The sequence below is a fragment of the Ascidiella aspersa genome, chromosome 7, assembly GCF_963924565.1.
Source record: "Ascidiella aspersa chromosome 7, kaAscAspe10.2, whole genome shotgun sequence".
In the NCBI taxonomy this organism is placed as follows: Eukaryota; Metazoa; Chordata; class Ascidiacea; order Phlebobranchia; family Ascidiidae; genus Ascidiella; species Ascidiella aspersa.
The window spans coordinates 5,009,397-5,136,924 of NC_139453.1; the positions used below are offsets into that span (position 1 = coordinate 5,009,397).

Below are 127,528 nucleotides of genomic sequence, written 5' to 3' on the forward strand. Positions count from 1 at the left end.
TGCTTGCTAAGTGTTTAAATTAAATCCTAATTTTGTTTGTCACAAACTCACAAACGACTATCGGAAATCAGATTTTTGATTCTAATTAACATTTCGTTTAAGTTGTGAGCTGAAGAAGAAACAATTTCAACAAAATTCATAAAAAGGTTCAACAGAACTTGCTTTGTTATTCAGAATTATGTTTAAGAAGACACTTAAGGTGTTTTTTTTTTAAGATTTGGGGTAACATCAGCATGACGAACTCACACATCACAACCTGGCCCGAAAACCTCAGGCATCTCTGATCATCCCCGGAGCAAGCTGTCATCGGGCTCGTCGTGTTTGTAACTGTATCGACAGTAACCCCGAAGCCGTTAACACACGACAAGCCTTCCACATTGGAACCAATGCAAGCAAGAAGAAGACAAAAACAAGCAAACTTGTACATTTTTGACAAATTTTAGGACTAGGTGTCGCTTTGAACAACTGAAAAACAAACATATACAGACATTATTCACAATGAGTGAGGTGACGCGTTAAAAGTTGTCAAAACTGAACAAAACCCGGATGCTGAAGCTTTCGTGGCTCTCACATGCCTAAAGTGCATGTTCGAAAAAATTGAAGGATCTGACTAAGACCGTGTGGTGGGACGTGTAGGAACGGTGTGCCTCTGAATAGGGGGATTTTCTGGCCTAAAAAATGTAAATTACGAGAAGAACTGGTGATGCAAATAGCTACACTGTCATTCGATTAAACACCAAAATTAAACACCTGAAATGGGCGAAAATGTAACATGTTTAAAAATAAACGTGTTTAAATTTCAGGTGTTTAGACGTTTTGCCGTTTATTCGGTCAGGTGTTTAATGCTAGTATTCAGTGTTTCCAAATCAATTCCACAAAAATTTCATTGGGTAAACCATTTTATTGCGCGAAAAAGGTGAAAAACAACACAAAAAGCTTTAACACAGTGAAAGTTTCGAAAAATGCAAAACTTGGAAAAGAAAACTATACATTAAAAATTGAAGAGCTTATATTTGAAATGAAAAGAAGTAGGAAAACGGAAAACATATATAATACACAAAATAACATGTTGGAATTGGATACAATGAAAGTGTTTACGCAAACAAAAATATACCTGCAACAAAAATTACAAAAAGAGAAAAAGTAAATAAAAACAACAAAAAAAGATATATATGTTTTAATATTTATAATTTCTATGCTTGTCAAAATTTTCAAGGTGGGGTCTTTAGTGGGTTGTTTAAAACCATATTTAGTAGTAGTATAAATATCGCATGTTAAATACAATGAAGGCGTTAATGCAAACAAAACTGTGTATGTGATAAACAGTAAAAAAAACAGAAAAAGTTAAAAAAACACAGAAAAAGGAGATATTTTATTATAATATTTATAATTGCTATGCTTGGCAAATTTTCAAGGTGGGGCCTTAATTAGGTGGTTTAAAAAAATATAAACACAGAGCAACAGGGTGGATAACTTAAATCCTGTGTATATCAACAGGCTTGAATATCAATGAAACTATAACTAAACAATTTGTTCAACAAGTGTTGTTCTTTCACAAAATTAATGTCCGTTCCATCCACTAATATACAAATGCAGAAATGCTGCTGTGCCCTACAAAGGTTTGCCCAATTAAGGCCTTGACGAGCTTTTCTATAAGATGAGTTGAGCATGGCTGCCTAAAAAATAAAATTTAGATCAATATAATATACTGCAATAATTAAATTATACACTGTCACTGAGCAACTTTTTTTTTTACTTGCTAAACATAGTAAAATTTTCAAGTTACCGACTAGAACCACTACAAGTCATGTCATAAAAATATGTTTTAGTCTGTCATTAACCACCACAAAAACATATTATTATGACTTGTACTAAGTTTGTGGCAATGCATTCTGTAAGCATAGCATTGAGGAATGTGTTATTTATGTTACACTTTACCTGAATGACAGTGCAATGATTGCGAAACAAGTTCATTTTTATTGTAATTGATATCTTCATAACCCACAAAAATTAAAAAAAGGTTCACCCTACTTTGAAAACAAATTAAATCATTAAATAATTTCATAGAAAAAGGTAATATGTGTTCCAGATTATTGTATTGGACATTATGTGCTATTGAAATTTGTGCTTAAACTAGTGATATACAATCTAACCCAAAAAGTTGCCCATTACTGGGATATGCAGACCAAACATTAGACACAACACATGCAAATTAAATGTATTTACCACAAATTTAAAAATTGGATAAATGAACTTAAGATTAAGAAAAAGAAAATTTGAGTTTGTTTACCTTGTGATCTATACTCTTTTGTTGATTTCCACTTGAACTTTTTCACAGACTTTTATTTTCCCATCTTACACTTTGCAGTTAAAATTCCTGTAAATAAGTAAAAAAGTTATGTAAACTATATAATTGGGCCAGAAGCATTCCGAAGTACTGCAGATTAAATTTCACATTTAAAGCTTCAATGTAAGATATAAACAATGTAAATGATAAATTAAAGCTAAAACACATATCAAAGTACCTCAGAAATTTTATAGAGATTGAAAAAACATCAAAATTGGTGAAAATGTTGGAATAATATTTACCATATTTTTTTACATATTCTATGATGAAAGGTTCTAAGCAAAAACTTATATATTAGTCAATTTTGAAAAGCAATAGTTTTCCTCGCTGGCCGCTACATACGAAATAAAAGCCAAATGTGAATAAACTATATTAATGTAAAATAAGTAAAATTTACTTACATTTTTAACCTTAATCGTCCATAAAGCAAGTAATTTTTGAAGTCGAAAAGAGCAATCGGTTGGCTGTCATTGATTGCCCTGAAACAAAGCAGTGTAATCTTAGTATCTTTAATATTATTAAATTGTTAAAAGCATACTTGATTGTTTAACAGAAAAATTAAATTTCTATTTAGGATAAAAAAACATACAAACCTTGAATGATTCATTAAATTTAATCCTTTCATAAAGTGTAAAGCAACAAATCATCACGAAATAGTCTTTTACAACTTTCCTTGCTTTTGTATTTATGAATAAAATACCTTAAATTCTGAAACAAAAATCCAAATTCAGTTACTTCGTTTTCCAAGACAAGGCTTTTGTAACCTACATTTTAGATTCTAAACCTGACAGTCTTGCACAGCTAATAAAACATTATTACTACACATTTATCAAAAAGCAAATTAAAGTATATATGTCACCACTATACACTTTATAGTATTTGTTTAACATAAATGTTAGTAACTCGAAAGCCAAATACACGCAAAACAGGCTTTAACAGTAATGTATAACTTGTAAAAGTTCTAAACATTTTCTCTGTTTGACGTTTCAATATCCCGCGTTCGTCACAGGCCAGTGCGTTGTTCAGTGGACCAAATCAATTTCAAATACCTTATAAGTTTATTTATTGAATGAACTTTATATGTACACAGAAAATTGTTTTAAAACAAAAGATAATTACTATAATTAGTTAAATTATATCGTAAATAGAACACTTAATAAAGAATACTAACTGTTCGTCATATGTCAAACAATTTATTCTTGAAAAATATACAAGCTTCATGGCGATACAGCTTTTCTCTAGAAAAAATCCGTGCCGTAGATTGTTTTCATCGCGCGTATTTTTATTGCTGGCGCAATTTAAGTAGGTCATGGTGGCACAAAACCGCACAGCTTCGCTTTGTACTTTGGTATAAAGCTATAGGCAAGCTACATTAATGAAATCATATCTTGGATTTAATGGCACGTTAAACGCACTAACCCGTATATTTATTATTTTAACATAATGCCAAATAGGCCGAACAGATGTTAAGTTAGGAAACCATGATTTAAGTAATTTTGTTTATTGTGATCTGTTACGGCCATATATGTTAACTTGTTAAATATTTGACGAAATCGATAGACACAATCGTACGTAAAACAACCGCTCAGTGCTTTAAAATAACAATACCTCTCTCAACAACATCTCATCACATCAACATAAATGGCTTAAGCTATAACTTTGCAAGAATGTATCGAACTAAACATGTCTCACAATCAACGTGTTAAAATATCAAGTGTTTAATCGTCAACGTGTTTAAAATCGTTAATTGTGCTTAAAATCTCCCAATATTTGTTGTTAAACACGTCAAAATATCAGGTGTTTAGCATAAAATCGTTCAGGTGTTTAGAATTTAAACATCAAAATTCAAATTAAACACAAAGGTGTTTAAATTAGGTGTTTAAGTGTTTAGATTTTAAACGTGATTAGACCGTTTTGGTGTTCAAATTTAAACACCGTTCTGACAGTGTAACTATAGTATATTTTGCTCTTTTTGAATAAAGTTGTTTTAGATCTGTTTTTATAACCTTTATTGTTCTGTTTGGATCTTATATATTCACAATGTGTATTCTGGAATCAGACCCTTCTGGAGTCGTACTGACTAACAATAACGGCACCAATATTTTGTACACAATATGTCTGACTGGTTCTTGTAAGCCTCTCCGAGGGCATCTTGTGTAGATTGCACTTATCTTCATATTAGAAAAAAATTATTTCAAGAAAACCATAATGGATGTATAGGCCTATAGCAAAGGCATCATGCTATATATAGGGCAGTATCAAATATCAAACAAAACCCTGTTGGTTTACTCTTTTCTACCAGATAAAGGCACATTTTAAATCGCGTGTTTGCCTGAATTACAAAAGGACAGGTCTTTGTAATTTAAATGTGACATATAGACATAACGAAACATAAAGACTAATGCTTTGTTTTGTTTACAACAGCTAAAAAGCAAAACTTAAACTTTATTTGAAAGACTTTAAGCTTATTTTAAGGCATTTATTGAGCAAAATAACTTAGCCACTTCACTACTCCGACGACACTGACAACTCTAACCGACTATCCTTGTCGTTTAAAAATACTGCCCTTTGCATCATTGCAATATCTACAGGCCTCTGTTGTTCAAAATCAGCAAAAAGTTGAGCTTCATAAACGCTTTCCTGCTAACCGATGTAAATTCCCCTCTTTATCTGTTTATTATGAACCACAAAACTGGCGACAGTGTTATGTACTTGATTCGTACTTCGAAGGGGCGTGTATTTGATCGCGTCCTGTTTGTTTGTGCTGTTTATCACGACTTGCCGAGCCTACGTCAGTAAGGGAAACCACCAGAAATTCGTCTCACGCGCAGCTCAAGTTGATTACACGTTGATGTACGTTACAACTATATTCGTTTTAATCGATGTCAATCAAGCTTTTTGGGGAGTTTTTTAGGCGTTGTGGTTTTTTCTTTCCGCTTAGTTTGACGACTTAGATTTAGCGGTTAAAATTCTTTGGGGGGTTTTGTTTACCCGAACGCATGGAAATTCCCATAAATGACGTCACAAAGTTACGTCACACCGGACGTCTAAAACAAGTAACTTAGGGGAACTCAAAGTGATTGTCCAATGTCGTGCACATATAGGCCTATGCAACTGAAGGCTTAGTTTAAATACTTTAAACAAAATGGAGGGATTGTCTGGAAAAAAACGGACATGACCTGACAAAAATGACATTTTTTTCACTGTTACTACACGTACATAAAATATATCATTTTATTATCAGAACGCCGTCCCGGGTGCTTTTTCTACTAGCCTCAGACATACAATGTTGCTATCAGGCATGATATTAATCAACAAATGTTAACTGCTATGGTAAATATACTTGGTTTCCAACGTTTCAATGACCTATATACGTTGTTATATAGTTCTTTAAACAATAATTCCATTAACTTACAAACAACTGTTCCTATATTTTGGGTTATTCTCAGTTTATGTACGTTCCGCTCATGTGGTAAAAAAATGGCGCGTTATTTAAATTGAGTTTTGCAGATAAATGCGTCGTTACAATAGGTGGTGAAAAACAGTTTTAATCACTAATATGTTTAAACCGAATTGTAAATATATGTTAGTATCTTTTTTCGCATTGTAGCCTGTCTTGGCCTTTTTAATTTTCTCGTGCAGCTAGGACAATTGATGCAATAATACACTTACAAAAAATCTCCAGTCTATTCGTTATATCAATGTTTACAATATATTTATATTTGCAGCAGCGTTCGGAGAACTTTAAAGTGATTTATGTATAGAAAATGCTACGAAAAGCGTGTACTAGGGACACTTTTAAACGTATAGTTACCAAGGCAAAAATCACAAGAAAAAGAAAGGCTGACAAACGTCAAAATGTTGGATATTCATTGATGTATGGAGCACAAAAACGGAACCATTCGAGTAGGAAGCCTAGATGCATTTTAGTGTTTCAGTCTGCCAACAATATGGACTGTTACTCAGTTCACTTTGGTTAAATATTATTATTCAACACCTGTACCACATTGTTTAATAAGCTTTTTTATAGAATGTGAAAGCTTTGTAATGAGGCAACTGGTTGCCTTGGCAATTAAAAACAAATCACTTATGAAGAGTTTGCTTGAAACCAAACAGGCCCGTTTACAAATGGAGCAAATGATTGTTGAAATGCAGGTATGTACTTTGGAGCATAATGGCTGGAGGTTGTAGTAAGAATACCAAAGCCCATACAGAAGTATAGGTAGCATTTTGAAGAACTCTTTATCCATTTTCAACATCAACTCTTTTTCTTAAATGTTGAAAATGAATAAAGATTTATTTGAAACGTTCAAAATGATACCTATATGGGCTTTTATATTCTTACTGAATATTTAAACCTAAATTTAAAGTACTTTCCACTAGGATATGCAAATGTCACTCATGATGAGATTAAATGCAATGCACTTGGAATTAGACAAGTCGAGAAAAGATCTTACAGATGCAAAGGTAGTTTTCTTTTAGGAAAGTTTATTTTTTTTATTTTATTGTTTAATTCGGTAATTTTTTAAATTTCATTCAGAATGAAAAAAGCAAATTGCTTAATCTCCTAAGAAGTGTAAAGAATATGTTAACAGATCCAATATTGGCAGATAAGAAAACTCAACAACTCAATACACCAAAAATACTTAGGTAGGAAAAGCATGAGGTAATAAAACAATAAGATTACCGGTACATGTAATATAACTTGACTATCAATTATTACAGAACACCTAACTTCAATTCAGCGGACACCCACGCAAAGTTTTTACCAGTTGCCGAGTCAACTGTAAAAAGAACTAAAATGGTGTGTAGCGACTTATTCTGATATTAAAATGTCTAATATAGATGGTAATAGTCTATTTATGCCTTCAGAATTTGGAGGGTGACGTTTTTCACAAATTTCAACATTCAAGTTCAAAATTGAGAAGAGTAAGGGCTGAAAAACGGTATATGCTAAAAATTTGTTTATTTAGAGATCAGCCGCTATCATTTTTTTGGATCAATACCTGTACCCGGTTTTTTACAATTTTGTCAACCCATACCTGATAACGATTTTTTTATATACCAAAGAATTTTTCCAAACCTGAATTAATTAAAAATAAAATCCAAAAACCGTTTTGTTTATATACTATAATATAATAATTATTAAACTACTATTTTGTATATTGCCTTGACATGATGCTAAAACCCAAATTTTTTTATTCAAAAAATGGGTAGGTTATTTGTTATACAGGAAAAATTATATCATATTTTTGTCATAAAATATCGGCAAAAGTATCAGCTTACATTTACCGATATATCGGTCTATCTCTAGTTTTATTTCTGTAAATCTTGCTTTACAGAAAAACTCGCAGAATTTCTTCTGCATGGTCAGAGGTAAGTTTTGACCCTGACACAGCAATATTTAATCTCGATGAGTTGTCAGGTGAAGATAATGATTTATCAAGTCCTAAATATGAAGGGATCTCTATCAATGAAAGTAAGGGGATAAAGAGGCTCTCTGATTCTGATACAAAGCATTTTGACGAAAAGAGGCATTGTAAAAGTTTAGGAAACACTTCAACACCCACTGATTTAAACAAACAAAAACGAAATTGCAGGTTAAATACAAAATCTTTGCCAACTTCCAAAACCTCAGAATCCACATCAATTAAGTCAACCCCAAAAGTAGATTGCAGCAAAGAAAATAACAAAAAGAAGAAAAGGGTAAGTGTTATTGTAAATCTTCATACTTCTAAAACTAAACAACCTGTCTATCTACTAACATATTTACCCTACTTATTAATATTTTAGGGGTTACTCAGACCAACAAACAAAATCAAAGAAAACTTAGCATTACAAAGAACAAACTTGAAGTAAGTTCTTACGTAACAAAATAATACCCTTATAAAAAATTATCCTCCAACTGCCAATGTTTTTACATTTTAGTGATGTGGGTGGTGGAATTAGAAGCAGAAGAAATAAGGGAGCTGTTTGTTACAAAGAGCCAAGCCTAACCAAGTAAGTAACACTGATTTCGGAGCATAATACCTGGAAGTTGTAGTAGACTATCAAATCCCATGCAGAAGTAGGTAGCATTTTAAACATTTCCAATAATTCTACTATGTTAAAAATCAATAAAGAATCTACTTCTGAATGTTAAAATACTACCTACTTCTGTATGGGCTTAAATACTGATTTGCTCAACCAACATTTCCACCAACAAGTCTGAGTTGAAAATGCCAATTTGCCTTATTTATATGAAAACAAGTTAAATAAGTTTTCTAGACCACAGCTTTTTTAACTACAAACTAAACAGGTTTTCTATTCATTTTAATAGCCTTAATGAATGCCAATAAGCTAGTAAATAGTGCAGTGTTTCTCAACCGTGGCACCCAAGTTGTTAAATATGTCTTTGAACTGTTTTTGATTTTATGATTTCACAGGAAATTACGTCGAGAGTCTCGGTAAGGAAGGAGGAACAAACAAAATTGATGCAAAAAAAAATTGTGTGTGCTTTAAACCTGATTATATATTATAGTTGGCTTTTAGTCGTTTTACTAAAGTGCGTATAATGATTTGATGTTGTTTTATCAATTTTAAAAAAAGCATAAAGCTATTAATTTTTAAAAGCATAATGAACTGCCTTACAAAGAATCTTTTGATTATCATAAATGTAGGCAAAACAATCAAATGTATGAATGATGTGCAAGCATTTCTTAAGCGTTGAAAACTAATGTATTTGTGACTATTTTTATTTCCTGTCAATGAGCACCACTCAGATAGTATACTTGATTTGACTAGGTTGGTTTACATTGTTAAAAATAAATTAATATATTTTATTGTTTTTGATTTTTTAAATTGGGGTGATTTCAGAAAACAGACAAATATAAATCTTATTAGATTTAAAATTCACAGTAGTTAACAATAACCAAGATTTAAATATCAGATTAAGCCTCACAAAATATTCAACATATTACAAACACAATTACCCTGATGAGCTTCTTTTTTATCACATTAATACATAAGCAAAGAGTAAAAAAGTTTCTGCAATATTATTTTTTATCACACATTATATTTTTGAAGTTGAGTGAAAACACTGTTTTCATATATACCAAGGTATTTGGCTTTACATTCTATAAAGCAGTCTACATTAAATTTATACATCATTTTGACACACTTCGTTTACAGGAGGCTGCATACATAAATTAGAAAATTAAACAAAAAAATTTGCACCAGGAACGATAATTAAAGTAAACAACTATTCAGAGTATTCTTTCAGTAACCTTCCAGCAATTACAAGTCTCTGTATTTCACTGGTGCCTTCATAAATTTCAGTAATTCTGGCGTCCCTATAGTGTCTTTCAGCCGGCATATCACTGACATAGCCCATACCTCCGAGAACCTGCATGGCCTGGTGAGCTGAATAGGTGGCAGTTTCAGATGCAAATAGCTTTGCCATCGCAGCTTCTTTAATGTAGTTTTGACCGGCATCTTTAAGCCGTGCAGCTCTCCAGGTCAAAAGACGTGATGCTTCGATTCTGCATGCCATGTCAGACAGTTTGAACTGAATTGCCTGTAATTTACTGATTGGGGCCCCAAAAGCACTTCTGTCTTTTGCATAAGCCATCGCACAATCCAACGACGCTTGAGCAATTCCAAGACCTTGAGCTGCAATTCCGATTCTACCTGCATCCAACGTTGTCATTGCAATTTTAAAACCGAAACCAGGATTGCCAAGAAGATTTTCTTTTGGAATTCTACAATCCTCGAAGATTAAATTGGCAGTGGATGATGCCTTTATACCAAGTTTCTCTTCTTTTTTGCCAAGGCTTAATCCTTCGGTAGGCATTGGAACTATAAAAGCACTGATGCCCTTATGTTTCTGCGATTTATCTGTGGTTGCAAACACGACAGTCGCAGATGCTTCGTAGCTGTTTGTGATCCATGCCTTTGTGCCATTTAACACCCACGAGTCGCCGTCCAACCTTGCAGTGGTTGATGCTGCCCCAGCGTCGGAACCGTTCCCAGGCTCGCTCAACGCAAAACATCCAACCTTTGACCCGTTAGTAAACGGTAGGACATATTTTTCATGTTGCTCGTCATTTCCCCATGCTTTGATTGGACCAAGGTAAAGTGAATTGTGAGCGCTCATGATAACTCCAGCTGAGGCACAACCTCGACTTATTTCCTCCATTGCGACTGCATAAGCAAGATAATCAAGCTCGGCACCCCCATATTTCTCTGGAATGTCAATACCCATGAGTCCCAGTTCGCCCATTTGTTTTACTTGTTCTTTAGGAAACCTCTTTTCCTTGTCAATGATTCTGGCAACTGGCTTTAATTCTTTTTCAGCAAACTCAGCGCAGGTCTGTCGAAGCATCTGGTGAGTGTCAGGCAAATCATAGTTATCTGCCAGCACCGACATCGGCCGAACCAGGTGTTTGGGGGGGATAAAGTTTCTGCATTTTGCCAAACACCGCGAAACATTTACAAAACTATTCATTGCAATTGCTACAAAATATAAGTATTTTTTAAAATGATACCAACTGCAAAAATCAGGTTCAGAGGAATACTTTGTTAAACATGCAATAGTTTGGCGCTGGTCTAGAATCCTACCACTTTGTTTTACACTAAAGAAACGAGTCAGAATTATAATTACAAGAAAAAAATAAATATGGAAGAATAAATATAATAATACGTGACCCAGCCAAACCCATTAAATACAGAAAGTGTGCTCAAAAATCAAGTTGCAATAAATAAATGAATATAGTAACAAAACTTGACCCACACAATTCTAAACTCGCACCCTAACCCAAATAATGTTAGCCATATTAACCTCTGTCTGTGCAAAAATGTGGTTGAATTCTAAACCAGCTACCAAAGTTCCAACAAGGCTGTGGCAGTACTATAATCGGCGCTAGTCTAGAATCCTACCACAGGTGTAGCGTATTTTTGTTGTCATTTTGTCCACTGCGAATTCTAACTTTAATTATTAATTTGCGCCTTACTTTAGATTAGGGTTTAGGGATTTGGGGTTTTGCATTTCGAAATATATAAAAAAAATACGCTAGAACAGGGTAACACTAATTTACGGAATGATGAATGGTCGGAATTTTCAGAACGCTCACTAATTTACGGAATTGTCGGAATGGAATGAATAGGGCCGAAACTAATTTGATGAATGGTCGGCACGGAATGAACTGTCGGAATAGAATGAATGACGCTGTAGGAGCAGAATGAACTGTCAGAATGAAATGAACGAAGCTGTAGGAACAGAATGAACTGTCGTAATAGAATGAACTGACGGTATGGAATGAACGAAGCTGTAGGAACAGAATGAACTGTCGGAATAGAATGAACTGTCGGAATGAGATGAACGAAGCTTTCCGACAGTTCATTCTGTTCATACAGCTTCGTTCATTTCATTCCGAAAGGTTATTCCTAACCACAACCCTAACCCTAACAGCTTCGTTCATCTCATTCCGACAGTTCATTCTGTTCCTACAACTTCGTTGATTTCATTCCGACAGTTAATTCCGTTCCGACCATTCATCAAATTAGTTTGGGCCCATTCCGTAAAATTAGTGAGCGTTCCGACTATTCATCATTCCGTAAATTAGGATAACCCCTACCACATTATTAAAACAAAGAACAATATTTGAGTTAGGGTGTCGGTTAGTGTTTGGGTAAGGGTGGGTCAAGTATTAAAATATTCATTATTTAATAATATTACTTGACCCACCCTAACCCAAACGCTAACAAATAATTTGCATTGTGGTAGGATTCTAGACCAGCGCCCTAATCCAGGGTTCAAGCATATTTACAAAAAAAAATGTCTTGTTCTTTTATTTTAACATTGTCTTTCAATTCTAGGTAAAACATTTGCCTTTCGAAAAGTTGTTTTCTTACTGTGGATGCCAATCAAGCAGGGATTTAAAGAAGTTATATAAGCACGAATGCAGGATTAGGAATTAGGTCATTAACGACTGTTGCTGAAATTTGCACAGCTGTACCATTCTCACAGAAAACAATCTTTGAAAAAGACATTTAAATTTCATTTTGAAAATTGTGTCTTAGTTGCTTTAACTAATAAAATATTTATTTTAACTAAATTTAGGTTATTGATTATATAATTACTTAGATACAAAATAATAAAAAAATTGCTGCATCTTGAATCGTGTCGCGTTGTGTTATGAAATATTTTATGTCGCCGAGATAAAAACAGAAACCATTTTGGGAAGGTTTAATAGTTTTAAAATTGTAACATTATTTTTTTCGAAGTTTCAGGGGAGTTTATTGTACAGAATCTGAGATACGGAATCTTCTAAATCTAAAATATATCGTAAAAAGGTCAAGGTTTATTTTCTTAACATAAGAAAAAGAAACAATACAATTCTTTATGGGGAAATTCCCAGTGTCGCTACACACATGTTTTTCTGTTTGTAACCAACGTTTATAACTAATATTTATATTATTAAATTCGCCTGTATTCAATATAAAAATTTCGTAGTTGCACATATTAACAGTTGAAAAAACACAACCATAATCTGTATGCAAAAACACAATGAAGAATGTCTTAACGCCAAACAATGTTTATGAAATCAGAACTAAGTTACTTTGTCTTTCAGGTTTGTTTAACACTAGTTTTTACAAAATACACTAGAAAATGTCACTGTTCTCCATTCAAAGGTATGTAAATGTGAAAGAAGTTTTTTATGACGAGTTTTACTATTTCAAATTAGTTCTTGGTTGTATTATTTTTTGCTTTTTAAATTGGATTATAAACTTTAATTTGAAGTTATAACTATTACTGTGTCCTATCCCTAAAGTGAGCAATTAAGCAGTTAACTACAATTCATTTTTCCTTTCTACAATCACAATGCCATCCTGAATAATTTGGCGCTCTTTCACTATTGTACGTAAAAATTGATAAAAAAAATGTTCTTCAAATGCTGCATACCACAACACATATTGTTTGGGTTAGGGTACGGGTTAGCGTTTGGTTGAGGGTGGGTCAAGTTATTATTAATAATAAACATAATATTACTTGACCCACCCTCACCCAAACGCTAACCCGCACCCTAACCCAAACAATATGCGTTGTGGTATGCGGTATTATTATTTTTTTTTGCATAACTTTTCACGTACAATAGTAAAAGAGCGCCAATAATTTTACCTAGTAAAATTGTATAACTGGGTAATTAAATCCAAATTGGTATATACTTATCAACTTAGCTTAAGTAACATGACTATTGACTAATGATTATGGCATACCAATATATTTTGGGTATGTTCGAAATGGCTAATCAGGATGATAGTGCAAGCAAGGCCAGACTAGAAAAACAACTTGCCTGTGGAGAGGTGTGAACTCACAACCTCAGACGTAGCTCTACAAAAAGTATGTTGCCCGCTACATCCTGTATGTAATCAATTTTATGTCAGGGGAGCAACCACATGTATCAAGCAACTAAGCTATAGAAGCCGCATGAGCAGGGTTTTTTTTAAGGTTTGGTTTGAGTGACCGCTAATTAGTTTTAAGAGACCTCAAGGGTTTCATTTAAATACCAAAAAGTTGCAAGTCCAAAATTTGGGAAACCGCTGGAGAAATTTGGTGGACCGTTTCGGCCCCCCAAAATACCTTAAAAAAACACTGTACATGTATGTGATTCATTCTACTAAGTAGTACTGCCCAACGATTCTGGCCTTGCTTGCACAACAATTCTGATTAAGCCAACTGATTTCAGTCATAACCTTTCCCAAGGTACCTGGTGTACATGTTAAATTGTGTATGAACTATGTTAGTAAGTGTTAGTTTAAAAAATAGTGTTACACGCAAATTGTTTTTTAAACTTTTCATGATTAGATATACCGGGGAAGAAAATGATGGACTGACCGAGAAGAAATTGGAAAGTCAACACAGAAAAACACTTAAAGCTATCCGGAAAAAGGCAAAGCTAAAGAAACGCGAACAGGATGAGCAAAATAAAATTGCAGAAGAAGATTCAACAAATATTATGGAAACATCAGGACCCGACGATAGCAGTAAAGACGTAGATAACGACCCTCAAGTAACTGTCACAGAGGGGGCCGATCCCCATAAAGAGGATTCTGATAGTGAACCTGTGATAGAGGAACCACAAGAAGAAACAAAAACTGTTGAAATAACAAAGGGAATCCAACAAATCGGAAGTTTTACAGTTCTTGGCGAACACGAGTGGGAAAAGACAGAGAAGGTTTAGAGCTTATCTTTAAAAAGCTTTTATATTTGTTTTTATATTATAGAAGTGTATATAAATATACATGCAGTTTTTTAATTTATGTAAGGTGATTTAATTAGTTTTACATTGCCCTAAAGTAAATTGCCCAAATAGGTAATCAGCACTTTTTAGCAATTTTAAAACTTAAATAGTTTTATTTTATCATTTCAAAATGGGGTTACATGGGTTTGTTCGATTGTAGGCTTTTCTTTATTGTTGGAAATTTAACTTAACAATGTCAACATAGCCGTCACTTTCTGCCATTTATAGGTAACCAGAAGACTTCCAGATTGGTTGCTTCACCCGAAAATAATCGAAGATGTCACACACGCTGAAAAAAAATCTTTGGAGGATTACAAATGGATCAATCCGAAACTTCTCACCAACCTGAAGGAAATGGGAGTGGAGACTCTTTTTCCAGGTTTCTGACATTTTTTTGTTTTACTCGACAGATTCGTCTGATAGTATACCCAGGTTGGAAAGTAAGGCATGCGCTTTTCAGTATAGTACTTCATTTACAGCCGTGCTAATTTTACAAATAACGTTATTACAGCTGCATGATTTTAAACTGCAAAATCGTCTCCCCCGACAAAATCCGTTTTCAATCTGGTAATATACTTATTTTATAAGCATATACAAAAACTTCACTGAAGGTAATAAGTCAGTTTGTAAATATTTAACCAGTTTAAGTCAGACTCTTATTTAAGTCCTATTTAAGAAATGACAAGTAAAGCTTATTGAAGGCCAAATTTATTTGTGTAAAAAGTTTAAACTGTTAGAAATAGTTAAACTAGTTTCTTTCCGACCAAAATTTTTCTCCAAGCAAACCTTTTAAACTTTAAATCAATGATATAACAATTATAACATGTTATATCAAAATAAAGTTATTATCCACAAGTCTAAATCCAGTTAAAGGAATGTCTGTGAGAAACAAGGCAGAAACTTTTGCATGTCAATTGTCATATCACTTTATTAAGAAGCATTTAATTGCCATTGGCTGTCTTTACAAACTTTAATGTTTTTTTTGTACAGTCCAAGAAGCTGTTATACCAGCCATTCTCAGAGACACCGTTTTCGGCTGTGGTCCCTGTGTCTATCCGCCAAACGATTTATGTGTAAGTGCTCCAACTGGAAGCGGAAAGACGCTTGCTTTTGCTTTGCCCATTGTTCAGGTAAATATATTTTTTATGTGTTCTTGAAAACCTTTTGGGTTCTAATTTCAGATGTATTGTTCAGAAACTGCTTAAATATGATTTATCTATATTTTGATTTGCCTAATTATAAATGCATTTTTAGGATTTTAATGTTTTAGATTTCTTATTATAAAACAATTAACCTATTTACAATGATCACCAGTCTCAAATGAAGCTGAATAAAAACATAGCATTCTATAAAAGTCTCTAGATTTTTCCTGCTTAAAACAAATTTAGATTTAGCTGATTTGTGATTTAATTACCAAGCCGATTAGGTCTTTTTAGGAGTTTACAGTTTTCTGATTTTCTTTCAAAATATATACAATAAAAATTAGTCTCAAATAAAGAAACAAATGATTGCTTCAGGCTCTGATAGACCGAGTTATGCCGGTTACACGAGCGTTGGTCGTTCTGCCAACCAAGGAACTTGCAGCTCAAATCCACGGCTGCTTCACTGCCCTCTGTAAGAAAACCCACCTTCACTGTGCCTTACTTACAGGACAAAAGGGAAGCATTAAACCCGAGCAAAAAGTGCTGCTTAAATATGAGTAAGATTTTGTTTTTAAATCTTCGTCATCATCAAACTGTTATTTTAAGTTTGGTAATGAAAACTTTAGGTAAATCAATAGCAAACCATTTTTTTGTTTTGTTAGGTAAAAATGGAATTTACTGTTGCTGCCAGGCATTGTGTCAATTCTAAAAATAGTTCTTCAAAAAAATATTTTTTTAATAATGATTGCCCTGATGAAGATTCCCTGTATAGGTTATCGAAACATTGGTACACTTAATAACAAAAATATTTGCGGAAGAACAATTTTACTAAATTAATACCATTATTTGTAACACCATATTGTTTATAGCGCTACAGAAACATTAGAGCATTTTTTTACAGGCTACTTATTACAAATATAACTGTGTATAGGATTACTGGTCACAATTTGTGTAAAAATGGTACATGAAAAATTGTGTAACTTTTCAGTAAGATCAATTTTGTTACTTTGATGTATACTTTATATCGCTTTTATGTTCAAAATTGCTTGGAAATAATTCATAATAATTCATGTCATTGTTCTATTTAGACCCACTGGAAAGGTATCGTCAGCTGATATTGTGATTGCCACCCCTGGAAGATTAATCGACCACCTCAATGAAACTGAAGACTTTTCACTTGAATATTTAAGGTAGCACTTATTTCAGTTTCAAGCAATAAATATTTACTATTAGAGATTTACTCATGTTTTTTTTTATTCGTTTCTAATAAATAACATTCCGAAAAATAGACAAGTATAAAAAGCTACAGAATAAATAGGGTGGAAAAAACTCTCTTCTTTCAATCTTTATATGCTGAGCTGACCTAAAGAAAAATCCCAAGGTTGCAAAACAAATTGTTATTATCATTCAAAGCATCCTTTGAAGTTTTTAATTTTTATTTGATATTTTATTATCCTAATGGACAGGTTTTATTCAAAATACTGCGTTTATAATCTGTAAAAATCACCAGGATCAAGGATGGCTTTTTGATTGTTTTACAGGTTTCTTGTGATAGATGAAGCAGATAGAATGGTGGAGCAGGTTAAACAGCAGTGGCTCACATTGGTGGAAGAAAATGTTTACAAACACCCAACAAGGAAAAGATTGGTTCTCAGTATACGCGGGTGAGAAGAGATTTTTTCAATTGATTTTACAAATTTACAAAAAGTTACTGTAAATACGAAAAGTTATCAGATTGATGTGCTTTGGTGTTTTTCGTTTTCAAAACATTAAATTAAGTTTAAAATTTTGTTACTTTTCATGAAGCAACAAAGTATTTAAAGAAGAAAATAAGTACTTGATAAATGTAAGTTGTTTAAGCAGCCTTAAAACAAGCAGATGTCTTGTTTATCTTGCCAATTTATTCATTGAAAATGTTTATTCCTGTGTTTTGCAGCATGAGAACTTCCAACAACATTCCAGTAAGTTATGTTTAAATTGTGAAAGTTTGTATGTAATTCCACAATATGTTTTACAAAATTTGTGTTTTTTCTGCATTTACTTGACGACCATAGAGTTTTTATCAAACGTTTTTTTTGTTTTGTTTTGTTTTACTTTATTAAAAAAGGTTTTCAACTAAGCTGATTATTGATATTGCTAAACTATTTTAACCCAATTTTCTTTTGCAGCTTCAAAAGTTACTTTTTTCCGCCACATTAAGTGCTGACCCAGAAAAATTGGAACAGCTAAACCTGTTTGAACCCCGTTTGTTCACCGCGAAAACAAAAACGTCATCTCATCAATCTGACGAAATGGTTGAAAGGGGCTTCATTGGAAAGTACACAACGCCAGTTGGATTAACTGTGAGCAAAATTTAACTGAAAATTGATTTTTTTTACCCCAATATATTTGTTCATTACAAAAATGATATCTATTAGTTTAAATTAAATTAGAGTTTTTAATTTATTAATGTGGAATATTGTAATTAAAGTGATTTTCTGCTTTGAGAAATTATTTATCTAAAAACATTTATCAAACACTAATTTGTAATAAATTGTAAAACTTTTTTACCCACACTGGTCAGCATTACCATTAAATGGGCATCATGTATATGTGTAGAATTGATAATTGCAACAGTACACAATGCAACTAGAATACTTTAATATAAAACATTAATTTGAATAAGGTATATTAACCACAATTGTTATGCCTAGGAGCACATGATTGTATGCACAGCAGGCGAGAAACCTCTTGTTGTTTTGCATCTTTCACTTTCATTAAACAGAGTGCTGTGTTTTACCGGCTCAATTGAAACTGCTAAACGACTGACAGTGCTTATACAACTTTACGTCAAAACAGCAGGTACTATTGCAATATTATCGTTCTAAATGTTATTTAAAATGCATATAATGCCTGGTGAACTGTTGCACGATTTATAAACAAAACAAAAAATTATATTTTGATTTATTTTTGTATGTATGGATAATTATTATAGTGCATTTATTTCGAAAAACGTCACCGCTAAAAATAGGAGAAGAATGTAATTAAGTAAAACTAATGGTGGGGTATAAAATATCTTATATAGAAAAAATACTAATTTTTTCAGTTTAATTTTTAAATTCTGATAAATCGACTATTATGATAAAAACAAAATGCGTTTTGTCGAATTCCGTTTGATTATAAATTAACTAATTTTTTTGGTTAAGGTGAACCTAAGGGTTTCACGTGTGCGGAATTTTCTTCCCATTTGACACCAGCAAAAAGACAAAAGGTGTTGAAAGACTTCAAAAATGGAAAAGTGAACATGTAAGTCAGTCATCAAATTATTTCCAAAGACTCTAAGTTCCTGACAAAAGCTCATTTCTCATGCAGACTAGTCTGTTCTGATTCTATGGCAAGAGGAATGGATATCAAGGGAGTGTCGCATGTAATATTATACGATGCCCCGCCTCTGATTAAAACCTACATTCACCGCATTGGAAGAACAGCTAGGGCAGGGGAGAAAGGCTCATCGTACACTTTGCTGCGCGGAAATGAGGTCACTTACAACTAAAAAACAACTTTTCAGTAGATATGACTTGCCATAACGATCGTTTCTTAGCTAGCAGTGACTTATTGTTTTCCAACTTCTTTGGAAACTTTAAGCTTTGAATAAAAAATAAGAATTTGTTTTGACATGTGTTCACAATATAAAACCCACGCATTTACAATTTAAAACTTGCCTGAAGTGTTTTAATATAGGTTTATCCAAAGTTTGGCAAAATTCAATAAAATTGTTAAATAAAATTACAAATAACTTGAAAAAAAAAACAAGTGCTAATTATAACTACCAATATTTATATTATCGTGTTTTTTTTAGTTGGTCCCACTCCCAGCAAATAAGTTTGCAAAACATTTTGCTGTAATGTACCGGTATCTTAATAAAGCAAACATTTTTACAGGTGTTTCATTTCAAGAAAATGCTTAAAGAATCTGGAAAGCATGGAATTGTTCGAACACGAATTACACCGAAAGACCTTGAACTTTTAACACCTACTTATGAAACGATTTTACCCCTTGTTGCCGACGAAATAAGAAATAAACATTATTAACATTTCGTTGTAGCCTACTGATATGTGTTGAGAGTAAAGGACAACAAGCAAATTTAACACAATTACATGAAACATGTTTAAGTCATACATGTATGACCCTTGTACTTGCTATGGCGCTATTACTTTGCACCATTGACTTTCAAGGTCCAAAGGTGTTCGATATACTTCCCGTGTCATCTTGCGTGATTACCAGTGTTGCAGACAAGTCATTTGACAAATAATTTAAGTCAAAGTCGTTTGCAAAATAACAAGACAAATCATTAATAGAGCAAATCAAAGTCAAGTTACTGATATAAAACTATCAAAATTGGCAAACTCGTCCGATTATTATCAGTAATCGCCTAACTCAGCTAACAAAAACGCAACAATTAGCAAACACGTAATTGTTTTACGTTCAAAATTTAGATAAATAAGGAATTTTTAAATGTTAAATGAAAACACTTAATTTCAACCCGCATTTGACTCACCGAGTAAAGTCCAGTCATTTTACCCAAAATACTTAATTCAATTGAAAAAAGGTGACTTAAGTGCATTTAAGTAAAGCTATTGCATTCATTAATTCAAGCTATTTGGCGTTATTACAACACTGGTAATTAGGCTCAATTTCAAACTAAGCTCAACATGGAAGTGCAAGTATTTCAAATCCCATCAACCGGTAATTAAAGCATAGTCCGAATGTAAATTAGTAGTCTTAGTGATAGGTGAAAAACTCCCGGTAAGATATAGCAGCTGTATAGCTCAATGTTTCCCTTTTAACGGGGTCAAATAATAGCGTGAGTCCACACTTAGTGGGTTGCTTGTTTAGCGAACCTATAGGCCGAAGTGTAGACTCCAGCAAGCGCTGTGGGTTACGCAATTCGAAGGGAAAAAGGCTCCCTTATTCATAAACTGGGCTTACACGTGGTCGAGTTAGTCGGTATGTAAACAGCCGGGTGCTACACACCCTCTCGTAGTAAAATCCTAGTAAGTTGTTGCCTTGGTACTTCAAATAAGAATTACAGGCTACTACGGTAGCGCTGGATAAAAAGCTGTAATTATGGCGCTGCTCTAGAATCCTACTTATTTTTTTAACTATAACGAAACGAGTTGCCAAAAATTACATTCTAAGGAAGAAATCATTAAGGGAGAATCACCCCAACTCAAATAATGTTAGCAATATAAACCCCCGGACGAAGAAGTGGCAGGATTCTAGACCAGCGCCAAATCAACTAGTATGACATAAATTTGACAGTAAAGCTGTATTCACTTACAGTGTGTTTTACTTCAAAAACAAGTGTAAACGTTTTACCTTTGATGCAATTCGACGTGCCATCAATCATAATGTCAATGAATCATTTTTTGTCGTGTCTAGCAGGTCATTTATTTCGTTTATCACATTTCCGGTTAAGACGTTTGTCATGTAACGAGTTTTTGCGTGTTTAGCGTCAAAACATTGCTGTTATAAAACTACTGATTCAGCAAAAGTTTTGCATGTTGTCTACCTGAAATTTGAGCTTACCTAAAATCTATTTTGCTTGTTTAAGTTTTTTAGTTTTTGTGGAAACATGAAGTATATTTTAGTGTCTGGTGGGGTCATCAGTGGCATTGGAAAAGGTTAGTAACTTTTTTGATGATGATAATGTTTAAATTTGTTCTTAAAATTTTTGTTAAATATTTGTTAAATATATTCTTAATTTTTAAATTTTTCACCCAAATGGTAAAACAATATGGCCATAAAATCACAGCTATAATAATTTAGAAATATATAAAGTTGGATTAAAAAATTCACCCACCCTTTATTTTGGTTCACGCACAAAAATTCCATTTACTCAAAGAAAAAACATTGACCAGTTTAAGAAACAAAGATATATTTATAAGTGCCATTACTAGTATAAATTATTGAAAATCATAACAGCTCATAATTCATACTTAAATAGTATTGACAGTTGTGTTTAAAAGCCATTGTAAACAAAATGTTTTTTTCTAAACATAAATTATTACTTTATTTCTATTTCAGGTGTAATTTCCAGCAGTGTTGGAACAATCTTAAAGTCGTGTGGATTTCGCGTCACCGCAATAAAAATAGACCCATATCTTAATATAGATGCCGGCACCTTTTCACCTTATGAACATGGTAAGCGGACAAAATGCAGTGTCATAGGTTTGTTGTTTGCTCAAAGATTGTGACACGTTAAGCTAACATAAAATGTTTGTTCACTTGAGGTGAAAAAGTTATACACTATGACAAGTGTCTGTAAGTTTTCTTAACAAGCCAAACCTGCACCCGAAAAATCTAATTTGCACCCTCCATTTTCCCATACACTAGCGGGGTATTTTTTGACCTATTGGCTACTCTGTAACCCAAATTTTTTTTGCGTGACACTTGACATACTTGCCAGACTGTTAACCAGTATCAGGAGCAAACCACATGTTACGTACATATTCTTGTTACCTATTAGAAGGTGTTTATTACTATTTTTCTGCATAGCACATATTCTATTCTCTACATTTTTTTAGCTAAAATCCAAAATGTTTATTGTAGTCTTTGGAGCATAATGGTTGGAGGTTGTAGTAAGACGTAATAAGAATATCAAAGCCCATACAGAAGTGATATTGAAAATCAATAAAGAGTTATTTGAAACGTCCAAAATAATACCTACTTTTGTATGGGCTTTGATATTCTTATTACGTTTTATTGTGGTCCTTTTTTATGTTTAACTCCTGTATAATGTTTGGTTTGTTTCACATTTCATTTAAAATTACATCAAACTTTTTAGGTGAAGTTTTCGTTCTCGACGATGGCGGAGAAGTAGATTTAGATCTTGGAAATTATGAAAGATTTCTGAATGTTAAGCTGCACAAAGACAACAATATCACAACAGGTAGAAAATTTTGCTAAAAAAATATGTTTTTTGTTAAAAATATTATGGATACTATTCCAGTAACAAAAATATTATTTGACTATGATATTAAAAATCTGAACTAAAATAAATTTAAATTTTTTTATTATTTCAGGAAAAATCTATCAACATGTTATCAGCAAGGAGCGCAAAGGAGATTATCTTGGAAAAACTGTGCAAGGTATTTTTATTAAAAAATCGACACGAACTGGTGAATGACTACAATTTACAAACCAAAAAAGTAAACTTTACATTCTAGGTATTATTGGAATTCACTTATAAAGCTTTTTAGCATTTAATTTTTTTATAGTAATCAGTTTTGTTTGTGTAATCTGTATTTATAGACATAGTTACCTATTGTAGTGTTTTGTAACATGTATATGCATTTATGTAAAATATTGGCAATGTCACAAGTATACACATTGTATTAATTTGTGTTGCTCAAAACAGTTCATTTTATATAATCAATTTTATACAAATTAATTTTTTTTTTAATTTTCAGTTGTGCCGCATGTCACTGATGCTATAATGGAATGGGTTGAAAGAGTATCGAAGATTCCGGTGAATGGCGACCAGGAATCTCCGGAAGTTTGTATTATCGAGGTAAGTATAAAGAGACACTCAAAGAATATAACTGACAAAAGTAAAGTTTTTCAAAGAAAATTTTAATCCTGTGGTTCCTGTTTTGGTTTTTCTTTTTGTGGTGTTTTTATTGTTATTAATGTTTTTGTAGCTCGGTGGTACAGTGGGAGACATCGAAGGAATGCCTTTTGTTGAGGCCTTCAGGCAGTTTCAGTTCCGTGTAAAAAGTGAGAATTTCTGCAACATTCACGTCAGCTTAGTTCCGCAGGTGATAATGATAGCTTATTGTACTGTTTTTTTCAAATCCTATTACGTTATGTTTGAAAATCACGCACTTGCCAACAAGTTGAAAATCTAAATTAATTTGCTAGTTAAGAAATTGCTTAACTTGCTAAAAAACAGATAGGACAAAAACTACCCATACAGAAAATTTAAATTACTGTAGACTTGTAGTTAAAATATTATGATTTGTTTTGAGTTGCTGTTTCTGTCTTGATGCCAGTCTTATGATGTTTTTTTTAACAAATCATATGTTTGCAAACAAGTTGAAAGAAATACATTTGCTAGTTAGCAATCAAGCACTAAAAATGGAAAAAAAATAAAAGTTCAATTCCACACAGTTTTTGTTTTACAAATAAAATTTAATCTACATACAAACTGGTTTCCTTCGAAATTAAGGTAATCTAAATCAAGTTTTCCAATTTTTACAGCCGAGTGCAACAGGAGAGCAAAAAACGAAACCCACACAGCACAGCGTTCGGGCTCTGAGGGGTTTGGGACTTTCCCCAGATCTTATAGTATGCAGGAGCCGGTCTGGAATCGATTTGTCAATCAAAGAAAAAATTTCAAACTTCTGTCATGTTGCCCCCGAGCAGGTTGGATCAAAGTTGAACTATTTTTTAACTATACATACCCGGATAAAATTAAATTTGTAGTGCTCACTAAAGAGTTAAGTCATTTCTATGAACATTTATAAAACTTGTGAGCCAATTTCTGTTTAATGTGAAAATATAGTTGATTTAAACAAATGACTTTATCTGCAAATTTGTATCTGCATTCAGTGCTTGCTCTATTTCTATTTCTATATATATTAATTTTCCATCTTAAACTATAATATCTAAATTGTATGTTTATCTGCTTATATTTTATTTTTATTTATTTTTAAATATTTTTTTGCAATTTTTTGACTTGATTTTCGTCATTTCTAGGTCATAAATGTCCACGATCTTTCGTCAATTTACCATGTTCCGTCCGTACTTGAACAACAAAATATTTCATCGTATTTGAAGAAACGACTGCGACTACCAACTTATGAAACTAAGTTTCTCCTCACAAAATGGAAAAACCTTGCTGACAAGTAGGTCAAATTTAGCATTTGAAAAACATTTTTTCTGACTTTGGAGCATAATCATTGAAGGTTGTAATAATATCAAAGCCCATACATAAGTAGGTAGCATTTTGAATGTTTCAAATATCTCTTTATATTCATTTATAACATTAATATGTCCTGAAAATAATTTTAATTTTATCCTGACAAGTTTCGATTTTTTTTTTAATTTTTAACCTAATTTAATTTGTTTTTTCAGGTACGATCGAATCCACAACAAATGCACAATTGCTTTGGTGGGAAAATATACAAAACTTGAAGATTCCTACGCTTCGGTGATCAAAGCGTTACGTCACGCCTCATTGGCTGTAAACCGAAAACTCGATTTGGTGGTAAGAGAAAAAAAAATATTACATGAAATGATACTTTGAACATAAATGCGTCTGTAATTTACTAAAAGCCCAAGACATCAACTTGCTAGATCAGTTACTGTTCTGAAATACATTTGGTAAAAAATATCACAATGGGTGCACATGCATCTTATTAAGCTGGATCTCTTACAAAAACCTTTAAAATCAGTTGATATATCAGAAAACACTTATCAGGTGGTTTACTGACTTTTTTTTTTTTTCGGCAGATTATCGAGGCTGCTAATTTGGAGGATGAAACTTCAAAAGAGAATCCAGCCGCGTACCATGACGCCTGGAAAAGATTGTGTTTGGCAGAGTAAGAATTGTTACTGCTTGTTGCAAATTTTCTGAACTTTATATTACTGATCTTGTCTATAGTATAGTAGGTCTGTACAACCATGGTATAAATGGCTAACTATCTTGGAAGTAAATATAGACCATATCTAATTAATAGTTTTTTAAACTCAATTTTCTCTAATAAAAAACACATATTCTTTACCTAATTTTAAAAAGAGACTATTTTTGCATTAACTGAAAAAAAAATAGTAATTTTCAATCCGTTTATTTATTTATTTTTGCTAAATCATAAAAGCTGCCTTGAAAGATAAATATAGCTCTTGTTTTGGGACCTAATGCGAAATATTTGGTGAAAATCACAAATACACAATTCCTAAATAAATACAACTTTCACGAAGTATGTTTTGTTTATCGTAATGACTAGTCCTCAATTTATTAATCGATTTCCCACTTTATGTTTGCAGCGGTGTGCTGGTACCAGGTGGTTTCGGATGTCGAGGTGTGGAGGGCAAAATAGCGGCCGTTAACTGGGCGCGAGTTCACAAGAAACCTTACCTGGGGATTTGCCTCGGTCTGCAAGTGGCTACCATTGAGTTCGCAAGAAATGTACTCAACATGAACGGTAGGTTAAGGTGGAACCATCACAATACTTGCAGTACACCGATAGTAAAGTAAACCAGGATAGAAAAACAACTAGCTTGTGGTAAGGTGCGAACTCACGACCTCCGGCCATACCGGGACTGTCGCTCTACCAACTGAGCTACGCAGGTTTAGAGGGGAGCAAGTCAAGAAACAACCATAGCACCGTTGCCCGCTGCATCCTGTTCATAAAACTAGCCTGCAGTGAGATTCGAACTCACGACCTCGGCCATACCGTGAACGTCGCTCTACCAACTGAGCTACACAGGCTCAGAGGAGAGCGAGTCGAGAAACAACATAGCACCATTACCCTGCGCAATCCTGTTACACAGGCTCAAAGGGAAGGGATTCGAGAAAAAACATGCACATTGCACACACATACATGTACAACAAACTAACCTAGCCGTTCTAAAGTCGTATTTTTGGCAACTACTAAATACAACGACTTACGTATCATTTTATAATTCGGTTGGTCTACTAAATCTCCCGATGTAGTAAACATAATGATATTCTCTTAGGTGCGAATTCAACGGAGGTGGACGCCAACACACCCCACCCTGTGGTGATAGACATGCCAGAACACAACCCTGGTAACATGGGCGGCACGATGCGACTTGGCAAGAGACGGACTGTTTTCAAGACGGAGAAATCCTTGCTGCGTAAGTTGCTCGCTGAAACAATTTTTTTAGAAGTCTTAATCGCCAGTTCAATTATAAGCCAAACTTGAATTTTTGTAGTTTTGTGAAGTTTAATAATATGAAGCCAAGATAGAACTTGCTGGTTTGGTTGTAAAATTTATAATATAAAGATGTTACTATGGTTTAAAAAAAGTTATAATATAAAGATGTTACTATGGTTTAAAAAAAGTTATAATATAAAGATGTTACTATGGTTTAAAACATCGGTCGGCAAACTTTTTTCGTCGCGTCCCAAAGAACTCTTTTCAGCTATTGAAAGCCCACTATGTAAAACCACTACTAAAAAATTATGGGATAACGATCTTTAACTTGTAAAAAAAGGACTTTGAATAAAATAAAATACTTGTTTAACGGGAGAGATGTACAGTACATATTTGCTCATTTTATGTTAAATTTTGGAAAAGTCGTTAATTATGAGACCGCGTTCTTTAACTGATTAAAAAGAGGAATTAAGAAAGAGGTATTTGTCTCACAGGAAAGTTGTTCATTTTTGCTTTATCTTGTTCAACTTTTAGAACGTCTGTGATGAAACCGTAATCTTTAACTAACTGAAATTTAACTTTGAATAAAATGAAATGCTTGTTTCTCAGGCAAGCTGTACAACGACATCAAGTATGTTACCGAGCGCCATCGTTTAATTTATGTCATTTTAATAGGAAAGTTGTACAATTTTGCTTTACCCTGTTCAACTATGACGTGGTCTGTGAATAAACAGCGAACTGATTAAAAAAGGACTTAAGGCAGTGTTTCTTTTTAGCGCTCGTACCCTTTTGAGCTTTCATGAAAGTTTCTCGTACCCCCTGTCTACGATGGCCTATGGAAGTAACTAAAATTGTATTAAAATAATTGTAATAAAACGCAGTGTAAGTACGACTTACGTGTTGTAAAAACAGTCTTGTAAGTTCCAACAATATTTACAACACACAAACATTCAGTCAATTTACTAATGTTTTTTTTGTTGCTTTATGTAAATTACCCATTCTTCACGAATATGCCTGAATGGCGCATATATTCACACTGCATGTTGTACCCCTACTTTAGTACTTCGTACCAACAAGGGGTACACGTACCCCTGGTTAAGAACCACTGACTTAAGGGGTATTTGTTGTTTTACAGGCAAGTTGTACAACAACATCGAGTATGTTGACGAGCGGCATCGTCACCGATATGAAGTTAACCCTGCCTTCATCCATCTCTTCGAGGAGAAGGGTTTCAACTTTGTGGGTCATGACGTCGAAGGAATGAGGATGGAAGTCATGGAAATGGAAGGTTGGTGCAAAACCCTCTACACCTGTGTTGTTTTGTCCGACACATCTTAGATATGACTTAGCAATTTAGGATGATAATTTGATAGTCTTGGTAATATCAGTTCGCGCTTGATCAGTAATCTTCTTCGATTTTTTTCATTTTTCTTTAAACAAAATCCCAAAATGCGTATTTTGCAATATCTTGGAATCCTAATGTTTAATTTACCATCATTAGCCTACTAGGCTATATTAGTTGAATCGAGCAAGGCGTTAGGTTGATAGATTTTTGAAATGACAATATATTTTCCCCGATTAAACAACTGTAGTTAATTTTAGTTTAGTTTTTTCAACGAATATTTTGAGTTACAAACTTTAGAGTTTCCAATATTTTTTTGCCATCACAAGAAAAACGAAAAAAACATTTAAGTGTAATTTTTCTAGATCACCCGTTTTTCATGGCCGTCCAATTTCACCCCGAGTTCCTCTCAAGGCCCCTTCACCCCTCACCCCCCTACCTGGGTCTGTTGCTCGCTTGCTGCGGAAAACTAAAAACTTACATCGACAGAGGAAACAGACTTTCACCCAGGTAAAAAAAAATGCTTTTGTAACTGGCTACCCACGAAATATAAGCAGTTTTATATGAGTTATGTTCCTGATGTGGTGGTACTTATGTCCCTTTTTTCCTTTTTACATTTTGTAAATGCCGGACTGGAATTTCTAACCGGGCTGCTATTTCAGTAGCTGTAAAGTAACTATTTTTTGAACGTTTTGTTAGTTTTTGAATATCATTTTTTGTATGGTGCTGCATTTAGCCGAAATTGGGTTTAAATATGTCTCCTTTAAAAAAAATCGTTCTTTTAAAAAATAGTTTATCTTAATTATTGTATGAGCTTTGAGTTAAAAACGTATAGACATTTTTTTAAATCTAAAACTACTTGACATCGTTGAAAACGCGTTTCTTTGGGGTTATTGTATTTGGTCGTCGCATAATCAATTGTTATTTATTCGCAGAGCGGCACTGGGTATTTTTTGTTCATTCTTGTGCGAGTTTTTTATTGGATTTTTATATTTTAGACAAAGGCTTCAGAGTGAGAATGATCCCGACACTTCGGAAAGTGAGATTGAAAGCAATCTTCGCTCGAACCTGGTTATTTCATCGTAAATAAGTCGCAACTTTCTACATTTCTGTCACTATCGCGCAAAACACTGCCAATGTTGTTAAAAGGCCTGATTAAATAAACCCATCACATCAAAATACAGTCCGTTCATATTCCCATATGCATCCTCCCTGTCTGCTTTAAGTGCCACTTGTTCCGTTGGTGGGAGGAATATCAAAGATGTTGTTTTTTGACTTGTGATACTATGTTTTGTGGTTGTTTTTTTACTGGGTTGAGGTATTGTTTCACATTTTTACGTTTCATTTTTGCTGTAAAATAAAATAGCTTCTGGTGTGAATTGTGATATGGTTGCTTTTAAAAGTTAAACCCGCTATAGGAAAGGCACCATCAACTAACTACAGTGGTTCCCAGCTTAGGTGCCACGGTATATGCCAAAGTTGTTTAATTGGCACTTTTTTGGTAAGCTTAGTGTTACAATTGTGCGATTGGGGTTCAATATTAAAAGTTTAATTACTGCGTGTTAAAAGCATGTCAACTTGCTTTAAAGTAGAAATAATTGTCTTGTCGGAACGCATATCATCTTTAGAGGTGCCGGTAGAGGCCTACGTCTAAACAAGCGACCTTACGAAACAAGAGGTTATCGTTCCATGTAGCGCACAAATATGCAACTAAAATCTCAATTAAAATACATTCAAGGAGATGGCGGGATGGTCTGGTTAAGAAGGGGCATGACCTGGTATATAAAGAACCGGAAGGGCGTACCTGCTTACATTTAACATCTATTTATATTAGCCACTAACGAAAAGGAAGTTCGGCATAATATACTTCAAACTAACCTGTCTAAAGAATGAATATATTTACCCTCATTTATCCGCCGGAACGATGAAAAAAATTCTAAGCACGAGTTTACCCAAGGGTTGGATCACTATAGGTCTTCAACACCGTAATTCTTAAATATAAATCGACGTGCAATAGATTTTTTTGGGTTTGGAGTGGGTTATACAAGAAGTAACTGAAGCTGCGTTAGAAGCTACACATATATATACAGATGGTAAATTTTGGTCAGCTAACTGCCAATGATAGGTACCGTTAACGGCATACTCCTGTTTCTACTGTAACTGTATTAATAGTATTATCTTTGGCTGCTATAAAAACTGCATTATTTTGGTAACAACATATAGTAAAACTACCGCCCCCAGCAAGACGTGCGATTGTACAGTTCCAATTCAAAACCAAGGCCGCACATTGTAATCTGTAAAGTAGTATTTTTCAACCACGTAGAGGTATAAGACAATCCTATGTGTTGATTGCTGTGATTCACCTTATGTTTTGATCACTTGGGTTAAATACAAACTGAAGTCGAATTCGGGTTGATTTACAGCCTTGATCATAATAACTAAATATGTTACAGTTTGCTAGGAGTTATCTACTGCGGTTCTGGCTTACAGTGTAAGTTGGGAATAGTGACCAGCCGTCGGACGTGTCCACGTTTCCAGGGTGCTAGTAAACTGAAGAAACAACTGAAATCTGAGCATTTTTTTAGATTGCTTGCAATCCTTTAGTGCAAACCAGGACTTAGTTAGCACGGCAGCACATTGAGATGTACACAAGCCTATTTCTAAAGTTTAGCCAAATGACGGCCAATAAACTTCAGGGAGACCGTAAGTTCTTCATCTAAGTATGTAACAAACACAGTTGCTAAGACAGCGGATTCACAGAAGTAGGCTATATCTTAAAAAGACTGATTTAACAGCCTGGATGCATGCAGTAGGATGCAGGTGTCAGTGGATTGTAGGCGTCCTTGCGTACAGCGAAAGGAAACTAAAAATTGCGTAATCTTATCTTAAAACTCGCCAATTGCATCACTACCTAAATACTCTCTGGAGTCCTTGCTGTTGATTGGTGGACAAAAACTTTCGGAGCCAAAACAAACGCTGAAAAAATGCGGTCAGCAATCAGGAGTCCAGATAAATGCGTACAGTATATTAGTGAACTTGTGCGAAAAAAAAGCCACGAGGCGCGAGTAAATAAACTAACAGACACTCTAGGGTTGTTCTCATGTGGCTGGCGGCGTTGCTTAAACTTTAGACTATAGAAAAAAAGGCAAAATAATTAATAACAACTATAAACTTTAAATATAGAAAACGTAGGCAAACACCAAGGGTTAGGCGTTTGCGGCATGCGGTAAGGTGCCGTAAGCGTTGCATGAGCGGAAGGTTAACGGCTTGTCAGTAATGTAGATGTCGTTTGCAAGTTGGTCGAAGTCGGGTTCGGTTGAGGCAAGCGCCTTCGCTGTTTCCTCCTCGACATGTTGCTTCGCTTGAGTGTCAATGTTCTGCAAAAAAACACGTGCATTTTTACCTTACTGCTGATTTTTATTGCAAGTATTATTTCAAGTATGATTATAAAAGCACGGTTTCTTAAAGGTTAAGTTATTAAAAAGTTAATCTTCTTTTAGTTGTATTTTTTGGGCATAGGAGTAACTTACCATAAAACCTTTCGGTTGCTACACTATTGATTAAAAATAATTGTAAAACTCGAAAAAAAGCATTTATCCCTTAAGCTTAAGGGGTCCGTTGGCCCGCCTTTCCCTACCATGTCAAGTATGTTAAAAAAAAAAAAGAAAAAAAAAAAGCATTTTTTCAGACTTATGATATTCTAAATCAGGGGTTAGTAAACTTTAGTGTAACGCAAATGTTTTGCGTGAACGACCACGATCAGCATGAATTTATTCAGATGACGTCATAAAACAAATGGAGTTTTGGGTCTAACTCATTTCAGTTTTTAGTCGAACTCATGTGCTAATAACTGAAATCGAGTCATGGAGGTGCCAAAGCGTTTTTTTTTTGTTTTTTTTTATTAACTTCTTCTCTTTTGAAAAATGTCGGTAATTTTTTTATATTTTATGGTAAGATTTCATTTAGTCTTTCCTGGACCCCAAAATTAGTCCACGTACTCTCAAGGAGGCCCACGGTTCTAAAATAAAAGTTACCGATTTTTAAGTGGCTAATAACGTCTTGCTTCAGGCTTTTAAAGCTGTTGTATATTTGTGTTTTGTGCCAGAGAGAAATGGTTAATTTCCCGTAATTAACTTACTGTCTGTGTTAAGAAACATGGACAAATCATATTTGATACGAGACTGGAAAACATATTTTCTTATATTGCGTTTCTTACTTTAATGTCTTGTTTTGTGACGAATCCAGCCTCCATTATTTTGTCCCTGAAGCTTGAAATTGGGTCGAGATTTGTGCGAACCTCCTTCACTTCGTCACGTGTTCGATAGCTGGGGGAAAAAATAAAGTTTTATAGGTTACAATGATTTATAGGGTTCAACCCAGTGTTTCGCAACCTTTTTACACGGCGACCAAAAAACTGAACATAACTATACAGAAGTATAGCAGCAAAGCTTTTGCGACCGAATTGTATTCATTGAACTTTTTGTAAGATTTAAAGTGGACAAAACAGAAACCAGACAGTATAATTTCAAATTTAATAAAGATATACGCCAGGACTTGCTTCCACTTAACACAATTTTTTTGGAATGTAATCTTGCTCAGAACCAATTTTAACTAATTTAACCATGTAAACCAGTGCTCTTCAACGGGGTGCACGGTGCACAAAAATATGCTTGGGGTGCACCATTACTAAACGGTATAGAAGGGTGCATCACAAACTTTCAATGAATCATTAATATTTGACGTTGAATGCTTTGTATGACATGCAATAGTACTCGCAAGCAGCCTGCAGCCACAATCAAACTCTCACCGACAGTGTGTAAAGCTTCGGCAGCTCCGCTCGGTTTAATTGACATGATGATAATGATATGCATAATGGTTTTTCATACCGCTTCTTACCTCAGTTTACCTTTTAAGTAAACAGGGTGCATGAGTTCGTCACAACAAACTAAAGGGTTCACCAAACCAAAAAGGTTGAGGAGCACTGATCTAAACTACAGCAGTCGGCGACCAAACGGCCACATACGGTCTGGAAATCATTGGTTTAGCCGGTAACTTTATGCCTCTTTTGTAGTGCAAATTGATTAAAGTTTTTTTGAATTATTCAGTTTTCCTTTGAAAAAATCAATAATATTAGTATCACAGGACCTCTTCAAATAATCGTTTCTCAATTTTTTTTTCAAAAAGACATAAGCATACTTTATAATCGATAGGTTTTACTGCTTCAGCCATTTTAGTGTAGGGCAAGTCTTGCACAGAACCAATCTAAGCGAATCTAAGCATATAAAACTTTTACAGCAAATCAAACCGACTTTGGGTGGCGAACTATGGGTGCAGTCACCGTCTTAAATAATCGTTCCTAAAATAAGCAGAATAGTGAAGACCTACCTTACTCCTGGATCACTCATACTGTGCCCGTGGTATCTGTAGGTAACCAGCTCCATTAGGATAGGGCCCTAAACAAAAAGAATTCCTAAAGTTACATTAAATCAAACCTGTAAATAAACAGGGTAAAAATCAAACGTTTAAAGAAAAAATCAGTTACAAAAATGTAACCTAAATAAAGAATAATAAAATAATAATATTATTGTTATTTTTATTGTTTAAATTTTTATTGTATGTTGGGATCTAAGCCTGTTCCAACACTGCTAGTTGTTGATCTTTTTATCCATATCGCAAGATCCAAACAGAACCACAAAGGGCATAAAAAAGATCTAAAACAACTTTATTCCAGAAGAGTGGAATACAAAAACTTATGTAAATTATTTTTAACACCCTTTGTGGTTTTGTTTGAATTTTAACTAAGGTTGCATGTATTTACATTGTTGACAGCATGTTCTTTGGCGAACTTGGTGGCCTCCCTCACCGCCAGAATGTCCATTCCGTCCACTCTAATGCCGGGAATGTAATCACCACGAGTGTAGTATTCAATGCTGGCCGATGCTCGGGTAACAGATGTACCCATTCCGTATCTACAAAACACATACATATAGTCTTCTGTAAACATGAGATCTTTTTAATGTGTTTGTAAAATAGGGTAGATTAACTTAAAGTCATGCAATTTATTGGAAAGTTGTTTCATTAATTAACACTAGAGGTTATCGGACAACCACAGCACAATAAAATTCCACATTTCCACACAACATTGTGGCCTAGTAATTAGGGGTGTCAAAACGGGTTGTATCGGTGCCGATATAAAACAAATTAATTTGTAATTTAAAGCAGCGATTCTATCTTAAATAGTAAGTTTTTAAAATAATATTAGGTCAACAACTGGAGTACTGAATTTCTCAATGATCAAGTAAATTTTGTTTTAATAAACTTAAATACATTTTTTCTAAGGGTTTTATTTTATTTATTTTGCTTTGGGCAGAGTATTGATGTCATTGGGTATTGGAACAGACCGCAATACTTTCTGTCTAAAATATTGGCTTTGGAAAAAAATGCCAATATTGGAGATCCCTAGTTGTAATTATAATCTCAGAATAGGTCTTATTCACAATTCACCACATTAGGGATGACAATAAAAAATTTGGTTGGCCAGCTTGCCCTACTTGACACAAGTTTTTGTTTAATGTAATTAGAAAGCGAAATTTAATTAAAAGTTAATCACCACCTGTTGTTTTCGCAGACAAATATGCAGGGAAGTTTCCACAGCATAGCCATGTTGAATGCTTCATATAGTTGACCCTGAAAAAAAAAAAAAACTAAAGTCAACCCAGTTAGCGAACACACCTTTTTACTAGAAATGTTGGATAATAATGAGCCGGAGCCATTTTCCGATGACGAGTGGAAGCAGTAGCGATATTAAGGTGTTATCATTTTCGATTTTATACTAAAATACTACAAGTATTTGAGTCATGATTTTGCATTCAATACAGCAATTTCTACACTGAAAGGTAAATACATTGGTTTAACTAATGGAGGTATGTAAACTTTTTACTATAAAGTAAGTTCGGTCTAATAACCTAAAAAAAATAACTTTAAATGATTTAGATTATTCTATTTAGTTAAAGTACAGTAATGACACATTTTGGTATAGAATTGGATCGAGATACATTTTGTACAACCCTAATGTCCATACTCTGTACTTTAAAATAATCCTTATTTTAATTATGTTTGACTTTTGCCAGTGTTGTAAGATAAGGTAGAGCTTATATTTTTGATTAAAGTAACACACAAAGTTTCACAATATTGAAACAAGGGTTCAACACTGTTACCTGGTTTGCTGCTCCATCTCCATAGCAAGCAACACAGACGCTTTTAGTGTTGTTGTACTTGTGAGCAAAAGCCACGCCAGCTCCAAGTGGCACCTGAATAAAAACACAAGGTTGACGTTTATTGAAAACCACAAAAGTAATTTAATACCGGAGTTAAGATATAATAGCATACAGATACAACACAAAATGACGTATGTAAGTCTGCTGACTTAAACATTAAACAGTTTTTAAGTTTTGCCCAAGTTCCTAATTTCGTTCGTTCACATGTTTGTTTGTACTGTTGTTATACACCACATGGATTGAGTAGCTGAAATAAATTTGTTACTCATCAGCAATATTAAACTACGATTGAAAGTTCTGTTATAAATGTATCAGCTACAACTGTATTTCTTTTAATGAATTAACTTTTCATTACCTTTAACATAATTAATGGTTTCAGGGCATAAAGGTTAGAGCAGTGGTTCTTAACCTTTTTTCAGCCGCGCCCCCCTTTGGTAATTTTCTCATGCTTTGCGCCCCCCTATAAAAATATTTCGACAGTTTGCAATTAAACATTACTGAGAAAACAGGAAAATAGTGAAGGGCGTTGATGGTAGCGCAAAGCCCGAAAAATTTTGAGTTTTATTTGGTCGAATTGGCTAAACTGCAACCGAAGAGGCGTTTCGCATTGGACACACAACAAATTGCACAATCTCGACACATTGATTTTATCGAGCTGATTTTGACAAACGTGTTGCAAGGGCATCGACTCCACAGTTGTAAGAGTTAAATGTCAAGCGCAAATATTAAACATTGCGTTATTGTGTTTCAAAAGATGTAACGACACACAATACAACGGCAATATTGCAAAAACAATATAGTTTCGCGCAAAAAAAAAAAAAGTTCCACTCCCCCTGTTGCTATAGCCTGTTATCATATATAAAATATGGATGAAAAATAGTCCGAAAGGGCGATGGCTTTTATCGTTTATCTATAAGTTCATTTAATATAGTGCGGTGATACCAGGGATTTTCTAAAAGAGAATGAGAAGATTTGCGCGCAGCGCAAAAGTTTTTTGCAGTTTTAATGTTAAAGTTGGCAAAAAACAGAGTTTGTATATAGGAATTATGCCTAACCCAAACGAAACCATTAAAATCACTGCAAAAAGTTAAAATATTGAAGTCGAGCTCGCGCCCCCCTGTTTAAGAACCGCTGGGTTAGAGGTTGTAGTATGAATATAAAAATCTTGAGTGCTTTCTCAATACTTTGAGAATGGATAAAGATTGATTCGAAACGTTCAAAATGCTAGCTACTTCTGTATGGGCTTCAACATTCATACTACGTCTTAATGGTTTTACATATTGTATAGTCAACACAAAAAAGTAGTACCTGAGCACCGACAATTCCGTTCCCACCATAGAAGTTGTGGTGGTACATGTGCATTGATCCTCCCTTACCCTTGGCACATCCTAGCTTCCTTCCTTTAAATACATAAGGGGTGTGAATATGTTACAACGTATACAGCAAGAGTTGTGAAAGTTACAACTAGGGATGTCTGATACTTGACATTTTATTTTGATATTGATTGTCCAATTTTGGCCAAAAACAATTGTGATAGAGCCATACAATCCGATACCAAATGATGTCTTAAACATGCTCAAACAAGAAAAATTATGAAATTGAAATTTTCAGAGGTATTATTTTGTTACAGGTTATTAGGACACAATTGTCTTGTGAAATAGTTTAAGTTAGTTCCAAAATCTCAAAGTAAAATTGCTGAATTAGATCAAAGTTTGATATTAGACAGGCACTAAAACTGCCTTAGTTTTGGACTACAACCGATACTACAACTTGGCAACAGGTATCGGCTCCGGTCAGATTTTATCGCACATCCTTAATTACAACAAGTAAGCATGCTGGTTAATAACTATTTTTATTTCCCATTCAGTAAAAATCAGCCAATCTACAGCCTCATTAAAACGCCTGGCCTTGCAAATTGTATTAGAAATTGCTTGGGCAACAAATTGTACTTTTAAAAAAATTGAACGATACAACTCAAGTACCAAGGGGCAAACCATAAATGCAGCGAAAATGCTTGCACAAAATAAAATTTACAAATGTCACAAAGATGGTTTAAAATTTCAACTCAAACTTACCAAAAAGTTCTGCTAAAACTTCGGAAACAGCAACACCTCGGACGTAAGCCCAACCATGAGCTCTGTATGCTGTGATCACATCATCTTGTGGAGTTAAACCAGACTCAATTCCAACACAACAGGCCTCCTACAAAACAAAAAATACATAAGATATCCTGTCGGACCAGTTTAGGATTTATTTTGGCCTAAAAGTTTTACGGACACAAATTTGGTTTAAATTGAAATCAACACATGAAGTAGCCATTAAGCACATATAACATATGCTTTTAAGAGGTAAACAAAGGAGAATAAAACACAAAAGTATTCAATTAAAATATACCCCACATTTCTATTTTATTACCAATTTAAAAAATCTGTGTCACAGAATCTTTGCACTCCAAAGGGGGAATCGGGCCAAAGTACATGTTATCTAAATATGGTTGCATATTTTTATATTACGTCTTACAACAAACCATTTGTTAATTTATTACCTGTCCATCATAAAGGTGACAAAATCCTCTGATGACCTTTTGCTTGTAAAGCGCATCAGCCTTCAGTTCCATGCGTCGGATAATTTGCATTTGTCTGTTGAAAAATATTTCATTTTGGTTTTACACACTTATGTAATAGTAGGGGTTAAAATGCCACAGAAAAATCTCTTAAAAATGAGTTACTAAAACCTTAACAATGAAAAAGGTAAACTTTTTCTAATGTTAATAATTAATTTAAAGCTATAAAAGTCTTAATTAACTTTACAAATATTAAAAACATTTAGAACTACAGCAAAAACAAACATTCTATTTTACATGCTATTGGTCATGCAAAATATCTGCAAAATTGCTACCACCACTTTCATGACCTACGTATAATATTTAATTGCATCTTCTTTTGCGCAATAAACACTTTCGTCCGGACCTTTTTCAAGCTTGTGTAGATCAAACGGTTTCACTGCAAATGTACTTTCAGCTGAATAGTTTCGCAATCCAACAGCCTAACAAAAATAAAACTTTTTATTTGCTACTTGTGGCATTGTGGACCCCTATGGTAATTTTGACAAGTGTACCCATGATTTTTTCAACACTTTTAGCCTGCAACCCAAAAGATTGAACATTTAGCTGATTTTTCCATATGTTATATAGCCAGGTGGGAAAGTAAGGCATGTTTCCCACACATCCGCGATCATGGCCGAGCATTTTATGTAAACTGCGTTCAGCCGTAAAACAAAGCCAAAATTTTCGTCGCACTGAGGGTTTTCAGCGTTGAAAATTTTACAAATAACGTTATTACAGGCGCGCAATGTCAAGCTGCTTATAGTAGCGAGTTTCACTTTTACACCCAGTCACATCAATTTTTTAGCCATGCACCAGCAAGATCTTGTCAAGCTCTGCCATACAATTTTGTCAGGGTTACCTAGCATTTACAGCTTGCAGTGCACTATAATATAATAAAAAATAACACACTTTCTACAAAGTTGATTAATCAGTCTTTCATACTTTTTTGTGTTACAGATAGGTTCTAGCTTCTAACACAGGAGTTCTGTGTAACGCTATAAAATTTATTGAGTCAAACAATTCAGAACTAATGTCTTCCCTTCCACTCATTTCTTAAATTTGTTACTATATTTACTAAAGTTACTTCTCCTGAAATACATTTGGAGGTGGTCTAGATTCCTACCACTTTTTTACAGTAACAAAACTAGTTGTCAAAATAAAAATGGCAAGCAAAAAGTAACTATGGGAGAAATATAAAGATACCATTTGAGCAAACACACTAACGCAAATAATTCAGCTATATAAACCCCAACAACAAAATTATTTTTGCACACAGGAGTTTAGGATTATCCTAAAGCCGTGATCAGCATTGTAGAATCATACAACAACACATATTATTTGGATAAGGGTGCGGGTAAGCATTTCAGTATATTTATTCTTCCACTTTGCAATTTTGATTTTGTTGTCTCGTTTTCTCACTTTTTCCTAAAAGAAGTGGTAAAATTCTAGACCAGCAGCTTTGCAGTTGTTTTTAATCTATATTTACCTTTTGTTGCTGTTTAAAGCTTTGGAGAAGAACTCCAATGGACTTTCTCAGAGCCATCGAAAAGTTTAAATTAACAAGCTCAGCGTTTTAAATTTACCTAAAAAAACATCTGCAACAAAACAATGCAATCGATAATTTGTTATGAAAACACAAAACAGTTCACTGAATGTCAAAGTTCTGTTTAACCTGAAATAATGCAAAGGTAACACAGCCTCACATTACGAAAACTAAAACAGCAATTTAAATAGCAAATACCACATTAACCCATCGAACATAAAGCGACAAAACAGCAAAAGTTTAGCGGGTCACAACAAGATATCAAATCGCAAGTTTACGCTGCCCGAAAAATGTAGGAGTAGCAGTGTCTACTTCTTCTTGGACACACCGACAGTGCGACCACGGCGTCCGGTGGTCTTGGTGTGCTGTCCACGCACGCGCAAGCCCCAGTAGTGGCGGAGACCGCGATGGGCGCGAATCTTCTTCATTCTTTCGATGTCCTCACGCAGTTTGTTATCCAGCTGGTTGGAGAGCACCTGGCTGAACTTGCCGTCGCGGGCGTCCTTCTGCCTGTTCAAGAACCAGTCTGGGATTTTGTACTGACGCGGGTTCTGCATAATCGTGATCACACGGTCGATTTCATCGTCGTTCAGCTCGCCGGCGCGTTTTGTCAGGTCGACGTCGGCCTTTTTGCAGATCAGATTGCTGAACCTGCGCCCGACGCCCTTGATGGCGGTCATGGCGAACATGATGTTGCGCCGGCCATCGATGTTCGTGTTCTGGATACGCAGAATGTGCTGAAACTTCTCGGGAATTACGAGAGACATTTTTAACCGATCCTCGCCTTGCCAACGTTACGAGCAAAAAGAACCCACAATGCACCGCCGGCCCTGCTCACGCCTCGGTGACCATTCCATCGAATGACGTCATAATCACAACACGTGTGGAAAATTAGAAAAGGGGCATCCTAAATACTCCTATTTTATTATACTTTATTGGATAATAAATTAAATAAGTCGTTGATTAAATAATAATCTAGCCCCTTTAGGTTTTAAATACATTACGTAAACAATATCATAAAAAGAATCTGATGGGAAAATGCTCGAGGTAGTTCTCAAGATTAATTGGGAACAGTCGTCTTTTAAATCAGGATTACTAGGAAAAGTTATAAGCGGTCAACCCCCAATTGGGATGTTGACAACCTTCTAAAAAATGAGTATCAGAGGTAAGGACTTGTGAGTTAATTTAGGGGTATTGCATGCTTTTTTGAGGTGTACTTAAAAAATTACCTAAATTTCCATTTCTCGTCGATGACATGATCTCGGTTAACTTTTTAAACCTAGATGCAAGAATACTAAAATTAAGATCTTCCAGCACTTATATATATTTTCTCCAACGTTTCGGCTACCTATAGGTATGCCTTCATCAGGGATTATATAAACAAGATGTTGAAAAAAATAACAACATAGTACGTTCAAGTCATTTGTAAAATAACTTAAGTCTATGTAAAGTCATTTGTAAAAAACTTAACTATTAAAATTGATAAATTCGTTGGACTACGAGCAATAACTCAGGTTTAACGCAATCCAAAACGCAACATAGAGCAAGTAAATAGTTTTATGTGCAAAACTTAGCATAAATACCCAATTTTATAAAATGTGTTTAATAAAAACACTTCACTTCAACCCAAGTGATTTGTCCTAATAACTTAAGTCAATTCATTTAATAACTTTAGTGCACTTAACTCAAATTATAAATTCATATCACTACAATACTGCCTGGTAGTAACTAAACATTTATAAATGTAGGAAATTCCTTCAAGGCGGACACAACAGAGCAATTATGCCACCATTTCACTCTTCGATTGGAAAGGTTTTGGTATGGTTTATTTGTAACAACGCAACAATCCAAAAAGAACAGTGACATCACACGAAAGGGGATTGAATTTGAAAACGCGTGCGCTGTGGCTGAAATGGGCAAGCAAGAAAACATTACCAATGGATGCAGGCGCCGTAAAAATACTACTAAAAGGACTCGTGTCAGAAGGTAGTTCAGTTTTACGAAATTTAGTCCAGTCAAGACGTTATAAAAATGCGATCAACAGAAAGACTGAACATCTGCAAATGAGCATGCCAATGGTATTTTGGATATGTTAAATTAATGAGCAAACATACCTGGGAGCGAAAGATGCCTTTATAAAGCGTTACAGAAGAAAATGCGTTGAACTGTTGGGAGCGAATAAATTTCATTTTCGTAAAGCCCACTTCTGACGAACAAGCATTCTTAAACTGCAATTCGCTGTGCATTTTAAACAAGTAATTAATCCCAGCATTTACATGTAGATGAGCAACTGTCCATCTCTATATTCACAGGTAAAAGAAACCACCGTTCAAAAGCGATTGAAGTTCCCAAGTAGAAAAGGCAAAATGCGAAAGAGTTGGTACCGTTGTTTGCGATAAAACATGCCTCGGAAGCTAATTAGAAAGAAACCTGGCCAACTACGAATGCTAGACATTCTTTGCATGGATTCTATTGTTCAGGTTGCAACCTCTTTTCTTCTGCTTGGGGCGCGACCTCCGTATCTTGGGAGTTTTCCTCTTCAGGTGGACTAGGATCTTTGGTGTCGCTTGGTTTGGGATCAGAGTCCTCCTGCAGTGAAGAAGAATCTGTTGATGGACCTTCCTTTGGTGGAACTGCATCCGCCGATTGATCTTTGGAAGATTCGATGGAAGATGCAACTTCATTAGCTGAGGAGACGTCACAGGGTTGCGCAGCAACAACATTTTCCCTCTTCTCCGAAGTATCTTCCACAGGAACAGTTTGAAGATCACCCTTCTTGTCAGTGAGCGACCGGGAAGAGTTATTTTCCTCCTCATTTTCCTTCTCAAGTGCTGGATCACAGGGAGGACTTTTCTCTTCTGTGTTTTCCTCTTTGGGTTTCACAGAACTCTCTTCCGAAGACACGGGAGGTTGCTCCTTCGTTGAATCTTCTTCTTTAGGAGAATGCTCTACATCTGCTGATGATTCTTCCGTTGTTGACCTTTTGGAATCTGTCGTATCGTCATCTTAAAACAAAGATTAATTTCGATATAAACTGTTGTTACCAGGCATATTATTAATTAATAACAACTTCTCTTTTTATTGTTAACCAACGTTTCGGCAACCTATTCAAATCGCCTTCTTTCAAGTAAATTACGCCATTCGTTGTTTTTAAATAAAGACCAATTTTCTGGCAAATCAAATTTTTATATGAGGTCGGTTACAAAATTTGGGGGAAACATGAAACACTCAATAAACAAGTTCTGTGATATATTATTGATATTGAAGTAAATTATTGACATCAGAAACGTCTAGCAAAGCTAGTAATTTAAGTCAGACACTATTTACACATAATAAAAGGCATATTTTGCCGACAAAGGCGTCGTCAATATATCTTATTTCAAACTAATTGTTAATTCAGCTTTGCTGGACTATCCTGCTGATAGAGATCAGGAATTAAGGTCGACATTTATCTTGCAAGGGTAAAGGAAATTTCCAATATCACATATTCAGTGCAACATTGTTGACATTACCAACTAAAAAAAAAATTGGGAGCTATCGCAAAAACAAACGGAGAGCAATTTGTAACAAAAGGTTTAAATAACAAATTCTTAAATCAATAAACAAAGTACTTCGACAACAGTCAGTAGTCTTTATAAATAACATAAAAAAACAATGAATCATAAATTGAAAGCAAAAACGCTTTAACAAAATAAACTCACCAGCACTCAGTTGCTTCTTGTCTAGTTTCTTTGCTTCCTTCTTTTTTGGCTTGGTGGCCGTCTTAACTTTAGGAACAGAGGCGGAGTCGCCCTCATATTCCCTCAACCTTCCCAGCAGGTTGTTCCTTTCTGCTTGCAAAGCTCGGCTCAAGCGCTCCAAGCGAGCCTGCTTTGTCTCCAATTGCTGGGTCTACAATACAACATCTTTTATAAATATTCTGTTGTATTGAAAGCCTGATATTAAGTATATCTCTGGGTACACTACACACGGATCTGTAGTGTAGCTTCATAATGAATTGCAAAGGCAAAAAGGTCAAGTAGATAACTTTAAGTTCGTATCGAAACGTCTTAATCAAGATGATGTCAATCTGCTCGACCTTTTTTTTGCCTTTTAAGTATATCCCTTGTAGGAAAAAATGCTAAAAACAGGGTTAAAACGCCGAAAGCCGTGGTTCTCAAACCGGAGTCTGAATGTTGCGCAACATCTTTTAAATACATTGAATAAAATATTATCTTATCACTAGTACATCTTTAATGAATCGTTCGGCTTTTCGTTAGTTAACATAAGTATTGATTTGCTTGTTTGAGTCACATAACATTTACTCTCTCTTTTAAAAGAAGAGATTTTATCACACAATATTCACCAGTGATTCTAAACCGGGTGCCATTTCTAATGCTCAAGGGTGGCGAGAGATATTTGAGAATCTTTATGAACTTAATTTTTGCTAAACTCTTACCATTTTTTGTAAAGATTAGAGTAGAATAAATCCAATTATAACTTCCTACATTATGTAGAGTTGATGTTTGTTGTTCCAGTTCCGTTTATTGTGAAAAAATCTAGTGAATTACGTACGGAAAAATCTTGCAGGGGTGCCGCAATCTATTTATTATTTCCGAGGGGTGCCGCTGGCCATAAAGGCTGAGAAACACTGATATACAAAATACCGATAACAACCCCCAGAATAAATTGCCCAATATGAAACACACAATTAAGCAAAATTAGCTGTATGGCCAGCAGGGCTGCGGAGTCGGTTAAAAATAAACCAAGTCCGACTCTGAAAAAAAAACCTGAGTCCGACTCCGGTCAAATGTGCGATTTTGTCGAGTCCCGAGTCCGGCCCTGACTCTACAGCCTGTATTCCGCCAAATTTAAGTAACTAAAATACCGTGGATATTTAGCAATCCAGTTATATGGGTGTCGTATAATTCATTCACTCACAATACATGGTTGAAAAATACTATATCATATCCCATTCCACCTTTATAATTTACAGTTGGCGGCAATATTAGTTACTGCGCATGCGCATGTCGGACTCAGGTAGTTTTACATGGTCTTACTCGAGTCCGTATTCCGACTCCGCAGCCCTGATGGGTAGTGATAAATTTACACAACTACCCACATAATCGACAGTGTCCGCCAGTGCTTTGGTGGAGTCCTCCCATTTTTTCTGGACCTTCATTCTGTCCTTCTCGGCCAACGTAAGTTTTTTTCCCATCTTGTCCATCTCGGCGCGGTACGAGTTGAAGATCTGGTTGCTTTTTTCAAGTGTCGATTGGAACTCTTCGAACTTCTCAGAGTAGTATTCGAGCTGTAAAATAGTTAAAATCTCTTTAAAATGTGTGGTATTGGAAATCACCTTGACCCTTGCAAGATAAAGTCGAACTTTTTTTAATTCCTGATTAGTAACAAAGGAATGCTGTAGCAAAGCTAGCCATTCAGGTCAGACACTTTTAAATGATCTTAAAGGATGTGTATTTGGCCACCAAAGACATCATCAATATATAAGTACCTGAAATTTTGCCAGCTTTCCTAAAGTATTCTGTTGGGAGATTGGTAATTAGAAAATCACACTAAACTCACTGTAAATTTAGGCTTCTTGCGCATTTAAGCAATTACTTTTTTAAGATGCTTGTTTGCAAAATGTTAAACACAAATGTACTTAAATACATTAAATGGTTTTCGTTTGCAAATGGGTAAAACAGAAAAGAATATATTATAATGGCTTGCAAAAAAAAAACTTGTTGGTTTGGATAAAATATAAAATAATTTGGTTGTGGGTTGTCATTTGGCCGATGGTGACATCATCAAGTTCTAGGTTAAAATCAGCGCTTCAATAAATCTGAACTTCTTTGAACAAATTGGTAAATAAAAACAACAAGAAAGGTTTTATTTAAATAAAGTAAAAAATATTTTTTTAATGTGTTTTTAGAAAATAATTGCAATAAGTAATTTGGCTTATCATAACAAAAAAAAGAAATAGGAATTTCAACTTAAAATTTTCCTCAACCTGAGCTCTAAGTTCCTTCTCCTGCTTAAGTTTGTCCTCGTAGAGTTGAGTTCGCTCAACGAGTTGTTCGAGGAGTTTGGTCTTCTCCACGCGACTCGCCTCCTTTTGTTCCGCTTGCTCCAGGAGGTTCTTCTCGATCTGCTTGGAGAGGATCTTGTCCTGCGTCTCGTACTGCTTCACTAGGTTCTCCATCGCCTATGCAAATCAGAAAATCAAATGTTTAAACAAGGCATTTTGATATGACTAAGTCCAAGACAAGTCATTTGTAAAAAAACTCAAGTCCAAGTCAAGTTATTCAGGAAATTACTTGAGTCAAAGTCATGACTTAAGTCCAAGTCAAATCGTTTTAAATAAACTTTGATTTGGCGGCTATAAACACATTTTCACCAGTTTTCATTGCCCCGATAAAGATTTTTTATATAGGTTATCAAAATGTAGGTAGATTTATTACTAAACAAATATTTGTATATTTGCTAGAAAATTTTTTTTTATAATTGATACAATGCCTGGCAGCAAGAAATTTATCCAGTTTAACGACCTAATTTTCTTGCAAATTATTGTTCTGCTTATCTAAAATACCTTCCTATTCTATGAAATACAATAAGAAAAAAAACAAAGTTTTGTATATACCATTTAAACCTAAACAAACAAAGATAAAAAAGAACAAAATCTTTGATCTTTATAATTGAACAGTTGTTCTTTCAGACAATAGCACTGAATACTTTACTCACGGCTTCCCTTGCTTGATAATTCTTGACAATCTCGTTTAGTTTTCCTCCCATTCGCTCGTTCTCCGACTGAAGCTGGTTGCTACCGGCAACAGCAGTCTTCATTTGGTTCTCGATGCGATTTAACGTTGTCTGAATTAAAACAATAAAGGACAATGTTACAGCTGATTCATCTAAAAACAAAACAACCAGAAGCGTATTGTGTACATTTTGTAGTGACATCTGAAAACATCAAACCGGGAACAATTCCCGATGCCAAACGATGGTATCAGCACATGTCCGATACAAAAGTTGACAACAATCTCGAAAACAACGATACAGAAGTTTGAACATCGGCTCTTAAACCCCCTTCAGTCTTAAACACAAGAGATCTAATACCAAATGATGTTTTTTGAAGGATTTTTAAACTGAAGTATTTACACAAAGCTAAGCTGCATTAACTAAATGGTTATCATTTTTAATTTTTTTGTTTGCTGATTCGATACTAAATAATATGGGAATTTCAGTCATGGTTTGGTATTCAATGCAGCAAATTCTGCTTTGAAAGATAAATTTATCAAAAAATAATTTTTAGGTTAAATCTATTAAAGCTTGTTTGAGCAAAGCAATGACAGCATTTGTTAAAGGACCAGATCGCAATTTACTTTTTGTCAAAAATACCAGATATCATTATTAAAAACAAATTTCAAATATCAGGCCTCCCTAATGGCCTGTAGTACTCCAACTAGCTGCACTTTGTGCATATCTTGATTTTTCAATTTCAAATATTTTTTTCACAAACGCTGTTTAAATATGTAAATTTAAAGCTTTTTAAAATGTCAAGATTAATATAATGCATGTGACATTTAAAAGGTTCTAGTGCAGTATACACAACTTAACTGAAAAAATTTAACTGCTATATCAGTTTATGTACAAACATATTGTTTAATTTCAAATAAATTTTCTTTTAAATATATGGTCCTTAGGTCTAACTTTTCTAAATGTACACAAACCACAAGAATAAAAGTACCTGGAAATTTGAAGCCATTTCTTCTCTCAAATTAACTTCTTCCAAGGATTTCTTGCAATGGTCTTCCTATTTTTTATACCAAAAAGATTTTATTCAAATAAATATGTTGTAGAAAATTTGACAATCTTTTTTTGTTATGAAAAGGTGAGACTTTTGCAAAAATGCTAGTGAAAAAAAATCATATTTTTACACTGATGATGGCATGCATTATTACCAAAGAGCATATTATGGATTTTATCGAATACAATGCCCTTATTTATATTAAAACTCTTAAAATTGCATTTACGTATAGTTAAAGCCTCATGTACAATTTTTTAATTAGGTCCCAGGCCGGATAAATTGCATTGGCGGGCCATTAGGCGGGCCAGATAATGGCCCGACCTGATCTAAACATATATAAAATAAATATATGCTGTTTTTATTGTATAGCAGAATGCACAAATCTATATCATTCCAAATAAAAATAAACCTATAAAGTGGAAGTAAAAATGATTTAGGATTTTAGTTTCAGAATGGCACCTAGCTTATTGGAAGCTTTTAATTTTAACAAACACAAAACATTATTCTCACCTGAAGTGCCTTGTTTCTTTTCTGGAGCTCCCTAGCGAGGTTTTCAATCTTGGTCTTGGCGAGGACAGCTCGACTGTTTTCGCTCTGCAGTTGTTCCTTTTCTTTGAAGGTTTGGGCCTGAGACAAATTCAGAAAATTAGAAAAAAACTTTTTTTTTCATTAAAAGCAGGGCTTGGGAGGCTCAGTAAAATAGCATAGGCTCCGGCTTCACAAAACACATATACAATGGCTCCAGGTCCGGCTCCGTAGCAGTAAATTTTAAAAGTTGCTTTAGCACCAGAGTTGGATCAATTGCATTAATTTAGTTCAATTATCAATTTTACAATTACAATTACTTCCATAAATGTTTCAGTTACATTACAATTACATTAAAAACTGTAATTAATTACATCAATTACAATTGATCGAACTCTGTTTAGCACAAGCTAATTTAACTTGCATTTGCCACACCAAACTGTTTAGTAGTTTTTATTTGAGCTAAAGCAAATAAAAATTCGATAGCTTCAGCTCTAAAATTTAAAATGGTTCCGGCTCAGCTCAAGAGTCCACACTCCCCATCCCTGCTTTCCTTTTAATTACGCTATACTACTGTCAAAGGCTGAACGTAGTTGGTTACAATTTGAGAGCCACAAACCTGTTTTCTTTGGCTTAGTCGAAGTTGCTTCTTAAGCAGCTTCTGTTGCTCCAAAAGATCTGCATATTTCTTGCACAGGGCGGCTATCTTCTCTTCTGGGCTTTGCAAGGTGTTCAAAGCCTGCATCATCATGCTAATATCCTTGCCTTAATAAAAGTAGGTTGCCACTTTAATTACAAACTTTTCTGAAAACAAGGGCCAACCAACTAAAAAACAACCGCTATTCAACATAGGCCAAATTTATTCAATGAAACATACACACATATGTATGTTAACAACTGAGATCTCTGCAATGGCTTTCGTTGTACTAGGCCAAATATAATGAGAAAATATTGAACATGGAAAGTAAAAGCATTTTTCACAAATATTTTTACAAATATAAAAAAATGTTTTGCTTCAAATTGTAGCCATGCCAACTCTAAATCAGAAGAACAAGACAGCTGTTATGTTTGTTCACAATTTACAAGTGATAACTCCCTTGGCACTCTTACTTCACACCCAAGGGAATTTGAAGGGGTGAAAACTGCAACATTCTTTTACATTACTTTAAAAAGCATTCAACTACAATCTTAACATAGGTACAAGGTTTTAAAACTTAAATTGAAATATTTTAACTACAATTCTACATTTGATAGTAAGGTTGTTAATATGGTTTGATTTTGATAAAATGAATGAACAATATGGACATACATGTACCTGGCATATTTTGCAGTTAAGTCAAAATGGCAAATAATGACAAAATAATAAAATTTTGAATAAAACTTTTTATTCAGTCATTTTTATACCAAAGATGGACATCAGTACATATAATTCATAATTGATATTTTTGCGTAAATCAAAAAAAATATACATAACTTGCAGCATCAGGTGTTTGACAAGCTGCAAAGACAGATGTGACATTATGTGATACATTGGGTGAGAATTTACATTTCTTTAGGAACCCACCAAGTCTAACAGTAGGCTTTTGTTTCAATCCGTTTTCACCGATAAAATCGTCAGGAATTGGGGACGGACTTCCCGATGACGACTCATCCCTGGGGGTGCTTGGGGTTGAACTGGAGTAACCTTCCATTCCTGACAATAAATAAGCAATATTTTTATTTTTAATACTACTAATACAGTCAAATGGTGGGCAAAAGATTGACAATTAAAAGGTAAATCATGACGGTGTAAACAAGCACCTAGGTCAGAGGTTACTAAAATACAGCCAGTCGGGTTAAATAATCCAAGGCACATTTTCTTCATGAAGATGAACTACAGCTAAAAGGTTGTTCATTGCGATTCCAAATTAAGTTCCAATAAAATATAAAATTGTACAAAATTTGTAGAGCCCCCTGACGTTTCTATTACATTATTTATATTTTTTTGCATATTGATAATCAATTTAAAAAAGTATGACACATATATTTAAATCCGGGCGACGATCGTAAATCCTATCAGTTATCTGGCCACTTTTTTACTTGGTGATGATGGCGAGTTTTGTAAACAAGGATATAATGGCATTAAACCCTGATCAGTTGCACATACTAATCTTTACCAATAATATGTTCTTTTGAAAAAGGGTTAATTAATGCTTTAAAACAAACCTTTTTAAAAAATTGTTTAAACAGATAAGACAAAAGTTACTTAAATCCATAAGAGTTCTGTGGTTCTCAACTTAGGCCCCTGTTGGTTTGTTAGGTAGTTTAAAAGGTCCATAAAACAGCTTTTACAAATCACATTATTTTACTGGAATTTAAATGATGCTGAGTCATTTAATACAGAAAGAAGTTTAATGAGATGCAACAGGACAGGAGTACTGATTTGAAAGTTATTGTACTGTGATGCATACTGGATAATTATAGTAGGGAGAGGTAATTACCAGTAAGGTTTGTGACATCATCATGTGGTGTCATGGGGGAGCTCTCATTGGATGATGTTGGTGGTGGATTGACGTTTTCGGGGGTCTTGGTCCCGTCTTCACGAGGGCTCAAAACTTTCGGTGAAATGTCAATTTTCAATTCCTCGGCTGTTACCAAAGGATTCTCCATTGTTAATTGCCTGCTTAATGTTAAACTGTTGAAACCTTATTAATTTAGAAAACTAAATAAACAATCTTTAGAAAACAGAATAAAAAAGTGATTTTAAGATATTAGATGCACTTTAATAAGCAGTAAGCATAGGTCGAAAAATATTTATTTAATGGGCGCTGGTCTAGAATCCTACCACAATGCAAATTATTTGGGTTAGGGTGCGGGGTTAGCGTTTGGGTTAGGGTGGGTCAAGTATTATTATTAAATAATGAATATATTAATACTTGACCCACCCACACTCAAACACTAACCGACACCCTAACTCAAATATTGTGTGTTTTTTAATAATGTGGTAGGATTCTAGATCAGCGCCATTTAATGTTTAGTCACATCTTTATTTATTGCCACACAATCCAAAAGTATACATTTGAATACTCAGGCATGCAAAAATACACTGGTTGGTGTTAGGGTTGCTTTTTTACAGTACCAACTAAACACAAAAATAATACTTTACCCATCCAAATTTAATCACTAACTGGCACCCTAGCCCAAATATTGTTAGCAACATAAACCACCAGACGAATATGTGGTGTTATTCTAGACCAGCGGCTTTATTTCTTCTTAGCAATTTCAATTTTGAGAACTCGTTTTATTGTTTGTTACTGTGTAAAAAAGTGGTAGGATTCTAGAACATTTTGTAAATATCCTGTAGGCTTGCTTGAGTTATAGAAAATCAAATAATGTTCAAATATTTATAGTTTTCGCTGTACACTGCTACAGTTTATTGAGCAACATTTATAAAGTAAAAAACTAAAAAGAGATCGTTTTATCTTCAAATGCTGAAAGGTATAAAACCTGCATAACACTTCACGAAACATAGTAAAACCTTATTGATGAATCTTTACATCTTAATGCAATACTCAGTTAATGTTAAAACAGGCCAAACACTTATTTATTTAATGAAACTTGAATAATAACGAACCTCAACGCGCCGTCAAATACAAACCGAAGTTTGAAACACCAGCGGCGCAATTCGTATTTAAGACCGGAAATTTCAAAACATTTTATTATTCTTGGGGTTCTTTGTAACAACATGGCTTTTTGCGATTAATTGTGATATTCCAAGTCATTAGGTTTCCAAAAAATGGGATTGTAAGTGGTAATTACCACAATTTGTGCATAAATTTTATCGCAAAATTGAACAGTAAGCAAAAGTATACGCCACGGTATGCCATTTCACATGTGTGACATCTAGCGACAATTAATTTTGTATTTTAAAAGTTATCGTTTAGCGTTTAGAAAATGTTGTAGTTGCTATGGGTCTATGATGGGTAACTAGGCACTGGCCCTTAAAGCGAGAGCCGACGGTCTCTAATACGTTTGGAGAGGAACGGCGCATGTCTGTTTGTGCTTGTAAATATAGCGTGTTCGCCTGGTAAAGTGTTAAATATAGCACCTCGATACTCATTTCCTTTCGTGGCCGTTCTGGCAAATCCAGCCGGCATTTCAACTCAATTAATCCCCATCGCAGTCGCTCTTGTGCTATATAGTGTCACGCTACTGCTGGATAAAACACAACAGTCAACAATGCACGCCTTAGTGGCAACACGTGTTTTTACTGCGCTGTAAGCTCTTTTATTGAAAGCGAAATATGCTAAATTATGTGAATATACAATAAATCTATAAGCGACGTGGCAGTATGCACTTTGAAATGTTACGACGGTTTGTTTTAGTTTCGATTTAGTGGAGTTCAGATAGCACGGTGGTCATGTCTCACCTGTTGAAATATACACGCTCCTTGTTAAATCGGACTCCAAAGAGCAGGCTGCTAAAATACCTGTCCTCAACTTCTTGAACTCTAAACAGAGTCACTTCACTCAGTTGATATTGCTCGTTGAGTAGGCTATATATTCACAAATCTCAGTACACACGGAAAGTAACACGGTTATTCAAGCTGCTAGTATATACAAGCCGTATAAAGTAGAATTAATCGCGAAACGCCGATAACGTTCCGTTCAGGTTATTGTCACGTGTATTGTGACGTTAAGGTGAGGAACGCAGTGGTGTAAGATAGAAAACTACTCCCATCGCTAAAATCCGCAATAGTGATTGTAAGAAATTAAAGGACCTAGCAACAAAAAAACAATAAACTTTAGAAAGTTGGCTTTGGTCAATAATAAACCAGTTATATAGCTGCATGACCAACGTCTTTGTATAAAAAAAACATATTAAATAAACGAAAATAAAACACTAGGCTACTGGAAGTACACGAGTCTAGTTCTTTCTAACTTAAAATAGATATACCTTACAGATTTTTTAAATCACTAACCTGAAACACAAACACTTATTAAAGCATAAAATAATCGTAAACGACATGGCTTTCACATTGAATGACAACAACCAACTGTCTCGCACTGCTTTATTCAATAGGCCTATTATTAAGTTTGGCACTTTCTTTAGAATTTTTAACCCTACCAATGAGGTGCATACTTTTATTACAAACGCAAAACGCAGAAATCACAAAAATGAAGTGTTTTGACAAACATATAGAGCCACAAATTGGAGCAACAAAATGCAAAAACGAATTCAACAAAATGGCATCAGACCTTGACAGCAAGAACTTTAAGCCAAGGTACATCATAAAATGTTAAAATTCGTGGCATTTTGGGCGCTTTTTAGTAGGCAAAAAAAAATAATAATGGATTAGCTCACGCGTTTGAAAGATCTTCGAATGTTAGATTTTATTCCAATACCGATACCTGATATTTTAGGCCAGCGGTTCTCAACCAGTTGGCTCACTGGTGGGCCATAAGAACATTTGAGGTGGGCGACAGACCAATTTAAAAAAGCTAGATTTAGTTTCATTTGTGTCACTATATTTAATTTTACAGGAATAATGGCTTGGGAAGGAATTAAAAAGGAATGTAAATTTATTGTTCAGCCACAAGTATCTCATTAATGCACGGTTGGTTAAATAATCTGTTTTGAAATATGTTCTGGTGTGTTTTGTTCTAAACCTATTTTACAGTTTTTCCTTTCATAAAAATTTATTGGGCCACAGAATTTTTTTTGCAACGTAAATGGACCACGAATGAAAAAAGGTTGAGAAACACTGCTTTAGGCAAAATACCGCCGATCCGATCCGATACCAACATCAATAAAGATAAATAAGTTTTTTAACCTCCAAACGTCATGTTTTCTATTTTTTCTAATGTTTTCTAAGTTGTTTAGCGCTACGACGAGTACCGATACTACTAATCGGGGATCAGTTTCGATATTATCTCTCTACAGCAGCAGCGGTTCCCAAACTTGGATCCGCGGACCAACTGGAGTCCGTACTACAGTTTCAGAGGGTCCACAAGAAGAGTCTTTAATTTTTTAAACATTAGTCGTTAACGAATGTTTTTAAACATTAGAATTGGACTATGTTTAAAACATTTTTAGTCTGTAGTTATGCTTTATTATTCGATAATATAGCGTGTTTGCTGATGTCTCTTGTGACATCATAAAGTATCTATGAGGCTGAACTACCTGCTATCAACGAATCGTTCGCGACTGCACTAGTGTACTACAAGAAACGTGGGTCAACTGACCCTTGAAGTTTTATATGAATCCTTAACTACATCAGTCGGCGACCCAACCAAATTGAACGGCCACCTAACTTTGGATCGCGACCCATAGGTTGAAAAACACACTCTTAGAATATCGAAACAGCTTAAAAACTCTATTTTGCAGAGAGCTGCTCCTTCAAAGCCATCTCCATTTCACTTGGGCTTTGAGAAGACACGTGGGCTCCCTTGAAAATTACCTTGCCGTTGACAAGGACAAACAAACGCTCGGGCAAGGCAGAAAAGGCCCGGTCAGCCTCGTTGGTCATATCGTCGACCAGGAATGGAATATCGAGTTTGGCGTCTTCTTGCAAGCCTAGGGCTGCGTTCAGTCGTTCCTCAATGCTCCTATGTACGCACATTGTGTACTTACAGCATGAGAACAGGATGCCAGCGTAAGGGTGAGCCTCTTGCGTGTAAATCATCACAAAGTCGACATCGGCCTTGCGACGCTCAATGATCGCCTTGAATTCGGCCAACTGCAAAACAAGTTTGGCTTAACATCCCGGAACAAGGCCATACCTTTCATCCGCAACTATGTTTTATTGCAAATTTTGACTTCAAAAAAGCAAAACATTCTCACGTTTTGACGCAATTTGCGGCGTTATAATAAAAGTTTCTGTGTAGACATCACAACCAATGGTTTCATTTGCCCTGATACTATATAAGCAACCAGTGGCGAATGGTAAATATAATATAAAAACTATTGAAAAAAGTAGTGCCAACCTGGCAAGCCTGGTCTAGACTATTTCATAGGTTACGTAGGGAATCTTTTCAATTTACACCAATACAGATGATGTCACCGATCAAAAACGAGTAACCCAATTTTGAGGAGGAATATTAACAAAATTCAGATTTACAACAGTCTTTCTCTTAAAAAAGAAAGGTTTATTGAGTGTTGATTTAATTATTGTAATTAATAAGTTTACAAATTTTACATTTAGCCTTCAAAAATGCTACCTACTTCGTATGGGTATTGATATTCTTACTAGAACTAACTACGACCTCCGACCGTTATGCTGTAAAGTAGGCTATTATTTGTTTTCAAAAAAATTGGAAAGTTATCAGCCACTATTTCAAAGAAGCAAAACGTTTCATAGTGTGAAATTAGAAACACTGGTTTACAAAATAAAAGTACTGAATTAAACTAAGTCTTCACAAAAAAATACAGTAAGTCGTTCACAAAATCTGCTTCAATATGGGCTTTGATGTTCTAACTACAACCAACCATTATGCTGCAAACATTATGTTTACAAAACGAAAGTACTGAATTAAACTAAGTCTTACGTGACCGATGAATAAGGGTCATGTGCACGACCCAAAGTAAACCACAAGAGGGCGCTCCCCGTTCTGAAAGTCGAGCAAATGTTTTTTCTCTTGGGTTTCAAGCACCAGCAGTTTCAGGTTGGGGGCTTCCTCGCCCGCTTCAGGACAGTTGTCCACAGAAACTGGCATTGTTAATAACTGCTGTTTAGAAAAAAAACGAATATACGTAGAGGTTAAATTTAAATACCAATTTTACGAAACTAGGTGAAAATGTGAAACAGTTTTGATTACCAGCAACAATAACATATTTTTTTTTTCACGGCGAGTTTTAAAAATTTAGTTTTTTTTTCAATAGTGAGTAAAACATTCCTACACTATTGTGTAGCCTACAGAAATAATCTGGCACTTCAGAAGTCGTACTAACCAAGAATAAAGGACCACATATCATAGTACACCGGGAGCCTTAAAAGGGGCCAATCAAAATCTTACGACCAATCCATGATTTTGTGCAAGCAATTGCAGGCTAGAAAAACAAATAGTGTTTACTATAGGCCTTTTTGCTAATCATAATTGCTCCCTTGCTGTTTCTAGTACAGGGCTATTTAATAAAGGGAAAATGTCCAGATAGTAAAGTTCAAAATTCACTACGATCCGACAAACAAACATATATCAAGACTGGCTTGTTAAATAGCTAAATACGCTTTACGGTTAACATACAACAAACCGTTATATATTCTTTGAAATACTAGAACCATAGTTTGTGCTCAATTTGACCAGGGTGTTGTACATACGAGCGATTGTCGATTCGTCCACGATAGTGTATCCTAATTTCCGGTTTCGCTATGCACGTATAACCCATGTGTTAACATCTGTCTTAAGACAACACTTTCCCTAACAAGAAAACGTCTGTCTTTAGTTTTTGCAGCGCAGCTTTTAAAAATCCCAAAAGCCAGTTAATATCGACACTTTCAACTGTGCATAAGAATATAATACAGACTTTAAGCTAAGAATTAATCCAATCAACATTAACAGGTCTCTATATGATTTTCCCGCTACCGTCTCTACTGACTGAATCACCACAAGGTAAGATATACTTCCAATTGTCTTTCCTTTTTTTCGATGCACAGTTGTAGCTACACTTGACGAAATTGTTAATCACGGAAAATACAAACTAATGAGAAACAGCTTTCGGATAAAAACATTTTACCACAATCTGTTATGAGATTGGTCAGCTTATAATATGGACTGAAAAACAAACCAGATATTTAGCCGATTTAAAAGGATTTGTGCGTAAATATTTACCGCGCACACGCTGCGTTAATACTCTACGCTACGCCATGAGGCAGAGTATTAGCTGACATTAGTCGCCTTTTTACGTCCAAATTTAACCTTTGGAACCACAGAACAGCCAATGAAACAAGTCTACCAAGCCAAAAGGTAGAAAACTACACGACAAGTGACCTGGGCGAACTTGGCGCACCGGAATTGGTTTTGGGCAATATCTCCAAAAGTTGTGACGATATAAAGTTGGAATTTTTACACAGTCTTTGTATTGCCTACACCTTTCCAGCAATCACACTTTTGGCGAAAAATGTGATTATATTATTCAACGTTATTCGCGTTTTTTAGACCTAGAATCTCAACCAAGCAACACATATACCAAACAAAAGCAATCAAAACTTAAAGTGAAACGTTTCCTTACAACTTTTGCGTTTTAAGGTCCTTTGAACTTTTAAGAACAACATAAGAGCTAAAATGCCTGGAAAGAAACAAACATTAATTACCGCCAAATTCCAAAAATCAGGCCAAAATAACGCAAGTTTACTTTATTCCGTTACAAAAACGAATAAATAAGTCTAAGCAAAGTTAACCAAAAAATGCAAAATTGCCAGTCCCCTTAAAATCGCGCTCCAAGCTTCAAGCCGTCCTGTTTATTCAGACTGAAGCCACATACTGCAGCGTTAGTTAGGCGAACCGCTCGCGCGAAACGCTTCGGCGGAGATGGTTCAAATGTGTGAGGAAATGTAGCAGAGGCGTTCGGGTCAAACTTGCCTCGTCACTGTGACAACCTCGTTTGACGGCGCTGGTTTCCCTTGTTTAATCGCTTCTGATGTCGAAAGCAATCCGTCAGCGCGGGGGTAGCAGGTCGTGAGTTTGTTGTTGCGAGTTGACGGTTTGACGCGAACAAAGTTTGCAAAAACTGCGGTAACGCCGAATAACCCTTTCAGGCAGTGTTGTAAACACTTAAGTCAATGACTTCACTCGAGTGTACCAAAATTACTGTTTTCAAACGTCTTGATTTGAGTCCTTTGGGCGAAATGGCTTGACTTGAGATGAGTTGAGTTTTTTGGACAAATGGCTTGACTTGAGTTAAGTTTTTTGGATAAATGACTTGACTGAAGTGCACTTAAGTCACTGATTTCAAATGACTTTACTCGACTGAAGTCTTTTGAAAAATGACTTGACTTTAGTCGTTTGGAGAAATGACTTGACTTGACTTAAGTCTTTTGGGCAAAATGGCTTGACTTGACTTGACTTAAGTCTTTTGAAAAAATGACTTGACTTGACTTGAGTTAAGTATTTTGGACAAATTACTTGGGTTGAAATAAAGTGATGTTTTATTTTTATTTAACACAACATTTTTTTGTAAAATTTTTTTTCCAATGTAAATACGGAAATTTTTTGGCGGTGCCACTTACTCTTGATGCCCTAAGCACGTGCTTATTTTGCCTAAATATTAATTCAACGCTGCCTGGCGAAAGATCTACAAGCATGACCCTAGTGATAACCCCGTAAAAACGCATTGTTAGTGCTATACACTAGTGATACACGGGTCCATGCGATTTTTGTACACTCTACTGACCTTATATCAATTCCAAACCGTTTTGTCTCTGATAAAATTAAACACTTATAGTGTCCCGCCGGGTGGTTTAATTTGTGGTGAGTTCAAAAACTAAAATCATTACAATATAGCAGACAAAGAAAAATACAAAAGTTTCGATTCCACAAAACAATAATAGCAAAACCATTGTATTTAATGCAGAGAACGGCAAGGTAAATACAAGTGTATTTTTACACTGATGATGGCACGAGGTATTGCCAAAACGTTTGTAAACAGCAAAATGTAGATTTTATTGAATATATTGGCTTTAGTATTGTCATTGAAATTACTTCGGTCTTGCTATTTGTAACAAATAAAAGTTTTTTTTTAAATCATTAAATTAAGAATCTTGCGAGACCAGTTCTCAAGTGTTACTTACTGCATTTTTATCAGATAAGGTTAATCTGCGATAGTTCTGGTGTAACTGCATTTATTATGCTAAATCAAAATAACTATAAGATGAGTTTGACGCGAAAATTGCATTTTTATTTTCGTTAAACTTTTAAAAGGCGAATAATCTCGATAAAAATATCTTAGGAAAAAATCAGAGTAATATGAAATGACATATACAGTAGTTGAAATACGGTGAAACAACAGTTTATTCATGAGATAACTTTAAAAATAACAGTTTATTATAGTCTTATTGTACATGCTTTACTGGTGGATATGTTTGATTGGAAAATTAGCAATATTAAGGATCTACAATTTCTTATAGAAAGAGGCGCATTTTATAAAGTATAATGCTTGACAGTTGTAGGCTGCATGGAAAAATTTGTGTTGAATTTTATTACCTTGGTACAAATTAGGGAAATAAATAGGACTTTTAACAAAAACTTGTAGTGAACTTTATAAAATTGAGGTTCAATTTAATTTTTGCATTAATTTCAGGATTTTTGAGGTCAATTTAGTACTAAACTCCCCCAAAACATTTCAACTCAAGTATTTCTTCATCAGGAAAATATGGCTCGGCGTGACAAAATTTACTCCGTTGGCCATAATTTGGAAGGCTTTTACTACACGGCGAAAATCATTTCTTAAATCAAATTAAACTTCAGTGTTATGTTGCTCTACGTATTATGGTCGGGATTTATTTAGGCGTGATGTCACAAATCATGGAATGGCGAATTGAAAATGGAAATGACGTTTCCCCAGCAATGCATCATTGACAAGTTCTAAAAGACTTTAGTATCACCTGGTTTTAGTAAATGTTTGCATAACAATACAATAATATATGACAATAAGGTTCATTGCACATGAAAGTTTAAAATATTTGCGCATTTGGAAAACCATGCTGCATAAAACACACTGGCCACAAGAAAAAGACACATTTTTTCAATTTCCAAACAATTTGGCACAAACTTGTTTTTCAATAAAAATGAGTTATGGTATATAAGAAATTTAAAAAAGCTTTGCTACAAATCAAAATTTTTTCGGACTCTAATCGAAATTATTAGTAAACTGTTTCAGATTTTTACCTGTTTCAATAAATAGTCGTAACTTTTTAAAACAAAAAATACAAGACAAAATGAAAACGAAACTAAGTACTTTGTCGAATTTTTTCCTGTCTATGTTAAACAAAATAGTACACAAATACTTTGTTCACAAAAGTATTTTAAAAAGTTGTTTTTTCACATGAAAATCAGTTTTTAACACTGATGGTAACGTGATTAAGGTAATAAACCAAAAATTGCATGAATTCTCTATAATACATAATAGTTTTGCAGAATAATATTCATGCCTGCCTTAATATTTTATGTACAGTAAGTTCGATGAAATTTGCCAAAATCCGCCGTATGGTCAATTGTAAAATGTAAAAACAAACATTTTTTTACAACCCGAGCCAGTTTTTCATCTGCTTTTCAACTGTGAGTCGCGCCTGGGTGAGAATGGGTGAGTCCTTGGGTGAAGCGGGGTACATAATCGCGCAATGGGCGTGATCGGGTACCGGCAGGGATACGATCCCAGTACCCTTGGAACTCGTCGCCTTTTCCATGTTGATTACATCGCCGACGAAAGGCCTGTGAAAAACGAATACTTAAAGGTGGTAACTAACTGGTTTTAAAACGTCATTCTGATATTCCATTAAAAGCGGCAAAAACACGTTTGTACTTTAATAGTCTCGCGTGACCAACAACTGCAGAAAAAGGATCGGAGCCGATACCCGATGTCAAATGGTATTATCGGTTTTACCCCGCTGTCCAATATATCGTTAATTTACTATTTTGTTACAAAAGTAACACCCGACATTTGAAGTTAAACAAGTTCGGCTATCTGACATGACACCAATTATTTATTGAAAAGCGTGAAATTGAACGTTCAAAGTTGTTATTTAGGCCACTATGCGTTAGAAAGCCTATAGTATTATTTTAATTTATATTTACTATATTGGAAAATTGAACTATTAATTAAGGAAAGCAGTCGCATCGGCTCCCAAACGATCCGTAAATGATTGTTATCGAACCGGTATCGACATCATTCTAGTATCAGACGACACCGTTAGAAAAATATTTTCCGAGGAAAATCTGTCAAACCATTTTTACACAGGGATGTTGAGTATCATTCTGCAACATGACAACTACACTGCTTTTAAAAATGAAAAAAAATATTATTATTATTGGTCGACACTTTTATAACAATAATTTTTCAAATTTTTTTTTTTTTTATTTTAAGTGCCGTCTGATACTAGGATATAGGTGCCGAACCGATATCAAATTGATATAGAAATTAGAGTCATGGTTTGCGTTCCAAAGCAGCGATTAAACCTTGAAAAGTATATAGGTAGATAAATAACTGGAGGTAACTAAACTTTAATTTCACTTATTTCCTTGTGTGAGCATAGTAATAACGTCATTAAGTATCGGACCAAAAGCGCGACACTTTTTTTCCAAAATTTCAGGTATCGTTATCACAATGAAATGTATTGGACGTCCCTAGAGTAACTGTGCAGCCTCTGCTGACCTGAACCTCAACTATACACAACTTTAAAAAAATAAACAATAATGCAGCGTCAATTGATCAAATCTTACCTGAAACTCAACTAAACATAAAATTAACCAAGAAAAATTAAAAAAACAAAAAAAATGTAGCATAAAATGAACAAGTTTTACCTGAATCTCAACTTATTATCTCCCAGCTCGCTTTTCTCCACGTAAGACACATTAGACCACGGATCGATTCCACCGTTGTACAACGTCACGTTGCTCACCTCGTACGCCACCTAACGGTAACACATTTTTATGAAATAATTTCAAGGACATTTTTTAAATATGTATTCAACGTCATACTAAAAGGTTGAAAAATGGTTTTGAAACGAATTATCTAAACACAGAGCTTATTAAGCTGGACATTTTCGAAACACTGAACTTAAGCTGGAAACTTTTGGAGAAAATGTATAACTTTTTAAAGCGCAGAATTGGCGTTTTTTTAAGTATAATTCGAAAACAACACAGTATAAATAATAATAATTATTCAAAATAATACCAAAAAGACTTTTCTAAGACAATTTATAGCCTTTCGAAGACCAAAAAGTGGATAACTAGACGTTTTTAGAAAAAAAAATCGCCAAACTAGAAATACCATGTTCACAAAATAACAAAACGTTGAAAAAATGGTTTTACAAAGGCGGTTTCTAAACACATAACTTAAGCTGGCAAAACAAACTTCAAGACGTGAAAACAACATAGGGTTTTTAATAAGTAAATCAATAAAGACTTATTTGAAAAGCGTTTTTTTTTGAAGACTTTTCAATACGCAAATGAATTAAAAGATTTATTAAAGATAAAATAAACCCTGACCTGTCGGCCTCCGTACATCTCATTGGATCTGCGCACGGCCTCGCTGACCCGGATTGGCTCGATGCCAAAGGCGCGCTTGCACTGGTCCAAGGAGAACTGAAGGTCAAAGCCGAGGAAGGGCTGGTGTTTCGAGTCTGTCGTCTGATACCAACCGAACTCGGCGCATGTTTGGTAAACCCACGCTCTCCCGCCCACACCAGATGACCACTTGGTGTCGCTGAGCTCTTTGATGTACCTGCGGTTGTGACGTCATAGTGAGGCCAATGCGAGTTTTGAATTTGAACGGAAGCGTTTTGTGGTTCATTAGGACTTTGTAAAGGAAAGTTTTAGAAAAACTGCAAATCGTATGTTTGAAACGCGCTACCAAAACAGTTTTAATCCTGATAAATAGGAACGAGGGACAATTGCGTTCCATAGAATGTGGTATAAATGCAATTCGCGGATTTTTCACCTTTTTGTTTCCGTGAACCCCTATGTCTGGTATTATACACTTAATGCCCAACTAAGGAAATTAACACTTGCAAATATACCTTTAAAACAAAATAAAGTATAACCTATTTTGCAAGCCATATTAGTATCAAATTATCGGTAATGAATTTGGCTGTATTATCTTTGGTACCAAATAACAGATTGGACACATAACGCATTGTGATACTACGGACACTTCGGTAATAATTTTTCGGGGGCGCGCTTGCAAAAATACACCCATGTTGGACGGGTTGATTTTATGTATGCCTACACTGGTGTTTTAGCATTACTTGAACTACCCCTGAAAAGCAAAAGGACAACCCCTCAGTGGATTGCTAAATAGCTCAATTATTTTAGTTATATAAATGGCTCAGAAACAGTCTGCAGAGACGCAGCCGGGACTAGGGCTAGGGATATTTTTAACGGACTACGCAGCCCTGTTGAAAGCATTGCCCCTCACTTATGTTGTGTTGGCATTCACTTCGACACGAAGTAATATCAAATAGGTATATCAGACAGAATTACTTACTGCAAAACTGAATATTATTAAATATCCTAATAGTTTGCTCAGCGACCAATTAATTGGTACTGTGACCCATGTTAATGTCGCTGCATCCGAATGACTTATTATAACTCACTATAGTTTACTTAAAATCCAAAGTGTGGTAATTTGCATTTAACGACGACACTTAAATTGGGACAGTTAATTTACCTCGTTGTTGTTTACTAAAAAATCAGTGCGGCAATTTTCACGGCTTACTCGTTATAACTGGGATCCATGCAGAAGACTTTTGCGTCGTCCAGAAGAATGGAGTTGATCACCGCGTACCTGTCAATAGGCGTTCCTATCGAACTGTTGTCCATGATGGCACACACGTCGCTTATGGTGAGGGGTGCAGTACCACCCTCGAAAGCTCTAAGGGGAAAAATCGCTTGGGTGAAGAGATTACTGTGTATTGATAAGGAATTGAAAAGCCAAAAAGGCCGGGTATATCGACATCATTATGACGTTTTGATACGAACTTTCACAATCTCCAGTTAGTGCCAATGTCAGTAACTGAAGATGATACACGTTAGTAGAGAAACGTCTTAATCAAGATCGAGACAAACTAAATTTCTTAACGATAAAAGCAACTTTTGGCCAAAAAAACGTGAAAAAAACAACCCCACAATTGAAGACCTAAAGAGGGTAGACTTCTAACCCCCTAGAATTGCATCTAAAGATTGAAAGTTCTACGATTTTAAACTTTTTGTAAAAAACAAAATCGTTCCGAGAAAAAACAAAAAAAACGAAATAATTTTGGCAAATATAGGATATGTCACGAAAATAAACTTTCAGCCTATATAATACTTCCTCTTACCTGTTGTCTCTGTTGTACTGGACAACACCCATCACATTGCCAGCGAGTGACTCCTGGAAGTAAGCGTTGTCCGAACCGTTGGGATCCAGTCGCTTACAAAGACGGAAGCGTATGAAGAGATGGTCGCGTCCGTAGTCGGAACTGAGGTTGTCCGCAACTGAGTCCGCAGCTTTCCGCAAATTGTCCGCGCAAGTCGGGCTTCCGAGTTTGTGCAAAGAGTTCTCAGCCACCTCCAAATAACCTGTAGGGCAGGGGTTCTTAAACTTTTTTCACCGGACCCCTAATTTTTTTTTTGCCTTGCGTTGACGACGTATTTGGGAAAAAAATTAAAAAATGACATCATAAATTGACGTCACAATACAAATTGACTTCAGCAATCTGCTGATTTCGGTCAAAAAATATGAAGGTGAAATGGAGTCTAAATACTTCGTTTTATCTTTAATTAAACTGTTTTCTATGACTAATTAATTACTTCTTAAATATACACTAATATTTCAATTAAGCCTTTATGGCCCCTTAAAACTAGTTCACGGACCCTTAAGGAGACCATCGACCCCAGTCTAAAAAACCCTACTGTAGGGGAGTGGAAGTCGAACGTGTTAATCTGCACATCAGGCCTGGAATACTCAAAACGCATTATTCCTATAAGATTAAGTATAGCGGCACAAATGAAACTAAATTTAGTAAATCTATCTTTTTTAAATTGGTCTGTAGCCCACTCAAAATGAAATTTCTGAGATAATGCAACAATCGCGACCAAGTTTGTGCAGAGTTCTCCGCCACCTCCAAATAACCTGTAGGGGAATGGGAGTCCAACGTGTCAACCTGCACATTTGGCAAGCAGGACAATGTTATTTAGGGCCATACCAAGATAAACAAATCTTTAAAGAACCGGTGCTGCCACTGGAGGCCAGAGTTAAAGTGCGCATTGCCAGAAGGTTAACATTTTTACCACTTTGGCGTGAGTAAAGTGTTGATACAAATGTCCCACACAAAAACGTTTTAGACAAGAAAAAAATGACGTTATACCACCTTCAGTGATCAGTAAAGGCCATCTTTAAGTAAGTAGAAATATACTTACTATAAGTTTACGCGATCTATAATAGACCAACATTATAGACTAAATTGAATCAAAATGACGTCCAAACGTACCGGTGAAGTCGACGACCGCGTGCAAAGGAGCACTCGCTGAAACCGCCCCTGCCACTAGGTGGGGATATTTAAGACGAGCCCATATCGACAAAGCACCTGTGATAAAAAAAAAAACTGAGTTAGACCCAATTAAATTGTTTTTAATATATCGGAAAACAAAATTCTGATATAATTAGGGCTGTATCGGAAAAATAAATGAATAAAATTATAATAAATAAAAAAAGGGATTAATTGTCTTGCAAGTAATTCGATTTAGCTTTACTGAATTAGCTAGCTTCAATCAGTGATTATTATCATTAACATCAGTTTTTGGATTTTTCTCGGAACACGTAGGTTTAATGCATTATAATTTATAATAAAACAAAAAAACGAAAATCCGTTTCGATCGCCGGGCCAACGGTAGATGACCAATTTAAGTGAAAAAGTTTCTGAAAAAATCCTTTACAACAGTTACGTACTATCTCAACTTGTTATGTCCGATACTTGACATTTTGGACAAAAAAATCGCGATCCAGTCCGATCCAATACCGACAGCGTCATTAGGATACTCGAACAAACAAAACTGATAAATTGAAACGTTCAAAGATAATTTTCTAAGGTATACGTCAAATTTGCTTTAGCGTCAAGAAGCGTAGTTACTGTCAATTGTTCACCAACCACAGTTCAATTTACCTTTTCAAGCGTTGGATTGCAAATCAAGGCAGAAATACCTATAATAATTTATGTAATCTTTGTATATGGCTGTATTTGTCTAATTCTAAATAGAGGAATCAGGTGGCACTGTATAAAGACAAATTGTATTTGATTCTCGACTAGCTTTCGCACCACCGTGCTTCATCAGGTCAAAGTGTAAATGAAAACAATTAAAATGCACGTAAAAGCACAAGCGCAAGTAAAAGGCTATAAGAATGGTGACGTCTAACATATCCACAGGCACATGCTCGCAAAAGCGTGTTACTGACGCAAAAACAATTATGCTACGAGGCCTGCGCTTCAAGGTACGTTGAGTGTAGTACAGCCTGCTACGAGGTGTAATGTGACACGTCACACCGTTTTTGCGTCAGTAACACAAAGCCAAAAAAAGGTCGAGTAGATCAATCAAGATGCTGTCGATCTAATTGGCCTTTTTGGCTTTGCAATTTATTATCAAGAAAGATTCAACCGTTTCAAGCATACACTGAAAAAAAAATAGCTTACCCGAATAAGATCCACCAAAGACGAACCACTTTCGTCCCTGCAACTTGTGCACTGCTGTCATGTTGCTGATGAAGTTTGCAACGTCGGCAAGCGCTTGCTCGCTGCTCAAGAAGGCCAGGCTCGACACGCTGACGTCACTGCAACGTCATCAAGAAGTGACGTAACGATAACGCGAGAAAATTGCCTCGTGTAAGGTTTTGCGTAACGATAACCATTTTTGTGTACTGATTAATTGTTTTAAGCACATTGAGATTAGGGATGTCCAATATTTGGTATTTTAAGCTAAAATTATCTCTGCATTAGATCGCAAACCGTCGCTAAAATTTCTAGATCAACCTGGTATCGGATCGGCACCGATAGCAGCATATTATCGTTCATCCCTAACAGAGGTAATTTGTTTCGATTCGTTTAAAAATGTGCTGTTTTTGTAACTCAACGTTTTTTGTGATTAAGCAAAAAAAAAAAAACAGAACTTAAGCGTGATAAAAAATGTGGTAAAAATCAGCGCAATGTTGAATAAATGGAAGTTAGGAACGTACGATACTTGACATTTTATTCCGATACCCGATATCGTGGACACAAAGTATCGCGATCCGATACCAAATGACGTCATTACTATGCTTAAATAAGCAAAACATTGACTACAAATATTTTATATCAGATTTTAGCTATAAAACCTAATATTGGAAAGCATCGCGATCCTAACCGAAACCAAATGACGTCATTATTATCCTCAAAAAATAATAATCAACAAAAAAAAAATGATGAAATTGAAACGTTTGAGGTCAATTTTTTTCCAGACTATTGGACATATTTCACATGACTCTAAACCAGGGGTTCTCAAATTTTTTCTCATAAAGGGGCGGATGAATGTAAGGCCTGAACAACGCGGGCCAGATAACTGTTAGGAATTACAGTACAAAAAAATGGTCGACCTTTATTAACTTAATTATATTAAAAGAAAAAAATATAAATAACTATGCAATAACAACTGTAGTGGGCCTTACTAAATTGTTACTAAAAAATGGCCCGCTGGCGCTAGTTTTCTGACCCCTCATATAAATATGCTGCGGGCCGGATTAATTGACCCAGGGGGTTGGATCTGGCCCGCGGGTCGTAGTATGGTGACCCATGATCTAAACACACGAAAACCTATTTACCTTGTTGGATGGCTTTTGCCGTAGAATCTGTGCTCGATCATAAAGCACAAAGCCTTGACCTGCTTTGCCATCACGATCCAGTGACCTTCGCTCATCCAGATCGGATTCGCTGGTCCCTCTCCTCCGATTTGGAGGAACACGGGACCGTCGGATGAGGCGTACGCGTCGGACATGAAGTAGCGCTACAGCGATAAAAAGTTGGTTTTATTTAGAGATTTGTTTAAGATTTTATCAAAATACTTTGTTTTGTTATTCACATAAAAAAACAGAAACAAACGTTGCTTTTGTGATTTAGTTAAAAAGTTTGCAGTTTGAAAATAATTTTTTCTAGTAGCCAGAGGGTCACAAAAAAAACCCTACCAAATATTTCAGAACTAGACGCATTTGCCACTAAAAATAGAATTAACAAGGTCAATATGACATAATAACATAAATTTTAATAATATAACTTAAATTTTATTAAAATAATTCATTTGCCGAAAATAGCCTCAAAGGACATTTGTTCTTCCTTAGAAAGCGACCTCAGTTTACCCCAACAACAAAATAGCATCAATTACCACCTAACAGTGTTGTAAATAAGGTCATTTCTAAATGACTTGAGCCCCAGGCCCAGTCTAGTCATTTGTAAAAAATAAGTCTGCAGGCCTTTTCCACAAATAACAAGTCAAGTCATAAGTAGAGCTTGTCAATCCCAAATCAAGTCCTTGTCATAAAATTAAATGTTAAACTTTATTAAAATGGGTAAAATCGTCCGATTACGAGCAATAGCTTAATCGCAACATATAGCAAGCAAACTGTTGTACGTGCAAAACTTGAGATAAATAAACCAATTTTACAAAAATAATGGTAAATGAAAGCACTTTAACTCAAGTCATTTGGTCCTAAAGATGTAAGACAAGTCAATTCATTTGTCTAAAAAACTTAATTCAAGTCAAGTCATAATCAAAGTATTCTTTCGAATAACAAAATCTGCCTGAATCCGAATGGTGAAAACAAACGATTCTGGTTGCACATCAATGATAAAGATTAAACTAAGTATAGAACTTAGCAAACCGAAAATCAGTTTGTTTGTTTGTATGTAATAAAAAGATAAATATATTTCGCTATCAAGCATCTTCAGTATCTAAAAACATAACACAACATAAGACAAGAATACGCTAATAAAAACCTAAACCAACTGTTCTAGGCAAGTGGTGCACTACGCAAGCCGCAACTGCTGCAACTAAATGACGATGCAATCAGTAAAGTGACGTAAAAAGTGCACTTAAGTCAAGCCGCAATTGACTCAAGTCATTCCAACACTGCCATTAAAATGCCCTGTACGTTCATATAAGTTTACCTGGTTCCAGACTCTGTAGTCGGTGTAATGGAAATTATCAAGCCTCTGTTCGATCCAGTGATCTTGCTTGGGATCCTGGCTCAACATTTGTTCGTGCATTTGCTTGATTCGAACCTGATTCAGAAAAGTCAGGCCTTGACAGCGCTGGAGACACAGTAAGGCCACACACAGCAACGCTACTGAACAAGTCGCACTCATTTTGAAGCTGCGACTGTTTTTTTTTAGCTTTTTTTACTTCAAACTTAGTTTCTGGAATACAAAAAGGCAAATTATACACGCTGAAAAAATGAAACATCAGATTTAAAAGAAAAAAAGATTTTTTTAAGCAAAATAACGCTTATATAGATTGTAATAAAAATTCTTGATTCAATACAATGTAGTTAGGTTAGTGGTGTTCTAGTGATTGATAATAAAATGAACGGCACCGAATAACATTATTTGGGACAAGATTAGCAATCGAGAAATTAAATGAAACGGATGAGAGGAGGCAATTAAGTAAGCAAACACACGGCTTAATGTTCACTATTGAATCACATGTAAATAAATCTAGTTTTAATTTTTATGCAAAAATTCGAACTATAAACCAGCACGTTCTACAATAAAATAAAAATAAACTTTAGGACACGAAAAATCACAATAGATTTTCATAGCGCATTACGTTTAAATAATAATCACGGTTATGGCAAGAAAAAAAAAACAAGTTGTGAAAAGCATGGTAAATGCGACAATAGTATAAAGCAATCCAAATACCACCAATAATAATTATAATTTATCTACAATAACACTGGTTAAACATGATATACAGCAAAATTGTCTTGTACACCGCATTCGCATAATAATCGTTAACCACGTGAATAAGTTAAACATCTTATATTAATGTTGTAACTATAACGACAGTAACATAGAAGATTAAGCGACATTGCAATTGAACAGAAATACAATCAATAAGCTAAAAACATATGCTTAGTATAAAGATATTAACGATAAAACAGTTAAAATTTTCTTTTAATGCGTTTAACCTAATGACAATCAGCCAAAAACACAGTAAACAACTTTAAACGCACAAAACAAAAACGAAAATGCCAACTTTCTGCTGTTGGAGTCATAAAAATCTACTCACATGACAGAAAACAGCTTTCAGCAAACCAAAAAAAGCTTAACTGTGAAAAATCGACAATTCGTACCAATCAACACTGGGTGTGGTGACGTCATATTGCACGTGATTGTGTGGCGAACAATGGTCGTAAAGTAGGAAGCGACAAAGCGACGAATTGTTTACCTTCGCCTAATGAGGGACGATTGCATTTATTAGTGTGCGGATAAAGTAAAAATATCGAATCTCTAATGACGTAACAATGTTGTAAGTGCTGTCGAGTGTGACATCATAGCGAGAATTTTTTTACAAAACTGAAAATTTTACAAAAGGCTTTGGGGTGTTAAAATAAGAGAAACGAGTAATTTAAATAAGTGACAAATAAAACACATTTTATGCATAACAATTATGAAAGTAGAGACTATTTTTTATGGTGTTTTCGGGAATGCAACGGTCTGATAAATGCCCACAACGGATTCTTAAAGAATGGCCTACTTAATCAATAATAATTCATCATTTTTTTTAAATATAAAGCATTTATGATGTCTTCGCTTATTCTATCGTAAACTGTATTTTGCTAAATTCTTAAAAACACAACTGTGTTATGTCGTACATTACGTAGAATTGGTATTTTAGACTTGGACAACTTTTTTTAAGCATACAAATCATGTATTACCTTCCTAATTGCGTTCTCATAGCTTTGCAATGCAATATGAGTATATAAACTGTTTCTGCCATGCATTAATCATTTTATTTATTGTATTACGAACGTTCGATGTCATTCACCCTCAAAAAGGCGATTTGAAAAGATTGGTGAAACGTTAGTTAACAATTACAATAACTAGAGAAGCTGTTTTATAAAAGGAGTATATATGTTAGGGTTGTTAAAAAAAAACATTTTCTTGTCAAATTTTAGTGGGGACCCCCTGGAATTGGTTAGGTTGCGTCTAAAACTCACACACCAAATCTGAGAACTTTTAGTTCAGTTCTAACCGTGCTACGTCAATTTAAAAATTCAGATTTATGCTAAAATGTTGTCAAAATGAAACATTTATACAATGACTACTCACTTTTAAAATGTAAAACAGGTTTATTTATAGCTATTCAATTGCAAAGCATTGCAAAAAAGTAGAAAAAGTTTTTTTCTGGGGGAGGATAAATTATTTTTTTCCAAAATTTAGCCTAAATCTGAATTTTCAAATTGACGTAGCACGGTCAATACTGAACCAAACATGCTCAGATTTGGTTTGTAGAGGTTTTAGACGCAACCTAACAATTCCAGGGGGTCCCCACTGAAATTTGACCAAAAAAGAGTTTTTTTGAACAACCCTAATTAATATATATGTTGCTTTATTTTTTGGCGTATTTGTCCATAGCTATCAAATATTGTGATTGTAAATGTTTTGTAAGTACAAAAACTTTTGAGCAGGAAACTAATTACAGCCAATGGTTCAAGATTGTCACAATTCGTACCATCTGAATATCTGAACTGAAACAAAAAAACGAACTTTCGCACAAAATTACGAAAAAGCTACTTGACAAAATCAGGGTGAAGTGATAAAAAACGTCACTAGATTCAGAAATTTGAAATCCCAAAAAGGGAAACTGGAAACGGTTATAAAACAAACAATTCTATTAAATTAATATCTGCAAAATATATATATTATTCAGACATTAATTTTTCCAGTATGGTCAAATTACCCACAAAACAAAGAGAATTGAAGCAAGAATATGGTTTAATTGACGTTTTCTCCTAATTTTGAACAACTGCCGTTGAGCAATTAGAAGGCATCTTAATCAAAATTAAATTGGAACTTTAATGTCTTGTGTTTTTTGAAGTTTTCGGATTGCGAAAAAAATATAATTGTCCTAAACAATTAACCAAAAAAGAAGAACTAGTTTGAAAGAAAGGAATCAGTTTACTAAAATGTTGCTATGCGATTCATTATTCAAAGTGTTTCAATATTTTTACTTGACATAGGTAGTTTGGTAATTATTTCTTGAATTTAGATTTTAATATTCAACCTGAAATATTTGCCACAAAGAATCAACGAATCCGCTACACAAAAGTACTTAAAATACTTTGGAAACCGCTATACTAAAGAGACAAGTGCGCAGAACCTCCTAAACTACGGGCCGTCTATTCTAAGGATACTGTAAGCGCTGGTGAGTATTCTAGAGGTTGCGTCATAAATTTAGCCCATTAAATAAGTAAAAACGACTATTTTCGGTCAAACAAATATGAAACTGAAATTGAATCCTAATAAATTCAAAAGAACTGCGCCAAAGCATTTTTCATTAAATTAGTTTAATTTGAAACCCCCACTTGATTTTTCTAACAATACACTAGTATGGGAGTTTTTCCTTTTAATTAGTTTATTTAAAAAACTTCAGGTTTGATTTGTAAAGTAGTACACTAATATTTCAATTAGGTCTTCGTGGACCCACTTAAACTTTTGTGCCCCTGAGGGGTCCATGGGTCCCAGTTAAAGAACATCTAAACTAGAGAAAGAAAACAAACTCACGGAAGTTAACTTACTACAGACGGGCTTTTCTAAGTATATTGGAAGCGCAGCTGAGGTAAATAAACAAACTCCCTGCTGATAAACGACCTGTGCATCCGGGAAAATCCCTGGGAAGCAACCGGGGCATTGTTTCGAAACAATAGCTGTTGGTTGCGGATTTGAGGGCAATTGGTTAAAGTTGCGAAAGAGCACGTCAAATACAATAGGGCCAGGGTTTCTATCAAATCAGCAGACCATGGTTACAGAAATAAAAATAAAAGACAAATAATTAATGTTTTACATTTTTCAGCAACTGTACAATAATAGGAAGTTGTACTTTGCCTTTCAGGAACGCACACAACCATTAGTGATTATACATTGATTTGAATTAGGGTTAGCGTTTGGGTTGGATGATGGTATAATTAAATGTAACTTCCCGAGTTTTGCAATGTTTCCCTTGTTTATTGCCTAATCCATTTGAATTTCCTTGTTAGCCGGCTATATAGCCACACGTACCTATTCGCTATTTATCCGGCTCGTCCAACTACACATACACCTATTAGTGGTTATATATCGATTTAAACTCATTTGTTGTCCGGGTAAATAGACACTTTACTATCTGCCAACAATACAACTATAACAACGTTGATTAAAACACAGATGTATACACGTGTGGGCTTATAATAGTTATTTAATGTTATCGCCGTACAAAAGACGGCAAGGATTACTTAGTTTTGGGAAGAAAGGACATTAAGTGTTGGTCGCACTTAATTTGAGGCCATTTTTTTTAAGAACTAATTAAACTGAATTTTTGGCCAAAATCGAAACTACAACTAGAAACACAAATTGTAATTTACAACTTTGGAATAAGTAGCTAAACCTTACCAAAAGCTTCTTCATATTCAATTACCAACAGTAATGGTAGACCTGAATTCATGATTACCTTTTCCGGGCCTAATACAGATTTATAAGTGTGTGTGTGGCTTGTTATACAGACTGTTTCGTTATACAGGTAAATAAAACTACAGTAGTTACGAGTACGTTTATCAAATGCTATCTTTCGACCGCCGTTTTAAAAATTACTACATAAAAAAGAGCAATGGTAACGTTGAAATGTACGTATACGTATAAATTATATAAGTGCTATAAGTTACAAGGGTGCTAAATTAACAGAAAATACCCAACAATCACAAAAGTCAACATCTTGCGGAAAATCAGTTTTTTTTCATGGTCATGAAATTGATTTTAAGTATTTATGAGTACCAAAAAAACAAAAAGAAATTATTAAAATACGTCGGTGCGATTAATATATTGACAAGGTATGGGATTTAGTTGATTGCAGCATACAACTATTTTCCTTTTACAATGGAATCGGTATTCTATAGACGACAAAAGGTAGGCGTAAGTTAAAAACACGCCGCAACACTAATTAAAAAAATGTTGCATGAATGTGTGCGATGCTTGGGTGGAAAAAAAAATGTTGATAATAAAGTCAAGATACATATACTGCATATTCGTCACGTGATCGAGCAAAAATGGGCCATCCTAAGTAAAACTTGTGTACAGTGCATATGTGCTTATTGGTCGTGCCAACAGCTATGGCAAGCGTTACAAGATCGAAGTGGGAACAATTTACTTTAAAAGGCGAGAAATACCGCATAAGGTTGTTCTGATTTTTAGAAGTTCTCCTTGTTGTAGTGAAAGAAGACACCGTTTCCAGAATGCTTGTTGGACATTATGTGGAGCTGAGTGGAAAAACGAAAAAAATGGTAGTAAATGACGGGATAATATCGATAAAAACCTGCACCATAGAAGCCGAAGTACAAATATATTGAGACTTGATTATTCTGGGTACAACAAGTGTAAAAAAGTTATCTTCAGAAATTTAAAAGACAAAAAACATAGATACCGTAAATTGGATAAAACAAATTGTAAAAAGTTAAGGACGGAAAACAAAGGGCAAAAAATATATGTCTTTGGAAGCCTGATGTAAAATAAAACTTGGTAAGATGGATAAAAATATACAAATTATTAAAAAAAAAAATGAAAAAATAAAAGTAAAAAAACTTAAGGGCACATTACAAAAAAAAAGTCCGAAAAAGCAAAATGTAAAATGTCGAAGAAAAAAAAACTGAAGGAAAATATAGAAGTCATCAAAAAAAAAAAAAAATGGAAACTAAAGTAAAAAACTTAAGGGCATAATAAAAAAAAATACAGAAAATATAAAATGTCGAAGATAGAAAACTAAAAAAACCCTAAAACAACAAATTAAAAAACAAAATCATAAAAAAACAAAATGGAAAACTAATAGTAAACTAACTTAAGGGAATATTAAAAAAAAATACGAAATGTAAAATGTCGAAGATAGAAAACTAAAAAATCAACAATAAAAAATGGTAAATGAAATAAAAAAAAATTGTTCACCTGGTGTGAAAGGGCTGCCACCCCGCAGAAGAACACCCCAACGTGGGTGTTGGGGTGGGTCTGGGCCGTGCACCGGAATATCTCGTCCCAGTTGGGTCGGCCGAAGTGAGTCTTTTGTTCCAGACCGGTGATGACGTCACGATCGTCCTCCTCGTGAGCCGCGATTGTCTTCGCCTGCAAATTGTCCGGAAGTTTGTTTTGGTTCAAAACACCTTGCCTTATGACGTAACACAGCGAATATTTGTACAATCTAAATTTTGCCAAACTGCAAGCCCTCTGAAGCCGCCGGGAAAAATATATTGTCCCAGTTTGCATTTCTTACTTTATATTTACTTTGCAAAAATATTTTTCATGTTCTTATTATTCTCTTTTTTATTATTCACTTTTTTTGTTTAATTTTTCTAGAGTTACTAAATATGCGACATTTTTAACGAATTCAGAACATAGACGAATTTAAAACAACATTTATGTAGGACTGTAGAACAATCATTATAATTTGGGTTATTTTATACATCCAGTTGTTAACCTATTAATTTTAGATTAATCGCGGATCGGCTCCGATCCGATATTATCGGGAATTCATACTATCTTAGTATCGAATCAGCACCGATACCACCCTAGTATCGGACGAGTACCGATACTACCACTTGGCATCAATATCGGACATATTATCTAAACACAAGGATCGGTTAGCTGGTTTAAAGTCACTTCCAAAAGTTTCCAGATAAGCGCGTTGAGAAGCGCGTCTCAGCTAAGCATATTAACAAACAGGATGTTATGGCTTCGATGTCGTTAAAGTGATATATTGGTTTGAGAAAGTACTTTTAACTTCCTTTTCCTGCTGAGCAATGAACACGGGAATCGCCCCTAAAGGCACAGCAAGCTTTTCCTGGTAAATGAATGCGAAAGTGAATTGACTCGAGTAGTCTTTACTTCCCTGTTTTAGTATTTTGCTGTAAAACTTTACAGAAGGTCCAACTAATATTCTTTAGACTTTCCTGTCTTGGTCAAAGTCGGTCATTAATAATTTCTAGCAATTTAAAAGAGAAATATGTTTCGCCACAAAAAGGGCATCATTAGTCTCTTAATTCGAATGAATCTGAAAAGCGAGGAGTTACCTTCTTATTTTACACATTCAGTTTGTCAAGGTCCAACTATATATGTACTATTTATACAAGTGTCATTTGTATATAAATAGAATCCACTTGCGAAAGCTAAGCATAGAAATGTACTGTTGCTATACCTTGAGTATAATTATTTTTATTACTTTATGTGTTTTAAAAGTTATATTTTTACAGCAGACAAAAATTATATAGCTTTTAGCTACCAAAATTAAAATTCTTTCGGGCCAGAGCAAATAGAACACGATCTAAATGGCTCCGGCCATACAAAAATATTAAAAATGGCCCCAGCTTAACAAAAATAATAAAAATGGCATGAGCTTTACAAAAATAATAAAATCGCACCGTCCCCAGCTCCCCAACCTTGATTTTATGCCACCAACCTGTTTAACGTCCCACCCCCTTGTGAGGTAGATGTTGTACTCGATAAGATCCTGTTTGCCGGTTTCAGACAGTTGTTGTTCCAGGTGAGAAAGCATGTCTCCGAACCACTCAAACGCGTGAGTTTCCGGGCAAATCCAGAAGAAGTAAACCTTACGGAGAATCAGCTCCTTTTCTGGGTTCAAGTTCTTGTACCTGGAGATATGAATTTTATATACCACAGTGTTTAATCTCCACGTTATTTCTGGTAGCAAACTTGCGTTGTCGTTGATTTTCGTTTATCTTATATTTGTTCTGTTTTTTAATCTATCATTGTTACTTGTGTGTTGTGTATAAAGGTTCTTGTACCTGGCGATGTAAATTTTCTGTTACTGTTGATTCTTTTCGTTTCAATCTCTTCGAGCTTTTGTTATGTGTAATAATATTACTTTTATGTTTAGATGCCCAATGTCCATATATCAGTAATTCTATAATTATATTTATGTTAAGCTGTATATCACTGTGTCCACGTTATTTCTGGAAACAAACTTGCGTTGTCATTGATCATGTTTGTTTATCTTATATATCTTGTTTTTCAGTGTATCATTATTACTGGTGTGTTGCGTATAAAATGTTTTCTTTGAGATGAACATTTGTGTATACTCCGAATTAAATGGCAAACAGGGTGGAGTTGACTCAAATGTTACGGTCGTTCTCTGCATCATGAAACAAAACAACTGTAAGTTTTTTTGTAACTTTGTACTCGGTTCTAGTTGTTGCGGTTCCAAATAATAGTAAGAATTGTGCTTTAGAACGAAAAAATTCAATTAAACCCTAATATGTTCTCAAAAATGTGCCTAAATAAAAACTGTTAGCCACACCATAGTACAATAGGTGTACGATAATCACGCAACCCACAACTATATGATAAAGGCAAACTATTAAAAAATATTCCGCGGCCCACTAAAAGTGGCTCAATGGCCAACAATTGGGCCTGCGGTCAACAGTTTTCTAACCACTGCTCTAAATATTGTCCAATATACGTTGTAAACATTTAGGGGAAACCCCTTTTCAGACACTCACCACACAGACTTGAGTAGTGAAGCAAAGGGGGTTACCCCGATCCCCGAGCCCACACACACGGCCACGGGGTAAGTAAACACATCCTCACTTGCTGTACCGAAGGGCCCGTCAATCGAAATACGAGGCATTTTCCAGGAAGGGAGCACCTGAAAAAAAAACGGCGGTTTTACGTCGTTGTTTGAAAACATGCTCAAGGTGTACGGTGAGAAATCTTTTGTGAGTACGGTAAGTCGACAATCATAAGCACCTTACTTTTTTTCGGGAACACACAAGACCCTAAAAGCAAAAAAATCTATCTAAAGAAGAGGGTGAGAAATCTTTTGTGAGTACGGTAAGTCGACAATCATAAGCACTTTACTTTTTTTCGGGAACACACAAGACCCTAAAAGCAAAAAAATCTAAAGAAGAAGAATCCAACGACATGATGAAGCCAAAAAACACAGTACTGCCCGTGCCCAGTGCCCATGACAGAATGAAAAATCTAAATAGACTGAATAAGTCATAAATTCGTCAGAATAAGGCCTAAATGACCAAAGCAACACCTGGAAGTGTAGAGACAGGGTATGGGACCAAACCTTTATGCTTGAATGTTGTAGTAAGAGGCGACAAGAATATCAAAGTCCATACATATAGGTTGTATTTTGAAAGTATCAATATCGATTTGGTGTTGCGTTTGGACGCCCTAGTTTGACCGGTGTCGATAGGGGGCCGCTGTTTTGGCACCGGGTGGGGTAATGGTAGGGGTGAAAATTCTTAGGGGAGTTAGCCATTTAGGTTTTATTCCGATGGGTTTAGGACTATTTCCGGTTTAGGGTATTTATTAATTTTAACCTATTTTGGTCATAATTTCTGAAAATACCTGTAGTCTGAAAATATTTCAACACCTCCCTTAAGCTTGACACCGACAACAGAATGCATACTCACTTCTGATCCATCGGCACTATCAGCTCCCAACACAGCACTTAAGCCTCTCGTCCAATCACCAACGATACGAACGTGAATGCTGAAGTAATCCTCTTCGGGAGCCTGAAGTTCAAAGCAAGAGGTTGTTGATTGACTAAACGCTTTGGGTTACTTCCTTTGCAACTTTACGGTCGGTAAATTGTATTTAAAAGTGTCCTAATGTCGATTTAAGCGTTAACTGGGAGTTAAAAAAGAGTGATTTGCAGAAATCAGAGTTTGATAATACACAAAAGAAACTTTTAACAATGTTTTCGTACAAATATTAAAACCAATTGAAAGGTTACATGTTTAAAACGTTTGAAATAATTCTTTATTATTTTCAACAGGATAATAAGAGCACTGGTCTTGTAAAGAAAAATAATGATTTAAAAAAACTAGTTACTGTTTCTGGTAAAATGCTATGGCAAAAAACGTGTTCATTCATTTGGTATACGTTGGAGACGAAATTATCAAAAAAAGACCCAGTGGGGAACCCCCGTCACCCATATGATCCGAACCGTGGTGTGATTCGGTTTAAAGCGGAAAGGCATACAGAGGATAGAGAAGCATATATCAAGCAAACAGAACAGACGATTGGAGCAATGCATAACTTGTAATTACAACCTAGGCTAACCCTGTATGTTTCTAAACACCAAACCTACAATGGACTTGTCTTAATATTTAAATTAATCGCAACTAATGTCTACGACTCATCATTTTTAAATTTTGATATTTTTTAAACTTTTACTTAACTACTAAATAGTGGTTTAGATAGTGAATTTCTTCATGTTTCTTTTCTTGCAGTTTTCCTTAGCAGTATATATATAATTATAATGAGTTCCTTTGTTAAAAATGAATAAAGATAAGTAACCTGGACAGGGAAAAAATGTCCCTAATAAAGCGACTGGCATGCTCGTACAGGAACAGGCATAATACATACAACCTCGATTTCGCCAATATAAAGCTAAACTGGCCATACGGCGCACGTACACTAAGTCAATACTGGGGATGACCGATAATAGAAGATCGTCGATACCTAATGCCAAGTGGTAGTATATGTACTCGTCCGATACTAGGGTGGTGCCGATAATTATATTTCAGCTATGGCTTGCTATAACAAGTTATTCTACCTTCTAGATAAATTTATCAAACAATGATTAACATTGGAGCATAATGGTAGGAGGTTGTAGTAAGACAGAATAAAAATATCACAGCCCATACAAAAAATGAATAAATAGTTATTCAAAACGTTCAAATGATATCTATTTCTGTATGGGCTTTGATATTCTTAGTAGGTTAACAATTGGTGGTAATTAAATTTCTTAAAGTTTAAGCAGGTTTGGGCATAAAAACCTTGAAAAACTACCTTGGAACATTTTTTTTTGTGAACATATGGTAATAAAGTAATTTAGTAACGAATCGGATCGCGATACTTTTTGTCCAAAATATCGGTTATCGGTATTGAACTAAATCTCACGAATTGTACACCGCTAGTCAAATCATGATTTCACTACTGGGTAGCATTTTTTTAACCCTTCATTACATGTGCGGACATAATACAAAGGTCAACTGACTTAGCTCTCCTAAATGCTTACTTGTGTGTTAAACCTGGCAAAAAAGTATAAAAAAGATTGCAAAAAAACTTTTTTTTATACCGAGCGTAAACCTGTATAAGCTAAAGTCAGTAAGGAATACTTCGAGTTAAACAACTTTCTTCTTGCAAATATGAAACGAAAACTTGAAAATTTGCGTCGTTTTTCAGAAGCGTGACAGACTATTGTGCTTTGTCTGGTGCAATTGAACCGTCAGGGAAAAAGCATGACCGCGCAAAATCGTGTGTTATTAATTGCGACATTGATATGCTGCAAATATCCAGTTAAAACTTTGCCAAGCGCTTTGGCGTCCAATTGTATTTCGTTCGGTACAGAGGTATAAAACCAACTTAAAAAATGGTGGTATTTCGGATTCTTACCGAAAAACAGCTTTTACTTATAAATATTTTATGTTACACGTAAAAAGAACAGAATTTAAACCATATATAACAGCGTTAAAAAAAGCTTTAAAAACGACACCATTGCACATGAGTAGACGTGGGTTACGTTTCTTTTTTTCAAAAAATTGGGGCAGAAGGGAGCATATGCCCCCTCCCCCTAACACCCCATACCCCATTGCGTATTGCACCCCGTGCGAATTCGGTTCGTCGCGCGACTCTTCACAAAAGAACGACACAAAACGCGCGGCCCACAGCGGAAATGACGTCATAGCGTGATCGGCTGTGAAAAATGGGCAACGTGAGACCTGTAGGTTTACTGCGCTGCAAAATTCGCCCAATACTTGCGCCTAGTATTAGAGCATGCAACACCTAATGCAAACAGCCATCGGCTAAACTCTTGAGTTAATTATGATAACAATATACAAACGCCGAGTAACTTAGATTTCCCAAATGCTTACTTATGTTTCAAGACATAGCGAAAAAGTATAGGAAAGATTGCATACAATTTCCCTAGCGAACAAAAATTGCATAAGGGAAAACAAGGAATACTTCGAACGCCTTTTAGCAACTTTTCGAGTCCAATGCTTAAATATTTGTATTTTCAAAAACGTGACAAACTAAGGGTCTTTGAAACTCGGGTATTTTAAAAGCTATACGTGAAAATGTAAAACTCATGGCAAACTGTCACAACGAAAAGTTTAGTTTAACTACCATTTGTACTTAAAAAAGTCACAAAACTGAACTCCTGGATGATTTGTGAAGGAAATCAAAGCTTTCACATTTTGTTCCAATAAATATTCGGTTTTTAAACCACAATTTGTATTTAAACAACCTACTAAACCAGGGGTTCTTAAATTGGGGTGGGTGGACTCCTTAGGGTACGTGGATTATATTTTTAGGGGTCCAAGAAGGTATGATTGTAATTAGTGTATAATTTGGGAAATTAAAAACTATTTTTATAGCGACTTATTGAAGAAAAAAAATGCGTACTTCATTTTTAGTTTCACATTTGTGGGGCCATAAACAGCAGGTTGTTTTAGGAAGCTAGTTGTAACGTCATCTAAACATTGGGTGCCGACCCATAAAAAAATTAGTGGTCCAGTAGAACCAAAAACAATGTTTCGGGATCCTTGTTAAAAAAGTTTAGGAACCTCTGCCTAAGTCTTGGCGTTGGGAAGTACATTTATACAATGTGTAACCAAATACAGCGCTTTGTAAATTAGGCCCTGGCAGCGTTTTGGAAGCGCACAATACAATTACTACAAGTTAGGGCAAAGCGAAGTGACTGGTGATATTTAGGCAAAGCTGAAGCCACAACGAAAAATACCTGGAGGAGCAAATTGTTGATTTTGGGTTTCGGAAGCTTTGGAACAAGAACAAACAAAGAAACGGGTGAACAACTAATGTTTTAGCATGTTTAAAACTCAAGAAGGCACGTGAAATCACATCGCACACACTGTAGTGGTGCAAATGAATCTCTAGAGTTAGCGTCCTACATGTTAAGTTGCAAAAACAAAAACAGAACTACATTCAAAGTTGTACTACATGGGAACGGGTGATTATTATTTCGTATGGTCGTTCAGGTAAAAAGTGCATATCTGTTTTGATTGTTATTTTAAAAATAGAATGTCCGACAAGGCGCATTAGTAGGAAATCACCTTTGCGCGAACGGAAAATATTAGAAACCACCAGTAAAATAGATGGTCTTCAATCGTTAGAACAAATCGCCCTACTTTACAATAAAATTTGCCAAAAACAACTATTTCGTGAGATAAAACCTTCAATGCCCTCCTCAAAAGAGATATACACCAATCATAGCATTTCCCACTAATTAGTGATGCTTGAAATTACAATCCAACAGTGATTCCCGATACATTAGGAAAAGCTATCGGATCTGATAACAAATGACGTATTTAACATGGTCAATTGAGCAAAAATTCAGTTGTTCAGGAAAAAGTTGATTTATGAATTTAAGTCTTACTTACCTTTTAAGGTTAAATGCCGATAAAAAAAAAATTTTTAAAGTGAAAAACGCCAGCTTCATTACAAACTAAGCCTGTGCTTAAACTATTTGTTTATCGGATCGGTACCGATATCGCCATAGTATCGGACGATCAATAAACGATGCATACACATATATGTGTTTAACAACTGTGATCAAGCACTTCTGAACCTAATATTTTGACCAACGATCAAGGCTTACGTAAATCAATAGTACACCGAAAGCCATTGCAGATTCACCGAATCTGTCAATCAATGATGCAAGCAAGACAGGCTACAAAAACAACTGACCTGCGGTGAGGTTCGAACTCACGACCTCGGTCATACCGGGACCAGACGGTCTCAGCACAGACCAGTTTTACGAACCGAAAGCAGAAGGCAACCGTGCTATGGTGGTTTATCGACTCGCTCCTCTCTGAGCCTGTGTAGCTCAGTTGGTAGAGCGACTGTACCGGTATGACCAAGGTCGTGAGTTCGAACCTCACTACAGGCTAGTTGTTTTTCTAGCCTGCCTTGCTTGCATCATTGATCGACAGATTCGGTGAAGTCTGCAATGGCTTTCGGTGTTGTATCGGACGAGCAACGATTATTATCAGGACTTCATAATATCGCACCACCGCCAACCCCAGGGGAATTCCCCCAGCCCCTCCCCCCCAGAAACTCACCGAGGTAAGGGTGAAGGGGTGCCACTCGAGTTTGGAGAGGTCGGGACACATGACGAACACGTACTGACCCACCTCGGCGAAGAAACCCTTCTTACGCATCTGGATCTCAATCACCTTGGACGGGTGCTTTATCACCTAAGGAAAAGAAATAATGGTGAGCAGGCTTGTAGTAAAGTCGTTTTAAACGACTCAAATCCCGCTCAAGTAATTTAGAAATGACTTGAGTCACGGTCAAGCAATTCGCAGAATAACTTAAGTATAAGTTAAGTTATTTGGAAAACATAGCAAGCAAAGTCTTGGTTAAGGTCAAGTCATTTAGAAATCCTAGACCAGCCATTTGCAAAAAAAACCTTAAGGACAACTTTAAAAGTCATTTGCGAAATGAGTTATGTTCAAGTCAATTCATTTGCGAAAAATAGCCAGTAAAGTCCTGTCATTTTAAAACAAGTTAGGTTTAAGTCAAGCCATTTGTAAATGACTCAAGTCCTGGTCAAGTCATTTACAAAAACCTTAAGTTCAAGAAGTAATTTGCGAAAAATCGTCATTTAGAAAGAACTCAAGTTTCATTCAAGTCACATTTGCAAAATAACTCAAGTTTAAGTCAAGTTAATCGCAAAATACCTTAAGTCTAAAACAAGTCATTTTCAACAAATGTAAAGTTGAGTTTCTAAGTTATTGTCATGTGAAGTCAAGTCGTTTAAATCAAAGCACCTAAGAAAGAAGAAAATAGAGGTGATTTCGGCAGAAGATTCATGTTTTTCGAGTTTTATTTAGGTTGTATAGTATACTGTTTCAAATTAAATAACTTTTCTTAGTTATAGAACATACATAGTACAAATATTGTTGTTCTTGTTTTATATCAACCAATACGTTCAGTATCTTTGGTATCATTGGCACAACCGTGGGTAAGTTTTTTTAGCACACCTGCAATATGGTGGGCCGCATAGTTTGTATTGCAACAGGGCGTATTTTAATTTATCTTAGTTTGATAGATTCGTTTTGCCGATAATTTAGGTTTGTTCTGACAAAACCAACGTATTGTTGAGTTAAAAAGGCGCAAATAACGCTATTTTTTAACTTATTTGGCTTGTGGTAGACTAGGAAAAATATAGAGGCACACTTCGTATTCAAAACACTAAAATATTACACCTTGACAATCGCGTGCGATAGACGGCAAGTCAAAAAGTAAATACCATGATATCATGTTTTTATGTAATGGATAGTGGGCATTCAGTCTCGTATGCCTTTTTGGTGCACAAAACATTTCAATTTCAAAAAGTTATGAGGCGCTCTTGACCATCTTTACAGACACCGATTGAGAATTACTGCTGTAGACGCATAAAATAATATAAACACATTAAAACTTTTTTCACGTTGTATTGTCAACAAAGCAAGGCTTCCTAAGGTGCTTTACGGCGTTACGCAATTCCTCGAACAACTTTCCCCCAATCAATTAGTGCCAGAAATTACCGGCGGGTGTTTTCCAAAAAAGATTAGCCGACTTCAGCATAAATGCTCAGAATATTGCAGAGTGCGGCCTGTCGCACCGCAACAAAATTATCGAACAAATCACCGATTTGCACTTCTATATAGATATTTTTGGAGCATAATGGCTGGAGGTTGTAGTAAGACGCAGAATGAATATTAAATCCAATCCACAAGTAGGTAGCAATTTGAACGTTTCAGATGTTGAAAATGAATAAAGACTTATTCGAAACGTTCAAAATGCGACTTTTACATTGACTTTGATTTTCTTACTAGGCAGAGATTAGCTTTGAAAGTTCACTAAAAAAAGAATCACCAAACACTTGTTTTCGCTTTTGAAAAACTATGTTTTACTAAAGTGTAAAACAAATTAGGACTCCTGAAAGTTGTGTGGTTAAAAAAAAAATAAAAAAAATGTTGCCTAAATTTATTTAATGCATGTTTAGGTTTCTGAGTTTGGGTTCACCAATATATCAAAAATTCATTTTCATTTTTTTTTAATATCTTTCATACCATCTTTAACCTGGTAATGCAGACAAGAAGCAAAATATATTTTTATTTAAAAAAAAAATTAATTGGTGTACAATTTTAGGTAAACTAGCTATCAATCCGTTAGGATGTTAAAAAGAATATAAAAATATGAAAATGAAAGGCAAACCTTTAGGATCTTTACTTGCTGTTGAGAGCGGACAAGTCGTATAATTCGTTCGACCAGGTACAAGAACATGCCTCCCACCACCCATTTCCAGGTCTGCAAACACACAAAACTGTACAACTCAGTATAAATAACAAAACTTAAATGGACAAAAAAATATTTAACAAATGTAATTGGACAAGGATATTTTATGTTTAAAATGTGCTTTAGTAGACATAATAAGTTGTTCACGGTGGCGATGCACCTAGTAAGGTCTGATTTTATCAGTCATCCCATTTATTGATCACAGTTCGTATTGTTGTGGTTATAAAGAAGTTTAATGATGATGGTAAACATAAGGTATTGCAAAAAATTCAACACATTCGATCATTTATAGAGATAAAAATAATGGTTTAATATAATTAAAAAAGGTATATAAACTAAAACGTTATTAGGATTTTATTTTTAAATAATTCAAGTTTTGAACATTTTCCAGGTATATAAAAAAATCTGTATGAGTTATCGGCTGACAAATTGTAAAAAATCGGGTATCGGTGTCGGTACAAAAAATTTATATCGGTCCATCTCTAATCAATTACTACAATAATACCACACTAAGATCTTAAGACAAAATCACTTAGCATTGTGTATTGGCTCAGATCTGATATTATCGCACGTCTCTAATGTCCATCATTACTGTTATTGTTTCCAGTTCATGTTTTGGTAGTTACAAAGAACTTTAATGATGTTGATACACCTTAATGAACAAAATTCAACACATCGCTTCATTTACTACAAAGATACTTACCATAGGGGCACTGCCAGAAAACTGTGGTGGTGTTGCGCATTGCGGAGTGGTCGGCCAGTTGAGAGGGGGCACCAGAGAGCATGCTATTGGGTTGTGGACGTTGGTGTTAGTTTGACTTCGAACCTGACCCCTACAAATTATACATATTTTAACTGTTTCGTAATGTCTTTAGAGCTTTAGAGACCTCTCTTATGATGCTATTTGAAGTGTTTTTCAAATTTGTGAGCAAAGGGGCACATGGAGTGTTTAGTGCTAATGAAAATGGGCCATGACTCATGAAAGGTTTACAACAGGTTTTTTTGGTTGCACAAAATTTCGTTGCACAAAAATTCTGTGGCCCAATAAATGTTTATGGAAAAAACAACTATGAAATAGGTTTAGAACAAAAAACAGCAGAACATGTTTCAAAACAGATTAATTATTCAACCGTGCATTAGTGAGATACTAGCTGCTGAACAATAAATTTGCATTCCTTCTAAATTCCATCCCAAGCCATTATTTGTGTAAAATTAAGTGTAGTGACACAAATAAAACTTAATTCTTCATTAAATCTAGCTTTATAAAATTGGTCTGTGGCCCACTCAAAATGTTTCCATGGCCCACTTTTTGAGAACCGCTGCTTTAGAACCACTGGTTTAGGTTAAAACTTTAACTATAGCAAAAGGTTTTAAAGCTGTTTTACAGTCAGTAAATACCAATGTAAAAAAAGTAACAATCAATTATTTAATCACAATCAGTTAAAACAAAATTGGTTTATATCGGTAGCAATTCTGCAAACTAAACATATTTTAGCTAGAAAGGCTAAAACTTTTAACTATACAAAAAGGTTTTAAAGCTGTTTGCGGTCAGTAAATACAAGTAAAAATTAATATAATTACAATTCCTTTAAAAAAATGTTTTAAATGATTCTAACTTGCTTTCTGTGTTATAACAAAAATATATAATTCTCATGTAATTTGTTTCGATTAAAATAAGAAGCATGGGCACCCACCCGATTCCATGAATGACCAAAAATGCATAGAAGACGATAAAAAGGTGGTGAGTGTACCAGAAGACCTCGAAATACGATCGGCGAATAAACTCCATCGACGAGGTTACCATGAAGAAAAGACTGAGGGTGATTATGACCCCTGTCCAGCCACCGGTTAGAAGAAATACGCCAGCCACTGGCCACTGAGTGTACAAAAAGTGAAAACTTTAAATGTTAATGTATTCTGATAATGATGTATTGTGAATATTGTGATTGTGAAAATAAATTTCAAAGCCAAAAAAGTTGATTAAATCGACATCATCTTGATAAGGCGGTTCCAATAACCACTTGTCATTAGTTAGGGTAACAGAAATATATCTAAACCCCACTATAAAAGGTGTAACGCATTTTCCACCTTTTATAACTGAGGTTTGGAAATATCTCATAAGAATTGTGTTCCTTTTTTTATAAGGTTTCATTATAATTCAAACACAATTCCTAACAATGATACAAGTGCGTATAAATACGTCTTTATAAAGATGACATCAATTTACTCAACCTTTTAGGCTTTGACACTCATTATCAAGCTACATTACAGATCCATGCATAGTGTGACTAAGTTTAATGTATTACAATGTGTGTTTGGCTTTATCATCATTAAAGTTTTTTTAACAAGGCAAAATCAAAATAAACTGTATATTATAAACACACAGCATATGTACTGGCACATTGTTCCCAGTGAACTTTAATAGGTAACAAGTTGATCGTAAGAAAAGAGAGACAAAAACTTTTTTTTACAAAATTAGGATTTAAAAACTTGAAAGGATGAAATACAACTGCAGTTATAAAACTAATTTTTAAACCTCAAAGTATTTAATTGCATTTGTCAGGATTTAGACAATAAAACTGATTTAGACGTGCACCAAAGTGTGTAAAGGTGTACAAAGCATATATACAGTTTTAATCTTTTTTTTAACTAGGGCAAAAATAAAAAGAAGAAAATGACAACGTACCACCAATCTACTTCTGAAAGGGTTCAGGTAAGTTTGGTTTGGTGAGCTAGGGCCAAGACTGGTCAGGTGGATTTTGAGAAGTTTAAGTTGCTTCACTTGAGCTGTGTCGCTCAAATTTGGAGCAATGTCGTACACAGTGGCATAGAACTCGACATTAAATGAGTGAGAATAGTAATGGATCACTGAAAAAAACAAATAAACCAAATCTGTTGGAACGGAAAATAAACGATTGCAGCTAAATGTATTTTAAACAGTATTAGAAAACAGTTGTTTTGGGCAAAATTAAATTTAACTTCATGTTGCAACTAATCTATTACTAAATTTGTGAAAAAAAGTATTATTTAAAAAAAATAGGTGCATTATTTGAAAAATAGATGCATTATTTAAAAAATATAAATTCTTTGTTCTTGGGCTGTATATGCATAAAATTAGCTAAATTAGTTAAATAAATCATAAATCACTCACATGTCATTAAAACTATCATGTAGGCACACATTTTGTGAAACTTGATATTTTTGTCCAACACTTGACGGACTCTTCGAGGACAACACTGGAACAAAAATATGTTTACAATCAAGCAATCTTCTATGAGATTCTATATTTAACACATCTAATAGGCCAGATTAAGATGCAAAAAGTATTATGTTTTATAAAACAACCACAGTCTACGCAGGATGGGGTAACTTAGGTCGTTATTGCCTATTTAATGTCTAATCAACTATTTTGTGGTCAGAACTATGTCAATGAGCAAATTTTTTTTTGCCTTTTAGGTCAATTTGATTTGTTGTACATTTTATGCGGCCATCAGTACTATGTAGGTTCTCCACTTCTGGTCTAAACTATTGACAATGTAAAAAGTTTTTTTACTACACATAATATTTTTAAGGTTCACACTAGAGATAGATATATATATAACAGTAAACAGTTGAAATTTTGCTCGTCCCGATATATTTTAGCTACTTATCAGTAAATTTTGGTTGGTATTTAGGCTGATAATTTACTGCAACAATATGATATATTTATTCCTAAAAAACAAACACAATTTCTATTTTTTGCTAAAAAATTTATTAATTTTTTTCAAGCTAAAATGCAAAATATTAAAGGTTAATAAATATTTTATTAAAGGTTAACTACAATAGTATTTGGATTTTTTTTAATTAATTTAAATTTTTACCATATTTCAGGTATATAAAAAAATTGGTTGCAATAGATTAAAAATATAGGAAATCGGTCATAAAAAGTGTTACCGGTCGATCTTTAGTCCATACAGAAACAGGTGACATAAACACAACATATTATTCAGATAAAAGTTATACTATGCTCTATGTTGCACATTTAAAAAAAATTCAGATAGGTAATCATCTGAATATTGCCATGTAACCTAGAAAGTTAGAACATGCATTGTTACCATACAAGCTTTTCGTGACAACGAAAGCAAGTTCCTGCAAATGGGAAGAAGTACAAAGAGGCAGTTGAAATTCAGGCAAGCTGCTGACGCCCTGGCCAAAGGCAAGGCTGGACCAAGTAGAATGAAAGTGTAGTGATACTTGAGTGTGTCATTGTACACGCAGTAGTAGTATGCAAAGAGGAAAGCATTGATCCCAAGCCATAATAACTGAAAAGGATTTCAAAAAGGTAATATTAAAATTGACAAAGTTTTTTTTGAAAGCAAACTACAAAATATGGCGCTGGTCTAGAATCTTACCACACAGCTAATTGTTTAACATACATTGTTAGAGTTAGGGTGTGAGTTAGCAATTGGTTGGATCAAGCAATATTATTTTATTTAATCTCCCATATTTTTGCTTGCACTTTCAATTTTGACAATTCGCTTTGTTATTGTAAAAAAAGTAATATCATTCTAGGCAAGCAATATTGAACAACAAACCGCTTGATTAAAGAAAAAAACTGTTTAATTGATACGAGGATATTCACATAATTAATGGTTCCAATAATTGACAACAACACTTTTTATAAGCCTTTGTATCTATAAACTTTATATAATTTTTACTAACTTACAAAAACAATAGTCTTTGGTAGTTCGTTGACCAGAAACCCACTTAATGTTCTTGACATTTTGCATGAAATAACACCAAAATTGCATAAGTAACAAAAATACAATTTGTGTCTGAAACGAAATAAGTTGGTTCGAGAACAAAATTGTTAACATAAACTCGTTTTAAAATGCAATAAATTTTTGTAATACAGTTAACTAATGTTTAGTGTTGCATACTAAGAATATAGAAATATAGTTAAAAACTTTGCAACTAAATTGCTGTAAAGTATTTTACTTAACAATTATTCCGATTTCTAAATGTAATTTCGGCCTTATATCATAATCACTGACTACCGTTTGTTCTTACGACATTATAACGTTTAATAAATTCTTAGAAAGCCGCAGTGCATTCTAACGCTTGCTAAATAAAAGCTGAACTATTGAAGTCTTAAGCATGTTGTTTATATTTTGAGACATCTACGTTAGGATTGAATTTACTCAAGCAGAGCAAAGTAATGCTGTCAAGCAGAACTGCTGTAAAATGCTTCCTGCCTGCAAAAAAGACGAAAAAACATTTAAAAAAAGCCATGAGACGAAATAAAACGATGTAAAATGCGAATTAAATCAAAAAAAAATTTTCAAACTTGCTTACAATAATATTTAATTATTTGAAACGATAAAGAGAGTGGTCGAAAATTTTATTTTGGCGCTCCAAGTGGACAAATGGTTGCCCATAACAAACCGAAGCGGGTGAGTCAAAAGTTTAAAGGTTTGTCAGTTTTCCACAACGCGATTTTTGTGCAAAGTGGTTAGCTATAAGAAACTTCGACTTGAGCAACAGTGTTGATATGGGAGAGCTTGATTCAAGGGAGCTGGTAGAACGTTTAACGCTCGGTCTTCCATCGACTTTAGGTAGGTATGACCTTTTGCAAATAATAACCTGAGTAAATAATTCCAATGAATGGTCGGAATAGTCGGAACGCTCACTAGTTTAAGTGTTTCTCCGTTAAAACAATTATTTGAACCAACGTATTTGGGTTAGGGTGGGGGTTAGCGTTTGAGTGAAGGTGGGTCAAGTGTTATTATATTTAATAATAATACTGTGAGCGTTCCGACTAGGGTTCCTCTTTTTCCCGGATTTTTTCACTCCCGTGAAACGGGATTGAAAAATGAAACTTCCCGGGAATCCCGGGATCCCGACGAAAAAAGTATACATAAAATCACGTCATTTTGAGGTTGGTATTTTTTTTATTTTAGCTTCAAACATTTAATTAAATTAAGCTCATTTATGGGCGTTCTTTCAGTTATGTACGTAGAAAGTTATGCATAAAAATAAAAGAAAGAAATAACGCATACCACAACACATATTGTTTGGGTTAAGGTGCGGGTTAGCGTTTGGGTGAGGGTGGGTCAATATTATTATGTTTATAATTAATAATAACGGTTGACCCACCCTCACCCAAACGCTAACCCGCATTCTAACCCAAATATTTTGCGTTGTGGTAAGCGGTATTTCAAGACCATTTTTTTTATTAATTTATACGTTCATAACTAAAGGAGCCCCAGACCTTCTCTAATACGAGTCAGGACCCTTATTTGTGACGCATTTTTTTGTTAGAATAAATTTAATTAGGTTTTTCCGCTGGTAAGCTCAAATGAAACAACTCAGGCAACAACGTTAACATGGTTGGTACTATTTTTTTTCTTTATATTAGTCAAAAACGGCAATATTTTTAAAGTTTTGCTAGGTTGCCGAATACCCGAGATTATAAAAGAAATTCCCGGGATTCGGGATTGTTAATTCGTGGGAAATACCGGGAATTTCCCGTTGAAACATTCCCGGAGAGGAACCCTAGTTCCGACCATTCATCATTCCGTAAATTAGTGTTACCCATTCCAACAGAAAGAGGATATTAATATTAACCCGGATCCCGGTATTGATTGTACATTAATTTGAGTTTATGCCGGATTTTGCTATAATATGTAATGGTGTTAATATCAAATTTAATATTCTGAGTTTTTCTTTATTTCCAGAATTTATATATTTTATTATATTTAAATTAGCTTGTTAGCTAGCTGGAACGCATATTTGCTATTTGTCTGGCTCATTTGGGTTCCCATTAGTGATTATATGGATTTCTTTACTATGTTGTCCGGGTAAATAGCGTCTAACATTTAAAAATAATTAAAAAAGCCATTTTAAAGAACGCTGATGTGGATTGATGAACTAATTGAAAAAAAAACATCATAAAAGATATTAAAAAGCCAACGCAAATAACTTCTTTACCAGAAAAAAGGCCAGGTGTGTGTGATGTGTCGTTCTCGGATTGTATGCCGGCAGCGAGACACACACTGGTTTCGTGGGAACAACGTAACACCTGCATGCTTCCCGATGACCTTAAAAACTTCTACCTCACAACAGATGGCTTGCTGCTCACCTGGAAGGTGAAAGTAAATGGTAAAATCAATTTGTTAACCAGTGTTTGCGCTAAGCACACTGTGCATCTTGTATTTAATGGCAGACAAACAAAATCAAACACTGATCCTTATTGCGTTCCATAGTTTTTGGGTTGAAATCCTCTACAAAAATAGGACGATATATACGTCAAAAACTATTTTTTGGATAAATTCATTAGACTGATGATATTTCACACCAAATGATGTCACTGGGGTGATTTTGGGCAAGCATTCCACCCTAAAGATCCTTGGAGGAAAAGCAGTGAAATACAATCAGAACACTGTAAAGTCAATCATTTGTTGCTAAATGTGTATTCTACAGAATCTGACCAATTGCTATAAAACACATTTGTTTCCAAAATGATTTATTTTTTATACTTTATATCAATTGTATGTAAACAATTGTTTCATACAATTGCAGAAACTTACTGTTACCAAATTTTTATAGTTTGACTAAGAATCCTGTTGTGTCACTTGAATATTTGGGTTTTTAAAATATCAAATAACCTAGACAGTGTGTGAAGTTGATTGTTTAATTTACCTGACCTTTTTATTAGACCTGTATATTGTTTCAACTATTTGTTTTAATTCTATAAAAATAATTCGCTATAGCTTTGAGGTTGGACTTTATATATTTTTATTTAAAACATCAAACATAGTTCAAGGAAAAACCTTCAGTTATGTTTTACAAAATTTCAATCTTACAGGGCATAAGAATGCTATACCTTATTTATTTTCTTATAGAGCACTTACATCATTCCTCATTTACTCCATGTAGGCGTCTATTTTTTTAATTGAACATTTCAATTAAATATCTATTAATCGAATAAAATAAGGCATTATTCTAACTAAACCGTTAAGTCTATAAAGCATTTTTTTCCGCAAAAATTGTTTTTAAAATTGTTAAAACTTTAATATTTGTGTTTGCTTCAGGTTCTGAGTTTCCTCTGGGTCGAATGGAGGTCAATAGTATTTCCAACCTCGTCAAACTCAGCATTACCGGATCTTCAGCGATAATGTTCAACAATATTTCACTTGGTGACATTGACTTTGACAGCGACTCAGAAGAAGGTGGAGTGCTTTGATTTGTCCCTGTTTATTTGCCTCAAAAATAACTCAAAATATTCATAATTCAACAAATGCTTATTATTAAAAATTACTAATAAAATTATTTATTTTTGTGTATTCAAGTTAAAAAATAATTAGCTTTCTCCTTGTGTTTTGTTTAATCTTAAGTGTTACAATTTGAATTTTGTGAAAGCATTTAAGACATTCAAAATAACAACATACAAAAATTACGTAGAGCAAGAACACAAGCCCCCACATTTTGATGGAAGAAGTAGAATCTTTGAGCTGGATTCATGCGGCGGTTTTGGAAAAGTCTGCCTTGTCTATGCAAAGGCCACTCCAGGTAATTTGTTTGGGGCAAAATTAGTCTTAAGATTTATTCATAACGTTGAAAAAATGCTATCTACTTGTGTATGGGCTTCGATATTCATTCTATAATTTCCTTTAATTTGGGTATAAATAGCTCTGTGAGTGATTCAGCAACTTTTGTCACCCCAATGTTTAATATTTGAGTTCTGGCCCAATATTAATCTTATAATAAATGCCAAAAACAAACATAAGGCATATTTGTCAGATGTCTAACTAACACATTGTTTCATGTTAACTAAACAGGTTTGGCAGCTCAAAGCACAGAAATTTGGTTTCTTGACCGCTCCCTCAGTTGGTCGTTTTTGGCAAAAGACTTTACAACGTATTACCGTATGATGTTGGTGCATATTGGGCTGCCACAATGGCAGTATGCATTCACTCCTATTGGACTGAGCCCAAATGTTAAGGTCTGAACAGTTTTTAATTTTAGTAGGTGTACGACTAAATGTTAGTTTTTATGTTTGTTTATTAGTGTAAATAAGCTACTAAATACCAGTGTTGCAAACAAGTAATATTAAACAAATAGCAAGACAAGTCTAAGTATTTAACATCAAAATAAAAACATAACTTGTTTTTTGTAATGTATTATATAGATAACCCAATTTTACTGAAATTGTACCAAGCACTTAATTTTAGTCATGTCATATAAAATAGACACTTAAGTCATTACAGCACTACTTAATACACTTTATTATTATTTTTTTATTTTGGCTTAGCAATGGTTTAGCATGTATGCACCAGTACGTCTTCAAATGGATGAATCATTACTGGAAAAAGAAACGAAGACAGAAATCAAAAATCTTGGTCAGTACTGTAGTGTAGAAAATTTATTCTTTCCAAAACATAAAATCTTATAGTGTTGAGTATTTTTTCTGTTCTGTAATGCTAAGTAGACTTTATGGCCAATGATTGGACTTCTTTTTTAGTGTTAGTCTTTTATATATATATATATACTGTAAGTTTATTTGGTAACAGCTATAAGCCTGCCATTTATAAGCTTACATAATGCTTTGTCATTTGTTTTTTTCTTTCAGAATGTGTTATATTAAAGTATTTAAATTTTTCAGGTACCAATTAGATCAGGTATGTCCAACCTGCGTCCCCCCTTAATTTAATTGGTTTTGCAACTTATCAAAAGTATTAAAGTGGCAATGCGGCCCGTTCTGCTAAAAGGTTGGTCATCCCTGAATTACATATTATGGCAAAACCCAGTTTAGAGTTGTAATTCCACTAAAATTCGGATATCAAGAAAGGCACAATCATACATTAATAAAAAGTGTAAAAAAATTACAAATATTTGATGCAGATATCACTCCAGTTAAAGTCGACTGGTCAAGAGTTTTCAAGGGAAAAATGCCGGAGAAAGTCACAAAAGCAAAAGGCCAAGCAGCTACAGGGCAAACGCAAAAAAAGAAGCAGGCTCAAGGACAAAACATTGCTGGATCAAAGTAGGTTTTGTTAACTGTTGGGTGCTTTCGTTTTGTCAAAGAGTGTGTTGCATTGAGATCCAAATACGTTAAAACCACTCTATGGTATTTCCAGTAAGAATTAGTAGTTATAAGTGTCAGGGATAAAAACCAGGGTAGTAAAGTATTTTTAAAAGACTGAATTACAAAAATTAAACGTCAAACTACTAGAATTGCTTGCCTCAACTCATTATAAGTTTAAATGCTAAAATTAATAACCCAACTTTAAACAAAAGTTTCTTAATGAAAACACATTATTTCAAGCCAAGTCATTTGAAAACAAAGACTTTGACTTCAGTCATTACAACACTTACAAAAACTGCATATATAAACAAGTTCCCCCTTCAAGCTTAAGCCAAATTCGATGCTCATACATTGACAATCTGGTAGACACTGACTTGATAAAACTGATACTGCATATATAATACATTTGGAAACTCAACTGCCATTTAAATCTTCTGTAATATTTGGTGCTTCCACTATAACATGGGTTCTTAAACTTTTTTTACCGCGGACCCCTAAATTCTCTTTTTGCCTCGCGTGGACCATGGTAGGCAAAAAAAATCAAAATGATGTCATGGTCCAAATAGACTTCTTAATCTACTGATTTCTGTCCAAAAATGTGAACGTAGAATAGTCTAAAAGCATTACAGGCAAATCCGTTTTATTTTTAATCAAACTGTTTAAGAAACCTGCTCTATAGTGATTATCTCTTCTATTTTTATTCTCAATACATCTAAAATACTATTATGTTTTATTTTGAAGGTCGATGACAGCCATTCGCCACGGCAGGTCTTCAAAGCCTTGGACTTGAAAGCTGCTGCAAGCTTTAAACATCAAACAAATCTTTCAGTTTACCAAACAAAATATTCTGATTGTTCAACAATAATGAGCGAAGAGAATAGATTTTCCATGAAATGGTCATTTACCTAAAACTTTTCGACTGTGTTCAATGTAATATTTGAAAGTTTATTTACTATTATGTATTTTAGAGTTTGGAATTTCACCTAATAGTTAAATTTTACTGTTTTATGGTTTGTAAACAAATGTGATTCATGTAAAAGGTGAAATCATATTTCATGCCACTTTCAGGAAGTTGCCGGTATGTCACCAAAAACTTTCAGTGCATCAAACACAGGAAATGGCTCTGCAACGTAAACTTTATGGTTGTACGCTTGTATAATTATTATTCAATAGAATTATTTTATTGCAGATATTTTTTGGGAAACCTGAAAAAATTAATGTGTTCACCATGGGATCCAGTCATTACGTATACCACAATTTTAGAAAATGGGTTTAAAACTATACATTCTGTGGCTTTTTTTTGTATTTATTTCATTAAATTAAGGTTTTATATGGTACTACATGTGTTTGGCTTATGTCTTGTTTCTCGACTGCTAAAATATGAACTAAATAAACATTTTTTAACTCTTATAAAAATTTAAGGTAGTAATGAATCAATTGTATTCACACAAATATGATGGAACTTAAACACAGCAATGCAATTTGGGTAAAGGTAATTTAACAAAACACGTAATCCCAATCATATCAGATTACTCTTTGAACTTATAATATATATGTTTGTATATTTACAATCACCAATATGAATGCTGTTGTAAATAATGAAAGCTGGAACTCTGATAACACGCTAAACACAACACAAAACTTTTAACAACTGGGATTAATAACAACCAGAAAGTACACTTTGTTTAAGAGGCCAACTTAATAAATATATATCTTTGTGCGAGCCGAGTCGCGACTCTTTAAACTTGATTTACTTGGATATCAGTTTCTTGAGTCCCTCAGTGCTCATCGACTTTGGTCGCTCAAGAGGAAGGCCCAAAGCTCTACTCCAGATCATCTGCGACAAACATCCGAGAGCCCTGGACACTCCAAAGAGGACGGTGTAGTATTGCATCTCTGTCATCTTGTAGTGCTGTAGGAGAACACCGCTGTGTGCATCTACATTTGGCCAGGGGTTCTTGGCCTTGCCTTGTTCCAACAGAATGTCAGGTACCAATTTGTAAAGCTGGCCGACCAATTTGAACATGGAGTCCTCTGGGAGATGTTTAAGAGCAAACTCGCGCTGGCATTGGTACCTGGGGTCAGTTTTGCGGAGGACTGCGTGTCCATATCCAGGAACAACACGACCGCTCTTGAGCGTGTCCCAGATATACTTGTGGAGGACCTCATCAGTTACATCCTTTCCTCCAAGCTCCTCACGCACTCCAGTAAGCCAGACCAGCACCTCCTGGTTTGCAAGGCCGTGAAGGGGACCAGCGAGTCCGTTCATTGCAGCTGCTGTGGAGAGATACGGGTCGCTGAGGGCGCTTCCTACTAAATGCGATGTGTGAGCGCTGACGTTGCCACCTTCGTGGTCAGAGTGGATCACCAAATACAAGCGCATCAGCTCAATAAACTCCTTGTTTTCATAACCGAGCATGTTGCAGAAGTTAAGCGACCAATCAGCGTTTTCGTCGATGGCTCCATTAAATTCACCTTCCCTGTAAAGGTTTCGGTAGATCTTTGCGGCAATGATTGGAATCTTTGCGATGAGGTTCATTGCGTCTTCATAAACCAGCTCCCAGTACTTAGACTTGTGCACGCCTTCTGCGTAGGCCTTGGCAAACACCGACTCCGTGTTAAGTGTGGTTAGAGCGGCACTGAGCTGTGACATTGGGTGAACGTTGCTCGGCAGTTGATCGAGCAAGTTGACTACATGCGTAGGCAGGTCAGCTCTTTGTGCCCACTCTCTGCTGAGCCAATTCACTTGCTCCTGAGTTGGGATTTCTCCAGTACAAAGAAGCCAGAAAAGTCCCTCTGGCAAAGGCTCGCTGCCGTTCGGCGCTTTTGGAAGCAGCTTCTGGCACTCTGGGATGCTGTAGCCGCGAAAGCGAATGCCCTCCTCTGGATCTAACACTGATGTTTCCCAAACCATACCTAGAGAAACAAGGGGAAGACAGATTCAGTTTTGAAAAAGCTATGCGGTTGAAGAAAACATAATACAGGGTGCCACCAAAAAAACTACCACATTTCAAATTTTTACTGTACCAAGCTGTAGCAGTCTTGACAGGAGGTTAAATTGAAACTTTGCAGCAAAGGACCTACTGTTTGTGTTTCAAGTTTTAGTTTTTGTAAGTAATTAATGTTTTGTGCAAATTTAATATTTTTGTATCTGTATGTTAAATGGCTTGGGACTGGCGAACACCATGCATTTATTGTGGAAGATTTCATTAGAAATGGGGAATGTGTAACTCGAGGGCACCATCCAAAGGATGTAATCTCAAAAACTTTATTTTTTTTATGTGGATTTCAGATTTGTTATTCAGGGTCATGTCTATCACAGTAATTGGCAATTGCAACCAGATTGCATTTCATAATTTTTGATTGCCAAAACATTCCTTTGGCTGTAATCATGTCAAATATTCTGCAATACTTTGCTAATTGCTATCACTGAGGAAGATGGGCAAGCATTCCACAAGATTTGACAGAAAGCAACTAAAACGAAAAGAACGACTGGCTTTGGCTTAACATAAATGTGTGCTATTGTATTTGTATTTGATAGTATTATTTGAAACCAAGTTTTATAACCAAACTTTAGGACTTAATTTAATGCAGTTCTTAATTAAATGACGCTGAGATGTTATTTACCACCTGTTAACATGCTTTTGCTAAACAATTCTATGGCAAAGCGAAGTGAACAAAAGGTTGGCAAAAAGCCAATGTAGTGAAACTTTGCAAATCGCTTAATTCATTTATCTAACACAGGGGTCGTCAACCTACGGCCCGCATCCGGCCCACCGCATCTTTGACAAACTATAACGAGTCCATTTTAAATACTTTTGACTATTTTAACTACGTAAATGCGAAAAATTTCCGGTTCATTTATGTTTTGATGCTGTTTTTTTAACTAGATCACAATCGAAAAAGGTATTCGAAAATATTAGACTTCAATTTTTTAACCATTTTTTCATGAAAATGTAATAAAAACTCTCAAGACATTTAAAAAATGCTGTTATCCTAAAAAGAATCGCTCTCGCTTTACTCGCTAGGTGTGCCTGGATTAAAATGGTTAATAAACACTCAACTAGATTAACTATTTAAGTTATGGCGTTTCAAGTACTTTTATTGTACTTTTCATTAGTAGTATGGATGATGACATGTGAACTGTAATTTTAAACCAAGCAGATGTTTTTTTCGCGCTTTGTGCTAACACTTTACTGCCTCCTTAAATATAATAAGCAAAAATCGGAGGCCTCGCCTAAATTACAGTTGCTTTAAAATTGTAATAACACAAAATCTCAGTTAACATATGTTGTGCAGACTTTGGTTTTGGCCCGCGACTAGAAAAAGTTGCCGACCCCTTATCTAACATAACGTAACAGACATCGGTTATTATGCTGAACCCTGGACCTTACGTTATTTCTGTAAGTTGATTGCCGTTCTTGTGTTATTCCAAAAAACACACAACCTTTGTTCCAAACAATGAATATGCACCAGAATTTCTAATACGTTTTTTTCTCGTTATTGTGATTCTTTTTTTATTTTCTTAGATGGGTCCTTCATAGATCTGATGAAATGTTAAAAGTAGCACAAACATGCAAAACTTTAGTCTTACTTTTCAGTAATGGTTCTTTATTTCCAGCCATGCAAATTGCACCAGAATATTTAACGTTTGTATGCCTGACTGTGTATTAGCGGCAGTCTAGAATCATACCACATAGCATATTATTTAGGTCAGTGTGTCAGTTAGTGTCTGGGTCAAATATGAATGTTCGTTTCTAGACCGCCGCCCAATATACAGTCAGACATGCGCTGAAATTTTTAACATATTTTAAACCTGATTTCAAACTTTAAAAAAATCCCTTTTTTACCTTTAATGCCACGCATTCCTCCGTACATCATGTCCACCGAAACATCGCCCACCTTGGCGCCGCCAAACTCTTTTCGAAAGTTTTTGATCTCGTCTTGTTTGACGGGAATTTGCGCCGCTAGGACTTCTTTCAAATCGTTCGAGGCGGATACGTAGCCCCTCGAAGCTGTAACGGTGGCAGCCCGGCCTCCTATGGCCTTGCCAAACGCCGGCAACAAGTTGAAAATCGATTTCTTCATAGTAAAAGCAAAATTAAACGGTTTCAAAGCTGAAAATTAACGAAACTGAAAGCAAATTTGGGCAGCCAACGCTTGCTGTGGATAAAAGAGCAAAGGTTAACTCTGGCATGAAGGTTATCATCGATTTGCCATTCATCAATTACAGGGCAACCGGTAAACTGAATTTTTATTTGGATAACTGGGGAAAAAAGTTTTGGTTTTATTTGAATGTAACATAATACCATATTTGTACAACAATTATTGTAAATTTTAATCTTAACGTGGAAGATTATTATTTTTTTTGTTTTAGGAAATATTTGTTATTTGAAAGTATCAATTATCATTAACTACTTTCTTACTAGATAAACATAAATTGTGATAAGTATGGTAGTTTAGATTCAAATAAGACCTAAATTTACATTTGAGCAGATAAACGTTATAGATTTAAAAAAAAAATAGGTTGGTCCGTATTTTTTACTTTTTATAGGACCTTAATAAGCCCGTCCTGTTACTTGGGGCCAGGCAAAGGTCCATACTAGGGCGGTGCTTCGAAACAAGACACAAAATGAAGCAAACAACAAAGTTCAATATCTGACTCTATAATGAATCAGGATTGTTTGATTGCAAGTCTCATTAAACTAATTTGCCTCGCCAATCAACCTCACTATTACTTCAAGGTATTGTTGTAGTCTGATTACAAATCCACACAGTTTTTGTTGGCTATTATGGGCAAACCGGCTAATCCCGGCAAGCACAACCACTCACTGTATTGTCTAGACAAGACGGGTTATATTGATATAAGCTTTCGCATATATAAGTTGAAAGTTTGCATAAAAGAGGAAAGGCAACACCAAAAAGCGGAAATGATTTATAACCCGGAGCTTTTTTGGCAGCCGGGAACTTTAACAATAACGCGTTCACACAGGTGAAATACTTTTATCTATAACGGAAATATGTACCACGATATAACATTTATCACGTGTGAAACAGCTGAATGCTCTGTTCTCAGAATGACAGCGAGTGTTTGGTAAAAGGCGTGAAAAAGTGACAAATCATAAATCGTAACATATTTGATAAACACACAATACAATAAATTCCAAATTATCCACTAATTATTACTTATAACGCTACACCTGTACAGTGTACACCAAACTAGCAGGGGAATGTTCAGAATCGACAAGGCAAACTAAAACCGTCAAGGTGTTATAATATATGTTGGAATACCCCCTACCTCCCACACATACTCCCTTATAGGTGGATGTATAAGGTATATAGACGCTTGTTTATAGTTACTTTGATGAGTGAAATACAGGACTGCCAACTTGAGTCGCCGTCAGAGTAGGGAATTGACAAAGTCGTTTAGTTAGACTTGAGTCGGACTCGGAACTTGACCCAGTTTCTCGAGTCGTAATAGAATGACGGACACGAGTTGTTTTCAACCGACTCCGTGTCCTACCCACACAGCGCACACATCTAGTATCGTCCCACAAAACACCAATTGTGAAACAGTGTAAGAGGCTCCTGATCTGGAAAACCAGTGTCAATACAAGGTTTATGGGTATCCATCCCGTTTATGGGTATCCATTTATGTCGCAAATTAGCCTTACACTATACTAACACGATAAGAGAGGCGCTAATTTACCTGTTAATTAAGAGGGACCCAAATTTACCTGTTGATCAAGAGAGACGCTAATTTACCTGTTAAGCCAGCTATGTAGGCTAACGCTTTGTACACTGTATCAGTTTCTGGAAAAATAGGCAGATGTGGCATGCTTGTCTTTTGTTATAAAAGATGTGCAGTAATATGTATACTGTTTGTTTGTCGACTATAAGGTCTAACAAACTATAAGCTCTGTCGTGCATAATTGTATTTGTCAATTCAAAGAAATGTTTTCAGAGAACAAAATAATGACTTTGTTTATTCTACTAAAACTCTTTGAAGCAAGTGATTTGGGTGAGGTATAAGCTATTGTTTTTCGTTTTACCTGCCCCAAAAGCAGTTCAAAACGTATAGGAATAATCGTTTCATTGATTAGTAAGACCCCTTCTTCCAAAAATACATTTGGGAGGCAATTTGTGTTAAATTGATGAAACAAATATATATTTTTATTTTCTATGGATTTTATATTTTCATGCTAATGGCCAGGGGCGGGTTTAGGATTTTTTTATAGGGATAACGTCATAAGCTTATCTTAAAATGCGACGTCACATGCTGCGTCAAAACGTGACGTATAGTTTTTAATATTATTAAGTCGGAAAAACCTTTGCGCTAACACCATTCAAAACTACGGGGTAGGCCTATAGCACATTGTCCTAACAAACATAAAAAAACGTCTGAAAATCGTCAACGGACCGACAGACTCTTAAAGCTCTCTATAGTTTTTTACGTAAAAGTAGTTATTTATGTTTCTTTGATTTACCATTATCACCAAGCTAATAAAGTTCGACACAAATTTTATACCTTTATTTATAATTTAGGTAAGTTGTAATTGTGTTTTTTTTTCGTTTATTCTTCCCAAAAAGCGGGTTGAAACGTAAGGGAAAGCGGGGCACAACAGCCCCCTAAACTTGTTGGAAAACAAAAATTTCCAAAAAAATTCGCAGATTTACTTTTGTACGAACTAGGGAGGGGAGAAAATGTGTTTTTAGGGATGTTGATATAGTATAGTAAATTAAGTAAAGATCCAGTTACTATTTGCTAAATACTTTAAGGACCAGTTTCGTGATCATTTTATAGATTATAAGTTTTCATACCATAGATCAGGGGCGGGTTCAGGATTTTTGAACTGTGCAAAATATAAAATAGGTGTATAAACTGTTACTACCAGACATATTAATAATAAAAAAACAGCTCCTCTGGTAATTATTGTTAACCAACGTTTCAGCAACCATTTAAGTCGCCTTCTTCCGGGTAAATAACAGCGAACGCTGTCCTACGAGCGTTGAATTTCCATACAATATACATGTACACCGAGCGTTTGGTGTCATTCACCATGAAGAAAGCAAATTGAATAGGAGCCTAAACCTTGGTTAAAAATTATAATTTCCAGAAGAGCAGTTTTGTGATTATGATAAAAACAAATGTTGTGCGTTTGAACAGCTGAGGCGAGCACTTGCGGAGGAAAGACGTGTCTTCAGTATCTGCAATGTTCAATGGATGCTGTGAAGCTGCCACAGACCAATCAGAGCACAGTGCTTTCTGCATTCAACGACGCTAGAAGCGAGCTCAACTGCCAAGACGACCTAAGTAACATTATTATATTGACTGTTTATATTTGGGCGACACTTGACAGTCAAGGCCAAAATAGAACTAATACCTAATGGTATTACTAACGTCTAAATCAGAATAAGTCCTAAATCCTTCGGAATAAGACCTAAAAAGTCAGAATCAGGCCAAAACAACACTTTAAAACCCCACCCCCAAGTACATCACTAACTCCCCTAATAATTTTAACACTAACCCATTTTCAAACCCCACCCATTACCAACCAATAACCCCAAACAGGACCGAAAATCCGTTGCCAAAACAGCGGCGCCCTGACGGCGCCGGTCAGACTATGGCGTCCAAACTTTGGAACCAAAACGGCCGATGCCAGACCGAAGGCCCCCGATCGTCCCATATCCTCCAACCACAGGTTCTGGCGTTATTATGGCCATTTAGGTCTTCTTCCGATGAATTTAGGCCTTATTCCGACGAATTTAGGCCTTATTCCATAGGATTTAGGACTAATTCCGATGAATTTAGACCTTATTCCAACAGATTTAGGTCTAATTCAGACGATTTTGATCTTATGCTTTACGGGATATTACTGCGTAATTTGCTGTATTATGCCGTTGGTCTTAATACTATGGTTTATAGATTTTTCTGCTTTAGGTATTTTTGCTTTTTAGGTCTTATTGTGTATTCCCTATAACACTTGTCAAAACTGAAAAAAATCCTTTTGGACAATTTAGTTTAGGTTACACAATTGGTTTTCAACCTTTTATGGTTATGGCTTACGACACCCTTAGAGATATTAAATATATTGCGGTACCCCTACTAGAATTTTCGATAAAATATTTACTGCGATGTCATTACAAACGGAACCGAAACACAATAAAATCTACGTAGGAAAGAATAGTTTGGTTTATTGTTACCTTAATGTACAAAAAGAGATACATCCAGAGGGCTACCAATACAGAAAATTCAGATTCTTGCCCAAGTATCTATCGAGACCCTTGAGCGCAAGAAACGTGCCGCGGTTGGGAACCTCTAGGTTACTTCTGGTACATTGGCTCCCTCGCACGAGGCACGTTTGCGTACATTGTGATGAGACCGTAACATCCAACAATTCTAGTCTCACCTCTACTATGGCACCGGCTCCCTGTGAATCAATTATCTCCTTTTAACTATATTTTTTTCCCTTTCACTAAACATTAAACTTAAGCCTGAAAAAATTTAACTCTTAAAACATGGTGTAACTATTTGGCGAAATGGCTTTTAATTTAGATTCTGAGTTTTATGCCTAAACAAAATAAATTGTTTCTCTTTTTTACTCAAAAAAAAAAAAAAACCTTGGCGTACATTGGACTGCCACTTGCTCGCACGCCGGCACTTGGCCGACCAACTTCTGCGGGAAAACACGCCTTTATTTCCCGCCGATCGCGCTTATTTAGGACGAAGCCAGCGATACTTGCCCGGGTCTTTCAAACACTAACTTGCATAGCTAAAGCTTATTGCCCAGGCTTCTAATGCGGACCTCCTTGTTCGCATTAGAAGATCAAGTAAAAAGTATGACTGCCAATAACGTTAAGCTATAGGTTTGAAATGTGCAGGATTTGGCTAGCATGTACATTGTACACTGTTAGTGTTAGTTATAGATAGTACCATGTTTAGACCATGTAATGAAGACCACGCTTTATTAATTAAATACTAGCATTCACGTATAATTAAATACAACATTAGAAGAAGATTGTCGGTAAATGAGTAAAGTTCTTTTAAAACGGGGTTTCTTTTAACCTCCTTATAGCTTGGCTGCATGATGTTACGTATGACCAGCGTCACAACACAAACTTTCCATTTGGCCAATCATCGAAAACGCATTTTGCTTTTCGAAGAGAGTTTGATGTTTTTGCTAATACCGTTAGTCTAATTTAAAAATAAACCTGTGTTACGCCAGTTTGAATTTTAATCCATGTGCGTATAATCATATTTAGGGATGCTTGGAACTTGACATTTCATTTCGATACCTTACTTCAAAATTTTCGGACAAAAATGCGACCGATTTTAAATGATGTCTCTATTATGCTTAAACAAAATTCTCTAAATAAAATAAAATGTTCAAAGGTCGTTTCAAAGGCTTGACAAAAACTCACGTTTTTACTATGATTTTCTGAATTTCCGCCAGGTATCTTGACACATAATTCATTGAAAACTTCGATAGAATTAGAACTTAAATCAAAGTATGCCTCCTATTAGGCAACTTTTGACTATAGGTACGAAAATGTGTTAATTACATGTTACAGAGGACAAGGCTCCGGATCAGACGAGCAACATCAACGATTGCTTGGCCTTTCTCTCCAGTCCAGTGGTTCAACTTTACTTTTCGTTAAAAGGCAAGTTTTCCTGTTTATCCAAATATTTCAAACCGAATGGCAAGCTTGGTTATTTTGAAATTTGGATGCTTTAGTTTTCAGTGTGTCTTGGTAGCGTTTATAATCACACGTCACAACATGTCATAGTATGCAAGCGTCTTTGGGCTTAAACGATTTAATAAAGGAGGTGCAATCACGGTGACCCTACGATGCAACAATAAGCAAAAGTAAAAAAAAAACTAGACGGGGTTGCGGTTGTTGTAAATTTTGTCAGGGGGTATTTTTCAGGGCCTTATTTTCATGGGTGGTTCAATAATTGGTTATTATAAATAAAGTTATTAACCAGGTTAATTTTTGTAATATTATATAGTGCACTTTGGTTTATTCGTTTTACGGTTTATATTAAGTTGTAGCCTAATTTCTCATGACTTGTTTCCGCAAGCAAAAACAGATATGGGACGAATAATTTCTTGCCTTTATCTATGACTTTATGGATGCAAAATAATTTTTAATGGACATATACACATCCCAACATTTTTCCTTGACTTGTTTCTGCAAGCAAAAACAGATATGGGCCGAAAATTCTCTGCCATCCCTTCCGACCTAAATGCAAATATTTTTTCCACAAAAAAATGCTTATTGTTGTAACCCTCTCTCCTCCTTGCCCTCAAACCAAATAAAAGAAATATTTTCCCCTATTAATAAAAAACCTCAATTAAAAAACTATATGTTTGAGGCCCCTGAAACAATAAACAAAAAACAGTCAACAGTATTTTTAATTTTTAGGGAGTTTTTGTTTACTCCCTTAAAAGAAATGCAGCCCCAACCCTTGGGCCCAAACCACAAAATCTACAAGCTTCTTGGTCATTTTTTAGTCTAAATTCGAATTAAGAACAACCAACAGTTTTATTGTAAATCAACTTTTTGTATAATTTGCCAAAAAAACACCCGATTTGTTGGGATGAACCAATTAAAAACAAAGAAGGGGTTCGTAGTATCATTTTTATGGTTTACCAGCGATTTGATTTACATAAATAGCATATTGGCGAACATTACAAAAGGGAGATATATTGCTAGATATTACTATCGCTAAGTGGGAGTAGAAAGCTGAAATAACATAACGTCACACTTTTTATAGCGAAAAATAGAACCCGCTCATATTTTGAACCTATAAACCCAACTAACATATTAAACATAACTTTTAAAGACGAAAGCAAAATATGTTAAGTTTTAAAGTTTAACTTTGTGAGTACCAGGTTATAGACCCTCGAAACTCTTTAAGGCGCAATTAACAAAATACGTTTTTTAAATACGAACAATGAACATGGTTTGAACAATTAAAAAACATTTTCGCACTTTGCGCAAAAACACTTAACTTAAACTGCTTGTTTGCGCACTGTTTCGCGTGACAACAGCAAGTTTCTTTCAAAAAATTTAAAATGTTATTTTATGCCCTTTAAACCATCGTATTGTTTATCAGAGAGATTATGTAAAAATTATGGCAACCCTAGTAAATAGTATTCCACGACAGATTTTGTTTTGTTTACTTGTGAATACAAAATCATTTATCATTTTCATTGTATAAATGGATGATTGCTTATACCATTATAGTCAAATAGTTTGATGAGTTTCGATAATAACATTTCCTTAAACTGTGAGACTTTAGTCTAGAATTCTTTAGACTAGATTTTACCGCATTTCGTAGTTGTTTATTCAGATAAAAATAAATTGCGCACACAACTTCAAGGTGACGTTATACATTCCGATGGTCTGGTTATACTGCGAAATCTAAAGGCTTATTGAAACATATTAAACAGTTTTCATAACTGCATATACAACATCCGATGGCCAGGGATCGACGTTTAGGTTTTGTCTGTATTTGTTTGACATACTGACTTTTGGCGTTTTAAAGAAAAATACAACGCTTTGACGTACCCTGTTTCGCTTCAATAAGAGTGCTCCTTTGTCTTATTAGCGTGAGACAGCTTCCACAAATTTTCCTTTCAAGCTATTATGGCTATTGAAGTTATAGTCCAAAAACCTGTACACAATGTTAAAATTGTATACTCGACACTTATAATCAAGGTTACCATCTGCTGAGACCAAAAAATAAGCACGCTGCATAAAATGGAAACTTGAAAAACAGCTATTTCTGCATGCCCAAAACGTAGCCTAATGGTGCGAAGCGCGAAAAAATGCGTTTATTTGCTTGAAATTGGCAAGGTAATCACCCTTTTTAATGAAACCGTTGTCAATTTTTTTGCGTCAGAGCGCACCTGAACGGTGTACACCTTTTAAACCAAGGGTCGGCAACCTTTTTTCTAGTCGCGGGTCAAACCAAACTCAGTAAGTTCCCGACGGGCTTTAATAGATTTCCTTTATCATAAAAGATGGAATGCGTCATGGATTAAGTTGAATAAACTTTAATTTTAGAGGGTTTCATCAAATATTTTCCATTTCGATATAGCTACCATGCGCACGTCGCCTTTGATCTGAGAAGCCCTCTCAAGAACGCAAATATATACCTAAGGGCAAGACAAATACAACTCGCGCAAAGCGTGAACATTTTCTACATTTTTCTATTTAACATAGTTAAAAATATTAGGCATGGCCGATTGGTCGTGTCCACTGTCCAGCTTGTGAAACAGGAAGCGGGCCGGATGATTTTCTCTGGCGGACCGGATCTGGCCCGCGGGCTATAGTTTGCCGACCCCTGTTTTTAACCGTGGTGCATGGCAGCATGAAACGCCTGAAGCTGACCCTGCCTGGTAGTTAAGTTTAGTTCATTTGGCGGAGTTTGGCTTGTAATAAAATTATTTATTGAATGATTTGCTGTAATGCTTCTAGCAATTTTTTTTGTAGTAACATTTTGTTTTCCATAGCCTATATGGGCTGATTTCCCAATCACAATAACAGCCAGGGACGCCGGAGAAGGGGGCTCGGGGGGGGGACAAGCGCAAAAAAAAACACATTTTTTATTTATTTTTTTTACAAAAAAAGGTCCGAAACAAACCAAAAAAAATAAACCATAAAATAATTCGAGCAAAAACAAGATATGTCCCGAAAATAAATTTTCGGCCCATATAACTCTTGGCCACACCAATTTGAAAAACGCTACAGTGAATGTACTGCTATCACGCGGCCCACAACTACATGACAAAGCTTAAATAGTCAAAAATATCCTGCGGCCTACTAAACAATTGCTCAAAGGTCCAAATTTGGCCGCGGCCAACGATAAAAACGGCAAATTTCCACTTAAACTTTCTCTGTAGGTTTGTGTTTATGAATATATTTACAGCCAAGCTAACCAGTCTTCCTTAATGTAATTGCAAATAAACAAAAATGTTCGTGAGAATATTCCGAACTCGCTTTTTTAACGGGATTTTTGGTTTGACTTATACGCAGTAGAGTTGTTAGGAGTACAAAAAGATCTGTCTCTAAGTTGTATTGAAATGACATATATCCTTGTTCGGCCTTTTTAGGCTTCCAATATCCAACTCGAAAATTTTTCTGGGCAAAGAACCAAACCGGAAACTTCACTTGGCAGAGGTCGCAGTGCGCGCTGACACCTAGCGGAAGTTTAGCAAAGCTCGACACCATGGTTGAAGTTGATATTCTGGCGTGTGTTGCAATACACACCTTCGGAACATTTACATTTTATGGCATAGGTGAATTAAATTTTTTAGGTTCAAAAAAAAAAAATTGCAAGTAATTCTACTCTTTAAGCCTAAATTGTTGCTGTAGTTTTCCTTAAAATTTCCTTATTTTGTTTTCGAAAAAGACTCGTCTGTTAATTATTTATTTTCAACGGTTCGTCGACCCACACAAGTGGCAAAACTTTAGAAAACAATTAAAACTTTAGAAAACAGTTAAACCTACCAAAGGAGATAATTTTTTTGATTAACATTATATCTGGTAGGCTGGTGAAAACAGTTCATATATTTATTTGCATACAAATATGCTTGTCCACTATATTAAGTGAATTTAGTCACTATTTGTACATTGCACAATTAGTAAAACCGTAAAACATGCTTTTTGAGACGATGTTCTACCTGAATGGGTAAATAACTAAATGCGTAATATAATATTATAATAATACTAACTCTAACTCGTTATTCGATGAATTCGATAATATAAACGTACTTCGTTCGTTTTATTTGTTATTTGCGATCAGGTTTACGATATTCTGGCAACGGTCGCTTGACAAATAAACTTGATTGGACGTGGCAAGACGGCTCCAAAGTCGAATTAGACAACTGGGCGCCACATGAACCAAACAATTTTCAAGGAGATACTTGTGGCATTGCTCAACAACCCGAAAACAGGTGGAACAACGTATATTGCACGTATCTGTCTCGACCTTCCTGCAGCGCTAAAGGTGCAAAGCAGACTATGTAGCATGCTTTTTTACGTTTTTTTTTTAATCAAAACTAAAAAAAAACTTTTCTATTAAAAAAAATTGTCGCTTTTAAAGGGATACACAATTCCAGCAGTAGGCGTTCCCTTTTACATAATTGAGATGGCGGGATAACAGTAATTTAATCGCACTTGGTTTTTCCCTTTATATGTTTTACAGACCTATCCAGTAAGTTAAAATTCCTTCTTTTTTTATTACAATAGGTAAGACACTTTTAAGAATTACGCCATTACATTCCAAGCCTATACGTGATATTTTACAAGTAAATTATCGCGATTCGAACAGATACCAAATGAAAAAAACACTTCTTTGCCGTTACGCACCGGTAAGAAAACCTCGGTTGAAAACTTTACACTTGCTTTGCTTTCAGTACGCTTGGCGCCAATCGGAAAAGTGAGTGAGTTCCTGAAATCCGTTGCACCCGGCAACCTGACGAGCGAAGCAAGCGCGAAAGAAAGCGGCGCGATGCTTGATTTCCAAGACGACCTGCAGGCTTTATTCTCCGATGTGAAGCGAGGCACTCCGCCTCATTTCACGTACGAACAAACCGAAGTCTTTATTGAGAAACTGAAGGCTGTCGGGGGTGAGGTGAAGTCGAAGCGAGAGCTGCAAAACACCGAGCTGGATTTCCAATTTCGGGCTGAGTCGAACAGCAGCGAGATTATCGCGTCGATTTTCGAGAACAGCCCACCTCCTACCGAAGTCGCCGAGCTACCTACAAACAGCGAAGAGCCAAGAGAAAGTCAACCTTCCACCTACATCTACATACGGCCAAGCAAAACTGTCTTCACCAGCGTCACCGGCTACGAAACATCCAGCAACCGCACTCTCAACGGGTCGATTACGATTAGTAGGAATGTGACAGCGGGCGGGTCATCGCAACCCAGTTTGCGAACTTTTCAGCTCCGACTCTAACCTTTTAAAACAGCACAAGTTCGTAAATGTCCAAACAACGTGCGCCTTTATTCTTCCCTCATCTGGAAACTTTTCAACTGTCGGATGTCAAACCGAAATGGTTGACGACCAGTTAACCTGCACCTGTAACCACTTCACCATATTTTCAGTTCTTCTCGCTGTCAAGATGGTGGCAATTTCACAGGGCGTGAAGGTAGCTATAGTTTTTGCTTCGCTGACAATACTTGCTGAAATGGCTTTGAAAATGTTATTTAAATCCAGGTTTATATATATTATCAGCATCATTTGTGCCTCAATAAGTAAGTTAACGTTCGAAACCGATAACTTCTGTCAACGATATCACAAGTTATTTCTTTTCTCTTTTATTTTTAAGCCCATATTTTGTTTGTTGTTTAATATAAGTTTAAAATGTAATTACTTTCGCTGGTGTCCATCCAACGAAACATTAAATAAATTGCGGGTATCACAAAATGTCCCTTTTTCCCTTTTGAAAAGCAAATTCATTGCGAAAATGAACTGCTTAAAGTATTCAAAGTTAGTAGGTATCATACGTTCTACTTTCTGTACATTTTACTATATATTAACATCTACATTTTACTTATGTATTAACATTTAAATTTTAAATTTCTGCTATCTAAAATCTTCGTCAACTTTCCTGCAGATTGTCTCATACATTTGCGAATCCTTTTCGGTGATCTTTCTGATCGCAACCCTGGCTCTCCTGCTGATCTACAGGAGGGACATCGGAAGCGACCGGACCGTCTTGCAGATCAACCTCTCCTTCTCTCTCTTAATGCTCCACATCACAACTCTCGGCCACGAGCTGGCGGTTAAGAACCCGCTTGGGTGCATGGCTCTGGCTGGATGTACTCACTTCTTTCTGCTGGCCACAGGTGAACTAAATGCTATAGTTGTTCACAGAGACCCCCAGTGTTGTGAAGAAGGCATATTGCAATGCCCTAAGTCCCAGTCAAGTCATGAGTAAAATAACTTAAGTCCAAGTCAAGTCTTTCTAAATACATAACAAGTTAAGTCCCAGTCAAGTCATTTGAATACATAACAAGTCAAGTCCCAATCAGGTGATATTTAGAGCCTGTTAATTCATAGTCAAGTACATTCATTAAAAGTAGATGTTCAGTAATTCCCAACCAAACTGTGTGCCGCAGCACACTAGTGTGCCTCGAGAGATTGTCAAGTTTGCCGCAAAACTTTTTGTAATTTCGGAAAAAAAGATTAGGCTATTTGTATTAGTAATAATCATACACTCAAGCATCTTAGACTAAAATATGCAGTATTCATTACAAACTAATAATTTTGAGACATTTTCATATATTTTGCCGTGTGTTTGGTGCGATTGTAAAATGACTCTTTTGTTATTTTGTTAAAATTGTGCCGTGAAATAGTTAGGATTTCTTTAGTGTGTCTCGCTAGCCAAAAAAATTCGTGAACCACTGTGTTAAACCTTCGTAAAGTCAAGTCAGACATAATACCTAAAATAAATCATTTTTAGGCACGTTGGTTTCGTCTTTTATTGTCCAAATTTCCTGACGACTTTGTTTTTTTACCAAGGCTTTTGGTTCCTAAGCGACAGATCACGCATCCTAATGGCCACGCAGTTCCCAATGAAATTTAGAGCTCAGAGTCCGTCGAAAAGAACCAAGGTGTTCATGTTGATCGGCTGGTCCGCGCCGACCCTCATCACTTCCCTGGCTTTGTGCATCGGCTGGTATTTCGATTCCTACATGAAGCCGAGTGCCCACTACACACAATGTCATATCCTTGATGAGCAGATACAAAAGTACGACAGGTGCTGGCTCGATCCTGGTACAAACCTCTTCCTTCTTTCGGTGATGATTCCAGTCGGCATCTTCGTTGGAGCGAGCTTTATCTTTGCTCTGGTTTCATCTTCGGTATTACAACGTTTTATATATAATTGCTTTTAACGTTATTACGAGTTATATAGATAAACATGTGTTCTGTCGTTATTGTTCTGCTCAGCTAAATTCTGTCCAATCTGATAAAATAATATAAACTGAATTACTAATTTGTATATTTTACCGCAGGCCAAACGATTTAGCGAATAAACTAAACCAGTGCGGTACAGCATAGTAGTTTCGAAGTAATGTAATGTGTAGTACAGTAGAACTTCCAGGCTTTTGTAAAGCGCGATTTACCTTTGGACAAAGCCACCGCGGACTTGCAAAACATTTAGGGACGTGGCTGGCGGAGATTAGAAGGTGTTAACTATATTTGACCGGCGCACTTCGCTTTATTATGACGTTTAAATGGAACGAGAAATGGACTGTATATTAGCTTATTTTCGTTTTACTATGTAGCGTTAAAAGAAGTTGTGAATACAGGTTGTACTTCGTAAAAAGCCTGGCGCCCAGGAAGTAGGCCCACAAGAAACAAAGGAAGCCATTGCAAAGTTCTTTTTTCTCGTGCTTCTGCTTGGTGGTACATGGGCTATTGGATTCTTGGCAGGTGAGCTTTCTTGGCCGAAATACTTGTGGCTATAAAGTGTTGCGTTAATCAAAGCAACCTGTTTTGCGTTCTACCTCATCTTAGTTTTACCACTTAAAGTCGATGACTTAATACTAAAGTCACTGTTTTCAAATGACTTAATATTATTTAAGTCATTTGCACAAGAGACTTGACTTGGAGTTTAGCCCTTCTAGCAAGTGACTTAAATTAGTGTGTCTAAAGTGAGGTTTTGTGTATGTGACATATTTTTTATAATGGATAGCGTTTCTAGTTTTATAATTATTTATTTTTAACGCAATACTTAGATTCGACTTTGTTTGTCAATGATTCGAGTGGGAGTTTAATCAGAACATGACGTTCTCTGCCCTATAAATTCGCGCTGGTTTAAACCCTAAGGCAGAGTTTCTCAACCTGGGTGCCGCGGCACCCTGGGGTGCTTTTTCTAATCCTCAAGGGTGCACTTTTTAATTCTCATATTTGGGAACCTTTAAGAATCTGATTTTTGCTTAAGAACTTTTCGTGTAAGATTAGAGTGGAATAAATCCAATTATAACTTTCTACGTTGTGTAGAGTTTATGTGTGCGTTCCGCTTTCGTTTATTGCGACATTCTAGTAAATTAACTACAAAAATATTCTGGGGGTGCCGAAATCTATTTATTATTTCCGGGGGGTGTCGCAAGCCATAAAATGCTGATAAAGACTGCCTTAAAGTTTAATCGCCCTTAACCTTTTACGTTTAGGCTTGAACGACGAGACCAGTTCTTTGGTCTTCCAGTACGCCCACACGATCACCAACGGACTGCAGGGAGCGTTCGTCTTCTACTTCTACTGCTTCCTTAACTCGACCATCCGCGAAAAGATGAGGCTCTTTATGCGAAAGCGCGAGCAACGAGTGGTAGACGCTCCTATACCGATGGTGCCCATCAACCGCAGAACGCAGGACACCGACATGTAGACAGTGTTTTATTACGGAAGTGACGTTTGATGCCACGTTGGCAATAGCTATATAGCTGGCCACTGATGAGTTCTAATTGAGAGACTGATGATGCCTTTTTTTGTGGCGAAATGTATCTTTTTAGGAACTTATAAATAACTGACTTTGATTAAGGAGTCGGTTAAGAACAACCCGAGTCCGACCCTAACTATGTCTTAAGTCCGGCTTAGACTCCACAGTCTGTATTCCGCCCAACTACGTATACCTAAAATAAGGTGGAAATATATTCAACAATCCACTCAAAGGGGTGTCATATAACTCATCCACCCACAATACATGGATGGAAAGTTATTCAACTGTATGTTATTGAACTGTATGTTATCCACAGTTGGCGGCCTTATCCGTTTCGAAATTTTGTTCTGCGCATGCGCATGTCGGACTCGGGTGGTCTTAGAGTTTCATTTGTTTGAATTGTATATTTTTCAATTTGAACAGCACCATTCAAAATGCTTTGTTTGCAATAGGGTGACGTAAATTGAAATAAATTATATAAAGCTTAAACCGTAGGTTACACTTTTCTGATTTGTCGAAGGGAATTGACTTAAACTTAAGCTAATTTTAATTAAATAAGTGAAGTGTTCTTTTGAATGAAACTTTGCTAAAGATTTCCTTTTTCCTTTTGGTGAACTTTATTGCACAACGTTTGTTATTCTAAAGATTCGAAGATTACTCGAAATCAAATATGTTGATCATTAAACATGGTTTTCAAATACTATCTTTAATTTTTGCTGACAATATTCTTCTTTTATCAGAAAATATTTTACTTGTTATTTACCTGAAATCCATCTTTCTATTACCGGTACCTGACTTGAAATAACTTAAAGCTTAGGTTTGACTTTAGTTGAAAGTAAAGTAATTAGCCTAAATCAAACTGTTCGCATACTGTGCGATGTGTTTAAGGTGTTTCCAACTTCGAAATTATTGTGGAATAACCAAATTTGGCCAATACAGCAAAGACTTCCAGCGTTCTTTGTGTGACATTGATTCTTTAGTTGGTGGTTGCAAATATTGCCACAACAACGCGCAACGCGTTTTCACCTGACGTGTATTGATTAGATTTTACCAAGATTTAGAGTGACAGCCTTGTAAATTCCTGCGTCTGGCGCAATGGGCGAGTTTTTCCTGGATTTTCATCCTCTATTTGACGTTTGTCATGTTTTGCATTTGTGAATCAGCGGATACGAACTGACGTACTGCCAGCGTTAGTAAAATGAAAATGGCGTTAAAACGGTTTAGTGTTGCATGCTGAGGTGTGTGACGTGCGTATATTCTTATTGCGCGATTGATCTAGTTTTATGCTTTTAACCTGGAGTTGCTTTATACAATCGTTCCAAAACAACGTGCTGTTTTTACTGTTCAAGGGTGTAGAAACAAATATTATATTGTCCAACATTGTAATTTTGCAATATTTGTAAGCCTCCCCATGCAGTTGTTGGTGCATGATAAGAGTGTGGCTAAGTAATCAAGAAACACTTCTTACATAAATTGATGTGTGGGACATTTAAAGCCTAAAAGTTTGGAAAGAACTGATTTGAGCAACAATGTGAAATGATTCGTGTAATGTCTAATAACTTCTGTTGTTTTATGTTACGGCGAAACGTCGCATTCCCATATTCCTTAAAAAAAATAATTAATAGAAATCTTACTCGTTCGTGCATTTTTATTAACAAGTGCTTCACAACAAAATAATTCGTTTTACTGCACATAACTCAGTTATTACTGTTAATGACGTTAAGTTAACTATACTTCTTTTATAGCATTTTATTTGCAATGCTTAAAATAATTTTTTAAACACGCATTTTTATATCAAATTGTTTTTTTTATATATTGTTTTATATGTTTTAAAACGCATTTTAAAAATAAATTGTAAATAAACTTCATAGTTTGTTTTTTACACGATTTGTTTTCTCCATTTCTCAATATAAGAAAAGGGTTTATGCGAATGAATCTCCCTTCAAAGAACTTAAAATATGAGCCTAACATGTCTATAAAGTTGGTCATAGAAACAACACTGTATGGTCTGCATCTAGTTCTCAGTAAATCTTCTGCCACCTAGTTTAAGGTCTTACTGGACAACTTCTTTTGGAATATGACTTTGTAAGTTATCGATAGTTGCATCCCTTGTTTGACCGCCTTGTGATCCACCCGACACACAAAAAGCGGTTTGAAATCGTTGTTATTGCAGTGTAATTGATTTAACGCCAGTAGTCCTTGACAGTTAGAATTATAATAGTTAATATTCCAATTAACCTGGGCAACGCTTTTTTTTATCCAAATTTTATTTTTATTATTACGCTATGGTCTACCCGTTTGCTGACATATAGCGGTAACTGTGTTTAATTATGAAGTGTTAATCTTTTTAATAATTTAAAACTTTTTAACTTGTAAGCGACCGCATAAACTCAATGGTCATATTGCAAAAATAAAAAAGTATATTCATGATGGAAGAACATAGACTTTCAATGGTTGTTTTGCAAAATGTGATTTGTTGTTTGCTAAGCTGCATTTCGAGCAAATACCAATTTAAAAACAAAGCTAAACAATTACTACAAGCGCTTTATAACTTAAATGTTTGCAATAAAATGCGCCAGTTACTTATAATTTCAACTATAGATTGATGTTAACATGTTCTACATTTTATAGGGCTTTCTGCTTTAATATAGTCGCGAAAAAATGACTTGCTTGGTTTTAATTGAACAATTGATTAGAAAGCATCTTGAAACTGTTGCAAAATAGACATAATTTTATAGTAAGTCAGTCTGCTGGCAAGTTTTAATTGCTCAACTCAATCCAGTCTTCCTAAAGTATGTACTTCAATGTTTGTTTTTGTGGCGCTGTAGGCACGAAATGTTTGCTTGTTCTACATTTGTTGATAAACAAATTTTGGCTGCAAAATGTTAAGGGACGTGCCGTATGTTGACTACGTTGACTACCAGACTGGCTTAAAATCAAACTTACAGCTATCTTTAACCCACATTTCGCGCCAGGTGCTGTATCGGAAGGTTCCATTGACTGTGAGGACAAGTAACCTCACCAAAAATAAACTTTAATTGAAAGTTTATCCTCGTTATATTTGCACTAATACCGTATATTGGAATGCTGTCTAAAATATTGGAATCATTTAGTATTGTAGTTCATCTCCGAAAGTTGTGCCGGTAATAATCCAAATTTTTATACAAGCCTTGTATTAGACTTAGTAATCGAACAGTTGAACTCTTAACAAAAAATAGGTATTAAAATCACAGCGCTTCAAGTTGACCGAGGTATATAATGACTTAATTGTGGTAATCGTACGGCAGAAATAATGTATTAACCAGTTAGCGTTGTATGTTGCCTAGTAATGCGCTGCAGAGCAACAAGATTAAAAAAGTTATATTAAAAAATAATGTCAGGCAAATATCAGGTTGAATGATCTACAAACAATTTAGCAAATTGATTTATATTAAACACATACTGTTTTAGCTTCAAAACACGGTATGCACAAATGGGTAGTGTTTGCCACTATGCGGCGCCACGCGACACAAACTGAAGGTAACGCGACATTTGTATGGCGTCACACGATAGAGAGTCTGAGCAACAATTTATTTGGTGTGAGAAAATAGGCCGGCCCCATTTAGAGGTATAACGGCCACGAAAAGTGGCCAAGTGGTGAAGTGAGGCAAGTTTTGTGTGGCTGGAGTCTGGAGAGAAAAAAGCATTTGCCAAATAAATTCGAAGTAACTTCTTGTTTTTAGCATTCTGAAGCAAATCTACCTTGACTCTGGAAAGAAACAAACTATATAATTTCCTTGGTTCAACATTAATTTAACCAGAATATATTCGTTGGATCTTGATGTTTTCAGCGGTCTAAAAATAAAAGAAGTAGTACTACTAATTTCATGTAATATAAGGTAAGAAGATGTTGGTTGTAAACAAATGTGGAACGTAATACATTTGTATTAAACGGGTGTTGTATATTTTAAAAATAGGTTGTGTGTGACACTTGATGGTTGCTTTCTGACAAAATTATAGTTAAACATTACAAAGTAATTATTTTTTTTGGAAAAACTACAGTAAATTCTTGTGCAACCTAACTTATGGCTGATGGCTGTCAGATTGACAGCTCTAAATCGGGCAAATCATATTAACAAAGGTATAGACTTAGATACATGCCGTTTGTGGTAATGACGTTAGAAACTCGGTCTAGGTTTACAATTATTTGACATTTTGTTGTGTGAGTTCATTTGTCGTTTTGTTTTAATTATTCCGTGATTTATGTCAATCAGCGATAACTTTGATTCCTCAAAAGTTACAACAATCGGTTGAATTATATTTTATTTTTAGTGTTCCTGGTGTAGAAAGGTTGGGAACCACTCGGCTAAATGTTGTTTAGTGTTGTAGGCTAGTGCTTTGCAATTGGGTGCAGTATACATCCCAAGGTGTACTAGAATTGGTAAAGGTTGAAACACATTGATAGGGTGTACAAGACACCGCATTACAATAAAGCTTATGATAAGGTATATTATAATAAATAAATAAGTTTATTACCAGACGTGTATTTAAGTGTACGTAGCTTGTAAGTTACTATATTTTATTTGTGACATCATAACCTAATATTTTTCTTGCAATCGTCATTGTGGGATACTAACTATAGTTCTTCTCAACGGTAAATAGTTATTTTTGCAGTACAACAGGGTGTATGCTTATATAAGGTCAGTGCATTGCGTGGACTGGGGTGTACAAGTTGTTCAGTAAACGTAAAAGGGTTTAAGCACTGTTGTAGGCCTACGTTTTGACTAAAACGCAGTATAGTGCGAGTTTAACACTTATACTATATTTTTTTTAAATTTGTTATGGTTGTCGTTCGACCTTTAAAAGTCGGCGCTCTTTCACTATTGTACGTGAAAAGTTATGCAAAAAAATAATAATAATAATACCGCATACCACAACGCATATTGTTTGGGTTAGGGTGCGGGTTAGCGTTTGGGTGAGGGTGGGTCAAGTAATATTATGTTTATTATTAATAATAACTTGACCCACCCTCAACCAAACGCTAATCCGCACCCTAACCCAAACAATATGTGTTGTGGTATGCGGCATTTGAAGAAAGTTTTTTTTTTATTAATTTTTACGTACAATAGTGAAAGAGCGCCTAAAAGTCTTCCATGCTTTACTTTTTCTGAATTGGTCCGTGTTCTTTAACTTGTTAAGGAAGTTTTTATGTGGTCCGTGAAAAGTCTATAGCAGTGCTTTTCAACCTTTAAAATTTTCATGCGCACGAAACAAGCACAGCAGGTTTGCAACCTTTGGTTTTATTTGTGAAATAACAATGAAACGTGTGGCTAAGCTTTGACTGATATAAAATAGATAGCTTAAGCAGCAATGAACGACTACAAGACTATATTACTGTATCTGTAACGCATAAGGGGCGCACTAGCTTATTTGATTACTGACTTTACTGCATTTCTATTACACATAATAAAAAATAATAACATACACCAATTTCATCCGCACAACGTTTGTCATCCGCATTACAAGTTTTTCATCCGCACAAGTGCGTACCATCCCACGGGTTGAAAAGCACTGGTCTGTAGAATTCATTAACCACTGAGTTATATTAGCCTGTAGGTGTAGGTACAATGTATCGCGGTAATTATATTAATAATAACTAATAGTAAATAGAACCAAAACGAGTATGAATGTTCAATAATATCGAACCCGAACCGATACCGAAAGCCAAGTGGTAATATTGGTAGTCGTCCAAAACTATATAGGGTGGTACTGTCACGCCAAAATTGGTCCGGCCGGGTCGATTTTGGCGTTGGAACAGCCGGTAAAACAGGTATGGCTAGGGTTATGGTTGGGCTTGACCAGTTTTGGCCTAGCTGGACCTGTTTTAGCGGTTGTTTCAACGCCATAATTGATCCGGCCGGATCAGTTTTGGCCACGGACCAAATTTCGCGTTACAGTATACCAGTAGAGTGGAGTGTTGTAAACAAATCATTTCAAAATGGTTTAGGTACCAGTCAAGTCATTCCTAAAATAATTGAAGTCTAAGTCAAGTCATTCCTAAAATAACTTAAGTCCAATCAAGTCATTCCTAAAATAATTTAAGTCTAAGTCAAGTCATTTGTAAAGTAACTTAAGTTCAAGTCAGGTCTGTTTCAATAAATTCCAAGTCAAGTCCCAGTCAAGTCATATTTATAGCAAGTCTATTCCAAGTCGAGTCCTTGCCATAAAAGTCAACATTAAACTACCAATATTGCTAAACTAGCTCGATAACGAGCTATAACTTAACTAAAAAATAACAAAAAATGCAATATACAGAAAAATTGTTTTATTTTAAAAAAGATACTCTATATAATCGAATTTTATAAAAATTGCAGCCGAAAGACTTGTGTCAAATCAAGCAATTTTTCCTAAACCGCGTAAGTGCACTTATAACCGCGCAAGTGCACTTAAGTCATGTCATTGATTTAAGCCATTAGAAAACTGTAAGATACCAAATTAACATACTGTAGGCATTTTAGCCAATATTTTTTCTCGCGCCCCCCTTGTGAACCTCACACGACCCCCAAGGGGGGCGCGCCCCCCAGTTTAAGAACCACTGTTATAGCCAATGATTAAAAAAAATATTGCGGCATTTAACATCAAACCAAATTGCAAAATCGCGCTGCAATAAATGCGATATTTTGCGCACTCTGCCTAAAGATGTTGTGTGGTTATACACATTGTAAGAAGCCACTTAAGGCTTTGGCCTCAATTAGTATCAAATTATTTTTGAAAAGGTTTGTTGTACGACATCCGTGTACGTTTCCTGAGTGCAATGTTGTGTGATGCTTTAACAATGGTACGACCAAATAATCGTCTATAGCCGGGGTCGGCAACCATATCCGTGTAGGTTTCCTGATGTTTAATCAAAGTATTTAGTATATGATCCGTGTGGCAGCAGTATTTGTTTGACTTGTGTGATATTCAAGCAAGCCCGGAATCCCGGTTCCAAATGGAGTACGACGTAAGACCAATTCGCATTGTGTTTAAAAGTAAAAATTGCTAAACCTCTGCAATAAACGCCATATTAAACTGCGTTCAACGTCAAACAAACCCGTAACCCGTTTAAAATATAAATTGCTTGTTTTAGTTGGAGTTTTAATTGGTGAAGGACTGTTGGCGTTCTTCTGTGGATGTAAACCAATTAAAACTGAAAGAACGGCAATAGTTTGCGAAATATGTCTAAATTTTGCGGGGTTAGGCCTATACATAGAAAAACAATTGATTATGATGTGGGCTCCTTATCACTATTGCATATTACGTTGTAACATGTCCGTGTAAATTTGTTAGCCTCATAAATATGTGTTTGCCTCGTGGTTAGACCACGATTTTAAAAGATGAATGTGACAATTCACATGCTACCAAAAAGTGATGTTATGTCAGAGGGCTAATCAATATGAAAATATATTTGCAAGTGGCATAACAGTTTCACTTATGTCTAAACGTTGCACTACGTAACACTTCACGTTCATGAAATATAAATGTCATGACATATTTGATGATGTGTTCTTTTTATTTTTCTGTGATCGGAGAACCTGCACTGTAAAATAGAAAATGCAGTGATTGTCCCTTGGCTGTTGATTGCTGATTGTGTCTGAAAAAGCTTTGTTGACTGGCGTGGTATAAAAGTTTGCTGAATGTTACAGCTAATGGTTTAAAACATATTCACAATTTGAAATGCAACCGGCGTGCAGCGTTGTGTGTTGCTTCTGTAATAGTACGACAGAATACTCGACTACAGCACACCATACTTGGCGTAGCATGTCATACAACTTTAAAGTGTTAAAAAACCGTGAAATGTATCACTACAGCAGGGGTGTCCACCAAGCGGCACGCGTGCCAAATGTGGCATGCGACCTAATAAAAGATGGAACGCAAGCCCTCCCCCAAAAATACTAAAATTGTTATTTAGCCAATTGCCAAAAAAGCTCAATTTGTTATTCAGCCAATTGTCAGAAAATACTAAGTTTGTTATACAGACAATTTGTTTGTTCACAATATACCATTGTTTGTTCACAATATAAAACAATCGCGGCAATCACGACAACCAACAATTACTTTTGATATAATAACATTATACTGTGTGGAGGCTAGCATTCGCATAATATTATATAGCTTGGTGTGAAGATACAAAAGTAAGCTCACCGAGAGACACAATGTAGTGATGCGCATTTCTACTAGACAGTTTTTTTTTAAAGTTTAAATAAACGTTCTTATTTTTGGTAAAATAGGCGCTTTTATGATTAAAAAGAATTGGTTTGGTTACGAAACATTGGCACGGGAAGAATTTATGAAAAAAATTTTTAGAAGATAAAAATTGGCACGCCGGCATGTTTGAGTTGGACACCCCTGCACTACAGAATTAGTAACAAACGTAAAACTTTGAGTTGTAACATATAGAAACGGCCTGTGCAAAAACGGCAAATAATTGATTGGCGTCATAATTAAAACAAATATGTAATCCCCGTGCCAAATTGTTGTCGGGTGGCAATCAAGTTGTTTCCTGGTAATCGCCATTACATATTGTGTTAATAACGTGTCAGTGTGCTCACATCTCGCTATTTAACAGACGATTTTAAAAAAATTACTGGCAATTTAGCATATAACCGAAAGGTAATGTTCCGTATTGTGTGTAAAATAGGTCGTCGAAATACACATTTAAAATAAAAACTTTTTAAGGATACCTACAGTCAGTGTTGCAGTGGCAACAGCACTCAAATTTAGCGAAGGCGATGGTCGGCCCTAACAAATACGTATATCGACGCCACATCATTCTCAGCATGGTTTAGTAACTATAGGCGCTAACTCAACCGGCTCCAACGGAACAAAATTTCGTGATATGGATCTTCATCGGGAATCACTAACAAAACTAAACCTTATTTTTTTACTTATCCTTAAACGTTGCCTTATCGTGGCGCAACATGTGCACACATTGTTGAAAAACGTGCGCACATTTTTGAAGGCAGTTTAAAATGTGCGCACATTTTTGCGCACATTGTGCAAAATAAGGCCACGTCCCCTGCTGCACCTTTTAGCCTGTGGAAGCAGCATTTGATCGGATGGCGTGTTATAAATTATTGCATTTATCTGCGTAACTGTGAAAAATCGAACTGTTAACAACTTACAAAAGTAAAACCTTAAATTGTAGCAGCCATTTCGCATTGCGTGTTATTCAAGCAAATACGTAATCCCGGTAGCATACTGAGTCCAACGTTTAAAAAAAAGTAAAATCTCGTTTAAAACTTAAAAATGGATACTATTAAAACCGCCGCATTAAATGCGATATTTTGTGAACTCTACTTATGCTAATTTTGGTGCCATAACAGACTTTAATAAGATCTTAAACATAAAAGTCTTAAGTTGGAAACATTAAAAGTTACTTTTAATAAAGCAATATATTTGATTTTTATGTCCATGCAGGTAATTGCGCTTGAAAAAAGTTTTGCGCGGTTACGTTAAGAGTTTTACAATAAGCCAGCGCCCAGGCGACGATTTACTCCCTAACTCGAGCGCACGGTGTTACATGGCCGGTCATTTTGCTAGGCGACGATGACGTTGCTCTGTTTGCTTCTTTACCACATACTAGCGACTGACCGGGCCAACATATCGCGACAGGCGACGATCGACCGGCGGACATTCTTTCCATTTATTATCAGCGAATATTTAGCGTTTGCATGATTTTGCTGCAACGTGGCTGCATTTGGCAGTAGAGAGCCGATTTATGTGACGTTAGCATTACTTGAGAGGGCAAATATTTCGCGAGGGACTATCAGCAAAGTTATAATGCTGCTACGATACATTAATTCTATTGTACTGTGTTGAAACCATAACTTACTTCAAATGTAAGAACTTTGTAAACCAAATGTCCAGCTTTTATTAAATTGTACTTAGCAAAACGATTTTGTTGCTTGTTTTCAATATTCAGGTAAAACTGAATCGAATCTGCGAGTTTGAATTTTTCGTTTTTTATTAAAACTCACAAATGTTCAGAAGCAAAATTTCAAGTTATTATTTTTAATGAGCTTTTTGTGCTTTCAATTTATCGCGTGCAATGGCTTATTTAGCATGCAGAGTGAGTTTGCAATAATGCACAGTTTTGCAAAGCGAGAAAACAAAGTCCATCGAGCAGTTAGCTGGAGTTGCAATCAATTCACAAACAACAACCTGAAGTATTTTTTCTGACTCCCCAAGGTTTGGTGAGAAACCGACGATAGGTACGCAATGTTTGCTCGCTTTTAATTGCTCAACCGTCTGACCCCCTTACTAAATCAATGCAGCAACTAATGTTTGCTTGCGTGCTAACGGTGTCACGAGAGGCCGGTAATTTACGATAAGGTTCGTTCGTCTATTTCCTTAGTACACGGAATTGTTCAGCAACTGTTTCCAAATAAGGTGATGCTTTCGCCATCACCCTAAGTGGAAAATTACTGTAAAGGTTCTAATACCTGGTTGTAAGATAAAGATATATGGCCCCTGTTTAAAATGCAACCACAACAAACACAAAATTATTCTTTTCTTGTTTTTCAAATTAAATGGTGTAGTGCAATATTTCAACTAGGTCATAGATGTATGCAAGTAGGAATGTTCCGTAATATCGGATCGGAACCAACACCGAAAGTCAAGTGGTTGTATTGGTACTCACCCGATACTATATAGGGTGGTATCAGGGTTGATCAGACACAAAATTAGCACACTGTAGGCATTCAAGCAATTATTTGTGGCCAAATCGTTGGCTGCAATGTTTCGAAAACCTAAAATCTCGAGAAAACTACATTCGCGCGTTCTAATGTCAACGATTTTTGCTTGGAAGACCATAGAAATGACGTCATTTGTTTTTTTATCTGAACGCAGTAGTTTTCTCTCAAACATCGTTACTTTATCAGAAATAAACGACGTATCGTTATCAGAATAAAGCACAATTTTTTGATATTTAAAGATAAAACAACAACCTAAACTTTAAGAAGTAGTGAAAACAAAAATCTAGTCGTTTATATTTGTATCTTAAAATAATTTAAAACGCAGGTGAGTCAATCGTATAACTAGTTGATTCTTGCATATAAACGGTAATCGCATATGCGTTATCATTTAGCGTCGGCATGATTTTGCTGCAACGTGGCTGTGTGTAGCAGTAGAGAGACGATTTATGTGACGTCAGCATTACTTGAGAGTGGAAATATTTCGCAAGCGCTAATTAGCAACGTTTTAATGCTTCTACGACACATGAATTCTGCTGTGTTCATTTCAAATTTAAGAACTTTGTAAACCCAATGTCCATCACTAAATTGTACTTGGAACATTTTTGTTGCTTGTTTCCAAATATTCAGGTAAAACTGAAACTAATCTGCGAGTTTAAAATTTTCGTGCTTTTTTAAACTCACAAATTATCAGAAGCAGCATTTCACGGTATTGTCTATAATTATATTTGTGCTATGCTTTCGATTTTTGGCTTGCAAAGGGTAATTTAGCATGCTGAGTGATTTTGCAACAATGCATAGGTTTGCTGGCCTTAATGGGACAAAGCAAAGTCCATCGAGCAATTATCTGGAGTTGCAATTAATTCACAAACAACAACGTGAAGTACTTTTTATGACTCCCCAGGGCTTGGCGAGAAACCGACGATAAGTACGCAATGTTTGCTTACTTCTTTTAATTACTTAACTGTCTGGCCGCCTTACTAAATTTATGGAGCAAAGTTTTCTTGCGTGCTAACGGTGTAACGAGAGGCCGATAATGTACGATAAGGTTTGTTTGTTAATTGCCACAGCATCACACGAAATTGTCCCGAAACTGTTTCCAAATAAGGGCATGTTTTCGCCATCACCAACCGTGGAAAGTTTCTGTAAAGGTTCCAATACCTACAGGTTGTAAGATAAAGACATCCACAACGAACTGGTGATAATAGTTGTGAAACCTTAACATTAAACTTTAGGTCTTAGGAGATTACAATAGTAACACAACTGACGAGTAAATATAGGCTAAATTTACCGCACATTACCATTTTGGAACATTTTACCTTTTAAGATAGAAAATATTGCATTACATCGCAACGTATGGATGGATAGTCAAATCGCAATTAAATCGGCGCTAATACCATATTGGTATCGATAGGTATTTGAGAATTTTTAAAGATCTGGATTTTGTTCAATTGGTTAGGTTCTTAATACACATATCTGTGTACGACTAGAGACCAATATACCAAATGACATTTTCCTACATGTTTTAAGTTGATTGTGTTGTTTCAGTTACATTTATAGTGACATTTCAGTAAAATACTCAACGAAAATCCCAGTCGGGGTGCCGAAAATCTATTTATTATTTTTAAGGTGTGCCGTAAGCCATAAAAGGTTGAGTATCACTGCTTTAAATCAGTGATTCTTAATCTTTTTATTATTATCGTTACGCCCGAGAATAACATAATGGATTTTAATTGACTTCTTTAAAAAAGTTAAAACTGCAGCTTCCACTCAAACAATTAAAAAAACAACTAAAAATGAAGTCATAAATGAAATTTAGGCTACATGTATATTAATTACTTCTTAGGGGGTAATTACCCACAACCGGTTAAGAACCACTACCCTAGACTTGTAATGGCAGTTTCTGCCAAAATTAATAAATGCCATTATATCGAAAAATATCAATATGTTTTTGTGTGTTCTTCAGCGTGTTTGAAGTACAACAGCTGATTTAAGATTAGTGTGGTTACACTTAACGCTGTGTTAAGTAAGATCATCTGTCAAAAATGTCATGCCTACTCTCCTAAACAGAAATCTTAGATCCGCTCCTAACTCTTTCGTGTTAAATTTAGCTATACTCATTGTCGGTGTTTTTATATTGTGGGACCCCGAAGACTACCTAAAAAGGGATTATCACAGCAATTGCTTAGCAAAGCGGCTCAGACACTTTTGTCATGGTTTGAGCTTTTTCGGAAGACTAAAATTAATTACAAAAGGTGTATATAATACAGACCTTGGCAACAAACGGCC

At 35.3% G+C, this 127,528-nt stretch overlaps 12 protein-coding genes across 12 annotated transcripts; 4 read left to right on the plus strand and 8 right to left on the minus strand.

The window, feature by feature from the left end:
- Nucleotides 1-9,181: 9,181 nt before the first annotated feature.
- Nucleotides 9,182-10,862, minus strand: LOC146137373 (short-chain specific acyl-CoA dehydrogenase, mitochondrial-like). The gene has a single exon (XM_083393483.1). It carries the CDS (start codon nt 10,830-10,832, stop codon nt 9,588-9,590), a length of 1,245 nt encoding a protein of 414 aa, XP_083249609.1. The 5' UTR covers nt 10,833-10,862; the 3' UTR covers nt 9,182-9,587.
- A 2,093-nt stretch (nt 10,863-12,955) lies between these two features.
- On the plus strand, nt 12,956-19,840 carry LOC146137374 (ATP-dependent RNA helicase DDX51-like). Its single transcript, XM_083393892.1, has 13 exons — nt 12,956-13,018; nt 14,193-14,562; nt 14,857-15,007; nt 15,619-15,758; nt 16,146-16,327; nt 16,859-16,960; nt 17,312-17,434; nt 17,707-17,731; nt 17,939-18,112; nt 18,464-18,611; nt 18,956-19,055; nt 19,122-19,287; nt 19,691-19,840. Exons 1-13 carry the CDS (start codon nt 12,996-12,998, stop codon nt 19,838-19,840), a joined length of 1,854 nt encoding a protein of 617 aa, XP_083250018.1. The 5' UTR covers nt 12,956-12,995.
- Nucleotides 19,841-20,770: 930 nt separating this feature from the next.
- On the plus strand, nt 20,771-29,368 carry LOC146137375 (CTP synthase 2-like). Its single transcript, XM_083394323.1, has 15 exons — nt 20,771-21,433; nt 21,837-21,953; nt 22,597-22,701; nt 22,835-22,900; nt 23,222-23,322; nt 23,453-23,569; nt 24,012-24,176; nt 24,510-24,658; nt 24,888-25,020; nt 25,266-25,354; nt 25,800-25,957; nt 26,493-26,633; nt 27,789-27,941; nt 28,361-28,505; nt 28,994-29,368. Exons 1-15 carry the CDS (start codon nt 21,385-21,387, stop codon nt 29,079-29,081), a joined length of 1,776 nt encoding a protein of 591 aa, XP_083250449.1. The 5' UTR covers nt 20,771-21,384; the 3' UTR covers nt 29,082-29,368.
- A 1,248-nt stretch (nt 29,369-30,616) lies between these two features.
- Nucleotides 30,617-39,474, minus strand: LOC146137376 (pyruvate dehydrogenase E1 component subunit alpha, mitochondrial-like). Its single transcript, XM_083394923.1, has 11 exons — nt 39,364-39,474; nt 38,190-38,317; nt 37,818-37,911; nt 37,348-37,474; nt 36,581-36,672; nt 35,213-35,305; nt 34,609-34,682; nt 33,814-33,964; nt 33,381-33,448; nt 32,212-32,320; nt 30,617-31,372 (listed from the first exon to the last, which is right to left on the minus strand). The coding sequence occupies exons 1-11, from the start codon at nt 39,418-39,420 to the stop codon at nt 31,202-31,204; spliced, it is 1,164 nt and encodes a 387-aa protein (XP_083251049.1). The 5' UTR covers nt 39,421-39,474; the 3' UTR covers nt 30,617-31,201.
- On the minus strand, nt 39,472-40,220 carry LOC146137377 (small ribosomal subunit protein uS13). The gene has a single exon (XM_083394924.1). The coding sequence runs from the start codon at nt 40,185-40,187 to the stop codon at nt 39,729-39,731; it is 459 nt and encodes a 152-aa protein (XP_083251050.1). The 5' UTR covers nt 40,188-40,220; the 3' UTR covers nt 39,472-39,728.
- A 1,013-nt stretch (nt 40,221-41,233) lies between these two features.
- On the minus strand, nt 41,234-50,437 carry LOC146137378 (beta-taxilin-like). Its single transcript, XM_083393921.1, has 10 exons — nt 50,212-50,437; nt 49,296-49,424; nt 48,351-48,496; nt 47,717-47,833; nt 47,147-47,212; nt 46,141-46,269; nt 45,410-45,604; nt 44,522-44,710; nt 43,122-43,311; nt 41,234-42,425 (listed from the first exon to the last, which is right to left on the minus strand). Exons 1-10 carry the CDS (start codon nt 50,378-50,380, stop codon nt 41,890-41,892), a joined length of 1,866 nt encoding a protein of 621 aa, XP_083250047.1. The 5' UTR covers nt 50,381-50,437; the 3' UTR covers nt 41,234-41,889.
- A 3,649-nt stretch (nt 50,438-54,086) lies between these two features.
- Nucleotides 54,087-55,425, minus strand: LOC146137379 (thyroxine 5-deiodinase-like). Its single transcript, XM_083393893.1, has 2 exons — nt 55,300-55,425; nt 54,087-54,449 (listed from the first exon to the last, which is right to left on the minus strand). Exons 1-2 carry the CDS (start codon nt 55,423-55,425, stop codon nt 54,087-54,089), a joined length of 489 nt encoding a protein of 162 aa, XP_083250019.1.
- A 4,226-nt stretch (nt 55,426-59,651) lies between these two features.
- Nucleotides 59,652-68,833, minus strand: LOC146137380 (putative serine protease K12H4.7). The gene is made up of 9 exons (XM_083393548.1): nt 68,589-68,833; nt 67,250-67,431; nt 66,090-66,226; nt 64,893-64,988; nt 63,741-63,981; nt 63,140-63,295; nt 61,912-62,146; nt 61,225-61,334; nt 59,652-60,135 (listed from the first exon to the last, which is right to left on the minus strand). Exons 1-9 carry the CDS (start codon nt 68,784-68,786, stop codon nt 59,946-59,948), a joined length of 1,545 nt encoding a protein of 514 aa, XP_083249674.1. The 5' UTR covers nt 68,787-68,833; the 3' UTR covers nt 59,652-59,945.
- A 4,064-nt stretch (nt 68,834-72,897) lies between these two features.
- On the minus strand, nt 72,898-89,805 carry LOC146137381 (NADPH oxidase 2-like). The gene is made up of 13 exons (XM_083393209.1): nt 89,704-89,805; nt 89,093-89,299; nt 88,150-88,234; nt 87,685-87,866; nt 86,693-86,874; nt 85,702-85,831; nt 84,918-85,010; nt 82,775-82,909; nt 78,098-78,199; nt 77,174-77,319; nt 76,114-76,306; nt 74,610-74,783; nt 72,898-73,930 (listed from the first exon to the last, which is right to left on the minus strand). The coding sequence occupies exons 1-13, from the start codon at nt 89,758-89,760 to the stop codon at nt 73,862-73,864; spliced, it is 1,755 nt and encodes a 584-aa protein (XP_083249335.1). The 5' UTR covers nt 89,761-89,805; the 3' UTR covers nt 72,898-73,861.
- A 649-nt stretch (nt 89,806-90,454) lies between these two features.
- On the plus strand, nt 90,455-96,216 carry LOC146137382 (tubulin polyglutamylase complex subunit 2-like). Its single transcript, XM_083393825.1, has 8 exons — nt 90,455-90,592; nt 91,971-92,138; nt 93,071-93,208; nt 93,441-93,548; nt 93,818-93,981; nt 94,291-94,378; nt 94,881-95,022; nt 95,806-96,216. The coding sequence occupies exons 1-8, from the start codon at nt 90,529-90,531 to the stop codon at nt 95,852-95,854; spliced, it is 921 nt and encodes a 306-aa protein (XP_083249951.1). The 5' UTR covers nt 90,455-90,528; the 3' UTR covers nt 95,855-96,216.
- Nucleotides 96,217-96,480: 264 nt separating this feature from the next.
- On the minus strand, nt 96,481-100,247 carry LOC146137383 (citrate synthase, mitochondrial-like). Its single transcript, XM_083393322.1, has 2 exons — nt 99,915-100,247; nt 96,481-97,980 (listed from the first exon to the last, which is right to left on the minus strand). The coding sequence occupies exons 1-2, from the start codon at nt 100,150-100,152 to the stop codon at nt 96,815-96,817; spliced, it is 1,404 nt and encodes a 467-aa protein (XP_083249448.1). The 5' UTR covers nt 100,153-100,247; the 3' UTR covers nt 96,481-96,814.
- Nucleotides 100,248-111,134: 10,887 nt separating this feature from the next.
- Nucleotides 111,135-114,476, plus strand: LOC146137384 (adhesion G-protein coupled receptor D1-like). Its single transcript, XM_083393898.1, has 5 exons — nt 111,135-111,230; nt 111,699-111,930; nt 112,607-112,947; nt 113,398-113,521; nt 114,262-114,476. The coding sequence occupies exons 1-5, from the start codon at nt 111,135-111,137 to the stop codon at nt 114,474-114,476; spliced, it is 1,008 nt and encodes a 335-aa protein (XP_083250024.1).
- The last annotated feature ends 13,052 nt before the right edge of the window (nt 114,477-127,528 follow it).

Bases quoted from the DNA above. Each gene is read 5' to 3' on its own strand.
- LOC146137373 (XM_083393483.1), bottom strand. From the start codon at position 10,832: ATGAATAGTTTTGTAAATGTTTCGCGGTGTTTGGCAAAATGCAGAAAC.
- LOC146137374 (XM_083393892.1), top strand. From the start codon at position 12,996: ATGTCACTGTTCTCCATTCAAAG. The intron at 17,732-17,938 runs GTAAGTTATGTT...TTTCTTTTGCAG, and splicing joins GAACTTCCAACAACATTCCA to CTTCAAAAGTTACTTTTTTC. The intron at 19,056-19,121 runs GTAAGTCAGTCA...TTTCTCATGCAG, and splicing joins AAAAATGGAAAAGTGAACAT to ACTAGTCTGTTCTGATTCTA.
- LOC146137375 (XM_083394323.1), top strand. From the start codon at position 21,385: ATGAAGTATATTTTAGTGTCTGGTGGGGTCATCAGTGGCATTGGAAAA. The intron at 23,323-23,452 runs GTAAGTATAAAG...ATGTTTTTGTAG, and splicing joins CGGAAGTTTGTATTATCGAG to CTCGGTGGTACAGTGGGAGA. The intron at 25,958-26,492 runs GTAGGTTAAGGT...ATATTCTCTTAG, and splicing joins AAATGTACTCAACATGAACG to GTGCGAATTCAACGGAGGTG.
- LOC146137376 (XM_083394923.1), bottom strand. From the start codon at position 39,420: ATGGCTCTGAGAAAGTCCATTGGAGTTCTTCTCCAAAGCTTTAAACAG. The intron at 37,475-37,817 runs GTAATAAATTAA...TTTGTTTTGTAG, and splicing joins GTCACCTTTATGATGGACAG to GAGGCCTGTTGTGTTGGAAT. The intron at 33,965-34,608 runs GTGGTGATTAAC...TGTGTTTTGTAG, and splicing joins TTTGTCTGCGAAAACAACAG to ATACGGAATGGGTACATCTG.
- LOC146137377 (XM_083394924.1), bottom strand. From the start codon at position 40,187: ATGTCTCTCGTAATTCCCGAGAAGTTTCAGCACATTCTGCGTATCCAG.
- LOC146137378 (XM_083393921.1), bottom strand. From the start codon at position 50,380: ATGGAGAATCCTTTGGTAACAGCCGAGGAATTGAAAATTGACATTTCA. The intron at 46,270-47,146 runs GTACTTTTATTC...GTTTTAATTCAG, and splicing joins AAATGGCTTCAAATTTCCAG to ACAACGTTAAATCGCATCGA. The intron at 43,312-44,521 runs GTGGGTAGTTGT...GTTGTATTGTAG, and splicing joins TGGCGGACACTGTCGATTAT to ACCCAGCAATTGGAGACAAA.
- LOC146137379 (XM_083393893.1), bottom strand. From the start codon at position 55,425: ATGCCAGTTTCTGTGGACAACTGTCCTGAAGCGGGCGAGGAAGCCCCC. The intron at 54,450-55,299 runs GTTTACTTTGGG...CTTGTTTTGCAG, and splicing joins ACGGGGAGCGCCCTCTTGTG to TTGGCCGAATTCAAGGCGAT.
- LOC146137380 (XM_083393548.1), bottom strand. From the start codon at position 68,786: ATGAGTGCGACTTGTTCAGTAGCGTTGCTGTGTGTGGCCTTACTGTGT. The intron at 66,227-67,249 runs GTAAATAGGTTT...ATGACGTTGCAG, and splicing joins GGCAAAAGCCATCCAACAAG to TGACGTCAGCGTGTCGAGCC. The intron at 62,147-63,139 runs GTAAGCCGTGAA...TCACAACCGCAG, and splicing joins ATGGATCCCAGTTATAACGA to GTACATCAAAGAGCTCAGCG.
- LOC146137381 (XM_083393209.1), bottom strand. From the start codon at position 89,760: ATGTCAAGAACATTAAGTGGGTTTCTGGTCAACGAACTACCAAAGACT. The intron at 78,200-82,774 runs GTGAGTTTCTGG...TTTGAACTTCAG, and splicing joins ACCCCTTCACCCTTACCTCG to GCTCCCGAAGAGGATTACTT. The intron at 74,784-76,113 runs GTTGGTGGCATA...GACAATTTGCAG, and splicing joins GGGGGTGGGACGTTAAACAG to GCGAAGACAATCGCGGCTCA.
- LOC146137382 (XM_083393825.1), top strand. From the start codon at position 90,529: ATGGGAGAGCTTGATTCAAGGGAGCTGGTAGAACGTTTAACGCTCGGT. The intron at 93,982-94,290 runs GTCTGAACAGTT...ATTTTGGCTTAG, and splicing joins GACTGAGCCCAAATGTTAAG to CAATGGTTTAGCATGTATGC. The intron at 94,379-94,880 runs GTCAGTACTGTA...TATTTGATGCAG, and splicing joins GACAGAAATCAAAAATCTTG to ATATCACTCCAGTTAAAGTC.
- LOC146137383 (XM_083393322.1), bottom strand. From the start codon at position 100,152: ATGAAGAAATCGATTTTCAACTTGTTGCCGGCGTTTGGCAAGGCCATA. The intron at 97,981-99,914 runs GTAAAAAAGGGA...TTGTTTCTCTAG, and splicing joins AGGAATGCGTGGCATTAAAG to GTATGGTTTGGGAAACATCA.
- LOC146137384 (XM_083393898.1), top strand. From the start codon at position 111,135: ATGGTTGACGACCAGTTAACCTGCACCTGTAACCACTTCACCATATTT. The intron at 111,231-111,698 runs GTAGCTATAGTT...ACTTTCCTGCAG, and splicing joins CAATTTCACAGGGCGTGAAG to ATTGTCTCATACATTTGCGA. The intron at 112,948-113,397 runs GTATTACAACGT...TTGTGAATACAG, and splicing joins TTGCTCTGGTTTCATCTTCG to GTTGTACTTCGTAAAAAGCC.